Genomic DNA, 128538 nt, shown 5'->3' on the forward strand with positions numbered 1-128538 from the left:
TAACTGAAAAACTCACAATGCCTTCGGAAGCTTCTACTTCAGGCTGTAAAATTTAGCACCTTGAGTAATAATAGTTGAGCTCAAAAAGATGAATATTTTTAGTGCCTTGAAACTCCAAGAAACAGCAGGGAGAAAACAGATTCAGCTTCCTAGGGATTACCTCCCACTTCCTATTCTTTGCTTTCTAGGACATTGAATGCTCTGGTAACAGAGTCATTAAAGATATTTCTGGAGAGAACTAAATCCTATTTGTGTCTTCTTTATATCCCCCTCGTGTTTACTACATGTATTTGTTCACTGATTTTTTTTTTTAGAGTTGTTCTCTGTAAGAAGAGGAAAGATACTGGATAAAAGGTAGAAAATATGTCATCCATTAAGGACTGGATGTGATCCTTATTCAGGTGCTCCGTGTTTAGGTAACCTGGCAAATAGATCTATTGATTTCAGTGACAAGATTTCAGGTATGAACTGAAAATATTTTCATGTGATTTGGTGGACTAAGTTTCTTTATTTTTTTTTTAAATTATAATATGAAAGTGTAGGGCAAAGTCAATTCTGGAATGCAGAATTGAATAGCAATTTGTTTGCCTATAAAAAATTGTAATCCTAGTCAAGACAGAATAGTTCTTTACCATTTTTTTTTCTTTTATATTAGCAGTGGGTTAAGTACAAAGTTGTTAAGGAAAAGTACGGCTAGAACACAAAGTGAATCTGAGGTTGAAAAGAGCCTGGGGATGTACCTCTTCTGCCTCAGATTATTTCAGCTCAAATTACATAAAAATGAGTGAAGGGATGGTTCGTAGCTCTCAGAACACGCACACATTTAATAACAGGCCATTCTAAACCTCTGTAGGACCTTTTCCAAAGTCATCTTATCTAAAAGGCCTACCTTGAGATCAGAGCTGCAGGTCCTAGTGGGAGGCTTGAATGAACTTCCTTTTTCGTGGGGATTTTTCTTTGAGGGTAGCTCATCCTCTACTGTCATAGTCCTTAGCCCTTAATCTTGATTTAGGAAGTGATTTGGAACAGCCAAGCAGACCATGTGCTCTTCTGCTCGAGTTCAGTGTTTGTGTGAAACCGACTGGGATTTTCTCAGCTGTTTAATTTATCTGGGAAAGTGCCTGTAAAAACATTATCAAACCAGGCTCCTATTAGTGCCCTCAGCCAAAGCCTTTCCAAAGAAAATATTATTAGCCTGTCTGCTAACTAAGAAGTATAAGCCATGGGGTGGAACCTCTCTTTCCAAGGCATTTGCTGCCAGTGAGCAGTCAATTTGAGTCGTGGCTCCTGGTTCTTGTGCCCTGTCAGGTGCAGAGGTGGACATGGATGTCATGCTGCCAGCTCACAGATTTACACGGTAGTTCACTTTCTTTTTTCCCCTCCACCCTTTCTTGCCAAGCCAGTCATGGATAGCAGCTCAAGGGAGACAAAATACTTCATGGAAGTGGAGTTAAGCATGGTGTAAGTTCTGTAAGGACCTGTGGGGATGCTGTAAGGATGGATGGGATAAACAGAATACACCTAATTGCCCTAAGGATGGATGGGATAAACAGAATACACCTAATTGCCCATGGGGAAAAAAAAAGGAATACTTTGAAGACTCTCGGGATGCCTTTCATGTGGGTGTTGATTGACTAATCATAGCAGGAGAGTATATATTTAGCCAGGACAAGTAAGGCACCATCAACATTGAAAAAGTGTTTTGTTTATGATGACAGAAGATTTCCTTTGGGTTTCCCCCATTACAAGTAATTATATGAAAATGGAAATTACAGCATGCTCAAGTGCCTTACCACTCTAGCTACATTACTTATGAGTTTGGTTTTTTTCTTTTCCATGTCCCCAGTGCATTTAAGTGAATAACACTTCTCTTGTGTGATGTCCTTGAAGTCATAAAAGGAACTAAGTAGTGGGACAGGGCACTGAACACAGTGCCCTTTGGAGTCCAAAGGATTTGTCACAGAATTTCAAGGGAAATCCACTGACAGCAACAGTTACTTTGGAAAGACTCTTCTCCCTCTCCTCCTGAGGTGTCGTTGCTGAGCATGACGTTACATGGTATGGAATATCACTTTGGTCATTTGGGGTGAGCTGTCCCAGCTGCATTTCTTCCCAAACTCTTGCTCACTCTCAGCCCACTCGCTGGTGCAGCAGAGTGAGAAAAAAAGTCTTGGTGCTGTGCAAGAACTGTTCAGCAAAACCTAAAACACTAGTGTGCTGCCGACACCGGTTTTGTCGCAAAAATAAAACACTTTTTTTTCTCCAGATTGTCATGAAGAAATTTAACTCCACCTCAGACAGACTCAGTACAGTAAGACAGCAAAAACATCTGTGCTGTGTGTAAACTTGGTGGTGGATTTCAGATTTAACACTTGGTAAGTGAACCTGAGTACTTGAGGCTCCAGACATCTGCAGCTGTTCTTCAACAAGGATGCTTTCTGAAGAACTGAGTAGCCAGGATAGGCTTTTTATTCTTGCTTTTAGAGAAAGAAGAAGGACTATTGTCTCATGATCTCACACTATTAATGCTTCTTCTTGATTGTCAGAACTGTGTCTATATTGCTGCAAACTTCATATACTGGTTTGAAGAATCTGAAACACTCAAACTTCCACTGCAATTCCAGCTTTTGTTTATTAAGCATTGCAGAACTCTTTCTGCATGTGTTCCCCAAAGGCCTTTGCATACACTAATAGACTTTTTTTTATGAGTTTCAACACTTTTACTGGAGTATAGATACTTCCTTACATCCTCACAACTGAAAATTATAAAAAAAAAAAGTGAAATCAAATTGAAACTTCAAGCGAAATTGGAAATAACAAAAGTTTCTCACACTGGGATTTAGAGAGAAGCCAGAGACACAAGTCTTCAAGTGGTCATGATCACACCACTTTTGGCTTCTAAAAAAGCTGCCCTCTTCTATTTAAGACTGTTCCCTACATTAAGGACCAACTGGAAACCAGTTGTTGAAATATCTCTTTCACTATTACAACAGCTGAAATTTGTGAAAGTGATTTCTTTACTCAGTGCATTTGCAATAAAATTACCCCAACACAATGTATGGAATGAGTTAGTGTGATGAAAAGCTAGATATATTGCTGACAGTTCATAATTATGCAGCTTCTCCCTTTACTTCTGAGGCTGAAATAGGTTTCTCGTAGGTACAAACAAGCAACTTCTTGCCTTTGGCAGCTTTCATTGGGCATTTCTTATTGCCATAAAATACAGATGTGCTAAAACCTGTACCTAACAAGGGGGGAAAAAATCTGTTGTACAAACTGCTGGAATTTGAATGATGGGAAATAACCTGTGTGGTGAAGACTTGTGCTGGACAGTCCCTGCTAAAAGCACTGTGTGGGTTATCTGCCCAGTAGGTCAGTACTTTCTATTCTCTGGTGGTACCACAATAACCAGCTTTCTTTCTCATGACTGCCGAAAGAAAATGGGAAAATGGAACCTATGACTTCAGCAGCTCACAGAGAGATGTTTACATGTTTGGGAAATCTTGATTTTGTTACCAAGTGCAGCACAGTCTTGTAAATCACTTCCAGGTGATGATGAACTTTTTTTCCTTTTGTTTCTTCAGTCCGACATCCATTTTCAATCAATCTCGGTGAATTTATAAATGTATCACAATGTGATTTTGTCAGAGGCGCTTCTCATTTTTTCCACTGTGGAGACGCTGCTACTTCCCAAAGTTTGTGGTTCACTTTTGGGGACACAAATAGAATATCTCTTAGGATGTGGCAGGAGCCAGGCTCAGAGCTGCTGAGCGGATGTAGGCAGCAGCCAAAGTCTTGTGGCAAGAGGAGAGAGGCACTAGAGGGTACAGACATAGCATATTTACCAGGTTTCTGTGAGATCCAGCCTTGTGAGAAGAGATGCTCTCATCCAGTGACTTAAGTTTGGGCTTGTAACAAGTGTCTTTTTAATGTCCACATGTTGTCATTCCAAAGTATCGCCCTCAGTTAATGCACACTTTATTAAGTTCTGAGGAAGACTGACATAAATATTGTACTGTTTTCATCAGTCCCAAGACTGAAATTGTTAAAATAATAAAATTTTCTTGTTTTCTAGAGTTATTTTTCTTTTAAGATTCTCTTTGAAAGAGTAAGCTGATAGCATATCAATATTAGTCCTATTGCAACATCAGTGAGCCCTTAGTCACTGTCCTGCAGTACTAGATGCTGTAACAGTGAAGACTGATAGAGGAATTAGCATGGATAATATTGAATTATCCTTTTAGAAATGTTTAGGGTTAAGACCCACAATATAATTTGCTTTAGTCAATGGAAAAATAATTCATGCCTAAGATACTCACAATCAGAAAGAAGTTACAGCACTTGTTGTTTCCAAAAAGGAGATAAGCCACAAGGAATAATCTGAAGTTTCTTTCTTGTCAAGATCAACTTTTATAAAAAAGAGAGAGACATTAAAGATGATTCAACATGGATCTTCCACAACATACTGTTTCATTTAGAACTTAAAAAAATGTTTAAAATAGTCTAAATGGCCAGTCACATGAATATTTTGACAAACATTATACCTAAGAATCTGAAAAGAAAAAAATAGCTCTGACGTGGTATGTCAAAAAACATTATTGTATTTAGATTACAGATGTATTTGTGTGCCTGTAGTACAAGGACCATCATCTTGATGTATGTCTAAAATCCTTCAAAATCCTTTACCACGAAGTCTGTACAAGAATAACTACATTACATTATTGACTTAGAAGTGTTTTGGTGGACATTTGGTGCCATGCCAGTCTTTTGTTAAGTGGTTTTTTTCCTTTTCTCCTCATTTTTTTTTAGTGTCTGTCCCTCCCCTCACCCCCTCTTCCCAAATCCCTTGTGACTTCTGTGGGACTGTCAGTGCAAAGCAGGAAAAGGTACATTGGGGATTTGAATCAAGTCATTCAAGTCCTTCCTTCAGGCAGTAAGAGTGTTCAAGTAACTCTGTTTCATCAGGTATTTCACTATATTTTCAGAAAACTGCCTCATTAGACGCCCCCATGCTCAAGTAACCAGGAGTGCTGGGCTGCTTTAAAGGCTGTGCAAGAGCTGGAATTGTCACCCCATCTGGCAAGGGAGCCAGTATTTGGTTACTGATGGAAATACCTTAGGGTTTGAAGTCTTCTTCTTATGAATAATCCAATCCCTAAAAAAAAAATAAATCCTAGTTTTAATTTTAATATAAGTAGGATGGCTATCCGGTTTGAATGGGGGTATATTTTGTAAAATTTGACTGCTTGCCGCATTTTAACCTAGTCATACTGATGTCTTCCACAGCATTAGTATTGACTGATGCCTTAGAGTCTTTTTGATCTTTTGATTTTTCTAATTTTTATAAGTAGTTACGTAGAAAATGTAGGTTTTAGAATCAGCAGCATTTATTCCCTTACCCTTAGCACAGTAGACACACATTCCCCAACCCTCTCACCCCAATTCCCCATATCAATTCTCCTAAATTCCATTAGAATGTTTAGTCTCTCTCCAAGGTAGGCTTTCTTCTGTTTGAGAACATCTAATCCACAGTCTGAACCACAGGGTACAGTCAAGAACTGGGTGACTGTGAGCCCTTTGTGCTCTGAGGAAGATGACATGATGAAGGGAAGGGTCTCAGGGAGACCTCAAACCTAATTCCCAAGGGGTGGATCAGGAGTGGAACAGGGCAAAAGCTAGGGGGTGGAAAAACCTGGAATTGGAGGGACAGTATTATAAATTGTAACACCTAAAACAGAGAAGGCACAGGCGTGTCTTGTAACCTCTGTGCCTGAGAGGCACCATTAAATCGGGTTTTTTACCTTACCTCCATACCAAGTTGCCTCGGAGTTTTTTTTTCTCCCTGAGCTTTCTTTGGGCAACAGACTGATAGAGCTGAGAGATCAGAATCTGTCCCTTTGTCAAAACACTTTTGAAGCCCAACAATGAAGTGGCACGGCCACAAGATGGCCTTCAAAACTACCAGAAAAGCCACCAGCCATGTGCAAATACTATTTTTCCCATTCTAACAATCGATGTGGTTATGTTTACCCCAGAGAATCAGAGACCTTTCACAAGGTCACCTTTTGTTTCTTCTTCCTCTGAATTTTTTTGGGAAGGATCACCCATGCTAAGCCATACTGAGTCCTGGTAAAAATGTTTCCTGAGGAGGTTCTTTGTGCTATCAAGTGCTGTTCATCCTGAATAAATCCATTTGAGCTGATCCCACAGAAATGAAAGATGAAGATATCTTGATAAAGATCTGATGAATTCCCTTGCATTTGAAAAAAGCCTCTTCAGTAACTCCAAAAAATAAGCAGTCAGTCTGGTCTGGGTCATTGCATTGGCAGGTGCCAATCTACCACCATAGTCAATGCAAGCTTTGTGCCACATTCTGCCAATACTTTAAAAATACAAAATGCTATGACTTTCAAGGTATTACAGCATCAAATTAACCTAGAAAATCACAAAATGGACTACTTAACGGCTCCATTCTAGGCATACACTATGAGAGCATAAACAGCATTAACGCATCTTATTCAGAATTTATGAGTGTTAGCATGTGAATAATAAGGAATACGTGACCAGATATTTATCATGCATGAACATCTGATGTGGTGTGAGCTCCCCTTACGTGTGCATTTCCCTGAAATTATTTATGTGAGCCATCCGTGGAAGTACAAAATAAATTGTTCCTCTACAGTTAATCACAGCATAGAATATGTATGTTTTCACTTCTGAGATAAATCTAATGTTATGAACTGGAATCAGGTTTTTGTGCAAACAGAAATTGGCAGAGGTAGATATAAGGTGAAATATTATATACAGAGAAATAATTATGCGCTGTTTGGTATATTTTATATAAAGAGAAGTTACGCTGTAAGAATACAGAAGGATATAGGAGGCCTAAGGAAAACATAAATATTAGATGATGTTTCTGGAAAACACTGGATTTTTTTTTAATTCTTGGCCTGATTAAAAGTAAAAACAGAGAATGGAAGAAATTTTCTGTTTATTTCATTACAGCTATTAACACCACTGCTTCGGAAGCCATTGGAATGCTTATGCAGAGATAAATTTTTAAAAAAAAATTATAATAGATTGCATTTAATTTTTAATGTGCTGAACCTGATTATCAGAAAGCTTTCTAATACCATTCAAGAGTAATCCTCTGTGGTGTAAGGATTCCACCCTGATATGCTGTGGTACTTTGCATCTGATTGAAGGAAGGATTTTCTTTGCCTTTGGTATGGTTATTGGCAAAGTATTCTTTGTCCCTTGCAGACAATGGAGACTGAGTTTCACGGTGACAAACAGAAATAGGCCTTGAGTAGAAGTCCTTGTTTAAGAAGTGTTAGCACTTCCTGGTTACATTTTAATGCCAGAATTTCAATTTCAGATGATAACCACATAGGCAACTTGTTTCTGAAATAGCAACATAATTCTTTTGTCTGTGAGGGCTGAACACCCATGCTTGATGGAATTCTGTGATCCCATCTGTAGTACTACCGAAAATACATGTATAAACTCTGTGAATCCTGTTTAGGCTTCAGTTCGTCCATGTTAAAACTTGATCATTTTGTCCTGGATTGCATAATAGTATCCAAGTCCGCTCTATTGGCGATGTTACAGAAATGCTCATTAGCGGATGTACGAGAACCCCCAAAAGATTGTGGAATATGGACAATAACCTAAATAATAAAGGCATTAACTATTGTAGTTAAGGTGTTGCAAAAAAATGAGATTCTGGATCAGTAGCCAAAGTTATTTCTTTCTTAGAAAATGATGTTTAAGCTCATACACAGCTGCTCAAGCAACCCTAAAGTGCACAGCTGTCTTTTGACCTGGCGGTCATGAATTCTCAAGCTTCACTCCTCTTCCTGTTCTAAGGAAAACATGTTCCAATGCTCCCGATCTTCAGCCATGTTTCTGTTGATGTGGCATTTTCTTGCACATTCACCAACAGCTGGAGGATAATATTAATGCTGTCATTTCCATTAATGGCTTAATCATACCTAAATGAAATGGGAATGCTGTCTTTACCTGTAAAGTACTGTCTTAAGTAATGACTGTTTATAGAATTAACTAATTGCATATTATTAGTTTAGAGAGAGAGCTAATAAATAAGGAATGGGGCAATCACTTTAGGTTTACTGCATTCCACTACATTAAACATTTGGTTTGTTTCATGTCGTGTAACTCTAATTTTGAAGCAAACCATAGTCTAGACTCCAGCTGTCATAAAATCTGCAGAGTCACTTTCTTTCATATGTTTTACTCTTTTGTAGAGTTATCTTGTGTGCACCAAAACGTGGACTCTGTGCTACCACGGTGGCAAGGAACCGAAAGTATTGGTGCTGACCAAAGCAAACTATAGGGGCTGGTCTGTCTAAAATTCCTTCTTGTGTTCACTTCAAGATTGTCAGCATGGTTAGCATAAATCAAGGTATCAATTTCTGGGTTTGATTTTTGCCCCTTAAATTCACCACTCTGGCAAATGTTCATCTTCCATTCCTAGTTAGTGTTTTCAGACCCAAATGCAGTCTCAAAATTCTTGCACAAAATTTACCTGAAATTCCCAGATCAGGAGAGTTTGTAAGGCATGAACCAAGAGAATTAACCTTAAGACCAGTATGCTGGAAATCTTTGATAGTTTGGGCTGGTACTATCATTTCTTGGCTATCACTTCTTTAACAGTTACACAAAAGTCCTGGTTGTGATATCCTCGGGTTTAGAACCACCAAGGCAGAGGCACCACTTTCCTGAGTATTAAATGTTAGCATGCTTCTTTAATTGCTCCGGTAATTTCCCTTTCTGGCAGTTCTGCTCCTTATCAAGTTTCACTTGTTTAGGCTAGTCGATTTTTTTTAGGGTTGTCAAAAGATCAGACTGTGGAGAGGGAATACTTTTAAATTAAGCGAATGTGGTCAGAATTTTCAAGCCCCTTGTGACAGGAGGAATCCATAAAGTGAGTCATTGCTATTCCTGAGTAGGGCTACACCTATATCATTGTTACCCTTTTTTTAAGACTCTGACTGATTATTAATGTGAATAATTGTTCTAAAAATCCAAGTGCTTGGTGATACAATCCAATGGAGAATTGGTCATTGATTTATTCCTCCTGTAAAGTAATATAGCATCACAGTATCTGTTTGTTAGAAATGTACTCTGTATGTTTGTGGGACAGACAGTGAAGAGATACCTGCAATTCCTATGAAAAGCTGGCCTAATAACTGTGTAACTGATGTCAGTGTTATTGGGAAAAGCTGACACTTGTGGAACCAGAACAGCAACAGCATTTTTTTTTTCCACTTAGGATAGAATCTGCGTTTCTCTGAAACATCTAAGAAACAGTAACAGGGCTAAAAAAATGTCAACCACTGAGTTCGATGCAATGAAAATACACTTTGTGGTTTAGAGATATAGTTGCTGTTAAAAAACTTAAACCTTAATGAGTAAAAGAACAAGTAAACAAGCTGAAAACCATGTGCCAGTGCCACAGGATAAACACAGAAAGATCAGACACCTGCCTGTTATCATTCAGTGTAAACTTTTATAACAGAATCACTCCCTCTGGGCTCAGTTTTGGGGAAGTCATTGTCCTCTAATGATTTCAGATGGGACAAGAATTAAGTCAACACTAAGAGCTTGGGGAATTGCTGTTGGTTGGGTTTATGGATATGTTTAGACATTTTGATTTCCATTTATGGCGCTGTGGGATTCTGCCTCATGATGACAATTGTGCTTGGTTTTCACCCATCATCCAAGACACAAAATCTTCCGATTTTCCATGTAAACATAGATGAAAATAATAAAAGGCTAAAAATAAAGAGGATGGACTCTAAGAAAGTGGGAAGGGATTTTTGAGTCAGGAGCAAAGATTAAATGTGAATGGTTTACTCTGAAAAAGCAGCTTGATATTCTATAATTATACTTATTAATCTTCCTTTTATTGTAATATGATAATTAGCTCTCTGATTAGTGTAAGATAAGAGGAGTTTATTGACTTGATAACAAGGAATCTGGCAAACAATATTCAGCATAATGACCCAGGGGTTCTTCAGCCTCCCAAAGACAAAATCAAACATCTGCTTTTCGATATACCTGGCCCTTCCAATTTGTCATTTTGTGAACCAGGAATAATATCTTTTTGTTATTTAATTAGTCAGATATGTACAACTTCTTTTCAGCTGGAACAGTAAAAATGAAGATATATAAACTAACAAGCTCAGCTTCTTGTGACTACAAAGGGTAATCAATACAATAACCTCAATTTTGCCATCTCACCAATCCTAGTGTAGAACAGATTCGTTGTGTGAAAATTGGTAAACACTAAGATATCATTTCAGGGTTTGATCCTGACCATCATCATGAGCTCTGATATGTGTTTAGCCTTCTTATTTAGTGTTTGACTGATAAAGCTAGCCAAAATATATTCAATATATCTTCATTTTAATAAAAATATTCTCCTTTTGTCAAAACTGGCTGTTCTGCAAAGAGAGCTGTTTTCATTAGTAGAAGATACTTAGTCTGTGAGAATCCTATGACCTAACATATAACTTATGTTATATGACTTAGCATATAACAAAGTAATCTGGAATATGAGAGTCACAGTCTTAAGTATCTGCCAACACTGGAATAAGAATGAAAGGATCTTTCCTGATCAAACAAACCAGAAAACTTATCCTTTTTCCTGTACGCAGGACCTCTTCCCAGTTTCAAAACTCATATTTTTGTTTTGAAATTGTGCACCCCTATGTGCTGCTGTTTACATGTAACACAGGACAGGAAGAGCTGTCCAGAATCAGCGATTGCAGTCTTGATGTTTTCATTCAACTACTGTGAATAAAGTAGAATAAATGGTTACTAAATGGATCAAATCTCTCCCCTCTCTCTCCTCAATGATAAAAATCTTCTTTAATTCATACTCTAAGTTTTTTATGGTAATTTGCAACTGTTTCCTCTTGTTATAGCTGTAAACTCTACTCTAAACAGCTGTTTTACCTTTTTTTCCCCACACTACTTAATCTCTTTAATAAACTTCTAGATTGCAATTACACTCTTTCTGGTCTTTTATTTCATCAGGTTGAACAGGCAAAATTCCATTTCACCGTGTAAGACAGTGGACTGTTTTTCTGTAATTCTAAAAACCCTTCAGTCTATCCTTATTTGAATTTATCACTCTTAAAAAAGAAAAATCCACACTCCTCTTGTTCAACACTGAAGAAACTTTCCAACACTATGAACTCATATTGATAGTTCATATTCCTACCATGATTCCTGTTGCACCCAGGTTTTAATCCTTCTCTGGTTTTATCTAATGAGATTGGCCTTATTTTTCCTGAAGTGCACTTTTGCATACTCAGCTTAGTCCCATTTCTATCACACCTACTGTTGAGATATTAAATCTGTTGGGTCCCTTTCCTCTATGTTTACTAGCAATGCTTCCCACTTTAACTCAGTAAGCTCCATAGTTTGCTTGGTGTTAATATTATAAAAATGTCCCTCAAAACTAAACATTTAGGGAGTCCTGTTTCCTCCTCCAACAGCGATGCTGGTTACCTTCCATTTAGCCAAACTTCCTTTCTCAGAACTACTTTTGCATCTGAAATCCAGGACAATTAGCAGTACACCGTGTGATGCAATATTAAACACTTCAGTAGAATCTAGAAAGAGTAGATCTATTTAATTTCCTTTGTTTTGAATACCATCTGTCTTATGAAAGAGACCCACTTAATCTGGTGTGACATGTCTTTGTGAGGTCTGTGTTTCATTCTACTTCATTTTCCAGTAATGTCAGTGTTTTAAAATATTCTCTCAAATGAGTCCTGAATCTCACATACTGTTGAGGTCAGTATAATAAGACTGGAGGTGTCTGCTGAAGCAATTGTTTTTCCATTCCAATATGCAAGAGTAATGCTGTAGGTTTGGAAATTTATTCTTGTCTTATGTCTGGTACAAAAATGTGAAAAGTTTAGTCATGCTGAAAAAGGAAAAAAAAGCAGCAGCCACTTTTTGTGGCATTACCATCACGCTGGGGAAAATGAAGCAGCAGCTCTTGAAAAGAAATGTGTGGGTTTTCATCATTGCCATTTTTTATGTTGAATATTTTATCCTCTATTCAATCTCTTGGTAGCCCCCACATTATCCTATGCGGAGACACAACACTGCCTATTGATGCTTTAACTGTTTCTACATCTGGTTAGTCAAAAGGCACACTGCTCACAGAATGTGCATTCCTCTTGTGAGGAAGCATAAGCACTCATTTCCAAGATCCCACTCATCTGGGAGAGGTAGATCTCAGTGGCTTATTTGTCTTTCTTCTTTTTTTCAAACTTTAGTGTAATTATATTGAAGCATAGGCTTTGACACAGGGTTTCAGGAGAATAGGACAAACAAGAAATGCAGGACTAAAAATTACATAGACTGAGAATAAAATAGAAAAACAGGTAAGCAAACCAACACCTGAAGTCAAAGTTCTGTTTAATTTTTGTGGATTGTGAGTTCTTGAAGCTATCACACGGTGTTTTTTCTGAACCCAAGAGTCTATCACCTGCAAAAGGTATATTCTTTATTAGGACTGGCATTTCTTTTATATTTATGGTACGTGCTTATCTCTGTAACATCAAATTTTATTGTTAGGTAATCAGATAAAAATTTTAAATTGCTGCTTGGCATAAGGATACAACATTTTTGTTTTCTTTCTGCCCCTGAAAACACAAGAATTTTTTTCAGAGGTAAATAATTGAATGTTATATTTCAGTGGAGCCTGTTGAACCTGGCTCGTTGGGATTGCTGTGCCGAGAAAAACACGAAAAGGAAAATGTCCTTAAAGCATAAAATGCAGGTCAAAAAGCTTGGTGTTTGAGTGGGTTTGGATGCGGGTTTTTTTCGTTAAACAATTGTTTCACATAAGTGAATACTGTTCTATCCCCTCTTCTGGAAGTTTAGCTTCGCTGGAGAATACATGAAATGGTTTTGATGTGGGTCAGGATTAACTACATTAGTGTAACAATAAACATGGACTTGTTACTTTCGGATAGTATTATGCAGACTTTTGGTGAGTCATCTTTCATTTACAATGGAGGGTAGAGTAAGTCTTTCCAGTGTAAAAAGTGAAATTCTGTGGTTTGAATAGTGCAATTCATGAGACTTTAGCTCTTGTTTTATGGAAATCAGTAGAATCCAGAAGAGGAATAGATAATTCTCCTTTGTGTGGAAATATTTAGGACAGCTAGGGATGACTCAGTGGTTGGTGGAGGATTAGTGGTCATGAGCTGTAGCATCTTAAATTCCCTTGCAGATGATCCTATTTGGATTTTAAATATGCTTTAACTTGCGCTCATTAGCTTCACACAGCTAATTGAGCCTTTCCTGAACATCTCTGCATAAGCAAGCCCAGCTGTTCTTTCAAAAGATCATGAGAAAATTCTTTTAAAAGATCCTGAGAAATTCTTTATAGTCTTTCACATGTCTGACACGATGTCTATTATGTAGCAGTCATCCAATGTCTGTGTTAACCACAGTCTTAATAACCAGGGCAAAATGAGGCTATTGCAAAAAACAGTTCTGCCAATAACAAACAGCTCGTGTCACTCCATATATATTTGTAAAAGCCTCTGGTTTTAATATTTCATTTTATCTGATTTTCCCTGTTGCTCTGCAGTACTAATTAAGTAGATGTGTAATCAAGTATTATGAATTGTATATAAGCTTTGGTGCATATTTTTGGGGGAGAAAATATGATTTTGGTGGTATCATTGAAAGGAGAATAACTCACAAACTTGCTACCCACTCAATCTAAATGGGGGTCATACATCAGAAGCTGGACAAAGGTGGAGAGAAAATGAATCAAACAGAAGAAAGGAGATTCAGTGTAGACATACCTTGAAATCAACATTGACATTCTTATTTTCAGAATGCTTCAGGTCTCCCTACTGAGAACCAACCCAGCATGGATTTAGGTACCCATTCAAATATTATTTTGCATATTCTGAGCCTTCTTTGAAAATTCTGCGCAGAGAAATGAGGATACAAGTAATCCACAGATTTAAGAAGCATCAGAAGGCTTGTTATACCAGGCACAGAGATGGCAACACAAGCAAATATGGACACAAACTCCTCTACCCTTATTCAAACTGGCTGTCAGAGCTTGGCTTTGGCCAGAACATGTCTGGTGTCTGTGATGCTCCTGTTGGGTGGTCTTAACTCACCCAGAGTGTTTTGTCAGCACAATTATAGAGCTTTTGTATTGGAGCTTTTTGCAGTGAATCAACCTGCTTTTTGTGCAGATTAACCCACATTCGAACAAGAAAATAGTCCACTGTCAGGTGGATTCCTGACAGTGCTTCCTGAAGTTAATGTGATTGTTCTGTGATATTACCTGGCCATACTGGTAATTTCCTGCAAACAGCCCCAACCTGATGGGAAGTGAGGATGACAAGATCATAATTGAAAATGATTTCTGATATGGAATTTTGCCTGCATGAGGCAGACTTGTGATCATATAAAGATACCATTGAGGTCGTTGTGTAAATTAAGTTGCTGCAAAACTTACATGCTTTTCCAATGCTTGTTAACTGGGGGGAATAAGTTCTCTTCATCTCTTGTCAATGACTTTGTGGGTCTTTTTGTCGTTAGTGTAACATGCAGGGACTTTTATAAATTCCATCACTGATAATCTGCACCAAATTTTTGCTTGGGATGGTTCAGTAAGTTGTAGTTTGGCTTGTTAGTCAGCTCCATGCTGAAAGTACTGGGTGTGTGGTTCCTTCTCTTCCTCTGTTTCTTGGGAATGCAAAACGTCATGTGCCCAGCTGTGAGTTTCTCTGACAATGGCTTTGGTCAAGGAAGAAAGCAGCTACAGATTAGCTGAAGTATTGGGGAAAGGGCAACCTCCCCTTCATCTTTTTAATACATCTAAATTTACCTCACCCATTCTGGCAATAGCTGTTCATAAGGAATGGCCGCCAAGACTGTAACCGTTTTCGACTTTCTTTGTCTAAACCTGAAACGATGTTCTGCAGCACTAAAACAAGACCCAAGTTCAAGACTTCAAAGCTTAGGATTTTCTTGGGAAAATACACCAGCTATTCCTGTGGGCTTCCTGCAGAGTTGAAAACACAATGTGCTGAAAGGATATAAGATTTTATATCCTTTTATGTCCTTTTAGCACACTGTGTTTTCAGCTCTGCAGGGTTAGATACTGTAGTTCCAGTGGTTTTACAGATTTGATTGACCTTTCTAAATAACATCTAAATAGCAACTGCCCCTTGTCCCAAGCAGATGACGAGAAAAATATAGGGAAAAGCCAGTCTTCCTTTTGAGATTGAATATGGGAATTATTTTGAGGGGAAGGACCCAACCTAGAAGACTTGCATCTTATCTTTTTTTCTGTGTACTTTGAATATTTAGCAGGCAGGTAATTTTTAGCAGTCAAAAACAAGAACTAAGGGAAGTATAATTATGACTTGGTAAAAGAATGGAATATTGTTCAGTAAAGTGAAGTATGTTTAAAGAGATGATCATCAATGCTGTAACAGTTCCTATGTATGTATCCAAATGGAGGCTGAACTGCAGAGACACAATCAAACCAAACAAAATCTCACACAACCTTTACAACAGATTTTTATAGAAGAGCTGCAAAAATAAAAAACAGACTAACTAAAGCAATAAAGGCTTCTGAAAAAAAATATGAAATAAGGTGGTTAATGTGAAATGGGAACAACCTGGAACTGTAAACTGCTAGATGAAGGGAAACAGAAAGGGAGAAGATTCCTTGATCCCACCAGAATTATGATCCTGGGAACAGGAAAGAGTAGTGCAGTGGGATGGTGTATTTTTTTTTCAGTGCGGGAGGTGGGGGGTGTTTTTTTATTTAGTAAGTCTTTGGTTTTTAAAAAGGAGGGTATGGACCTACTGAAATACTGGAAGCTCATTGTAAAGAGAATTAGCCAGGGACAGAACTGCTACATAGAAATGTGAAGAGGGGAGTCATACATATTAGAAACACTAGTACTAAAAGGTGTTTCTGAAATTCTCGAAGGTTGTAAGAGGAGGAAGAACAGGTGGTGACTAAATTCAGTGGCAAAGCTCCCATTAAAACTGCTAGGGCCAGGTCAGACTTTTGGGACAGAAAAGGAATGGAACAGCTGGCAAATTGCAAGGATGCCAGTAGGAGGAATACCTGGATACAACTGGGATACGTCAAGTGTGTAAAAGGTTAAATTGGTATTAGCAGCTTATGCCTTCTGTGTTTAAAGGCAGCACACTCTCTTTGCTCAAACCATGCTACAGAAAGATTTTTGTCCCGTCAAGATGACTTTTAAAATATTCTTGTATATCTTTCAAGATCTTAAATATGGATCGTTTTTCTAAAAAAAAAAATCTAGCACTGTTGATATTTTTCTTGAAGCTGCCACACGATTGCTCGCATACATCTGTGGCATAAAACTAAAGATCTCTACAGAATTATTGTGCTTGCTCCCATGAAAAACATGCATATTCCAAATAGAAAACTGCTATTACTATTATCACTTGGATATTTATAAACCACGTTATTATTTCATAGTCAGGAAAATATTTTAGTGATTAACTGTGGTTGTCTTTGCTAGGGAACACCTCATTCGTTCTGTCAGATAGTCCCGTCCTGGCAGTGGAAAGGACTGCAAACTCTTCCATGTCCCAAATGGTTATATGGCTTGCTCTTGTGTTTTCCAGTCACTCCTTGGGGAATTCAGCTTCTTGCTTCACACTTTCCCATTTGATGTAATAGGTTGTCTGCAATGTGGTAACTCCATTGTACTTTATTTTTAAAATTTTTAATATGAGCACAGTTTTCAAAAAGTTCTCAAAAGCACCTTCTAATTGTGCAGTTACTGTAGGGGTTCCTACAGCCTCCAAGAAAAGAAAAAAACAGAAGATTTGTAGAGGAAAAAAAATGGATTTAAATATTTGGGGCAATTTGGTTTGTCTCTCTGCCTCAGATTTGTGCAGAATGGACATCACAAGATTTTTCTAAAACTGATATTCTTCACTTACGTTGGAATTCTCAGTTACATGAATCCATGCTATGAGTTCCTCAGAATGGTATTGTTATTCCTCATCTTGCATTTTGTCTGTGCCAGCAGCAACTTTTACTCATGTTAGGGTTCTGCATACAAAATTTTTCTTTATTTATTTCTTTTTAAGGGGCTCAAAATATGCTACAGTATCATCCAGTCTCCTGTGTCATCATTCTCTTTTTCTTCTAAGACCTGTACTTGTACATTTTCAAATAGCCACAGCAATGTGGTCTTAACTAATCTAGTGACCTAGAGTCCTAAATAGAGACAAAACTAGAGAGGAAAATGTGTGTATTCATTAATTTCCTTTCTAAATTAACATCTTTTTTTTTCCCAATTTTTAAACATCCATTTTTGGAACTAAATGGTAGGCTTTCTGTATTTCTGAATTTTGAAAATCTCGAGGTACAAATTTAAATATAAAGTCTAAAATGAGCAGATTTAAATACTTGCTGATAATTATTACAATTTGCTGAAGGCAGGAGAATTTAGCTTTTTTTCTCTAATGTTCTTGTACAACAGAGAGGTTGCTGAAGAGTAATGCAGTTGCAGCTTTCTGACTGTTTTTTGCAGATGCCAAAGGATGGTGGTGAGGTGATCACTGAGAACACAGTGGGAGGGTTGGGTGCATTTTATAGGACATTCTCTGGTTGGGACTGGACACAGAGACTGACTCTTAGCCACAAGAGCCCCCTGTCCAGAGAGGACACTCAACTTTTGAAGCATATTCTGAATGTCAGAAGGCTGCTTTGTGAACCTTTTGTTTCAAACTATTGCAAATTTGTCAAATCCAGCAAATACTTTCCTGAGGCCTTAGGATTTATGCCTGTGGGATTAAGCACAGGCTCTGTAGCCAACCAGTGCCACAAAACGTTACAAAGGATCCGCTGGCAAGACGATCGCAGCTAATAAAACATCCTGTCTTCCTTTTAATGTGAGAGTACACGGAGTACAGGAATCCCATCCTGACAGAGATCTTTCATGATTGCACTGGTAACTCCTGGTTCCACTGCACTGGATTTCTTCCTCTTGGGAGCCATTCAATGATGAGTCATTACCCGGAGTGAAAGCAGCTGTATTTTGTGTTCTGCAGTGGTTCTCATCAGGAATAGAGAGAGAGAGAGGCACCCCAAGTATCATTATTTACTGTGAATTAAATTATTTCGTAGAGTTTTATGGAAAAGGTTATGTTAGACTTAAAAAAATTATAGCTGGTCAGTGGTTTTTTAATGAGTCAGTCAGTGAACAGAAAATCTCTGAAACCTTTTAATGCAGTTCTTGCTCAAGGGCCAAATTCTCCTTCTTTGTGGAACGACTAAAATGTTGTCAAAAACATTTCTCTTGCATGTACCTATAAAATATTTTACTACTGTATCTGGCATGGACAGACAAAGTGAGCTTCAATTTTCTTGTTTACCTACCTTTAAAATGAATAGTGTAGTTATATAAACCTCATCTGTAGAATCCTTTCAAAACCTGTCTGAAAATAACATTTGCTAAAAGGAAAAAATTGCCTCACTGTAACACTTCATGTCAAAAAATATGAAGGTTTCCCAAAGGCAGGGAAACCAAATTAAAAAAAAATAATAAAAAAAGAAGTTTACATATAACTTGTAAAATTTGGAAAAGACTATGTAAGTGTGGATCATCTAAAAATATGCTTAAATATAGAAGTTTGTAAGCATGACAAATCTAATAATAATCTTTCTACAGAACAATAGTGCACGTAATGAAAAAAGCTCTCCAAAATGGAGGGGGAAAAAAAATCAATTTGGAGGGAGAAGTCAGACTTAGAAAGGATGAGTTATGTAAAGGGAGAGAAAACAAAATAATTCACCTATGTGCAGTGTCCACTTGGCCACAGTGGTGGCTAAGAAATACTATCTATTTATGCTGTTTCACCACACCAATAGCTGAAGATTTTATTTCCTGACAGTGCCTGAGATGAATTCAATGTGCCTATAAATACAGATACAGCACATCCATGCCCGCATGACACCCATGTCCCAACACAGGGGTGCTGTGCACAGATAGAGTTGCAGGACACCGTGCTTTTGCCTGACAAATTTTGTTCATTTCTAAACAAATTTTGTACAAGCCAAGCATGATTTTTTTTTATCCAAGCAAGGGAAGTTATGTGGAACCAATGTTTTACAGGCATCAGCCAAACTGAGGACAATTTTCCTTGCCTGTGATTGCAGTGGAAGTGTTCTCCAGCCATCTGGGGTGTGCTAAGCCAGAGCCTTTGGAATAAAAAAATGTGTGCTCTGACCCGGGCAGAGTCATCAGGCAGCTGATAAAGAATAACAAGTCATTCCTAGGAGCAGCTGCTACACTAAGCCAGGGCTCTAACCTTCCCAGTGTAAGTGAGCGTTGTTAGGGCCCAATGATTTAAAGAGACCTTATTATCCCAAAAACTGCAACACTTCTCCTGAGTGACAGTTCACTTTGCAGGCTGCTTTGCAGTTCCCAGTGGTGTGATCTTCAGTAGAGCACTTGTCTCCAAAACTGTCCTCTAAAACTAACTCCCAGCAGAGTTAGTAGTTTAGTCCCACCATTTCTCTGTGTGTGTATAAATGGTAGATTTAAACAGTGTGTTTCAAATCTCTGTGGTAGTGGTAGCATAACGTTTGCTGAGGTGAGTAGTCAACTCTCCAGGAGTTTCCAGTACATTTTCCCGACATGTACTAAGCAGAATGAGGTTCTGGGAAAGGCACAAAGTAATGGGCAGCATGGAGAGTCAGGTAAGTGTGGCCAGTGCAAGGCAGAGACCTCCCCAGACACAGAAGTTGTTGTCACACAGGATCCTTAGTCCGCTGCAGATACAGCCAGTTCCTTTTATCTGCCTGTTATTAAATTATTGCCATCTGTTGGTTGGAAATTCCCTGCAGAAAGACAAAAGGGCCAGCTACAGGTACATCTGGCTTAAGAGAATTCTGCTTTACCTTGCAAAGTGATTTTTCTCTCAAAGCGTGTCAGTCTTGTATTATCATAACATAAATGATACAGTAATAGTAGTGAGAAATATTCAGAAAGATGTTAATTTTCAGACTTTGCACCTCAAATGGCTTGGGTTAATTCCCTTTTTTTTCCAAAACAGTTCCATAACTGCAGTAAAGCACACAGGGATGTTTTTTGTTGGTTGGTTTTTTTTTACTTGGGTATTTTTTTGGGGGGGAGTGATTTGTTTAGGTTTTTTGGGGGGGGAGGGGGTTTGTAGTGTATTGTGTGTGTCTGAAAACACCAGAAAAAAGGAAAATTAGGTTCATATGTTATGCAACTTGATCTTCAGGAAGTTGGTAGGCAATATCTCCTGAAAATAAGGTCTTTTATTGATGTCAACTTTAGCACCTGAAATAATCAGGTAGTTTGGAATATCTTGACCGAATAACATTGACCTATGTGTTCACTCTCAAGCTCAACAAGAAGAATCTTGTACTGTATCCAATGTGCTTTTTATTGATTATTTTTAAAATGCAAATAATACAGGGTTTGGATCAACAGTTCAGCTGTATGGAATTACTCACCATGCTCCCTCAGTTCTGTGCTGCTATATCAAAATACTCAAACTTTATTTCCTGCTCATCTGTGACTGCCACTGTACAAAGGGAATGTAGCTGCAGGGATGCATCTTGTACACCCCTCTGTTGAAAATGGTCCATCCTGTCTCTGCACGAGAAACCTCATCTTCGTGACGAACCAAAGCCTGCAACTTGGCTTGTATCCCTACACTGATATATTCTAGGGATGGGTGATTACTTTTCGCTCTCACTAATCAAATTCTGAAGTGCTTCAAGGTTTCCTTCCTTTGCAATGTTTTGCATGACGGTAGTTAACATCAATAACTATTATTTATGATTTTTAATAAACATTTGTGATGGAATCCTAGCGTGTTAGAGCCTGTATCCAGCATTTTATATATGTGATGGATGTGATACAGTATAAATTACCTTAATATCTTTTTTGTGCCTTCCACCTGTTTACTGCGATGGTTGCACAACATATTTAATTAACTGGGCAGATGCTTCAGTTTTTAGAAGTCACTGGAGTCTGATGATCCACGAGAGAGTGAGCCATTTTGACTCTTCCTGTGAAGACAGGAAATTTTTTCCATTAGTATGGTATTTAGTATTTTTTACCAAGCAAATGTCTTCTAACTTTAACTTAGTCACTTTTTAGTTCATTTTTAATTTTTAATGTGCATTTTTATCCAAAACCTTTCTTCCTGTGATTCTCATCATGTGTGACCTCATCAAGGTGATGGAACTTCAGAATTTATCTGTTCTTTTTTCCTAATGAACTCTCTCCCTCCAAAAAAAAAGGTGCAGTCCATTTTACTTAAGTAACCATTTTACTTAAATAACTTTGCTTAACTCATTTCTCTCTTAACTCATTTTTGTATTTCCCGAATGATCCCTATGGCTTTTGAAACTTGAGCAAATATGATTTAGGAGAGCTAAATGAAGGCCTTTTGAAATAACTGTTATTAAAACAGTGGAGTTTGTTGCAGAAAACATACAAAGCTGGAGATGCAATTAAGCGTTTATTCCCTCCAGCTCCCCCCCATCCGTGTACTGCTCAATGGAAACTCGTTCTGGCAAAGACAAAAAGCTGTGGCTAAACATTAGTGGATGAGTCACTTAGAGAGAACTGGAAACAAAGAAAAAAACCTCCACAAACCTCTACTGCTTGATAAGAACAAAACTAGGTCCAGATGGTCTCTGTCAATCTTCCCATAATTGCCTGAAGAACAGCAGACAGAAACAGCCAGGGGCATGATTGCATCTTCGGTAGTTCGTGTTTTCTTGGTGCAACAGGAACTTTCAAGCACTTAGGAACCCTCTTCATCAGGTTTCTGCACAGATTAGGATCAATCAAGCCAGGCTGAGCACCGTGTAGCTTGCAAAGGTGTTGATAGCTTGATAAGGATTATAACAAAAATTATTTGAAATAACAGTTCAAAGACTAAAGACCAATAAGAAAAACTGAAAATACAGGAGTGAGAACTTCGTTCCAGTGCCACGACTTTGCAGGGACCGGTGAAACCCAGAGTTCCATTTGCAGAGGATCCCTGTTGAATCCTTGGCCAGATTCCAGGACAGATGGAGTCTCTGGACTAATGACAATGAGGCAAATCCTAGTAAGCATGTGCAGGCTTAGTGTTTGAAATGTTTATGTGTTCAGCAGGTTTTGGTGGGTTTTCACAAGAAAAGTGAAGTAGGTTAGGCCATGTCCTGTGAAATTTTAACATTTGGTCCCTAGTTTGGAGATGTAAAAGGTTTTCAAACAAAAAGTATTGTTCCTCTCCTTTGCTTCATTTTCAGAAGTGTTTTGTCTAAGGTTGTTCCCTTTTCTTCTACTTTTCTTCTACTACTTCCACTGCAGTGTGAGACAGTTTGATCTTGGATGATTTCAAGATAAGGAGCTAGAACTGTACAAACCTCCAGAAGTGGAACTATGTGATGACATACTTGGCACAAGTGGGATAAAGACGTTCCCATCACGGCCTGCAGTGTGTGTATGTGTGTGAACTCGTGTTCAGGGCAGTCCCCGTCCTGCATCAGGACTGTAAATGCATTGTGCTCTCCACTATTACACTGTCAGGAAAATATACTTGAAATAAGGAGTTAAGAGCATTTAAGAAACTGTGCAGTGCTATTATAATTCTAATTTATGTAGATTACAGCTTCTGAGAGTGGTGGTTGATGATTAAAACTCTGTCAAACAAGACCCTTCAAGTTTAACTTGCAGTTCTCCGTTGGCTGCTGTGATGGCCAGGCATCACTCATCACTTATTAATCAGTCCATTTAAATTCAGTGCAAAGGCAATGCAGGCTGGAATATATTTTTGAGGAACAATAATGTTAGGACGCATAATTTTTTTGCAGAAGCCACTGTGTAAAAACAAGTGTAAGTCACCTTTGAAGCCGCTCAAGTCAACAGGTTTGGGCCTGAAGTTCTTGGCTGAAACATTTCTCGCAGATTGGTATGAAAAAGTGATTAGGTGCGGGCCAGAGTGAAGTAAAATCGCTGGCAGCTGCTCTTTGAATTATTCTACTTTGACTACAAGCTGAAAACTGATATTGTAAGTCACAGTTTTCACCCATCAGAAAATAAAAAAAAAAAAAAAGAAAAGAAGCTCTACTCACTGAGAGAAGGTGTGGATAAGAGCACAGCTGCCTAACCTTAGCCAAACAAACCACATAAACTTCTCTGAGTTCACATTGTGGTGAGTTCTGTGACCAGGGTGGCACAATCTGAGGGTCTGAAGAGAGCAGTTTGCTCTCTCCTGCCTTGCGTCCTGTCAGGGAAGGAGCAGCGCAGTTACTTCCCCAGAGCAGAGACCAGTCTGCAAATGGTCTGCAGCGCTCAGCACAGCCAGCTCCAGGTTTGCAAAGGGCAGCACAGCCATGGTGTGTCTTGCTGCAACAGTTATCCTGACAAATTTTTCTTTGGTTTTAGTCAGGCCTTTTTTCAAAATGCAAAGCGAACTCCACCTTGACACGGACTGAAACAGAAGAAAAATAGCTCCTGACAGCCCTTAGAACTGAAGCATCAGTGTGAGGAGCACCACAGAGGGAAATGGGTTTTGAATTGGCCTTTAAACCTGAGTTTAGGGCATGGGGAGGTTTTTGTTGTTAGATGGTTTTTCTGTTCTATTTTAACTTGATAAAGGAGAAAATCTTAGATTCAAAAGAGGCTTTTGCTTTTAAAAAGCTTGCTTGTTCGGGAAGAAAATTTGGAGGGGAAAAGACTCAAGAAACTGAAATGTACATGTCTGATGTTCATCAAGTTTATTTTATACATTTATACTGTTTATAGATTGGAAATGCTTGACAAAACAGGTGTTTATGGACAAAGGTTTCTTTACAACAAAATTGATCCTCTACTGTAACACAGCTGCATAGAAGAAAAGTTTCTTTAGTTATTAGCTTCATTTCCAGATGAGTTGGGATTGTGCTTGTTTTAAAAAGTTCTACTGTGCTTTCTTGCTTGCTTCCTTAGATTTATCACAGCATTGCTATGCTTCTTGGAATGCACCGTGTCAAAAGGAAGACAAGAGGAGAAATGGGCTTGACTTTTAAACTTCACAAGGTCAGCCAAAACCCACAATTTGTAAGTTCTTTCCCGGTTGCTTAAAGGATAAAACGGGTGCTATGGAAGTGTTGTGGGCATTCTTACTCAATCAATGATTTGATCTTGGGATGAAATAAAAAACTTAAAAATTACAAACAAATTGTTGCAGCCTTTTAAAACACTGGTTTAGGTTGTTTTTGTGATGGTGGAATAGTCATCAGAAAGTGATGGAAGGATTGTCATTTGAAATATTTAAAGAATGAAAAGAAAAAAAAAAAAAAGGAAAAAAAAAAGTACTGCTGAGAATAATCCAGCCCTGAATTTGGCTTTCTGCAGGTTTCTATCAGTAACAATTAGTTCCCTGGTCAAGAGAAAGTGCCTCTTGCATCCACTGGCTGCTTATAATATAGTCCAACTAGGAAGCATAAGATGCAAAAATGCGTTCTTTACATAACTCAGATGCTGCTAAGAAACAACAAAATGCCATTAAAGTTAGATTGCAAATACCACAAGCAGCAAACTCTTCTGTTGCATAACATTCTTTCTGAAGGATTCTGTTACAACACATTATAAATGGTAGGGGTAATATAGCATACAGGGCACATTAAGTTAAGAAATATAAATTAAAAACCATGAGTGACTTAAACTGAGTCACTCTGATTTTCTATGGAGCACTCACAATATCTGTTCACATTGTGGATTGATGATGGCTTACTTCCAGCTGACTGGGTATAGAGCTGATCTCACACAGCCTCTCCACATGTATAATGCAAGTTTTTTAAAGTCAGGTCAGTCTGACTGCTGGCAGCTCTGCTTCTGCTCTCATCCTGATTTCCAAATAATCCCTCCTCTTGAGATTTCTCACAAACCAGTTGCATCTTGAACTGAGTCAAGAAAGACTCACACCTTGTCAGCAAGGATCTGGAGAGCTGAGAGGCAGCAGGACCAGGCAGTCATGACCAGGACAGCAGTCAGATGGATGCAGGTGCCTGTAGATTTATGTTTGCTGTGTCTGTCTTTGTCACTCAGTGTGGCTCTTTGATCCTATATCAAAATTCTTTAGCTGTGATTAAACTAAACCAAAATTTGTAACTTTTCCAAAGACCTTTAAAAGGAGCTAAAGTCATTGCCCTTCCTTTTAGACTTTGGCAGGCATCACAACCTTTCTACAAATGTAGAATACAGACAGTGCTCAGGAGGGGAGACAAATAGAGAGTGAGAGGAGAGTAGATGTAAAAATCAGTAAAAAATAATAGAATGACAATCTGTAGAGCAGATGTAAAAATCATTAAATAATGCTACAATGGAAACCTGTAGAAACATCTTATGCAGGTTCATCAAGGGATAGGATGCAAAGTAGAGGAATGGGTCAGGTTTTCAAAATTTACCACTATTTAATTTTGTAAAAATGGTCAAAGAACTGTATGGCAACATGAATTTTCTATAGGATGATCAAACTGACATAGCTTCTACAAAAATGAAAATTATGATACATTGAGTTGAGGGAAAGTCTAATGGGAGTCTAGGGGAAAAGTATTTCAAATCAAATATACACAGATATTCTTGAAAAAAGATCCATCAATGACAGCTGGGGAAAGTATTGTATAAAAGTGAGTCCAAAGTTCCACTTATTTGGCACCCAAGAAAGGACAAATAATGTGATGGATCTGTGGATACCTGTGCAAAGTCCCAGACCTTAATTGAAAACATCTTGGAAGAGTTCATCTTGAACCTAGGAGGGGCTGGAAGAATTATATTACAATTATACATAAGTGCTCTGCAGGTATGAACCAAAGGAAATGAGATGTTTGAAACCTCTGTTTTTCATTTTATTTGTTGCAGTACTTGTCCTTGGAATTCAGGGCTTCAACCCCTTAGATGAAACCATGTCTTTCTCTCTGCAAACATTTGAATATTCAGAGATCTCATACCCACAGCTGCAAATTGCCACAAAAAAAGAAAAAATTGCATGCCTAGTGAAAGAAAATTCTAGTAACAATGATAGAGCATTACATTTTTCATCAGAAAACTACAACATAACAGTGTAGAGTCTAAGTGGTGTATAACAGCCTCGAACAGAAACAGTGGGCCAAAACAGCCACGTGTGTGCAAAGAAAGAAATCAAAGTACTCTGGCAAAACTGGAGGCTGATCCTAATTTCTTTAATTATAAATCCCTACGAGGATGCAACCAGTGATGCTTAGAAACTAAGGGAAGAAAAAGAAAAATTAAATCCCAGCTGTCAGCTGGGCAGCATGAATCACTTCAATATCCTCAACTACAAGAAGCAACCATCATTACTTAAGTAGATATAAGTAGAGTAAAAAGGTCTAAATAGATCTAAAGGTCTAAATAGATGATTGCATATTTTTATCCTAACTGGTATGATTTCCCCAGCTCCAAGTAATCATCTATATCATCTATTGATATCCTTTTCCAGTACAGCAGTTTGGAATTCGGAAAAGAAAAACCAGCTGTGGAGATGTTGGCATTCCAGTGTTACGCTTTTAAATCCAAATTTTTATTATTATTGTTTTATTTTGGGTTACTTTATTTCTCTCTGTGATAGTAAACAAGCTGTGCTTATTTTTAAAGAGCTATAAAAATAGTTAAGTCCTAAAATAGGTGGAGCAAAACAAGGCTAAATGGGAATTCTTGTTTAATACAGTCATGCACTCTAATTGCCATTTTGCGCTAGGGGCTGTTCCACAAACAGTTTTAGGGGGCATAAGTATTCCCATTAATTCATGTTAACATAAATATCTACTTCACTTGAAAGGTTCTTCTGCAAAACATTAGTGCTACAAGCAATGGTACTATTTTACAAATGCAAAATTAGAAATATTTGGAATTATTTTGAGGATGTAGTTATATAGAATAGTTATGCTTAAATTCTGTCAGTTTTGGATGACATAACACGGTCTTAAAATGTGAAATGTACCTAGAGTTTCTAAAAGACAAAGCCAAGGAGGAGGGGACATGATAGGGGATAAAAATGCCACAAAACAAAATATCACTTTAGTAATATCTCAACAGGATAAGGAAATACTTCTGTAACAGACATGTAACTCTTCTGCAATACAAACAGTAATTTTTCCCTAGGGACTCAGTTTTTCTTTCTTTTACATCTAACCTCGTACTTCAGTAGGGCCCTAATTTATCAATAGAAATGTATTTAAACTTTTTCACCAAGAAACATTCACATGTAAAGGATAATATCTGCCTTTTTAAAAGAGGAAATTATCACTTCTATCCATTCATTTTATTCTGAAATGTAATTAATCTTCCCATAGGCTGAATTCTTTTTTGCTAAAAGGTCAATTTTTAGGGCACATCATACTCCCTTGAGGTCAATGGAATTAGCCTGTTAGTCAGAGGGGTCAACTGATTCTGTTTATAAGTTTCAGTTCAACTTTCAGTCATATAATGAAACTATTGGAGAAAATTTACTTTTAAAAATTCCATCAGTGTCTCCATTTTTTTGTTAGGTAAATTTGGAGACTGTTAAGAATGCTCTATAAAATGAAAAAAAAAATCATTACAATAATATCCTAGAATTACTGAGGAAAAAAATTTCTGTGCCACTTTCATGGCGAACACTGTTCAGAATTCTTCTGTTTTCTTTTTAAAGATGAAAGTTCTCATGATCTTTAGAATATTTAAGAACATGCTACACATGCTGTGCATACTGTAGTAGCAATCATAACTTACGGTAAAATATGTAGACAAATAGGTATTCTTTGGATTTTAAGCAGAACAAGCTCACTGGAGAAAAAAAGAAGCAATAATCACCACAATATTATGAGTGGTTTTTTCCCTTTTACTAATGGATCCAAACCCAGTTCATTCAGAACTTTTGTAGCAGGCCAGCTAAGTGCTGAGATGTTTCACTCCGAAGTAGAGCAATACCAGAGCGAGAACACAACGTGCAGCTGAAAGCTCTTGCATAAATTTAAAATAAGGAGTACATGACTGTTTTCTGTGAAGAATGAGTGTTTTGAGAGATTCAAAAGAGAGTGTGAATGATTTCCCTTGGGAAATAAGGGAAGAGATATCTCGGATGTATCCCCGAGAATCAACAGGGGAGAAAGAGGGATGGAACCTGGTCATCTCCAGTCTCTACTGTTCTATATTCTTGGCATCTGTGGGTATCATGATTAAAGCATAGACTGGGCAACCCGTCACTGGGACTCCTTCTTCCTTGTGGGCTTCTTTGTGTATTCCCTGCTCCTCCAAACTCTCTCCTTAAAACTTCATTTTAGCCTAACCAGCGTGGCAAAACATGAAGCATTGGAATAAGTAGAGCCAAGGTTAGAAGACCAGGTGATGATTTTTATAGCATTTAGTATTAATGAGGAAAAAAGTGGAATTTAACAGAAGAGAAATAAATAAAAGGGAAACAAAAAATTACCCAATCAAAGAAAAGAAAGGCCACAACATGTGAACAGAAAGAAATACGGTTTTTAAAGGGAGAATCTGTGATTTCACAAGAGTAAATCCAAACATGTTATATTTTATCTCATTTGTTTATGTTGAAAACTAAGTAACACTCAAATTTCTATCTCTGAAAGCTTCTGAGCTCCAATATGACAGTTGTTGTTATGTCATTGCAGTGAGTCACCCTCCTCCCTTCATACCTATCTCTAAGTACTTCAGATTATTTAGATGTCTTTCTGAATGAAGGAAAATCCATAGGCAATGTAATAAATGTTTTTGCTTTCAAATAGTAATGGTTTGAAACGCAGCCTGCAATAATGTCAAAATCTCAGCATATGGTACATCTTTAATATTTTTGTCCACATATTTTTGTAGCTTCTAACAGTTTTAAGCAGTGTGGTACCTGTGAGGCTGATTCGGATCAGACCCAAGATGAATATCTGGAGCTCAAAGCAGTTTCCCTTTGAGGTTTGCAGCTCTGTGACAGGTGAGCATTATTTCTCTTCTCTCAGGTATCAAATTCCTGCCTGTTGTGGGAGTCCTTGGCCCAAACACTTCTCTAACAAAACGAAGGGGACAATTTTAGGTCAGGAATATGCTTGAAAGATACAGGTGTGTAATTCTCATAGTTTTTATAGATTCCTTTGGATGACTCTCCAAAAAGCACATTAGTTCAGTCAGTGTGCACTGCACTGTTATGTGCAAAACTAGATGCATGCAGTTATACTCTGAAACTAATTAATTTTTATTTCTTTTTTGTCCTTTCATTTGGTGTGTGAATTTCAGTCTGCATTTAATGCAGAAGCTTTTGAAAGAACTGAATATTCTTCCATCAAATTTCATGGTGGTTGATGTGCCTGTGTACAGAATTCATTCACTCTTCTCCACAAAGCCAATGTATAAGAGTGCTGCAACAGTTTCTCTGTTATGGAAAAAGAAGTCTGAGAAAATTAGGCCTTTTGCATATAACTGGGGCCAAAAAATGACATGGAGCCCAATATCTTTACTGTGTGAGCACAGACCCCTCTCTGGAGTGCCCACTGAAGGCAGTGGAATTATAACTGGGGTGAATATCTTTAGTGGAGTTAAACCAACATGTTTGCTCTGCTGGTTGTACTAGCGGACAAGTAGTTGAAAGAAGGATACCGGGAAATTTTAGTGAGTTATTTAATCTCATGTTCTCAAAGAGAATTGTCTGATATATTTACAAAAATAAAAGTATTCATCTTTTTTTCCTTTTCTAGTGTTAAGTAGATGCTTTAAACATTCTGGAAACACAAGTAAATGATCAGCCTTCTTTTAGTGTTTTATATGTAATTTTCTAAGTGAATTAATTACTCTGTTTAATGTAGTGACAGGCGAAGCTTGAAATGGAATTTAGGAGCACCCACTTCCATCCTGTACAGCTATACATGAATGGCAAGCAGGAAGAGTTACCAATGACATTTTGCCATAAACAGCTTTCAATATGCTGAATTTATTTTTTTTTATTTGCTTCCCAAAATATTCTACTTAAAATTTCTATAAAAAAAGAAATTAAAGAATCATAAACTTTTCAAAAACTTTGACTGATAGTCTTGGAAGTAAATTACAGTTATCAAAACATTTACAAGACAGCACAACAAGAAACAAGGTTTGGAAGGAATTATATATGGTTGTATATAAACAAAGCTTTGGCAATGTCAAATCAAGAGGAGAGATTAATTTGATGGTTTGTAATTCTGTAGCTGCTCTGCAAGAATGCTTCGTGCTTTTCTTGGAAGCAAGTGATATGGGCAAGTATGGAAGATGGAAGTTAGAATAGTTGGAGTTCTGATCCAATACAGCAGTTTTCTTGTATGACCAAAACCTCTTTCCCATTTTTTTCATATCTTGGACATAGTGTTTAGCTGTGACCCATTGGCCAAATGTGCAGTTTCTGCAGGAGTACAACAAGAGGGCAATATATCTTCATGAGTGAAATGTAAAGACCACCTTACACAAAAAGGCAGGTGGCTACCACTGAACCCACATTATTTCAGTGAGTGAAAACTGAGAAATCTTAATCTTGTTTAAATTTTATAATGAAAAAACCTCCAAGGACATTCCTGAACATGCAGACTTCTGGAGTGACACAAGATCCCCTACAGTTTGTGACTAATCCATAGACTGATTAGTTGCAGAATGAGATGTAAACACAATCTAAGTTTGGAACAACTTCTGCCACTGCAATTTCATGTTTGCAGAAGCTGCCTGAGAAAAGATAAACAGTCTCAAGAGGAGGAAAAAGTTCTTTTTACTAGGCCTTATAAGATTAAATCCTAAAAGGTAACAGCATACTTAACATCTGTTTGCCAATCCATAAAGCTGGATTATAGGCTTACATTATAAAATATCTGCCAGGGGAGGCTGAAGAGTAATGTCACATCAGACCTTTTCTCTGAAAATTACCTTGAGTGTTCAGAGGTTACATCTTAGTCTGTGAAGATATAACTCTTAAATATTCTTTTCTGATGATTTCAAAGATAACACGTTTCATGCAGAGACTGAGGGTTGATTTAGGCCGGTCTTACCAGTTATGGACCTTCTTTGTTAGATTCTCATTTTCTGAGTGGTTGAATAAAATTCAGGTACAAGTGGAGATGGGATTGGTAGCCTGAGCTACCTGAGTTCCTGAGAGGGATTAACACAGGGTTTTGCTGGGCAGGATTTGTTCTACATCTATTTAAGCTAGCTCTATATGAACAAATTGTACAAATTACTGTCTGCACCTTGGACAGCCCCGGTGCTGAGCATTATTCAAATATGAAAATTGATTGTAAAAATCCTATGTATTTAAGAATTTAGTTTTCTTTTGCTCGCTTCAGACAAAATGTAAGGACTTCATGCAGTCAGTTTTGGCAGCTTATGGGTAACTGTGTCTGTTTAGATAACCAGAACTTGCAATATTAACACTGTTAAAATAGGCAAAAAAATAGGGTTGAAGTAAGGTATGATGGGGTGCTTACAAAACTGAAAAGTGATGGAAGATCTCTTTAAAGTTTGGGGTCTTTTTTCAGTATTAAATTCATTAATTGACCTATTTTATTGTGAACCTTGGGCGTTTTGGGTCTGGCTGAGCTGGAGTTCATTCCCAGCTGGGGAGTGATAGAGAGGCTGGGTGGGCACCTGGTGTCCAGCCAAGGTCAACCCATCACACTGGGGAATTTTTGATTACTTTTTTTCCATACACATGCATTTATGAATTGGGTTTCAGTTGGAATTTCACCACATTGTTCACTGATCTATAGTTATGATACTATATGGGTAACTCAGGTGTTTCACCACGTCTGAGCTACTGCCTGCCCTAAATACTGTGTGGTGTTACCATTGTATCACACACTTCCCACATCCTTGCTGATAGTATCAACCATCCAGGTCCCTCCTGAGTGTAACACTGATCCTTCCCATTTGTGACAAGTGCTCTGCTTGAGATGATCCACAGCATCTTCAGCCTCCAGGTGTAACGAATACTTGCTTAAATCCTGTTTCCCTCACCTGAAACAGCTGAAGGAACATCTGTTGCATTGTATACATTGCTCATGTTTGTACACTGCTGGAAGTGATAACTTGTGGCAGCTTTTCACTTTTCAGAACAATTTTGAAGAATCGCTCAAATTTCTTAGCCTGCACCTTCTGTCCTTGGCAGAAGGAGATTGAAAATGTACCTTTATTCCCCTTGGTTTAAAGGAAGTATCTTTGATCTCAGGGCTGCTTTTCCTATAGCCTGAATATAGGTGCTGTGCTATGGTTACTGAGCTTGAGAGATGCCTGACATACTGTAGAAAAGTTGCTTAATTCTCACTCAGACAAAATCCTTTTTTTTTTGTGCTTCAAGCCAGTATAGTATAGTATCATGGTATCTGTGGACCTCACCTTGCAACCTGTTCTGGGCCTCCACCCCCTCCTGAAGTTGCATGAACCTGCATTGCGTGAAATGAAAATTGCATTTTGTCTTAAACCATAGGGAGGTTTCCCATGGTACTGTGCCCATCTCACAGGGAGCTTTGTGCACTGTGGGAGCCCTGGTTGTGCTGGAGGGTGGGAATATGCTTTGGGGGCAGCTTAGAATCAGACCTGCTCCCTTCAGTAGAGGTAGGAGGAGGAGAGCAAGCAACTGCAGTGTGCTTTGGGGCAGCTGCAGCAAAGCTGAGGCTGCCTGGTCCTCACCTCCAAATTCCCCGCTAAAAGTAGTAAGAATTTTTCATACCATTAAGACTTTTGGACATTCTTAACTGTCTGTAATGGTTGCTGTTGTACAGCTGGTAGGCAGTATCTTGAGCCTCAAGGCTGCAGGGGGTTTAATAAATGTCCAAAGAAGAGATGATTCTTTCTGTGCCTCCTGGACAGCTGTGCCTCACATTGCACCTTTTAATGTTGATGTTGAGTTCTGCAATCTTCCTTCTCAGAGCTGTTCTGGAGTGTCATTTTCAAACACTGTTCCCTTTGTGTCTTTCATTATTGGAATGTTGATCCTCTGATACTTGCAAGTGGAAGCACAGAAATGTTATAAAATTCACTGAAAGTGAATTATTTGATGTTACACACTGATGTCACGTTAGGCACAAACCCTCATGAATTCATTCAGATTTTCCAACTTTACTTAAAGTCTTTCAGTTCAAGGAGACTTTGATTAAATGCAGACTGAATTAAACCCAAATCATAGAGGAGGGTATGGGTGGTGTTTACTTTTACTTTAAGAGAGCTGAAGTCCCACTTTTATTCAAAGCCACTGCTAAAAAAACCTTAAACCCACTATGTGATAGCAACACATCATGCTGAAGAAAGAATAAGGGGTAATAAAAACATTAGTAAACCCAGTCTTCTACTGGATATAGGGAATTTTACCTAATAAGCAAAGATTAATTTAGCTTTTATACTTATTTCACTACTAATTCTGCTCTTGTTTTTATTTTATCCACCATTATTATAAATCTTTGGCAAAAGAAGGAAAACCAAAATAGTTCCCCACCCAATATATTCCATGGTCTTGAGGCAAGGGAAAGGAAATAGCCTTGCTGTTTGTACAGTGATAGCAAAGGCTGTGTGGGGTAAGACACTTAAATCTTCACCATTAGAATTAATATGCCATGGTAGTGTTATAAATAGATATAAACAGCATGGTTAGTGTCTTTGAATGAAGTGCAGTTAGGTGAGGCCTACTGAGAAAGCCATCTCTGTAACCCTTTGAACCCCTTAAAAAACGTCAGTAATTTTCCATTCTTTTCCCTTAAAATGTATTATGGACATGGAATCCTGTTCACCTAAGTGTGCAGCTTGACTCATTGAATGAGAGTAATGTAAATGAAATCTGAATTGCATCTGTGCTGTGTTATAATGAATAACGTCTGCTTAGCAAGACACTGAGTCAAGGGCCTAGTTCTCTGTGGAAGGAAAATATTTGTGTGTTGCACTGGAAAAGCTGACAGGGATACATCTGTGTGCTCTGCTTCCCATGCTGAACACTAGAAATAATGCAAATTGTTGATTTGGCCCGGAGCAGAAAAAACATGGTTCGAGAATCACACCACTTTCTGCGTGACTAATTTTGAGAAGCAAATGCAGTCTTGAGGGGGTTTTTTTTTATCATTATTTTTTTAAAGTCTGCTTAGTTTGCCTTTCTTGTTTTGTATTACTTGTGGTATCAGCTTCAGTCTGGAATGTCTTAAGCAGAGTTCAACGTGTAAATCAACAGTTGTTTTCATCCAAGATAGATAACTGATTAGCAGAGCAGGATAAGAAATAGGATATCGTAATGTGGTCTGAATTTTTCATGCATTTTGCATGCAGCTTTAAATAAACACTTTAGTTTCCTGAACAAGCTAAACAAGCAACCCTTGTTACAGAGTTTGAGAGGTTTGTATGATTTATATGAGGGGTATTCTAAGCTCTCTAAACTTTCCTGATTTTTGAAGGTCAGCTCTGCAAGGTCAGCTCTGAATATGGACAAATTTTAAGCATGACACTGCACTTTTTTTCTGTTCACATGGTCCAGTTGCATAGAGCTATTTGAGTAGGTACAAGATTTCTTCCGGAGTAATATGATAATAACACATCAAAATTTCTTAAAAAGTCTATAAACTCTTTCATCCCTTTCATTTGTGTCTTACATATACTCATGTGTTCAATACTAGTTTTACGACTGCAATCACAATTTAGAAGACATTTGAAAAAAAGCATGTAAAAGTGTTGAAAAGCAGTATGACCTTGTAACAGATGGTGGTTCGATTAATTTTCTGGTGCTCAGATTAAAAAATGAGAGTTTTATTTGGAATACAAGGGAAATACTCACCAGGAGCAGTTGCTCAGTACCTAGCCTGCTGCTGCCAGGAGGAGATGGAAGACTGAGGTGCTGAACCCTGTGGACTGGCAGGACCAGAGGAGACCAAAATTTCAGCAAAACAGAAACAGCGCCAGAAATACAAACTGATGCTGCTTCTCCCAGTGTTACACTTCCCTCAGGCCCTGCTTGACTGACTGTGCTGTTGGCTGGGGGGTCATATGCCCCAAAATTTAAGTCTCCTCTCAACTAGAGTATAGCATCCAAGAAAGACCTGGGTAAAGGGAGCCTTCCAAGACCAAAACTCTGTTACCAAAAAAAAAAAAAAAAAAGTAGAGATAGACATAGTAAAAGCTGCTGCCAATTATCACCTGGGCATCTCCTTGTTTTGACATCACAGTTCCTTATGTACCTCATGCATTGCTTCCATGCATGCCCAGAACTGCCTTTATCTGGAGAGCTCGGAGCCTGTTTTCTCCCTGGACTTGATTTTGATCCAAAAACCAAACAGCTGAACAACCAAACAAGAGGGAACCCTGGTGCAGTGAGTGCTCCAGGAGCATATATAACATATTCTTGGGAAGCTGGGAACTTCACAGGTTTAATGGTTGCAGTAATTTAAACAAGGCCCAAAGAGTAACCTTTCACTGGATGGAACACGTGCAGGAGCACACGTACATACTGCAGGGCACCACTCTTGACCTCTGTTTATGCAGGTTTGTTTTTAAAAGCTCTAGGGAAACTTCTGCTCTAAGTGTTAGACTGTTGCAGATGGGGTTTCCATTTCCTTATCAGCCTGAAAGGACTCATGCCTTTGTTTCCCCAGGGGAAAACCTTTTGCCATTTGTTGCCTTGGGCTTTTTCAGTGCTTTTGTCTATATACCAAAGGCTCTTGGTTTATTCCTACTGGAGTCTCCACAACTTTGCCATTTGTGGAAGTAGGAGGACACCCTTACTGAGAAACTAATGTTCATTACCATAAATTTATTTTTTTTTTAGTACTCTCTGCATAATAGATATGAAAATGTATTGTGGTACGTATATGTAAAACATTTATAGAAACAGCATTAAGTCACTGTGACGTCTTAAGGTATATCATTCATTATTTAAAATAAAAGCATTAAAATTGTTATGGTCCACCTGTCAGGCATTGAAAATGGCAATAGCACAAACCAACCTTAACAGAAAGATAGTGTTTTGTGGGTATATTTGATTTTCAGAAAATTTTTTTGCTTTAAAAGAAATATTGACGCAGTCCACACACATGGACAAGGTAAGTGGGTAAAGCCTTCAAGCCTGCGCAATGGATTTTTTAGGTGAGATGCAGTATGCGTGGAACTGAGCCCACCCTTTCATCCTGAGGTTCATCTACTGGGGCCAAGTGAGCTTGGACGGTGGCAGCAAGGTCCTCAGGACGTAGGTTTGATTAGAGTGACCTTCTCTTAGATGGATGGCCTTACAGGGCTGATGAGCTCCATCTGCCCGGGTTTGGGATTAGAGTTGTCCTTCTCCTAGGATGACTACCAGGAGGCTAACGAGCTCATCCTGCCCAAGGATGTATTGTATCTGACCCTACGGTTTTGACCTGTCTGGCATGGGCGACCCTACCAAAGGCATGTACCATTGCCAGCATAGCTCGCAACCTCAGAGGATTACATGGGCAAGGTACACTTTTTGTAAATGATATTGCCATCCAAACCCAATTACACTTTATTTCCTACAGCTCTCAAGCTCTGAGATGGATTTTCTTTTGCACATTATGCCATTAGTCCAGTATTGGACTAATTGGCTTCAGTAGTGTCAGCGGACACTAACGAAACCCAATTAAATCTTTTACAAGTATTTGAAGTAAAATTTATGTTAAAACAAGATTCAAAGTTTTTTGGACTATGTTTCCTACTGCAAAATGCAAACAGTTTCACTGAGAGTCTTTCTTGCCTAGAGACTGACAGTGGGAGACGTGACTGTCTGGCTTCTTTGTAGCTTATATTACTTGATCTGAGTTACGGCATCAACTGATTTCCCTCAACCAATGCATGTTCTATTTCTGCTTTTTTGTTTGCTTGTTTTATTTTTTACCTGAGTATTTTTTTCCTGAAGTCTAAGAAGGGTAAATGAAGTCATGAGAAAAAAATTGAAACACTGTTTTTCATGCATTAGCTTGGAAAAGATCTCTTCAGGTGCACAAACCAAAATTCTTATATTTATTTCTGGAACTAATACTACTTTAAATCTGCTTAGGTTGTTCTGTTATTTATTCCCCTTGAAATGAGATCTCTGTGTTGTAAGTACACGTTACAAAGCTGCCATGTAGAACAAAAAGAGTCCTTCTCACAATCTGCAAAATTTTTTAATAAATCAGAATAATTTCTAATTTGTCTACATTTAAATATTTCATAGATTTCTACTTGGAACAATAGTTAATTTTACTAGATTTAAGCATGGTTCAATATTACATAAGGGTTTATAATTTCAGATGTAAAACAGGCATAACTATCATTTAATTTAGACCATTGTCTAAGTTTCCTTCCCTCCTCTGCACTTTTCTTCATTTCTTCTCTTTCTCTTGTCCATTTACACAATGTGATGTTTACAATTAAATTGTTTGTCTCAGTAATTTTGTTCAACATTTTGCATTTTTGGCATATATATGGTCGTGTATTTGGACACTGTGATCAAGCTTCTCTCTTATTTTTGGCTTCTCAATTGTGCCATACGAGCCATTGTTTTTAGCACTTGAACAGATGTATGCATCTGTTCTGTATTAGCCTATCTTTTGTTGCTAATTAGTTGAGAAAGGAATAAAAATACTTTGATTCACATCCTTTCAGTATTTCACACTTACTTGAGTGGTCAAATCTGACTGAAAATAATATGTCCTAAGTAGTTTGAACTTATATCCACTCAAACCCAACTTAAAATTTTCTCAGATAATGAATTGGGTTTGGCTGTTTGGGTTTTTCTTAACACATACGAACTGTGTTTTCTTCCAATCGTCCCAGTCTTCCTTGGTGTTACAGTGACACTTTGAAATGAATCTTCTTGATTTACGTTGCCCCTAGGCAGGCCACATGAAATTCCCCTGAAGGAAGATGGAAGATGACAAGAACAAAGCAACAATTTTAAAATACTTGTGTGAAAATAGGCATTGGTGGAAAAAAAAAAAAAAAAAGAATAGTCTACGGTTTCATCCCTTAGAATATCCCAAATAAATATCACACATTTCTCTTAGCATTTCATATTTTTATACTTTCAGTCACCCCCCAGTTTACATCAGAAGCCACCCTAAGAGGGAAGCAGGTTGAAGCTACAGCTGCTGCTTTGATACTCTGCCTCATGACAACAGTTCTGTCAGATTTGATGTTGTGAGGCAGTTTTGTTCTTCCCTGTAAGTGGGAATAGAGGGGAACAGACAGATGTGAACATTAGTTTCATCCTTCACAATCCCTTTATGCTCAGCACTGCTTTAATTTTCATTAAGCCTTTTTACTGCAAAGGAGAAGAGATCAACCCCTGGGTTTCATCTTGGTATGGACTATCTAACATCTGTGTTGTGAACTGGAAGTTGTGGTTCTCTGCTTTGCCATGAGCAGACTCACAGAGATAAATGTTCTCAAATTTGTATGGTACGGAGCTGAAATGTAACACAAGCATGAATCCTGTGCTTTAAGTCTACCACTATATGTGATTTCCCAATCATGGCATCTTTTATTGCTTTTTTTGCTACTAAAAGTGACCATTGCAGAGGTATAGGAAAGCTCTCACACCAGCCAAGTGTAACCTCTTTCCTCTGTTTTTTTTCACCTTTAACAGTTTTTGTGACTGGAGAATGACAGGCACGTTTGGCCAGGCAACCTAAATGTAAAAACCACACTTTTACACGCAGTTGTAATCTGGCAGGAGTAGTCTCTATAACTTGTTGGCCAAATGGGAGTGAGGCAGAAGTAGCAGCACTTGCAGCACAGGGGTCACCCAGAAGGAGAGGGCTCCCAGGGCAGGCACACAGCAATTCAGCAGCCCTTGGCAGTGATCATAGGGAGCATGAACCTCACCCAAAGTTACACACCCAGAATGCTCTGGATGAAGTCCAGAGCAAGAAGAAATGCAAGTCCTGTTTTCTCAACCCAAAAAAGGCAAACCTCATGTCTTGCACGGTGGCCCTTCCTGCCTCAGAGTGGTCTGCACAGCATCACTCTTCAGAGATTCTGAACAGTCAGTCGGGGTAACCATGAATGTTAAAGCTGTTGTGGCATCCAGGTAAATATTTGGATTGTCCCAGGTAGCCCACATGAAGGTGAAACCCAGGGGTTGATCTCTTCTCCTTTGCAGTAAAAAGGCTTAATGAAAATCAAAGTGATGCTGAGCATAAAGGGATTGTGAAGGATGAAATTAATGTTCACATCTGTCTGTTCCCCTCTATTCCCACTTACAGGGAAGAACAATACCTCACCACATCCATTTGCTCAAGGGATGTGCAAGGATCTGTGCTACCGAAGAGGTCACACTCAGCATGAGTTTATCTTTTAGTGTTTTTTTCTTTGTGCTTCTAAAAGTATAGCCATAATGGAAATGTGTCATTAGTTTTACTGCTTTAGTCTACCAACAACTTTACTAATTTTTTTGTTTAGAATCATCAGTCTCACAGTGAGAAAACAGAAACACTCTTTGCACTACAGTAGAAATGAAGCACTCAAAGAAAATACTTTGAAAACATCCTACCCTCTAAAATCATATGCAAAATGCTCAGGAATGTAAAACAGGCCAGGTCTTCAAAGGCAAACATTTTTATTCTCTTTTCTTTCATTAGGAGAAGTATTATTCTCTCATTAGAAGTAAGCAACCCTGAAGAGTGACTTTTAGTAATATTTTTTTTCTGGTTGTGGGGTTTTTTAAGCATAAATTAAATACGAGGTTTGTTGATGCATTATTTTGTAATTTAGGAAATTTTTTTCCAAATTTATGCCAATCATAATGAATTATTTTTTTAAAATACCTTTTTTCTCTTGATACTGCTTAAAATTATCGTGCATCGTGGAGTGGTTCTCTCTTTCTTAAGTACTTAAATACAGTATATAATTTAACTATAACCCAAATCTCTGTAAATGCAATCAAATAACCTGGACTTCTATAACTAACTTTCCAAGTAGCACATTCTGATTTACTGCTTTGCTGGTAACACAGGAAGGAACAATAGAGCTAGAATTTCTGTCAGGGCTGCCTTTTAACAAAAGTGGTGAAGGCTACATACCTAAAAAGCCTTTGTAGTATTTATCATCTCTCTCCAATATTTTTTTAAAAGTCTAAATCTGAATTTACTTCTTTTTGTTCACATGTCTGTCTTTTTATACGAGTAGCAAGCTTTTGGTGGGTATAGGGTAAGATCTAAATCTTGCTTCACAAATTATGTCTTTCAGAAAATCTTTCTCTCTCTGGCATTTTCCATCCCAAAATTCAACACTCAGTTGGAAAGGAGTGAAAAGGGAAAATTTCTGGGGGCTGAGCAGCAAAGTTTAATATCCAAAACTGAAAAGACTCCCAGATGAATAGAGCAAACCAGACAACCCAGTAGACACGAACTCTGGCCCATAACCTACAGATAAATCTCTTTGCACGGACAATTACCTACACAACCCAATGATGTCACTGGAAATCCATGCAGAGGTAAGGATTTGTGGGCAGAAGCTTGGCTCTGCTCAGTTAGGGAAGCTGTTCAGGTATTCCATTTCTTTGTAAAGTGAGACAGACTTCAGACTCTCACTGCCGTTCCATACTTTTGCAGTAGATCGTGATTCAGTTCAAGCCACTAAGAATTGCTGGCTGTCAGGCTGAGCTGGATAATGCATTCATCCTTCATTATTGGGAAGTTAGCTCCATATCTGGGATAAGGGTATGAGTGGAATTAAGATTTTTTTTCATTCTACTATATTCTCCTTTTTCTTGCCACACAACAAAGTTTATTCAATTTTGCCCCGGTTTTGCTCATGCATGAGGAGACACAGACTGTGAAAAGGTGAAATTGGACTTCTAGCAGAGTTTCATCGGATATTAGACTATTATGTAACTAAATCAAAATAATGATGCTGTAATTTTTTTACTTTCATGACAAAATTCTATTCACAACTAAATTATTTATGCCAGTATATAAATGCTAAAGGCATATGTTCTATGCATACTTCATTATAATGCAGTCATCACTTATGAAATACAGAAGAAATGTTTTATTCATTTATTTCACAGTGTCATTATTCCAAACTTAGATACACATTTTGTAAGTATTTTTAGTTCTGTTTCCTCTTATTGTCTCTACTTGCTTTCTCCTGTCCTGATGTTGCACATGCTTAGCCAAAAAGTAACAGATGGTCCATTGATTACTAATGTAGAAGACTGACTTTATATGCTGATGTTTTTAGAGGAAAAAGGAGAAGTCCTCTAAATAATTCAGACTTCCTGGTATATTGTTCTTCGCTCTATCTTTGCTTCTGTTTTCTTTCTTTAGCCCCCTTCGCTCCTTAAATTCATCTTTTTCTCCCTGTGTTCAAAATGCTGTTCTGAAAGTTCTTTCTCTCAGGAATCTAAGCTAGTTTGGACTAATTTTTGATGGACCAAGTGAAGCAACTGATTGTTTTAAATTTGATTTGTTGCTTTTGTACTTATTGATTTCCACAGGCATCATCTTAATTATAGTTTTTAGTATAGAGTGTTTGTTAGGAACAAAACCTGTGACTGAGTCCATGGCTGTTGTTCTGCCTGATATTTTGGGTCAGCACAGGTATCCCTTTGAAAACCTGGTTTTTCCATTCTACCACATAGTTGTTTGGAAGGATTATCTATGTCTACACTTTGAGATACTACAGTGAAGGCACATTGAAAAATAATGGAAGACAATTATGGCCATTTTAACCTTTCCTCTTTAGCCTCTAGTAAAACATAGAAGGCTAATATTGTTGCAAAGCCTTCAATTCCTTATTAAAATATACTTTTGAGTTCATTAATTTTAGCTGTTATCTGCCCTGCATAAAAGTCATGTAAGAAACATCATTAGAGAAAATGAGGATAGTAGCTCAGTATTTCTTGGATCACCACTATTGTGGCTGGTGCTTCCCATATCACAGCCTTGCAGGTCTGTGTAAATGAGGCTATGAAGAGCTCTTAGCCTCTCCAGTAGGTGTGCTTTATTCACTTTAAGAAATACAGACTCCTCTGATTTTGGCTATTACTTTTCTCTGGCATAGCTGAATTATTTTATAGGACACAAACATTCCCACACTTCAGCTCATGTCTCTGGCAAGTCAACAGCAGCTATTCCTACAGAGCCAGAACTTATGGAAAGCAGCCATGCAGCTGACACAGGTTGATTTAAAAGACTGTGGTGGGAGAGGGTGAAGCAATGACTCCTCCAAAAAGGAGGCTCTGGGAAAGAAGCTGCTGCTGCTGCACATGACAGACCTTTCCGTTCATTCCTTCTGGTTTCTGCTCACAGCATCTTTGCCTTCACAGAACATGCTTCCAAAAAACCTTGCACTAAATGGGGAGTAAAAACATTTTGTCTACAGTATGCAAGATTTTTATTTCAGGTGTTGGTTTGCCACTCAGAAATCTGTGGGGTTTAATTTCTTTTTTTGCCACAATTTTTTTTCTCTTTTGAGTGCTTACCAAGCTGGAACATCAGGGAAAGACTCAAGACCCTTAGACCAGGCTATTTTTGTGCATATTTATGAATTGCAGTATAAATATTTATGAATTGCAATATGGATATTTAAGAATTTATGAATTGCAGTATGGATAGATTCTTGGGAGTGTCCTGTGTCCTGTCCTTGTGGGTCCCTTCCAACTCAGGATATTCCATGATTCCACGATAGTTATTGCAGTCCTAGTCTCCTGTTTAGTCTCTTGTCAGGATACACAATGAATAATAATAATGGGAAAAAACACCTTTTACTGCTTAGATTGTGTGCTTGTGTTTTACTGCTAATTGGGTCATACATAGTGAACATGTCTCCAGGAGCTCAAGGATAACTGCCTTGATGATCTGTGTTGTGGTCCAGCATTGTTACCTGTTGAGTGCTCTCTGCACACAAAAAGCAGAGTGTTCCTGTAGACTACTGTATTTCTGTCACTGATACATCTAAAAAAATATTAATTGCAACCACGTTGTGATATGAATATTTTAGTCCCATTCTTTCAGTACACATCTTTTTCTTTGTATAGAATGGTTCATATTCTAATAAATATTCAGTTTAGATTTTATAATTAAGAACATTACTCTTAAGCTAATAGATCATGTTAAATTTAGCCTAAACAGGTTAGTTGAAAATCCAGAAGCTACAGCTTTAGACCATGAATAGCCCATTTATGAAATGTTTCCCGACCTAACTGGGATTATTCAGGTATTTAATATTAAGTGCAAAAGTTTTGCTGAGCTATGACCTTGTATAAGCATAATATCCTTCTTGCTGTTACAGAATCAGGGGGAAATATGAGAAAGCTAAACAAGACAAACTCAAGCAACATGTGCAGCTTCTCTGGAATATTAATCTGTAGACAAAGAACAGAAACGAGAAATTGTTTCTAAGAAATTGAATTCGAGGTGAATGCGAGTAAAAAGCTTCTCTTGAAAAATAACACAGAACATTTATGAATGTTGACACAGAGACTTTTTTTGTTTCTTGTTGACATTACATCCCAATAACCCATATAGAAAAAAGAGAGAGTTTACATTTTTTTTAGTGATTTTAGGATTAAAGATTAAGGCTGCCACTTTATCCTGTGGTGATGGGTACTTAATTTTCATGTAATAGATAGTTATTTAGAATATTTTTTTTTGCCACTGCAAATAAATTCCCTATGTTTAAGACGTGAAGCTGGAAGGTTGGTGTCATGATGCCTTTTCTGTCTGGGACTTCTGTATATTTTCTTTCCTGCATCATTTCTTTGATAACATAGTCTTTCATTTCCAATTTCAGAAGGCAAGTCTTAAGTCTTCTGTAATCCATCAGTCTCCCACAGCATCTTTCCCAAATTTCAGCCATAAATAATTTCCTATCTAATTTTTCAATTTTGAGAACAATAAACTAAGATTGCTGTGGGCAATCTCAGTAAAAAATCCAGGAACACTGGCTCATGTAGACAGCTTAGAACTTTTGACAACCTTGGAAGAACAAACAATTCTAAAGCCCTCAGTTTTTAAGTTAGAATTAAGTAATCCATACACCAACAGATATCTGAGCCTAATTATTCATTCGGCATTTTGAAATTCTTGTGCTTTCTGTATCTCCTAATTTCTAATGTGCCAAATGTAGAAACATACAGGTAAATTGAGGTGAGATAGGCTGACCTGTTTGTGATGAATCATCTTTTACAACCTGTATTGATTCTCAGCTCACTTGAAATTGTCAATTTTTTTTGGCATTAAGTATCATTTCAGTGTTTAAACTTATCAGAAAATAGCCACCATATGCAGCAGAACCTGAAATGGAGAAGTGAGTTGAAACAGATAAGATTTGGATCTGAAATGTCCATATCCCTTTATGAACACAGCATTTAAAGGATGAAGTACAGTCGAGGCAGTGCACACACAGAAGGGATGACACCCAGCTTTGTCATTCAGTATGAATGAGGTTTCCTGAAGATTGACTAGACTAAAGTTTAAATCTTGAACAATAAATAAAATTTAGGAAATATTTTGAAAGGACAGAGTGAAAGTATCAGTTATATAATATTGAAATACACAGCAGCAACAACTAATTGTTTCTTGTTTAGATTTTATTTTCAGAAAATTATTGTTCTGATGAGTGTGCCAGATGATTCTTTTCAGCCTGATTGTTTCCAACAACTGAAACAAACCAGCTAATTTTTGCAAAATAAAATATTTTGGACATTCTGGTAATTTCAAGCAGTCGTGTGAACTTTATGGTTATGCAACCTTGCATTCTAATTTTTAAAGATTAAAAAAATCATTAAAAAAAGAACCCAACAGCAAAAGAACAAACAAGCCACAAGGAACAACTGAAAAAATTCTGATGATCCTGAAAAGAACAAGTTCAGGTACAGTTTACATGAAATATTCTGGCACTTCTTTGCTCTGGCCTCACTGTTGCTTTTGGTAATTTCGAAGTGGATCTTAAAACTCAGAGAATAACTCTTGTTCCTGGCACAATGATCATTCTTCTGTCCAACAAACAGTGACCATACATGTGACAAGTTGAACTCTTTTGGGGAGAAAACATGAAGGGAAACACTGTTTCTCTCCAGGTACCTGTTCCCTGAGCACAGAGAAATTTCATACCTGTGTCTCTCAGTTGGCAGAGGAGGTTTTGAGATCACTCATTGTTTACAGAATGGAGATTTGACCAGTGCTTCTCAGCCTGAGAGGCAAATGCTGGAGAAAGATTTGGAGTGGTTTGTAAAATAATGAGAAGAATGAGAGAGGTAAACAAGGAATTGTTCTCTGCTGCCCTGAGCTAAAGGATTTTGAATGAAACTAGCAAATGGTAGCATCAAACTAAACTAAACAATTATTTCTTCACACAAGACAATGAAGTTCAAATTGCCAAGGCCCCGGGCCTTGCCGTGGGATGCTCTGAATGCTGATTGCCTGGGTTCAGAATTCTCACAGAGAACTCATGAAGAAAACAGCAGGAACAACAAAAAGCCAAATCACATTTGGAAGCTGTTAAACACAGAAACATTGCTCGTCACTTAGGAAAATCCCTCAGCTGTAAACTGCTAGAAGCAATTTTACTCCAGGAGAGTATCAGTTTGTAGTGGCCCTGCTCTTATACCCCTCCTGAGATATCTGCTGTTGGTCACAGCTCAAACTGAGTCTAAAAGGATCTTTAGTCTGGTCCATTATAGGGAAAATAATGTCCTTGTTCTAAGTAAGTGATGATACTGTATTTTGCAGAAAAAGCTCTGGTTCATCAGTAAAAGGACAGTGTTAAGTGAAGTTAAACATGTTTCTGACCGTGTAACACATTCAATGAAGGATTGGTGAACCAGCAGTCAGACCAATCAAAGCAGTGCTAAATTGCCTGATGCTACTGCAGAAACATCTCTTAACATCATCATGGTTAGGCTTCACGAACGAAGATTTGGGAAGGCACTGTCCACTTTTGCTACAGGCACGCTGGTGGCTTATGAGGCCAATACGTGACAGACATATCCGATTGCAAAAGGCGCAGCAGAAAGACTCCTTAGATGGTGTGATCTGCAAGACACGGTTCTTTCTGCGTTGCCTTTTTTCCTCGAGAGTGATCCTGCGTGTGTTCTCGAAGGAGACAGCAGCGTTATAGATGCTGTGTCTCCAGGCCTCCCGATTTGAGGCCAGAGTAGACCAATTATGGCGATCAATATGGCCGAGGCTGAGATGTTGTTTCAGGGAGTCCTTGTATCTTTTCTTCGGGGCTCCTCTCTTGCAGCAGCCAGTGGCAAGTTCACCATAGAGCAAGATCTTAGGAAGGCAGTGGTCCTTCATCCTTGAGACGTGCCCTGCCCATCGCAGCTGCGTTCTCAGTAACATGGCCTCAATACTTGTGACTGCTGCTTGCTCTAGAACAGATGTATTGGTCACATAATCTGACCAGTGGATGTTAAGGATTGTACAGAGGCAGCGTTGATGGAAGCGTTCTAGGAGACGCAGGTGGTGGCGGTAGATGACCCATGATTCGGAACCATATAGGAGAGTAGACAACACTATGGCTTTGTAAACACCGATCTTGGTGCTTTTCTTCAAGTGTTTATTACGCCATACTCTTTTATGGAGTTTTCCAAAGGCACTATATGCCTTAGCTAACCTGTTGTCTATCTCTCCGTCGATCTTACCATCTGAGGAGATGAGGCTACCAAGGTAGTTAAACTGTTGGACTGATTTGAGCTCTGATTGGCCAATGGTGATGTGGGGATGATGGAAGACTTCCTGAGGTGGAGGTTGATGGAGGACCTCTGTCTTCTTTAAGCTGACTTCCAACCCAAAGAGCTCAGCAGCATCTGCATAGCAGGATGTTAAATGCTGCAGAGCTGCTTCTGTGTGGGCAACAAGGGCGGCGTCATCAGCATAAAGCAGCTCCCGGACAAGATGGTTTAAGGTCTTGGTGTGGGCCTTCAGTCGCCTTAGATTGAATAGACTTCCATCAGTATGGTATCGAATGTAGATGCCGTCCTGATCATCGAGGTCTGCTGTGGCCCTTTGGAGCATCATGCTAAAGAAGACGGTGAATAGGGTTGGAGCGAGAACGCAGCCTTGTTTCACACCATTCTTAATTAAAAAGGGCTCAGAAAGTGTGTTACCATATCTGACTTGGCCATGGTGATCCTCATGGAGTGAGATGATCATTTTAAGGAACTTGGGGGGACAACCTAAACGTTGCAAAATCTGCCAGAGACCTTTTCTGCTCACAGTATCCAAAGCCTTGGTGAGGTCAACAAAGGTTACATAGAGACCTTTGTTCTGTTCCCTACACTTCTCTTGCAGTTGTCTGAGGACAAATACCATGTCTGTGGTGCTCCTGTTGGCTCTGAAACCACACTGACTTTCAGGTAGAATTCCTTCTGCTATAGTGGGTATTAGTCTGTTCAAGAGTATTCTTGCCAGGATTTTGCCAGTGATGGAGAGCAGAGTAATACCACGGTAGTTTGAGCAATCTGATTTAATACCTTTCTTCTTATACAAAGTGATGATGACAGCATCACGAAGGTCTGATGGTAGTTCACCGAGCTCCCAACAGCGCACCACAAACTCGTGAAATTTGGTGTGGAGTGCAAGGCCCCCGTGTTTCCAGACTTCAGGTGGAATTCCATCAACCCCAGCTGCCTTGCCGATTTTCACCTGCTGTATGGCCTTGAGGGTTTCTCCTAAAGTGGGGGCAGTATCCAATTCATACTTTACTGGTTGTTGTGTGATGGACTGAATTGCTGAATCTTGGACTACACGGTTGGTACTGAAAAGAGTCTGAAAGTGTTCAGACCATCGATTCAGAATGGAGGTTTTATCTGTTAGAAGCGTTTGGCCATCAGCGCTGAGTAGAGGGCTTTGTACCTGGTATGTAGGCCCGTATGCTGTTTTCAAGGCCTCGTAGAAACCTTTGTGATCACCTGTATCTGCGCATAATTGAGTTTTTTCAGCTAGATCAATCCACCACTTGGATCGATGTCATGGAGTTTCTGTTGGAGCTTACTGCATGCGCGACGAAAGGCTGTTTTTCTTGCGTGACAGGATGGCAGTGCAAGGTGTGCTTGGTGGGCGGTTCTCTTCTTCCTCAACAGGTCTTGGATTTCTTGGTTGTTTTCGTCAAACCAGTCCTTGTTCTTCTTGAGGGAGAACCCTAAGGATTCTTCAGAGGATTGCAGGATGCTGTTTTTAATATGGTGCCAGATTGTTTCAGGAGAGGAATCTGCAGAAGCTGTGGGAATGTTTTCGAGCCTGGATTGAAGGTTTGCCTGGAAACTGTCTCTTACTGTGGCTGATTGGAGATTGTTAACTTGGAGTCTTCTCCTTGGGATGCTGCCCCTTTTTGGTTTGAATTTGAGCTTGAAATTGAGTTTACAGCGCACAAGCCGATGGTCTGTTTGGCATTCTGCACTGGGCATCACGCGGGTATGGAGGACATTGCAGGCATCCCTCTGTCGCACCAAGACATAATCAATGAGGTGCCAATGCTTAGAACGGGGGTGCATCCAGGTTGTCGTCAGACTATCTTTCTGCTGAAAGATAGTATTAGTGACGGTGAGTTGTTGCTCTGCACAGAATTCTAGCAGAAGTTGACCATTATCGTTGCAGTTTCCAACACCATGTTTGCCTAATACTCCTTTCCAGGCTTCAAAATTCTTGCCTACTCTGGCGTTGAAATCACCAAGGATAATGATCTTATCGTCTGCAGGAACCTTTTGGGTAAGGAGGCACAGGTCGGTGTAAAATTTATCTTTTTCAGCAGGGTCAGCTTGGAGAGTTGGGGCATATATACTAAAGATGACAACATGTTGCTTGTTGTTTAGTGGAAGGCGTAGGGAGATAATGTGGTCAGAGTGACCTGTCGGCAGATTTTCGAGTTTAGGAACAATGGAGTTTTTGATTATGAAGCTGACTCCTGAGAGGTGTTTTTCGGTTCTGGGCTTGCCTGACCAAAAGAGTGTGTAGCCGGCACCATGTTCTCTGAGGCTGCCTTCTTCATGAAGGCGAACTTCACTGAGAGCGGCAATGTCGATGTTGAGACGAGCCAGCTCATGGGCAATTAGGGCAGATCGACGCTCAGGACGTCCGCTATCCGCAGAATCGAGCATGGTTCTGATATTCCAACATGCTAGAGTTAATTTAGGTACACCTTTGGAGGCAGGTGCATGCCTTTGTCTTTTGCTCTTTGTGCGACCGCATTGGAAGAAGATGCCCGTTGGCCTGCGGTTAACCAACCGGGTGAAAGTGGAGATGAGCTTTGTTTAGGCCACCTTTTCTAGGCCCCTCTCCGAGTGGAGCAAGCAGTGCTGTCCTTGAAAAGGCTGCTTGGTCGTTCAGGGTGCTGCCCCAAGAGACTGTCATCTCCGGTCAGTCTCAAATGACCAATATCCTGAACCGCCTGCATGCGGAGTTGAGTCTGCGGCTCCCAGTGCACCTTTCACCTGCCGTTTCGACCCTCGCCCGTCGCTACAGGACTTTTTGCATGTGGGTAAAGCCTTCAAGCCTGCGCAATGGATTTTTTAGGTGAGACACAGTGTGCGCGGAACTGAACCCACCCTTTAATCCCGAGGTTCATCTGCCAGGGCCGAGCGAGCTTGGACGGAGGCAGTGAGGTCCTCAGGATGTAGGTTTGATTAGAGTGACCTTCTCTTAGATGGATGGCCTTACAGGGCTAAGCAAGCTCCATCTGCCCGGGTTTGGGATTGGAGTTGTCCTTCTCCTAGGATGACTGCCAGGAGGCTAATGAGCTCATCCTGCCCAAGAATGTATTTTAATGGTCCTACGGTTTTGATCTGTCTGGCATGGGTGACCCTACTGGAGGCATGTACTATATAGCTTGCAACCACACCGGGGTATAGAGACTATATTCCTATTAGAACGCTTTGGGCAAGTCTTTCATTTCCTGCTTTATTATCACCTACCTATAAACAAACTGAAGGAGGTACCCAGGGACAACCCTTTGTCCTGTCCACTGTTTCAGGATGTAACAGAGCAAAGCAAGTATATCCAGTACATGCCGAACCTGGGCAGTAGCCACAGGAGAACCAAAACCAGACAGACAGAACAAACAAAGCAAGCATTCTGACCCCAGTACCTATCGAGGCGGGGGTGCCTTTTATTGACCCCAGCCTGGCGGGGCCCCCCATTATTCTAAAAGAACCCACTATCCACCCTGACCTTATCCTTCCCCCACTGTGTTTCCACATATCTTCAGGCACACTACTCACCTGTGACATTTCATACGGGATTGTGCCGTGCTCCCTCCTGCTGGTCTGTGGACCCCCACGGCCCGCTTGACACACTACGTTAATCCTCCCCCCCCCCAACCCCTTCCCCCCCCCCCCCCAACCCTGGAACTCCAAACCTCTGTGTGCTCCGAAGCTTCCTTCTCCTCTTTCATGGAGGTGCAGCACCCGCCGGCAAGGCTCCCCCTGTCTCTCCCCTCTCCTGCAATGGACACGCCTGGGGGCACAACAGGGAAGGGACCGCGGCAGCCCAGTGCCTCCGTCCACGAGGGATGGGGGCCCCCCCAGCAGGGGGTCCCGCCCCCGGAAAAGCGGGAAGGATCTCTTAACATAATACCATGTGCTAATACAAGCTGGACATACCATATCACATAGTTACAAACACAGGAGAGGGAATTTTTTTATTTGTGACCTCGATTCCCTGCTATGTTTTTTTTCTTTATGAAATAAGGCCCTACTGAGAATGCTACTCTGTGTGTTAGTCTTCAGTAGCTAGAAATATTTATTAATCGGGTGATTTCTCTTGTAAATACCCTGATGTCTAGTATTTACAGCTCACTTTAATTTATTAGTGTTAAATAATCTCATTGGGCAACTATAGGACTACATGAAAAATACAAATAAGTAATCAACAACTTATAACAAAAAGCAGTCAAGATTTTGGATGTCTGAAAGTCTGTCTAAAGCACAGTGAAGCAGTCTCTCTCATTACTGAGTTCTTTAAATTGAAATCAAAGTCTTATGACAGCAGATTATTTCAGGGAATACTAGGAGGGAAATAGGGAGGGGATAAAGGAAATTATTTATGTACTATAAAACAGGAATAAGTGTAAAATGTAGTAACCATATATCTATGATTTCAGAAATAAAACACACTGGGTTTCACAGGTTTGTAGGGCTTTGTGTACATCATGGTTAATGGTGACAAGAACACAACCAGAGTATTTAAAATGTTGCTTTCACTGTTATCAGTGTGCTGAAATAGGAATAGCACATATTATTGTTTTTTCACAATTATAGGAATTTGCAGAAGTCCGAATATGCAGAAAACAGAATAAAACTGAAGCACTTTCTCTTAGAGAAAAGAGGAAAGGACTTTCTCTTCAGTGTAGAACATGAAGCAGTTTGCCTGCATAGAAGCCAACAGCAGACAAAATTTGTAATGGAGACAGAGAGAGCAAGACACAGACCACATAAATATGCACAGCATGTTATTTTTATTTATTCCAAAGTCTGTAATTCAGAAAAGATTTTCAGCCTGTTTTTTTTTAATTTACCAAATAGACCCATTTCATACTCTTCTTCGTTATTTACAAGACTAAAGGGAGAATGGTGATTTGCTCTTTTTGTTTTCTTGGTTTCTAACCAAGTCTTTGGTTAAGTGGTGTGCAGTTGGGAATATGAAAGCCTTACACTGCTGCAATTTTCACCATAATCTTACTCCAAAAAGTAGTTCAGCTGGTAGTCACCCACATATGTGTCTTGTACCCTTTGCTTTTTGAGTGAGTTAAGAATCCTGTTCTGTTTTCTCACTAATTAACTGATGGCTTCATTTTGCTTTAAATCTTTTTTTTTCTAATCTACTTAAGCAGAAGACACTGTATTGGCTATTTTTACTGTTAAAATCATGTCTGCATTTTAATATCAGGTTCATTTCTTTTGACAGACTGACATGGGACTTATGGCTCATCAATACCAAGTTGGGACAACAGCTGTGTTTTAAGGGAACGGGTTTTGCATAGTCTGACGTTCCCTTTCTGCTACATATTTTCTTCTCCCATTATCAAGTTGTCTTATCACCATCACCTCTGGTTTAGAATTGTTTAAATCTACTCCCAATTTACCACATGACTCCTTCAAGGAGTCAAACATCAGAAGTGGAACAAGGTATCTTTTGGTTTTTGTTACCCTGATACTCTGTTCAATGCTTTGGATTAGTTCACGTCTTTTTACCCCACTCTGGAGATATGGAAAAACCAGTAGCCATATAATAATTTGTAATAATGTGTATTAACTTTTAATTCCTGATTCCTGGCCTATGAAGTTTGAATATATTTACACAGTCTTTGTCCATGTGTGTTGTATAAACAACTCCTACATCCTAGATGGTCAGAAATAAATACTGACATTGTCTGTGGTGTAAAACATGCATTTACTAAAATCTAAATTTCACAAAGTCCTACTAAAATTCCTTGGCAATCCTTTTGGAGAACTATTCTCTAACAAAGAAAGCAACATGAATTCCAGGAACAGTACTATCTAGCAAAGCTGAGTTATGCTTTTTTTCCTGACTTCTACAACACAGACCTTTACAAAAGGTTCAATATAAAACCTTATGCTACCCACACTGTCAGGAAATATGTTTTCCCTTAGGTAGCATCCCACATCCCCTAAGAAAACATGTGGTCTAAGACATACAATCCTTTAAGACCACATCACGTTGCCTTAAATTTATCAAACACAGCCTTAATTTAACTGTTTATAATTATAGGATACATGAATTTGTAACATAGTCCTATTACCTTGAAATTCTGAGTCTTGATTTCTAAAGCAACATCTTTTAGAAATCTTTTAAGTAAGTAGGGTTGTTTCTTGCCAAACCAAGCAGCAGCTGCTTCCTTCATGGCATTCAGTGTGTATAGAGAACACCTCCACACTGTGCATTATCATCCTCTGTAGCTGCTCACAGCTGCAGAACAGCCCAATCCGAGAAGCCTGGCTTCACATAGACATCTTCCAACCCAGAATCTCTTCCACAGGGCCCAGTGATGACAAAGAAATTAAAAATAAAAACCAGAAGCAAAAACCAAGCAGTTGTGTGTTAGGATCTGGGGAGGGAAAAAAAACCAACCAACCAACCAACCAGGAAGCCATTCATTGTCACTGGTGAAGACTGTTGTCCTTGCTAACAGCATCTGGTGTTGTAATTGAGTACCATAAAGTCTTCATGTGAGAAATGCTACTAGACTTTTCCTTTACAGTACTGTGAAAAAAAGTAGCAAACAGGAACTGGAAATGGTAATGCTTAATAATTTATTCACTCACTTTTATCCAAATCATGTACAGAATGAATTGTAGCATTTCCTATTATTAGTGGCTCTTTTCTCACCCACTCTTTGGGGAATGATCAGATTTCTGACTGTTTTACCTTGGAGGACCATCACCCTCAGTTCATATTTCAAGTACTACATGAGTAGTGGGAAGTGGAAATATCAGTGGAACACACCAGACATAAGCAGATTTTAAGGATCCCATTTTAGTAAAACTGCACATTCAGAACAGGAAGTGTTGCGCTATTTCCTCAAAAGCTCTGCAGGCCAGGTAGGGAGCAGGTAGGAACTTTTCAGAGAAACAAAAAAAACATGTATGACACAAAGTCTCACTGAATTAGAGTAAATTAACCAAAAAAATTTTTATCATTCTTAGAGTAGGGTAACACTGTTCACATCTCTCTCTGACCTGCTCACGTCCATCAGACTTTCATTGTTTTCACTCAAGAGCTGGATTTCCACTTCACATAGAGATATGTGCTGAGCACAGCCTTCCCTAAGTGTTACCCAGCTCATATCAGCACAAGGTAGTGGCTGGGATTAGTCAGAAATCAGGAACACACAAAGATTGAAGGAGTTTTATCTAAGAAAAATTTTAGGAGATGTAGAAAGAGCATTGCCTTTGTAACAAGTATTACATGAAGCATCATAAAATGTTACCCAGATGACTGAAAAATGGAAAAGTTGATGTGTTGTACTGTTCTCTGTTGTTCCACCCCTGGCATACAGGGGGGGAAATATTTATTAGGTTTGCTAAAGGCTGTAGTCAAAACAGCTCTCTGGTTTGGCCTGCCTGTAGACATTGCCTACTACCCTGGATGTTCTCAAATGCTGTGTCAACAGCTCACAAACCTACATGGAGAATTATTTGTCTCTTTTATAACAATTTTAAATTTTCCAAACAAGCTCATCAATTTTTAATTCTTTGGTTATTTCCATTTTGTACCATGTACAAAGCAAAGCAGAATTTATCAGTTTAGACCAAAAAAAATTCTGTGGAGAAAGGGCTCTCCTTTGCAGATTCTACTTGTCTTGTTCACCTTCACTAACAAAGACGGAGTGATTTTGCATATTCTCTTTTCAGACTGAGACCACAACCAGGAATTTTGGCTTCAAATTACATCGAAACTGAAAAAAAAAAAAAGAAACAAACCCAACCCTTTTGAAGTTTATTCTTTGATTGTTCGTCAAATTCATTTGCATCAGAACTTTCACTCTAGGTGCTGGAACAGAGTAAATGGTAAAATTAACAATTTAAACTGTTCAGAGACACAAAGCATTTCTTTCGTTTTTTTCTTTTTTTTTTTTTTTTAAGCAGAGTTTTGTCTTTTTTGACATAGCCCCTAGACTGGAGCTTTTTTTGTCTTCAAGAAGTCATAACAATATTATTGTGAGGTTCTATGGGGTATGTCTCACACTGCCTCGCTCCTGATTCAGCTCTCTTTCCCTGCATAAAGGCTGATGCTTTTTGGATTTTGACTGACTGAGTAGCTTGCTACTTAAAATCCATTTGGGCGCAAGGTTTCTGGATAGCAAAAGATGCACATCCGTGGTTGGATGTACATAGTAGGTCCAAAATTTCTGCTTCTGTGCTCTCAAAGTCATAGAGGAAACACAAATGCTTTAGTGTATTGATACTTGCATAGATCTCCAGGGCCTGTTCTTTCATCTTTCCTACATCTTTTAAGACAGTTGCAAAGAAACTGGAACTGCTTTGTTCCAAAATGTAGAAAAAGCTCTTAGTTCTCTAAATAACTGTTCAGTCATTTTTTGGGGATTCTGAGTAACTTTTTCTTGTTTCAGGACTCAGCATATAAGCCCTCAGAAATTGTGCTTTGCTAAGTTTTGCTGTTTATCCACCAAATCTGTTGCCTAACCTGGTCACATATTGTGTCCTAAAAACACCCTGCATCTTTTATTTCAGTTCTCTTTAACTATTTTAAAAGCCATGGAGGAAAAAAAAGCCAAACCAACATAAATGTGTAATTGTATAAAGCACAGTTACAGAAGTGAACACAGTTTCTACACATGGTTAGAAAACGAATTAAATGTCCAAAAATATTTATGCTAAATTATACTTTATACACAGAATCAATTGTTTATGACATACACAAGCACAGTATTTCCACAATCATTGTCAATCCAGAAAGCAGGCGTCTTGATTCCTATAATTCCACTGAATCAAGAAAGTAATTTTGAACTTTGATCTTCTAATATATTAGTTACAATAATAAAAATGCCTTATTTTTATATTCGAGATAGGACATAAATCTAGAACGTTACATTGAAAATTCTAGCCCTTTTGATTATTTTAATAGGTTCTGGGGAAAGGGGTAGGAGCTCTTCTGGGTATCAGTGACTTAAAAAGAATAACCTATAGTTAAAAAAAAACCCAAATCTAATCACAAAAAAGCCCCAAAGTGAGTCATTCTGAAGCTGAAGCACACAAAACTTACTTTATTTATAACATGCATTTATTGATCATTATAATATTGAAAGTTACTGACAGTTTATGTGTTTTCTAGAAATAAGAAGCCAAGTATTCATTTTTTCCCAGGCTTTTACAGATCTCATTGCTATCTAATCTAGTGTCCACAAACCCACTGTAAACACAGACTGATGGAAAGTAAACACTTAAAGCCTCGTATCAGATAAACAGAACACTGAAGATTCAAATTTTTTTCTACATAAGTTTTTCCCAACTTAATTTACAGAAAATTTTCCATATGTATCAACTTTCATGGGACTTTATAATCTTTGCATTGTTTTCTTTGATGAAGTCTAGAGTTTTGCTGTTTATACAGAGGCTTTCATCATACTTTCAGTAGATGGGAATTTGGAAAGTAAAGGAGATGCTGTGTACAATAACAAAATGTATATTATTTAATACAGAGGTCAACAAGAAAATATTTTTTGCTTCTTCCAGAGAAAGAAATCTTTTAAGACCTATGTTTTAACTTTTGTGAGAGCTTTTGTACAATTTTTGTAAAACTTTCATGCTTCTCTGATAATAAGACTTCCAAAAAAGAGGGGAGTATTATTGGGAACTTTTGTAGACATGCAGGAAGAATTGTGTCTAAACATTGCTCTTTTGCTTCATCTCACCGAAGCTAGGGAAAAAAAGCCCAGAAAGTGTTTTTTAATGACTTAAGTAAAGATACTAAAAGGGCATTTGATAAATAACACTGTAGAGGAAGATGGTGAAATATTTTGTGAGAAAAACAATGTTTGGCCAGTTGAAGATTATAGTATTAGGGAAAACCAAAGTGATGAAGTGTGAAACCAAAAATGAGGAGTTATGACCAACTTTATGTCCAGACACTTCTATGGGTGTTTTAGGAAAAAATTAATTTTTAAGCATAGTAAAAAAATAATAATTTTATGTAGACCAACACAGGTAGAAGCTAATTTTGCAGATGCAATCTAAATATCTAGTACCTGGATTTTTTAACTGGCTTGGAAAGTTCAGTCAGCAATAGTCTGAAATTTTCTAATTAGGAAACACCAGGGATATTTTTATTGAAAAAGTCACAGAAAATGGTGCATTAGTAGTATGCTTTAAAAAAATTAGTTATATTTCTCCCTGAGTTATCTGAATAGAAAATACAAAATAGAAATGTTGAAGATGGAAATAAAAGTTCAGGACAGTGATCAGGACAGAGGTGTAAAACTCAGTCCAAAGGGGAAAAGGCAGATGTAGCCAGGACAAGGGAACTGCAATCCAAACATTCCAAAGAAATGTGTAACAGCTTTTGCAAACACTCCCCTACATAATTAGTACTTCATTTTGTGTGTTCTGATCATCAGAGGGATTTTCAAACTGAAGAATTCAAAGACATTCAACCCTAATGCAAATTCCTAACCTGCTTTCACCCTGATTTTACTCAGGCACTCAGTAACTATTCAATCAAGGTTTTCAGATAAACTAGTGTCCATTTATTGCATAGCATGAAGGTTTCTCCATGTTATTGCATATGCACATGTCTGCAGCCCCAAAAATACCAGTTTATCCAAGCAGAGTAGAATAATTCTACTCCTCATAAATTGATGAATAAGCATTGAAAAAGCTGCACACCCTAGAAAAGAAATGTCCAGGCTTTTTTTCAGTCAACACATTGGCCGTAAATTTTCAAGAAACATTCAAGCAGCTTTTAAATAAACATGTCCTTCAGGAAGATCATATGCCAGAGATGCCAGAAATTTGCTTATATGGGTGGATTGATGAAAAGTTAGCAGACAGATCGATACCTCTCTGCTTCTGCTGCAGCAATGTCTAAACTAACTGGCTGGTCATTTTGTGGGTGGTTCTTGTGCTTTTCAGATTCTCAGCTGAATAGTTGTGACTCTGTCCAGGCCCTGTCCTTCCCAAAGTACACAGAGACTGGGGAAAGGATAACTAACAACTGTGAAAATAACTTGATTATCCAAATATGCTTTCCAAGGCAGTCATCTCATGAGGCAGAACAAAGCTTTGAAAAGCAAGGACAGTGTATAATAAAATATAAAAAACATATTTTTATATATATATAAAAAATATATATTATATATATATATGTTATTTATAAAAAGATTTTTAAAAAGCGGAAAGGAGAGGTGCACATTAAAGTAGTTACATTTTTAAAAAACAAATCATTTGTGTCATTGGGATAAACAGAAGGAGAGTTTATGCTTTCAGATAAGGAATTATAGGTTCAGACAGATCCATCAAAAGCAATTAAGAAAAAGACCTGGTCCAAGAGAACATGCTAAAACCATAAAATCTACAAAAAATTATAATTGTTATTGTCCTATTGATTAAGAAATTAAGACAATTTTCTGATACTCCAACATGTAATTTTATCATTCTAAAAATTGATGTGATTAAAAACTACATCTGATTTTCAAGGTCTTTTTATGAAGATAATTTTTGAAAGCTCAAAATTTGCGCATCCCAAAGCTTCTGTATGCACTAAGCTGCAAAGGGTAAAGCACCATGAAGTGGTTTTGTGGTAGGGTTATCTCGTTCCAGAGTGGGATCTGGAGCACAAACGGGTCAGTCCTTATATTAACTTATTTCAGACGTCGTTCATTTTATTTCTTAATTTGCCAGAATGCCTTGACTCCGGTTCAGCTCAATGGGTGGAGGTTGTCACGTGTAAAGAAAATACGCTGTGTTGTTGTTGCTGGCTTTGCCTTATGGGTTTGGAGGCAGCAGACAGCAGCAGAGCTCTTCCTTCACACTCCCACAGAGGCACTCCCAGAGCAGGAAGACTCCAGGAGGGCTGGCAGGGCTGAGGTATCAGCCTTCCTGCATGTCTGCTCTGTCCTCATGTGATCTGATGCTCTAGTTTTGTTCCATTCACGGAGTCCGTGGCTCAAATATCAGCCTCTTGCCTCCATAACTGCTCGGTCTGGTTCCCACCAAAACCCAAGGGTCTCGTAGTCCCCAAATCCCTTTTCCTCGTCACTCCAGCAATGCCCATCCTACATACCTTGATAGTTTGCTCCTTGAATAGCTGACACTCTGGAAGTTTCTGCAGTTACCTGTTTTGATAGATGATTGTTTTGATGCTTAAAATTTGTGTTTGAAGGGAGAGCAAAAAGGCAGAACTGCCAAGTTAACTCAACGGAGGCTAGATGGTAACTCACAGCAGACAAACATGCCTTCATGGAATAGAGCTGGCTGAAGATAAAGATCACTAGCTAAAATATACAAAATATTTGTATTAATGTGCAAACATATCGCATGTGAAAGGAACAATTTGCAGTACTTATTTTACGGCCTCACATGCGTGAAGACCATTTTACAGCACATCTGGATTAAAAATTATGAAGGGTCTTTCAAAACACAAATATATTTTGTATCTGAAAATAACACTAAAAACGTGAGAATTTAGTAGTTAATTTGAATTTGACCTAATTGTCAAAGCAAAAGGCAAAGAAGAAATACTTTAAACTCTTTGAAGTAAACTTTTCTGTTCATGCTACAAATGTGCTTGCAGTGAAATAGCAGCACAGAAGGAAGCACTGCTTCAGATGTCCTTAAATTTTTATCGTGTTAAGTAGTTTAAAAAAAAAAAAAAAATTATTGGTGTGATGACTGTGAAGTTCTCAAATGTCAAAAGAGCAAGTAGCCTCTAGTTCTTGATTCCCTCAAGATGGCTGAGAGACTGCAGGGTCAGCCAAGTAGTGACTTGTTGATGTGGAGTGTCTTGCTCGTTACTTGCTGGCTGTCTGTGTGGTTGTTTTACAGCTCTCTGCGGACAGGGGTGAGGGGTTGGCAGAGCAGGCTCTTCAGCTGTCACGGGTCGGAATAATTCATCAGAAGTCTCATTGTTGGGGTTTTTCCTTTTGTCCAACTTGACCTCGGATGTTCCTGGTGCTCCTTGTTGATCAAATGATGTGCAATTGGAATGAGAACTACATCAGGAGCTCCAAAAAAGAAATGCAGTAAGTGAAAATGGCAGGTATACACACTGTCTAAATGCTGTTGGGAGCCTTGTCTTTTAGAGGTGGCCACAGATTCCTGTGGAAATCAGGGTCCTATTTCTACCTCGTAGTAGATGCTCTCGCCAGACAAATTGATAGTAATTTTTTAAAAAAATCTTCTTCTTTTGTTGTGCTCATCAAGGCACGGTTTGGATGGATTTGATCCCGGATTCCCAAGGAGATCAAGCCACCCTAGATACGATAAGCGTAACTTTTGGGAAATCAAAAGTGCTTAAGCAATAGAGTGTGGAAAGTCTCTTTGTATTGACACGACAGGGTTGTGATGTTTACCCTGTGCTTGACGTGTTCAGGTGTCTGACTTATGTGTTAATCAGCTCATTGAAAAGGATACACTGCATTTAAAAATTGCAGAACACAGTGTCTTCTCATTTTCTCCTGATCCAAAATTGCTTCCCACAGCCATTCCTGAAGTGGTAGGAATAACTTCATGGTGCAAATATTTCTGTCATGTGCCATTTTTGCCTGACGTTTCCACAGAAGCAGAAAATAGAGAAAGATCCTTGCATGTTTGTGCTTGCTTTCCACTATTCAGCTCATTAAAAGACCTTGTTGTGTCTATAAATGCATTTCATATCTACTTTAACACTGGTATAATGAGCATCTCTGTGTTTTGAACTTCTGATTCATTTTAAACAGAATCTTCAAAGTTTCCTTTCAGCTTGAAACCTATCAGAATATCAGACTTCAATATCAGTTCCAGAAAGAACCAGATTCAGAATTTCTGGGAAGGATTAATAGCTATTTTTCTCTTTTGAGAGGTCATTAGCTTTGCATGAATAGACTAAAGATTCCTTGCCCATTGTATTCCAAAATAGCCAATGCACTAGGTCCAAAGGAAAACTAGTGCACATTGTTAGATTGATAACATTATAAGTTATTCAAGGTCAAATTCTTTGAATTCTTATGGTTTGAAATATTTTTTACTCTTTGCTTAGCAGAAGTTTTAATCCACCCTACTTTTGTATTTTCACAACTACCACATTAGAAGGCTCTTATGAATATTAAAGTATTGCTGTTGACAGCTTTGTAGCTTTTCAAAGATACTGATGAGATGAACTTTCCTAACGGTCATTTGTATGAAAACAGTATTTCAAAAAGGGTTTAAAATGAGCTCTGAAAAGACATCTCATCCTAACTCTGAAAAGGTTTTTAAAAAAATTAATAGAGGGAGACTCCGTTCCCCCTACTCCTCCCACGCTTGCGTATAGGAAATGTTTGATTTACACACATGTTATTTTTTCACCTGCATGAAATTTTATTTACAGGTTAACAAAAAAAGAATGCGACCAAAATCCATGGTCAAAATTTTGCCTGCTGTCTGTTCATCTTCATTAGAAAGCTGCTTTCAGGTAAAATCAATAAATACTCTGATCACTAAAATGATGGTGCCATAAGTTTGCACTTAACATGCACACACCTTGTCCTACAGGGCACAGCTAAGCGAGCTTGTTCATATTTTCATTTATCTCAGGGTTCTGGTCAATATGATAAATAACGTTTGAATGCTCCAACTCCACTGGCAGAGTCATCTTCAGATCATATGTTGCTTCATACAGCTTGTCATCTTACTGGATATCAGGTTCTCTGGGGGCTGGGTAGCTACCTCAGCACAAACAAAATAATGCTGTAACTACTGTTTTATTTGTATCATAATATCATCTGCACTAAGGGGTAGGTACACTTAGGCTTTACTGTGACATAGGTTGTGAGATTTTATTTTAAATGGGAGGTACTGACACTCAAAACTTCTTGATAACATCACCAGGTATCAGATTTTAGTTTTTACATCATAGCTGCTACAAATTCTTACCAAATATGTCATGAAACATCTGTTCTCTTGATGCTTCTTGAGGATGCTCAGAGAGGCTTTCTCTTCCCAGACCCCAGGCCCCAGGGCCAGGGGCTTTGCCACTTGGCTGTGCACGTGGAGGATGTGCAAGGGAAAGCTGTAAGGTTCTTTAAAACAAAAGGGTCTTTTATTCTGTTTTGCAATGTGGAACTGAGCAAATATTCTTGCCAGTATTTTTTTTTTCATCATTAATAACCCCTAGGGCACTTGTTTTGTATCACACACAGGCAAATGTGGGTGCACACAGCTGCACTATAAAACTTTGCCTTGAGGGTCCCCCCAGGCTAAAAACAATAGAGCAGGCATTGATAGAAAGCGTCAATGCAATCAAGCAAGATCCTTCTTTTTGTTTCCCTAAAGCAGCGATCTTGAATCATGAAAGTGGAAGGAATTCCATTTCCTGAGAAGAACAGGTTGGGGGTGAAAAACCACTCACCATTTGTATTGAAATTTTTTCTGTCAGTGAAATCCGTTAGTTTGTTGATATATTTTGCATTGCAAATGCCTGATTTAGCTTGGAACATAAATATGAACAGCAGTACAGTTCTCTGTAGATTGTACTCACGCACATTTTTCGAAATGTTAACCATTATAAGGATGTTAATTAAATTAATCCCCAGAAGTTTGTTCTACATTGCGAGTGTATTTAATAAATGCCTTTTTGTTTTCTTCAGAAATTCAGCCTAACGTATAGATCTGAATCTGGGGACCTGCACTATCTGGACATTGGTAGAGGACCAGTGAATATGCAGCATAAAGCTTTAAAATGTTTTACTGTTTCACTCTCTGGTGGCACAACTCTGTTTCCAAATGTACCACGAGTTTGATGGTAATGCCTGTTATATCTCTGAGGAATAATGGTAAGTGTCACTTGGCTGGTGAGGATCAAGTCTGAAGTACGTGGCAACCTCCATAAACTGTAATTCACAAAATATGACACTGGATCAGGACCATGTTCCTGCTCGTACCTTTATTTCATGTTTTTAGAAATTATTCCCTCTTCTTTATGCTGTAATTTCCTATTTGATTAAATCAAGGATGGCACTCAGTAAAGTTCTCAGAGATCTAGAGATGGTAAATATTTGAAGTAATTAGTCATTTTGAAATTTTATTGCTCTACCAAAGGAAAATCTTTCCTCCCCTTTCTAAGTAGTTAAAATTGTCATGGATGATACCTTGGGAGCTGGAAATCTCATGGTATGAAGTGGTTTTCTTCAAAATGGCAAAACATAAGGAGGCACAGTAAGGCAGCTTATGGGAAAGATAGTACAATAACTACACTGGCCTCCTGGCCTTTATAAATTAGGAAGTGCATTTTCTAAATCAAAACCATCACCAGAAACTCTGGGAATGGAAACAGGCTTAATTCTCTGTTGTACAAAGAACCAGAGATTTCCGTAACAGCAGGTCAGACTTTCAGTCCTGTGTACGTGTCCACTTGGTTCCGTGCATTCCTGAGAGCTCTGTGCCCTGCTGGCCTTGGGAACAAGTAGAAGCCAGCGGGGCAGATGTGGGGTGGGTGGCAGGGGATTGGCACTCTTTCCATGCCGGGGAGTTGCAGAGTTTCCCAGGAGAGGTGGAATTTGAATAGACTTCGGTTCCCACCAGGGGATCTCTTTGCAACTGAGACTCTCCTGTTGGATCCCAAAATATAATTTTTGCAGAGAGAGATTTAAGTGGTCTTTGCAAAAGACCATGGGCTACACAAGCTGGCAAAAGTCCTCTTCACTGACCTCCTCCCTGTGGATTCTTCCCTCCTTCTTCAGCAGGATGTAAAGAGACTCCTTGCATGATATTATCACATGCCCTACCCAAGCCAGAGTCCAAACCCTGATCTCATCAGACCTGTGTAGAAGACCTATTGTACCTTATTTCTCCCTTTGTGTTCCCTGAATCTGTGCATTCTGTAGATCTGAATACCTATTTCCCCCTGTAAAATCCCCTAGGATAAAGTGGGTTTTTCCCCATGAGGTAATTGTTAAGACCCCAAAAATTTGTTAATCTGGGTTTTTCCCTTATGTCATCCCCTGAAACCCCCTGTTTGTAATAAATCATAGTAGTTATAACCCCCTATTGAATATGTAGACCCTAAACCCTTTAAATATGAACTTGTAAGTCCAATAAAGCGTTCCAGTTCCTTGTCTCCCTGGGATCGTCTTAGCTTTATTGACCTCTACACTCTCCTCTCCTGTAATGCCAACTGGATGGGCTGAATGCTGCCACTGCAGCAAAGATCAGGAAAGAGTGACCCATTTCAGACCTCCAATCTTGGAATAAATACTAACCAGGCAGAGTGGCATTCAACTGAGAGATTCTTTCCACTGCTGCTACTTCTAATTTTTTGCATGCAAGATTTCTTCCATGGTGTGGGTTTTGGAGCTTGACTGATCTCTAGCAACACTCTGGTGGAATATCTCTTTGGGGACGGGGAGTTCAGCTGGGCTGGGAAGGTCGGGTTGCACGTGTCTTCATTTATGGCATGTTCTTAATTCTTTGCTCTCAAAATCATGACTATGATACTCTTCTGTAATCATAACACTCATCTTATAGTCTTGTTTTTCAGTGTAATCATACAAGGCCATTCACTGTTCTTTCATTTGAGAAAAAAGGATGTTTATACCATTCAAATATGGATTTAATTAAATGCAGTGGACCCTTTTCTGAATTTTCTGTGCATGTAGAAAATGATGTGCTGAGAAAAATACGTTCTTCTATTAAGGAATAAGAAGATTTCACACCTCAAAGCTGATTATTAAAACAAAAAAAATTATAGTGTTCCAACAAAAAAAATATATTTCTCCTATTATATTTATTTCTAAATTTCCATCAGATGCAATTGTTAGCAAAGGAGATAGAAAGCATCCCTTGTCTTTAGGAAACAAAGAGTAAATGGATCTCGAATGAGGCCTAACAATTTCTTGATTCACAGAATAGTTTGACTCCAATTCATTTGCATATGTGTTTCAACTAAAAATATGAAAATAATTGTTATTACCACTCTTCATGTCACAGAGTTTGCAGGGATGAAAATGAATGAATGTGTGGTATTTTCATTTGGTTTTCCAGATGACTCCTCCTAACTATTTTACTTGGTCTCCAGAGTCTACCACAACTTGGTTGTTACTCCTTTGGGGTGGTTTTGTGGCATCTTTTCACTCAGAGTATCTAACAAAACTTTCCCACACTTGCCTATGATAGCCCAAACAGTTCTTACTGACATACAGTTGATCTGTTTGAAGTAGGGTTTTCTTTTCCATAATATTAAAATAAAACCTACAAGCCCATATAGAGTGCAGCCATAAAATTAGTTCAGATTAGCAGTAAGCTACATAACTCTTTATTTTGTTTTTAATATCCTTTTTATATGCCATTATACTGGATGTTGTTAGTACAGACCTTCAGGCTCTTAAATACCAGGTGGTGGTTTTATGTTGTTAGGACAGGATTCATCTCAAAAGGAAAGGTACTTTTAAAACTACCTATGAAAAGTGGAATGGATCAACCCATGTATCTAAATTAGGGTCCCAAGTTGTTTCTCTGTGCAGGACATTGGACAGATGAATTTATAAGTCCGGCCACTTTCCCACAGCAGATGTATGATGAGCTCTATGACAATGTGCTGGACTTAACAGAAGAGAAAAGAATGTGACGAGGTCACGGATCAGAAAAAAAACCCCATAAAATAGAAGCTGAGAGAATCCTCACAGTCAGCTCTCCAGGCCACCCACCCTCCAGCGTGAGCATCATCAGGGCTGGCCCCAGCGTGGTACACTTTCCCTCTTTCCAGAAAAGCAGCTGGATGCTGTTTCTCTGTTCTAGGAAATCAGTGTGCTCTTTGGGACACGTGGAGCACTTACAGTCCAGAAGAGAACGTCATACCTGCCTCGGACTGTCGGCCAGTGAGAACTGGTCTGACTCTATTCCTGATGACCACTACATCATGTTTTTTTTCAGACTGGGATTTCATTTTTAGTGGAAGACTCTTGTATTGCAACGTTCTCTGACCTACTTGCACATTTCCAGTGGCTTCATTTAGAGCAGGGGTTTGGGTTTTTTTCCAAAATTCAGTTGTTTTGCCTTGGTATTTTTTTTTTTGCTTCCCAGCACATTAATACTGAACAGATCAAGAGTTAAAACATTTAATCCTGTGTCCTTCTGTTTTCTGTTTTTTCTAAAGGATGAGTCATGAGTACGGATGGCCTTTTGTTATTCTTTAGTAAACTCAAACAAGAATATTTATTCCCTCATTAGAAAAAGAATAAATCGCCAAATAGAAAAATTTGAAACAGTGATTTTTAAAAGAGCTTGGCTGTATCTTATAGTTATTATTCTTTTTTATTATTATTATTATTTTTAGAAGACCAAAAAAAAAAAAGAAAAGTGTTCAATTAACGTGCTGGATTGCCCATGCTGACGCCTAGAGCCTGGAACCTTTTGATGCTGAGGTGCCATATGAGCCAATAGCTGAAGTACAATATACTTGAGCTCTTCTGGGAACTACATGTACTGCCTGGAGCCACAATGGTTTGAGCAGAGCCAAGAGTGGCTCATTTGCATAGTGCACCTACACTTGCTACACCAAGCCCGAGGTAGAAAAGGCATCCTACTTTCTACAGTAATTCATTCTCAGGCTGCTCTTCTGATGAATTTAACATCATTTTGCTACTTAGAGATATAGAAGAACAGATTTTGTGAAATCACAAAATCACAAATGCACAGTCAGGTTTACTCTTAAATTTATAAATATTTTCCACTATTTTGTATTATTTTGGTGTGCAACAGTCACAAGCTGCAGAGCACAAAAGCCATTACAAGTGGATCTCCTGCCAGAAAGTCTTGCAGCTGTTTCATTAAGTATTTCCTTAGGTGTATAGGACTGTGGTATTTCTTTAAAAAGTGAATGTCTGCTCTTTTTTTTTCAGTTTTACAGTGGAAATCTGGATTGGAGACAAGAAGAAAGGGTTCTTTGCAAAAAGATTTTGACACCTCGGTGAAAAGGAGGAGCATCCTCAGAAGGCATTGAGCCAGTGCTCTGAATTAAGGATTCCATCACTGGCAGCAGGAGTGGGTGCGTGTTCAGTACAGAAAAGCCGCGCCCTGGCCACAGATTTTGAATTCCCCAGCTTTCAGTACACCCAAAGGTCATTAAACTCCTTTGGCTGGTGTCCCTCCTGCTGTGAGGAGAAAATGCTGTGGGTGCTGTCTGCTTCACCCGTGTGCAGTCATAATGTTGGCTCTGCCTTTAGAGCCTTCACAGCTGTGCTGTAACACAGTTCCCAACATGACTCAGATGAAGGATTTTATTTAATCTGCAAAGGACTTTGGAAGAAAAAAAAAAAAAAGAGGATTTTCGTTTGTGGAAACCTTGAGGATGTGCAAAGCTGAAAAAAGGGCACATGCAAACAAGAGGCTGGATGTCAAAAGCTGATTTCCCATTTTCTTAGGATATAAGTTCAGTGAAAATGGAAAAATGGGAGAAGAATGAAACTATTTCATTGACTTGGCTACCTTAATTCCTGCAATTGTCTGTTAAAGCAACAGTCATAATTTGCATTGCTTCTGGCTCACAAACAGTTAAAGAAGTGCATGGGGTTTTGGTTGTTTGTTTTATTTTCTGGCTCTAAATTCATGGAATCATAGAATCAGCCGGGTTGGAAAGGACCTTCAAGATCATCAAGTCCAACCCTTGATCCACTACCACCATGGTTTCTAGACCATGGCACTAAGTGCCACATCCAGCCACATTCAGCTTTTCTTTTAGGTTCTTTCCCCCACTGTACCTTCTGTCACTATTTGCACCATTTGCAGTGCTTTATTTCTGTGAAACTATACATTCCTTTTAAAATCTGGAGGTTCTTTAGTATCATTAAAATCCACACTGAACAAAAAATAAATGTCTTGTTCCTGACATAGGGGTGACTACAATGACAAAATCTGAAGATTCTTTGTTCAGATTGAGCTCTCTTGGAAACACAGGAGAGCTACCAGCTGGTTCTACAGGCCAGAACATCAGAATTTTTAAAGTAACCCTTGTATTATTTGCATAAGAACTGACATTTTAGGAAACTGGACCTGATAGATATGCGAGAATATTGTCTCTCATTTGTCCTTCTGAGGCAGAATGACACTAACCACAAGACTCAAACAGGCACAAGGAACCCCAGGTTGCAGGAGCAGCATGAATATTCCAATCATCTGATGTAGAGATTAGTCTATAGGTTTGAGCTGCACATGGTAGAGATCCTCTTTCATGGTATCTACAGTAGAGCACAAATGTGTTCTGTATCTTTTACAAGTAATTATTCCAAATCCCTTCATAAAAATGCTCCAATTTACAATGCTCCAATTTAAAAATGCTCCAAAGTACGATGAGTACTTTTTCCAGTTTGGTCCAGATGCTAAGACATTGCATGCCCAGGAAGCTGAGCATTAACCAAGAGCTACTTACTAAATAATCCAAAGCTGCCTTCAAGACACAAGAGTCAAGAGAGTTGGGTTTCTAGGGGGGCTGTTTCTGTGTAGAGGATGTGAAAAGGAAGCCTTTGTTCATAAAGTGTCCATGGATGTTCAAGGAAAGTGGATGTGCAGGCCACATAATTAAAAGAAATTGGGAAATGCCAATCAAAAGTAATTGACTCATGACATCAAATGGAAATTTTTGCAGTGTTTTACACCAGAATTATAAAATCAATTCACAACCACTGTTAGGGGAAGGTAGCACTAATGAGAAGTTCCAGTGTAGCTGAGCATTGCTATGTGTCATGTATTGAACCACAGCAAATGTACCGCCCAAGGAAGATAAGGTCCACAGGTTATTGGTTTTTATGGGATGTAATCATTGAGTGATATGGATTGTGCTTCTATACCTCAGGATTCATTTCTGTACAAACTCAAGTACACATGTTGATATTCCAATGCCTATGGTAAATAGTAGGTGTTGTGGATAAATTTGGGTTCATAATCTAGATATAGGCTAGAATATAATATACAAGGTGCACAACCCCAAAACTGCTCTTAGAATTTAAATTTTACTCAAACAGTCAATTGAAGGCAAACATTAGTGAGAATAAGGGAGTCACCAAGAGTGGGGGCTTTTTTGAAAGGTTAAATTTAAGAAATGTAGAGAAATGTGTATTGTGATCAAATGGGCTGAAAAATTTGCAGAACTCAAGAAGAAAGCGGCTTTAAGTCAAAGACCATGAATTAATTTATCTTCTTTTTTTCCTTAAATGCGAACACTTATCACATAGCATTCATATATTTCATGAAAACTAAACAGTTACTATGACAAACATTGAGACATTGTTACAGAAAATTGAAACTCACCTACATATGACTTTGATAAACCATTAATTTAGTTTAATTTTCCTTCCAAAGCTGAGAATGCTTGTGTCCAGTGTTTGATCTGCTTGTGCATTTCTATTGAAGAGTGACAAAGAAATAAATCTAGGATTTATCTTGAATTTATCTCTTGTTGTTTTATTTTATGTCCTGAGCATAACTCCTCCAAAAGAGGGAAAACTTTATAGGCCGGTGCATAAAAATTTGAAGTATATTCAACAGGAAGCATTTATCTTTGTTCATTGTAGTTACCTGAACGTTACAAACCAAATAACCTAATCTGTTCAGTGATATGATAGTGGATATGAAAACCCAAAGCTGCAGGAAATACTTCTGCCATTGCAACACAGACAGCATGGAATATTGGAAGGTACTTAATTCATGAAAGAAAATGGTGTGTAATTCCTTTGAAATATATCAAGCCATTCATACCTGATAAGTATTTAAGACACAGAAGAAACTTTCAGCATATGTTGATAGTGACATTGAATTATTTAAGATATTTTCATACTTGCTTCAACCTCTTCCACCTCAAGTGACCCCAACAGAAGCGCATTTTTCAGTTTGAGTGCAAATATATTTCAGATGAATAGGTTTTGAAATGAAACCCAATATATATCAGATTAAAAGTTAACCTCAGGCTGCTCTTGTTTCATGATGCATGCAGGGACATGGGTCCCTTTTTTTTTGGATGACTGTTCATGGTGCTCAGGAATTATTGATAGGAGGGATGGTTGGTTCCTGGGTCACTGTAATCTGAGCAACACTTAGGAACAAATGAATGAACACCTCCACAGTTAATGACCTGGATCACGTTGATCGTTTGAGAGCAGTAATTAGTTTGGTCCTTGTTTTAACAGAGATGTCCACTGTGACAGAGTTCTGCATTCGCTTTGGAGTACCCCAAACTTGTACTTAAAGCTACACTGCCAGCAAAACTATATTCACAACAAAACCTGCTTAAGCCATTTGATTTGGAAAATAAGTTTGTGGGCTGTGATCTTATTCTCAGTAAAGTTTTGCATGGAGTAAAGAGAGGACTAGGTTTAAAAGGGATTAGTCTCAAGATTTTTTATTTTTTTCTCTCAGCCATACCTTCTTGTTCGAGAAGCAAACAGACAAGGAAAAGGTGGTACTTGCTCTGCATTCCTTCCAAATGTTGTAATGACAGCATCAAACTGAACTATTTGAAAAGTTTTACTTTGAGAAATTAGTTCTTCTGATTTGGGATCTTGATCTCCTTATAATTTTTTTTTTGATGTTTGCTTTCTCCCCAAATCACACAAAATCCTGTTGGGAGATGGAAATGGTGACAAAAGTACTGGAACAGAAGCGTTGTGATTTTCAGTCCTTCCTTTCATTAACTCTGATTGCTCATCAGCATAAACATCCAGGTTTGCTCCTCCACTTCTGGGATCCTTTCAGTTCCTGCAGCCACACCAGGTATTTACCTTTTACCTTTGCAAGGGAGCACTAATAATTAAAAATCCTCTTTGAGTTGTACCCACTGACTCCTAATTAACACGAAAAAGTGCTTTGCCCCAGAGGCTTTACCACAGGACTTTTTTTTTCCACATGCATATATCTCACATGCAGCACACACTAACTATCCAGACACAGTGTCAGCGTGCGTTTCATATACACACATAAAAGTTCCAGATGTGCTGTGTATCTTGTTTAGTTGACTTTATTGTTCTGTAAAGCCAAGAGAAATATTAATCATTCATTTACTGTTAGGGGATGGGTCTTCTTCTCATGTTTCAGTAAAGGGGGTGGAAAAGTAAAGTAAGCCAATTTTTTTCCTATTTAAGGCCAAAGCTGGGGAATGCTTGTGGCTGAGTTCTGTACATGGCCCGGTGCTGGAAGGGCAGGGAACAACCGATGTTGCTATTTTGAATAGATTTTTTTCTTCCCCCCCATTTTTTTTTTTTTTGCACCGAGAGTCTCATGTCTAATATTTAGGCATTATGAGCTCTGTGCAAAAAGTAACTTTGCTCATTCTTGCCGTGTTTCAACCCTCAGTTATTTTGGCACAACAAGTTGGTGAGTAATTCAAGCTTCTTATGCTTTTATTTTTCATTTTTACCAATAATTTTAGTAGCTTGTAAGAAATGTGCATTCACAAATCTCACCGGAACACTTTTCCTTCACTAGTTCAGCAGTCAGATATTTCTTGGTGAAGATGGAAGTTGCAGGGGTCTGCATTTTCATCCCAAAGTTTTCGCTTTGCTTTGCTTTCTTTACAGTTAGAAGCACTGTACAGTGCTGTCTGCCTTGGCTGCATTTGTTCTTGTTCTTACTTGTTTTCCTACTACAGACACCGGAGAGATTTTAAGCTATTTCTTTTAACTCTTGTAATGACATTTCAGCTGTTAGCTCTGTGCTGCCTGGAAGTTTTTTGTCACAAGCTGTAAGTCTTTGCTTCCAGCTATTTTGTTTGAACTTCTCCTTTGTACTTGTTTGTTTTCCACTGGCAGCAAGGGGGTTTCTTTAAACAATTTGCGTGCAAAAAAAAAAGCCTTTAAATTCTAACCAGTTTTCATGAAGGAGCTTTTAAGATTGATATATGAAAATGTGTCAGCTTACAGGATTTTTACTTTGGCATAAAACAGGAAAATTAATTCTCTCAGCTGCAATAGTTTGAATTTGGCATCTGCAGGCTGTTTCAGTCCCTCATGAGACTGATTAGCAGCTGATGGTATTTGGAAGTCCATGCAAGTATGTGTATGTATGTTTACAGAGAGCAAGAACACCAAAATTCTAACTCAACATGGAATTTAGAGGGGGGGAAACTACATTGTATACAATAATTCAACTTAGAGTGAAGATAAGTGTGGTATGAGTATTTAAGTTAAACAGATGACATTCCACAAGTTCATCTGACCTTTTTTGGATGTGCTCTGCTCCTGCTTGCCAGACATTGTAAACCAGGCTGTCCTTAAAATGAAACTTTTTTTTCTTTCATGAAAATATGAGAGATTGGCAATGTATTTATTCCTGCATGGAGGCAATGAATAACCTTACAAATAACTCAATAAGCAGCAGCCAAAGAAACTGTAGTGCTGCAAAGGAGAGCCAAATGCCTCTAAAACCACACCCTGCACTACTCTGTATGACACAAATCAGGAACACGATTACTTTAGCCACTTCATGGCAAATCCTTCTGCCTCATCATACCTGTAAAGGCACCTCCTCTGCCGAGGGGGTGACTGTGAGTCCACCAGAAGGCAGTGGAGCAGCCAGAGCTCAGGGGGATCCTGCCTGAGCAAATCAGGCAACATCCTCTGCAACGGTAGCGTGCCCAGACACCAGTCTCCTCTCCAAGCACAGACACAAGCTAAGCTTAGGTATCTTTAAAAAAAAAAACAAAAACAAAACAAAACAATGCATATTAAGATGTTCTGTAGAGAGTAAACATAATTTACTGTGAACTGAGGCTTTTCTGTTTCTGCTTGGCCAGTATATAAACTCTCTCTCCAATAATGTTCAGTGAAGATTATAAAATTCGGTGAAGATTGTAGAATTTGAGCAACCATATGCTGTGACTTTGCTTACAGCAGCAGATAATATATATATTGTGTGTATTTAACACGCATTATGTGTACTTTTATATAACTATCTTCAGAGGGATAAGGACTAAGGACTAAGGAACATTAATTTTATTTCTCCCAACAAACAGATCCCCCCTGAGTGTCAGGTCTCCTTCCCTCACTTATTTCCCTGAACATTTCTGAGTTGCATGACATGTTTGACTCAGGAAATGGTAAATTTTGAGTAGAAGAACCATATATAAATGAAGTGTGAAGGAGTATTCTCATTTCTCTGCCCAATTCCTGTTTCACGGTGTTGTAACATTTCCTTACTGGGCTAACTTCCATGCTACTTACAGGGATGAGGTTGGAGAGAGAGACTGATAAATCACTAGTTATGCCTTAAAAAATTGGATTCTCTCCTCTCTTTGGAATGCTTCTTTCCACACATTTGAATATGCTTTTCTCACAGAAAATAACAATTGAAGGAGTTGATTATTGGCATCACTGACTCACGTGCAGGGCAGCAATGGACTGGGAAAGCAAATTTTCCACGATTGAAAAGAGAATTTCCAGACATGCTAAAATGCACTCTCTTGTCAAGAAAAATGTTTATATGGTTAGTATCAAATGTAAGTCAATATAAAATTTTCCTTGGAAAAGCCTGCCAGGAGACAAGACTTGGCAAGATATTAAGGAAACTGCTCAGTATACACTAAGTTTAGGATAGTCAGATGTACCCTTGGGCTATGTGTTTCTTTGTCTTGCTGTAATAGCTTGGAAGGGAGATTTGAGCACAGCCTCAGGCTAAACCTTCTCAAAAGCTGGGGAGCTGGATGTTGTGGAACCAGGAATATTCTGTGACTTCCATGACCAAAAGCTGGGTCACACCAGGGTGTTTGTAGCCAGCAGGTGAAACTACCTTGACACAATCCAGGTTTTCTGGTGCATGTCAGGTTACTGTAAGGGGCTTTCAAGATAAAACGCCTTCTGGTGGCTGACAGGACATGGAGCTGATGCTTCAGGCACAACAGATGAGTCAGATTCCAGCAATATTTCTTCAGTTCCACTGTTTGAAGGCACCTCTACATTCTGCATATTAAACTACTAAAAAGTGTAAGAACTTGGAATGTTTCTTTAGGAAAGAAATCCATCCTCTACCCAGCCAGCATGATTTGTGAAAAGCATTTGCTAGCCTTACAACATACTCTCATCTCATTTATCTTGAGTTTGTAGTCAACCAAGACAGCTACTTCCAGAAGACAGAATAAATTTTAGCTAGACAGACTGGAGATATTTGGCAGTTTCCACCTACTACAAAAGAAGCACATCCCCAGCCCCCTTACATGAGTGCCAAAAAGGAAGTTAGATGGATTTGGGCCTGTCTCATTTGCATCTGCAATGCTTAAAGGACACCTCAGTCACCTGGAGTGGGACACTTCTTGTAGGTACACACAGTAGTCCTTGAGGAACTTCACTGAGGTCATCAGGAAAACTCTGCTGCTGTGAAAGCAGAGTGAGAGCAACGCCAGAAACCCTTCAGGATTATTCCAAATAATGTTTCCCTCTAATGTAATTTACTGTTTTCCTTGTAATGTAAGTATTATCTTGGATGTTTGGTCAGGAAACTCATTTCTGAGGTAATGATTGAATCCTAAAATACCTCTGAAAAGACTTATTGACCCTTCATATTACTTTCAGTCACAATTCACAGTTTTAAAATGAAATATAACCATTACATGTACGGTCCTGAAGGCAGCATGCAAATGATTTTTCATGCTGAGCACCCACTTCTGATCCTTGATAAAAGGATGATATTTTAGGAAAACTTGTAAAAGGCTGACTTGACCATTTTATTTCTTCTTTTATTAACTGGGAAGGATTAGATAGGTTATTAAGTGGATGAGTACTGTACAGATGCAGTTTATTTGTGAGACTGCCAGACTGTCATGTTTAGCAGTTAGCTCCCTGTAACATTGCACATGTGTGTTCTTTGTTGATAAAGTGCTAGTTTAAGGTAAATGCTAACAACAGTCAGAACTCTCTTTCCTCAAAGGTTTTGGTAACACAGAAAACATCTCCTCCACATCTTTGACACTAAAACCAGATGATGTGTGCCTGTATGCCAACAGATAATTAACTATCATAAATTATCTGGACTATGTGAGGTAATGAAATATCAGGGGTCTACTCCTCTTCTTCCATTTTTCCTAAGTGTTTTTTGGTGAGCACACGGCAGACAAGGTTATGCTTAGGAAAATTAAAACATTCCTTTCTGGTATGGAAAAATCATGCTAAATGAAAGCCTGGGGAATCCACCCCCTCTAAACATTATATATATGTTGTTGGAAATATGACAAATTTCATAAACACATTTTATATCACACATCCCTGGAACACATTAGCCTTAGGAAAATGAGACTATTATATAACCCTTTCATTATTTTCCAGATTTATTTTTGAGTTGAGACCAAATCACCAAATCTACATAGACTGATTTTTTAAAAGAGGAGGTGGAGTTGGAAACATCCACTGCTTTATTACAGGGGGAAGAAGCAGAGGTAGAAGGGTGTTGTCTCTGGCACAAATATTACTGTTGATGCCTCAGTCAGAGTAAATACAGTTGCTCTCTTTTTAGTGCTGTAGATTACAAGCAAATCCTATTTCCTCTTCCAGTTTCTGTTGCAATGTTGAGGTTTGAAATCAGCAGCCAGGTGTCATGGGCAAACTCTTAGCCTTGCACAACTGCTGGGTGCTAGCTTTAATTAATGCTATCCAAGAGAAAGAAAGGAGTGAATTAATATCTTTTTTTTCATTTCACACACTGGTTGAGAAACCAGAGACATTAGTCTTTGTCCCAGTTATGTTATGATGTTGTTCACACAGCACCAAGACTGTCTGAGTTCAAGAAACGTTTGGACAACGTTCTCAGGCGCATGATAGGATTCTTGGGGTGTCTGGAGTGGGGCCAGGAGATGGACTTGATGATCCTGATGGGTCGCTTTCAACCCAGCATATTCTGTGATTCCACTCCTTGTTTTAATCAAAAATCTGCAGAAAATGGGACCTACCTGGCTCCATGATTGAGACACTGCACCAGGGTCAGTAACAGAAATGATGCAGACTGTCATTTAGCGCTCTGGATTAAAAGCAATCTCTTCAGAGTTGAAAGGTTCAGCCTACCAGTAGGGGCTAACAATAACAAAGCACACTTTCCCAGGCTGGTGGGCACCAGGAAAACTGTATTGCTCTTTATGTTTTTGTGGCAGGTTCACAGTCTGGAGAAGAGCACAAGTCACAGCAGCTCTTACAGTTGCAAGTCTTAATTTGTTGATTTGAAATAATAAGCCATCAAAACCCACAGAATTAGAAGTCAGTGCAATGTTCATACCCATTAATACTCAAGATTATGCTGTCCTTTAGTCATGCTTGTTTAAGAAACTAGGCAAAAAATCTCAGCTAAATAAAGGGAAATTGTTGGCAATGGTAAAGAAGTGTCATTAACAAAATGGGTTTTTTTGGTCTTGAAGTAACTGGATTAGGGTCCCACATCATTGCAGTTCAATGTGATGGAGTAAAATTCAATTTACTATTGGCAGCACCCAAAAAAATAAAACTCAGACTTGAAAAGAGTATAATAAAATCTGTTTTGATTCAGCATTGCAACTGTTAGCTCATTCTCGCTGTAGCAGCTTGGTAAATTGTAGATTGCACGACCCTAACACAGTTTAGAGTTCAGTACCTACCAACAACTGTCCCTAGTTTTGAGACATTCTGACTCTGGGTTTTGGCAGACGATAATAACCTTCAACCAAAACAGAACAAAAACTTCAGTCATCATTTTACTGCTGCAATATTTTACCAGCCTACCTCTCCTTCAACATAGCCATCGTAATATACCTTGTACGAAAGGAGAAGTGGGCACAGGTGTGATTCCTTCTGCAGGAGAGGTACAAGAAGTGTTATTTTACTTCTGTACCTTCAGGTTAGGCTGCTGAGGGGGTCATGGAGAGGTGCAGCAGAATGCTGCAGCCCCTGGCCCTCGGCACACCGCCCATCTCCAGCTGAGGGGATCCAGTGGATTCCTCCTGCAGGGAGGGCAGTTGGGGCCATGCTTATCCCAGTGATGTTGTCTCTGTTACAGAGATGCTGCTGTTGGTTTCCTGTGGCCATGCTGCTCCTAGATATGGGAGCCAGTGCTGGTTTGGTTACTGCTGCACAACAGCTACTTCTTTATGGATTTTCTTTCTTCCATTTATGCACAGGGTTTGTGAAGCTTTGCTTTCTGTCCCCTCTATGGCACATGAGAGATGTGTTGTCCCTGTAAAAATCTATAAGGAATTCCCACGGAATTTCCTGATCTTTTTCCAGTCAGTACAGTGGGATGCCTCAAGTTTCAGGGAAATTTCTATACTTATGTGTGGGGACCATGCTATTAATATTTCTCACATTGCTATGAGACTATATAACAATTTTAAATATTAACCCCTGCATTGCTCCTGGTTATGGCTAATCAGCAGATAATCTCCACAGGCAGTAAAAAATTACATGTTAAAGGAGTCAGCAAATCTCTTCTGCATGTTCAAAAGAGAGACAGAGAGGTGTACGTATCCTATCTTAAATGTTGAAAAGGTGCAAGGAAGAATGAGATCCATCATTGACTGTACAGGAAGACATCTTTCACACAGAAGCATAGTAAATATAAATTAAATTTATATTTTCAAGCAGTCATTATTTTTTCTCATCTTCTATTTCATAGGAAAGGTTCTTTCCATTTTACTTTGAGAAAACCTAACCTACTTCTAACCACTGCTCTTATTTATTTTCACTTCAGAACCAATCTTGTCTCCAAGTTTGCAAAGTGGAAGCCTCTGCCTGTTTCATGTCAACATGACAATGGAAAACATGATATAACCCCCTCCAACAACAACCGTTTGTTGGCTTTAGTTTGGATAAACTTGAGCTCTGGGACTTCTGGCTTTGTTTAGTTTAGCAGAGGAGATTCCTTTCAGATTAGCTCAGAGACTACTTCCATTTTCCCTTATTTACGTCAAAACCTTCATTTAAACATGAACTATCAGAATGAGATTGAAAATGGTACTTCCTTTAACAATGCCTGCACATTTTTGTCTTCCTTTGATTCACACAAGTGCTCCATGAAGAGGTGTCTGCCAGGGAGGAGAAAGCATGCACAGGACACTGAACAGGAAGAATGTGAGGATAATGAAAAGTTATACCTTTTAAAGCTGAATGTGGGTTTTTTTCTTTTGAAATCCTGGGCCTTCTCTTACAGCTAAAGAGGTGCCCAAATAACTGCTATGAAATGAGGGATGTGACTTGTAGATTTAAGAGTTTAGCTGAGTTTGTACCAGAATTGCCTTCAGCACAACATGAGACCCATCCCTTTCTGCTGCTGGATTTCTCTTTCAGTCACTGTGCATCCCACCTTAGAGGGTGGCACTGGCATCTCTTCTCTCCTGTCAGGCAATGAAAGATTTCCTTCCACATGCAAACCTCCTGTGGGCTGCTGTGGTACCTCCAGGCACCGCTTTGTTCCCAGTCTCAGCCCTGCAAAGGGCGGCAGAATCACAGGAACATCCCGTCCACATTTGGAGCAGTAGATATGAAAGGGTGATCTGTGCCTGGAAACTACTTCCCACAGCATTTCAGTGCTGGCAGTTCTTGGAAAACTTCTGGACGTAATTAGTTCCCACTGCAACTCCCTGCAATTCACGCCCGGTGACCAGTCAGTGCGTTAGAAAGCTGTCTGCTGCAAAAATCTCTTTTTTTCTCTTTTCTGTCCCTTTGTGCTGCTTCTTCTCTTTTCCTTCTTTCCAATTTCTTTTAGGAAAACAGGCAGGACAAAATTGCATCCCCTTTTCCAAACAGACACAACAGAACAATTGCTCACCCGAACAGAGTTAATGGGAAATATGGGAAGCATCGTTCATTGTTCCTTTGTTGTTCAGTGTAATTGCCACACTGAGCATCAAAGGAGAATAAACTACATCCCCCATGCCTTCTTTAGCTGTAAGCAGCAAAAATAGGATTCATATTTTCTTGGGAAACACTTTTATGTTCATGAGAGGCTCTTTTAAAAAAAAAAAAAATATATATATTCTGTGTTTGGCTTTAAATCTACTGTATGGTGTTTGCTTGTTTCCCTGCAGAGCAGCAGTCATTCTGTGCCGGCTGTTTAAGAGAAGAATGTCCTAGTGAAAGCAAACAATGGGCTGTGTAGTGGGAATTGCAAATCTTTGAAAAGAGTAATTGAAATCTGCTCAGACATTTTGAAGATTCTTTGCACAATATTCTAAGCCTGTTGGTGGCTTAGCTGTTGGCAGGGTGGTCCTCTTTGTAGATCCCTCTTTTTAGTATGAACCGAATAGCATAAATATGGGGAGGGGGAGGAAAAAAGGAAAGAAGAGAGGTTTTCAAGTCCAACTGATTATTTTCCTGTTACAGCAGCTGAGAGAAAGAATGATATAACCATCTTCCAGTGAAGAATCAAAAAAAAAAAAACCAAAACTGTACAGAACCTATTCATTTATCAGGTGTGCTCTGGCTCTTCCACTCATACCTTTTAAGGGTTGTGGCAGACAAACTGTGGTGGATCTGGTTGTGTCTGCAGAAGATGTTCCAGCCCTCCTCTGCTATGCACTGCTGGTTTTTCTCAGCCTGTGCCAGCTGATGTTGCTGCACAGAGCAGGGAGAGTTAAATGTGTGCCAGGCTTCAGGCAGCCACTTCAGTAGCAAAGCCTCTGACCTCTGATATTAATAAAAAGTCAGCTCTCTGCTGACTCTTCACTGCACCAAAAATGTGAATTTTTACCTCACAAGGGAATTAGTTCAGGAGATCCTTAAGTCTTAGTATTTGAAAAATGGCCAGGTATAGATCTTGGTACTTAAAAGTGGCCCCAAAATTAAGAAAGTTGTCTTTGGTACCCTGAGAAAACCCTCACAATACTCACTTTAGTAGCCCTAGGAAGTTGACAATAAGAACGTTGTATCCAGTGTACAAATAGCCATTTAATATCCTCTATGAGGCAGATTAAGAATTTCAAACACTGCCATTCGTATCCAACAAACTGTCTGAAATGGATGTGGGGTGAATTAGTACAAACTGGAATAAGGAGTGAATGGATACAAGTGTTTTGCAGATGAAATTAGGTTAATGATACTCTTTACATTCGAAATCCCACTGTGACCTTCTAAATTACAAATACCTTTAATTTTTTGGCAGCCAGAGATATGACTCCTTTTCTTTAGACAATATGCCAGAGTGCTTTAATCCTTCACAGGAATATGAAACACAAGAACCAAACTCTTCATTTACTTCCAACTTCTGAAATTACAGGGAAAACAATAAAATTGTGCAGGGACTTATGCTAGTGTAGAATTTGACCCCCTACTGCTTTATTCTCTCTGATGTAAATTCACTATGGTCATGGAGTTATATTGGGGCTGACTTTGTCCAAGGTATCTGAATATATAAATGATATTAACACATGTACTATTCTGCATTGTAACATTTCCCATCTGCTTGAGCCTCAGGAGAGAAGCCCTGAATCAAGCTGATTTCTTCCAAGGCAAAGCACAGAAAAAACATTGCATAAATTTGTTAGTCCTCTCACAGAGCTGAGGGAAAGGTGAGGATCACGTCCCACTTGAAATTTTAATCACCCAACAAAAATGGTTTTAATTACAAAGTTAGGAAATTCAAAACAAAAACCATACATTTTTCCCCACATAACCTTTGGGTTTGATCATGTGAAAAGCTTAAAGCATCTCGAATTATCATCTCAGTGCTTTACGTGGGATTCTGTGTAGAGCAAACAGTAACAGTTCTCTATTTCCATTCATTCCCTTTCACGTAGCAGATCAGAAGCTGAATCTCACTTTTATGATGCCTTGGATCTGTCAGAGTGCTTGTACAGTCTGGGAAATGTGTACACAATGTCTTTTCCAGCTTTTCATTATTCTTCCCAGGACAGACCTACTGCAATGAATGTTGCAAAGAACGCTCCAATGTTATAAACTATTCCTGGTCCTAGCTAAAATCAGAAACACAGGAGTATGATTTTGAGCTATACCTTTTTTCTAAAGTTCTGACAAAATCCTGAGCTGGATGTTGTTAATTTTTTCCACTTAATTGATCTTAATAATGTTGAGCTTAAAGCTATTGCTTTTCTTTAGAAATATGGAATAGAATTGGAAGTGGTCAAGTGTTCAAAACAAGATTACTCTGACAATTGGATTCTGACTGTATAAGTCTTCACTGACTACCCAAGGAATGAGCAGAATGTATGTTTAAAGAAACTAATAAATCCATTAAATCATCAGTAATCATATTAAACCTTGAATTTATATCAGTTTCTGCTTGGTTTAAGGCGCACAAACCTTTGTGCCATTTGGCATCATTGACTAAAGACAAGAAGCACATTAAAATCAGATTACTGCAGGGTAGTAAGAATTTGTGCCAGTGCTACAATGAAAGAGCCACAAATGAAGTGCTTGCAGCCTGTTGCTTATTTTTAGAGTGACACCAAATGGCACAAAAGGTGATGTGCCAAAAAATATTGGAATGTAAGAACAGAGGGGATGGAAAAATCTCATAGGCATTTTACCAATAACTAGAAGAGTAACTGAAGAATTATGCAATGCTGCCTCTAAAGTGCATTGAATGCACTGAAATAAGATGAAATTCTTTCTTATTTTGAGTCCTGGTCTAATTCAAATGGTTATCCTTATTAAATGATTTGATCTCTCAGGCACTGAAGAGCTCTGGTTGCCACCAGAATAATTAGAAGTTGATGTTCTTTAAGCTGATTTAAAGCCCAGTAAAATCAAGTGAGGTTCTGATCGGGCAATGATTACCCTTAACCAGGAAGGAATTATCTGCATTCTGCAGCTTATAGTGAAAAGAGGTTGATCTCAAATATAATTGACTTACAGAGTCAACCTGTCGATAGAAGACTTTGGAAAGGAAATCCCAGAATAACATCTCAATAGAGAAGTCGTTCAGGAATATCTTCCTCCCTTACAAAAACCAATATAGGCCGTGATGTTGTCAAGGAATAGCTAAGAACAAAAGGAGTAGAACTATCTCTTGCATCCATCAGGTGTTTTTCTCAAAATTACTTTTATGAGTTGAGAAACAGAGACAACAATTCTCTGGGCAAACCCAAAAAAAGAAGCATGGTGACAGATATACAGCAGTCTGCTCCATCCTGCCCCTTGTGTGACTCAGCCTGAAACGACAGTTCTGCCAAAACCAACCCACACCAACTAAAAAACCCAAGAAACCTTCTTGCACTTTCTTTGCTCATTAGCAGTTTTGAAACAAGGAAACTCTTCTGCCATTGTTTCTCACCCTGGACATCAGCTGAAGCCAGAGAGGCTGTTGTGTAACAATATCACTGATGGGATATTGCTGGTCACTATTTCCTTGCAGCACTGCTGGGGCAGGGTGACCTTTAGAAGTTGTATGAAGAACATCATTCAAGGATGTCAGCATGCATGCCCAAATAGAGCAATTTGTGAAATAGAAATGCTGAGGCAAAACAATGTGACAGATTCAACTCCTTTAGACCACATTACCTTTGAAAAGAACAACAACCCCCCGAAGATAAAGCAGGAAAAATAGAGTTCTTAAATCACATTTTGAAAGATTAGAAAAAAAGCCAATCATCTGCAAGAAAAATTGAGTCAATTTGTGTTTTACTTGGTAGTAAATATCCTTAAGATACATTTCTAAAATGTTTAAAGACTGCAGAAAGGTTGCAGCACTTGTAGCATATAAAGACGAAGGAAGGGAACAAGAAATTATTTGTTTAAAATACAAGTATTTGCTTGTACCAGTGCAGGCCTGGTTTTCTCTTATTTATTTTGTAATCTGATAGATAGATTGGGTGAGTGTCAGAGCAAGGACAGTTTGATTGTGTGATATAAGGATGCTGAGCCCGAGAATTCAGCCTCTTCCATGCATTGCCAGTGGAACAATGCGTGACTCCATGCCACAATACTGCTGACAGACAAGGGCTGTATTATGCTTAACCAGCATTCTTTTATACAGCTTTCTCCTTCTTACTCTGCATGTGAGAAAAGGGGAAAACTGGGTCTGGCGCTGTGGCAGGACTGTTCCAACGCCAGCTTTCTTGGCAGACAAGCATCTCCAGTAGTAAGAAAGCTTTGGTTTCATTCTGAAAGCCGTTCTTTTTGGTGTGAAACTTGGGAAATCTGTGAACTATTCATTCATTCTTTTCCATTCCACCTGATAGCAGTTCTTCATGCTCTACAGCTCGTGGAGCAGGAAAGGATTTTTAAGATAGACCCGCTCTGATTTTTCATGGTCTGCATTTAAGTGATTTATAAATTGAGGTTTCTTTCCTGGTACCTCTGATCACATGATGTACAAGTCTTACAAAGTGTTACCTGAAAATGCCCTAATAGGTAGGGATGCCCAAACTGACCCTTATGTCCTCATGCACTGTGTGAAGTAGACTCAATTTGTTGTTTTAAGACAATTCCAGCTGAAAGAATGTCTGAAGGCCTTGCTGCTGAAAAAAGACCCTGCTTGTTAAACCATTTCTTTTCCTTTATTTCCATCTCTTTTTCTGACTTCCTGAAAAAGGCAGTATTTCAGACTTTTCTGAGTACTCAGCCCTTACCTGAGAGGAGAACAGGCCGACAAGCCCAGCTGTTCTGGCTCAGCAAGTCAATTCATTCATTATGACGGTCCTTTTGTTTCCATTACTAATGATGGGATAGAACGAACATGTTTGGGTTTCTTATAAACATCATCATAATACCAGACAGGCAGCCCAAACCATTTGCTTTGAGGTAGACTCTGTGGCATTCTTTTCTGCTCAGTAAATGGAAAGCAGCGTTGCTGCAGATGTTGGGATGGATTCCTCCATCTACTCCACTGCAGGGGAGAATGATAGCATTTCCACTGAAAATAGACAACACATCTCCTTTCTGCTTTGTCCCTTGGTTAAACAGTGTATCAAACAGTGCTGGAGCATGTAATTAATAAATGTATTTACTATGGAAGAAATGTAAAACAACTTTTGAAGTAGTCATCCTGTAAAGCAAATGAGCAAAACCAGGTCAGAGTAAGGAAGCACAGGCTTTGTACAGTTAAAAAGCAACAGAAAGACCCTTCTTGGCTTCACCAGGCTTTAGATTCAGTCAAAGTCAGAGGCAAGGCCTCTTTCATGTCAGTGCTTTAGCCTTTACCAAATTCACTTTAAATACAGCAAAAATTGTTTGACTCATTGTGTTTGTGATCAGATTCTCACAGGTCAAAGCTCCTCAGTTTTGTTTCCCAAGCCATCATCAGGCGGCTGCTGGAGGATCATGAGTCACCTCTGTGTGGACTATTGCCCTTTCTGAGGCAGAACCAGACAAATTCAAGATGTTCTTTAATTTCTAACCATTTAGTCACATCTCTGCAAATGGGATATATGAGTTTGCTCCTAATGCAAAAGCTGGACATTTGCTCTATCCAAAGTGGAAAAGCCTGTGGTTTTTGAGGATACTATTAGGAAATTTTTTCCTTTTGCCGTGTAATTGTGGTTAAGTCACGATCATGGTGCTTGCACAAATGCAAAGCCAAAAGCAGCTACAAAACGGGTCAGCTTCCCAGCTCATAGCACTTGATAACAAATTCCCATTCACCTCACTGGGATTGGGGTTGTGTCCCATATGACATCTGTCATCCTTGAGTCCTGCAGTGACCATATTTGTTTTCCCTTGTACCCATTTGGGCTCTTGTATGTACCACACTTATAGGCCCTTTGGAACTAAATGATGATTTTCCTTTCAGTTCCCACTATTGGTCTGCTTCTGTACTGCTGCTAGTCTGCTTGAAATGGGAAAAAATTCAAAACCAGCATATGACAAAGATTGTGTTGCCTTTTTTTCTTTTATTCACTATTTGGGCTGGCCCAGGGAAATGCTACTCACAGCAAAATCTTTAACAACATGAATGCTCAATTAACAGCATAAATGTGAAGTTATTCAGGCTTTCAAATATTTAACTTTTTTACTGTGCACTAGAGATTGACAGAACTTCCAACAAACCATTGCAGTAAGTGCCACAGAGGTGAAGTGCTGTGTAGCCACCCTATTTAGGGCTTTGGGAAGAAGAATAGGACTTTGCATTGCTATAGGCAAATACTGTTGAGTTCTAATATTTTTTAAATCTTAGGCTGATGTGTACATTTAAGAATCAATAAGAAAAGCTGGCAAGTATGTGACTGTTATAACACAAGTTTGGAAGTAGACAAGTCAGCTTTTTTATAACCTCATTATTCCTATATGTTACTTGCCAGTGCTTTAGCACAAATCAGCTTTCCAAAGGATTTTGGAGCTAATGGTTAATCTTTACGAGCAATGCAAAATGCATTATGTCATAACATGCTGACACACAGATCTACATCTGAGCACAGAGGGGGTGTCTTTAACAGACTAAGTCTTCCCAGATGTAAGTTTCCTTTGGAAACCTTTTTTAATGCTTTCATTCTGCCAAAGGCCACAGTGATTTTCATTGCAGCTCTCCTAGCTTATTTCTTAATTCGTTTAACAATGTCCAGAAAGTTAGATGCAAATATGAATGTCATTATATCCATATGTCTTCGATTTTTTTGTCTTCTCTCTGTTAAATGATGCCATCTACTGTAGAATAACTGAATGGCAATCTTGTAAAAATGCGGAGAAATCTGCTTTATTTGCTTGTTACTGTAAAATTGTGTCCATTGTTTTGACAAATTTTGAATTTCCATTATTTTCATTTATATTGTTTACTAAAATATGGAAAGGTGGGTGCTCTCAGTGGGAAAAGCTGGTCACTGAGAAAAGCCTCTGCTGGTGTTCTGAAAACAGAATCTTTTCTAGTTAGTAGTGTAAAAATATTGAAAGGTGGCCTTTTTCTGCTACCCATCCAAGCTGTCCTCTTCATAGTAGGGCAGCAGGATCACACCTATGAAAATAACAAAACAACAGAACAAATCAATGAAAATTATGTAAGGAGTAAGAAAACAATGGACATATGAAAGTGCAAATCCTTGCATATGAATTTCCTAGTGAATAAGGACTTTGCAGTCTTAAACACATAGTTTAAAAAAAATGTTGTTTTGAAAGGCTAAGGAAATGATACTGAGAGCTGAAAATCTGAATATTACAATTAATCGAACACATCTTTGGGGTATAGAAAAATGTGTACACTATGCATCTTTTTATACGTGTATGCAATTCACATAAATGTCCATTACAAGTGCAAGCAGAAATAATATTAAGTTCTTTTAGATCTGTATCACGGTATCTTTATTTAACAATTATATCTAAACTTGCCCTAAAGGAAAATAATTTCTCCCCTTCCTTGTTACATTTGTAAATGAAAAGAATCTTTTAACCTGTGGACCTGGGAAGTGCTTAAGTGGAGTGGCAGCTGAGTCACTCTGCCATGGATCTCTGCCCATCCATGCTCTCTAGGGTGTATCCAACCAGCTCCTTTGGGATGGATAACAAGCTCTAACCTCCCCGGTAACTTTGGTGGCTTTCTGCCTCCCACAGCATATGAGGGTTTTTTTGATTTGTAAAAAACATTTCAGCCTTCTTGTTTGTCAGGAAACATTTGCCATTAGTCTTGTGGGCAACTTATTTTTTTTTCCTGAGTGCCCACAGTGAAATCCTGGTTTGTGAAAAGGAGGGAAATGTTTCTTGCAGAAACAGTCAGCACTTAACTAAGCAGAGAATAAGCTTATTAACCAGGGATCCATGGACATGGCTATGTGGTGTGAGAACTGGGAAACCAAGCAACTTTTTTAGAAATTAACTTGGCAGACTAGGGAAGGATGTCTATATCCTCTTCAAAGGTAGTCATTATTAGGCAGTGTCCTTTGAAGTAGCATCCTCTGATGCCATGACCCTCTGTTGTGTGGGGGAGGAAGAGGTTGTCCTGGAAATGAGCAATTCTTTTCCATCTCTCTTGTGCAGAATCTGAAGTTTCTTGTGAGACTCAAAAGAAATGGAAAAGGAAAAAGTAAATTTCTAAGTGATAGAGAATGTTTGAGGGGGGTGAATTCTCATATGCCATTGGAATATTTTCGATTTTAGGATTTTCTCTGTTGTCAAAGGAAGGTAAAATACTGGCTCCCAGCCTGATATCAGGCAAAGAAAACATCTGAAAAGGGTTTTTGAAGCTTGATGCATCTTGTTGTTATCCCAATAAAGATAATGTTCAAAATCAAGTCATAACCATAAGTAGTGTCAGCCTACTGACAGCCAACATTTTCTGGTTTGCTCAAAGTATAATTGAAGTGTGAAAATAACAGGTGTGCATAGACAGCCTGTAGGAGGGCTGAAATCGGAAAAAAAAACCTGTTCCATGCAGTGCCCTGCTCCAAGATCCTCACCCCAGCTCTCAGTCAGTCATGATATCTTGGTTGTATTCCCAGTCACCCCTCCAGAGCTCATGCAAGGAGGAGATGAATTTCATGGGTGAAATGGAGGAAAAAGTCAGGTTAATATGGACAAGGAAAAGCAGCTGAGTGAGACACTGGGAAGGGAGGAGAGGAAAACTCATCTCAGTTGAGTACATGGCAATAAAATAGGTGAACTCTTCAGGTACCAAATAAAAGAGGACTCATGGAAGATGAAAAGGGAAGTCACATGTTATAGGAAGGGTGAAGCTCAGAAGGAGCATGAGAAGAGGGGAAACACATCTAAGTATGTGTGTTGCCAAAGAGCCTGGGGGTAGGTATGGGAACAGGTACCCACAAACACAGAGAGAAAGGAAAACAAAGAATGTAGAGAGAAAAAAGAGACCAGTGTGCAAATGCAGCAGTGGAAGAGAGAAAAAATGGGATCAAAGATGCAGGGGACAGGGGACAGGGGGGTGAGGGATGGAAGGGACTGAATAATCCATAGGAAGGGACTGCACTATAAATTTAGATGCAGTCTCATACTACATAATAATGACTATTACAACAATTTGATGTCATTCAGAAATTTCTGCCTGGAGCCAGTGGTAATTTTAATGTCAGAGCTTTGAACTACATCTTTTGGCAGTTTGGTTTTCTTTTTAAAGGGTGGTATGTTATAGGTAAATTATTCTGGTATTAAAGCTTTAAGAATGATGTAGGTTCACACATAGCTCTTCCTCCAGAGTTTTGCATTTGTAAACAATTATTTTGAATTAGTTATGGAAAAAATATTACAACATTATTTGAGACATTCACTAATATTTATATGTGTAATCTGAGACTTGTAATAACTTCTATAAAACTAAAAATGAGTTTATAAAACTTTGTAGTGTTATTTTCATATTGGTTTCTTAAATGACTCAGCTCTCTAGTTTATGATTTTTTTCTAAAATACAAAGCCCAAATTTAATGTTTGAAGTTGGTTTTTGTCAATCTCTTCAAATTCATAATATACAACAAGGTTGATTAGTAAAACAGCTGTTGGAAGGAATTCACAAAGCCATGAGTATTACAGAGGAACAATATTTTTTCTGAAAATACAGACACTTGTAACATTTGAGTAGGCCAGATGACACAACAATTGCAAACCATTTGGGCAATTAATGTGAACATTCTTTTAGATCTGTCACATACATTTACTTTCAAGAAACACTTTGAAAACCCTTGGTGTTAGCTGTTAATGCAGGATGCAGTGACAAGCTGGCCAGATGGCTTCTTCCATGTGTAAGTGCTCACACTGGCACATGGGGACCAACATACACTTGTTTGAGAGGTTTGGCACGTTTACATTTTAGCTGCAGCAGAGAATTCAATTGCTAATTAGACAGTAACTCAGTCTGACACTAAAATTACTCCAGACTGAAGATTATCAGATATTTAATTGGGCTTTGGATCAGCTCCAGGAGGTTTCCATTGATGTCTGTTTCTACATTCAGAGCAGACTCTGCAGTTAATGTAACAGATCCTTTCCAGTGTCTGAAGGGGAGTATTCAGACTTTTACCTCATGTGCACAAACTGTATGACAGCAGTAAACAAAACAAACTGTCCTACAGTTTTCATGTTATTCATCTTTGATTTGGAAAAAAAGCATTTGAAATAACATTAAACACTCTTTTGTCTTTCTTTCCAGTCACAGGATGTACCCATCTTGGGCAGGCTTATGCTGACAGGGATGTTTGGAAACCAGAGCCTTGTCAAATCTGCGTGTGTGACTCAGGGTCTGTTCTCTGTGATGACATCGTCTGTGATGACCAGGAGCTGGACTGTCCCAACCCAGAGATTCCTTTTGGAGAGTGCTGTCCAGTTTGTCCACCCACAACAACACCATCTCCAAGAGTGAGTTTATTCTCAATGTTGCTTCTTTGGTGGTCTTGCCTTCTTGATCCATGTCAACCTCAGTTCATTTTGGTTTAGATGTTCTTAAACACTTTTTAATGCCACTTTCTGGCTTTAGGCAAATACCTAGGAAGGGCAAATTTTGGCAAATCAAATTTAAAAACCAGTTTGAACTTAGAGAGTTTTACCTTTTTTGCTTAATTCAAAAATATTTCTTTGTTTTATCAGAGAATTGGTACCAGCTCTCATAAAACACTTGTTAGACCTTCGGGCCATGCAGCTGAAAGCATTAAGTCTTTCAACTCAGTTTTACACAGACAATAGGCACAGAAAAAGAGTAGAAAGGGACAGAGGACAGCAATTAGCCATTACATTTTTCATTTTATGGAGAAGCATAGGAATAATGTAAACACCTTATTTGCTGACCACATGCTCAGTCTATGTCCATGAAACTAATGCCAGCACAGAGTCAAAGAAAACTGGAGAATTTCCACACCATACTGAGAGTCTGCATTTCTTATCAACTCAATTCTACACCAGCACAGAGTAAATGTCCTTTTACAGACTTACTGCTGACTTAATGCCCTGGAAAGGAAAGGTGATTCAAACTGCACATCCCTAACTCATCATCATCTTGTTTATAGGCACCAACATTATATAAGCCAGTTGCAGCAACTTAACCTCAGGAAAATCAAGAATGTTGGTACAAGCCAAGTCCCCTGCCTGACCACTTCAGGGAGTGAGCCAGCTGTGCTGAGCTCTAAGGTTATCTGAACATTTCAACCGTGTTTAAGACCCATGAGATTCTGTTAGAGCACAGAGGTTGCCACAGACACATTATCCTCTGTCTAGAGGATAAGAGAATGAAAAAGATGTGTATATGGAAGAGAGAGAGGATGCATTTCTGCAGCTCTAGAGTATAACTGCCTGAACATGAGATGTCGTGTTATTTGCACCACACTAGTTCAACTCTACTCCTTCCAGGATTACCTGAGCTGCCTCAGTGAACAGTTTGAGAGGTGTAAATGAGTGGTACATACAAGCACACTGGAGATTTAAGCACAACTCCCTCTCTCATTGTGTCTGGAGATTCATTTTATCAGTTCTGGGGTTCCTGATAATGAAGGACATGTGGAATACTTCCACCAGCCTCACTCTTTGATATATGGGCCCATTGAAAGCTGTCCTGTTGACCTTGCATGGTGCAGAGAGAAAATGCCACCTTGAAAGATCCAAGATAGTTTCAGCTGAATATTCTTTGCTATCACCAGCAGCTATGTAAATTGAAAATCCAGATTGCAACATGTAACTGAATTACTCATTGAAAAATAAGTAAATTGGAACCGTAGATCTGAGAATTCAAAATTAGCTACACACTCACACTTAACATGCTGGACTGAGAAGGATACAAGAAAAATGTCCCTTACAGGGTTCCACAGTGGATTGTGTCCCCATTGTACTCAACAGCACAGCTCCACTGACTTTATTAGGGCCATGGTTTTTTGGCTGAAGGGGAGATGTAATTCTATGGATGAGCCAAAAAAAAAAACGCAGACAGACTGACCACAGACCCCATAGTTTTTAAATATCCTGAATAAGAATAAATGGAATTCATGTCCTAAAACTATATTCAAATGTTTAAATGTGCTTTGCTCTTGTTTATGTGTGTAATTTTTTTGTTTTATTTTTATTATCTTATTTAATTACTTTTCTTTTTTTTGTTTTCTAGACTCCTGGAGTAATTACCCGAGGCCCCAAAGGAGACCCTGTGAGTATATCTTTTTTTTTTTTCCGTCTGCAAGGAAACGAACAAAACCAGACCCAGTTCCTCTAGTGTTATATATCCTATCCAATCTGCTAAGATATCCAGCTTTTATTGGTGTCTGCACTGTCTGAAGGACTGTACTACCTAGTTATTTTGAAGTATCCCTTTAAGTTCAACAAAACTCTCAAAAATTTAAACTGGAAGAACACAGAGAGATTGGTCCAAATGATGTCAAATTTGTTATGTTTTGTTATACTTCCTTCCAGCAGCAAAATAAAAAAAATCTATGGCTCTACTAGCAGTATCAATTTTAGATTCAGGAATTGAACTGCTTAATATTTCTAACATGTTTGATCAAATACCAGTTGCAATAAGGCTCCAGCAACTAAGAATTGTTTCCATGTGTGCAATTGGTGTGCTGTGTCTTCCCTGAATGTTTGGTTGTGATCTTGTGTCTAACAGAGCTTTCCCACCACAGTCACACAGGCTCTGTCACAAATGGAAAGATTTGTCCTGCGATGCCCTTGCAGTTGAAGGTAGGTGACAACATCTGTATCTGTTTGTGTCTTTGCAGGGTTCTCCTGGGATTCCAGGCAGAAATGGTCCCCCTGGCCCACCAGGACAGCCAGGGAGTCCTGGAGCTCCTGGGGCTCCCGGGATCTGCCAGTCATGTCCCAGCATCAGTGGAGGTGTAAGTCATTGTTATGTTCAGTTTCTACATTGTTGTCCATAAACATGCAGAGCAATACTGGAGGCACCTGTCCCTTACACCTTCACAGGTGCTTTGCTTTCATCTCTCATTTATGCCTTTGAAAAACAGAGCTGAGTGGTAGGTGGAGTTTTGTTGTTGTTTTTTGGGGGAGTTGTCTATAAAATTTCCCCGAAGGGCAATTAAATCTCTGCCTTATCTTATTTTTTAACCTTTTGGAGCCAGATCTGTTGAAGCACTTGTGTAACTCAGAAAGAGTCCAACTAGAAAAAGCGTGTAGGAGGCAGTATGTCCACTCAGTGGTTAGGGAACTCTCATACTTTCCTATATTTTATGAAATGCACGTTTAATAAAGAAACATTCCCATGAGACTAGACTGAAACACAGGTCCTCTGCTTGCAAGGAAGTGCCATGTAAGTCCTATTTGTCGTGCTCCCTCTTTACTTCTGGCTCACTGAATCTTGAATTCATTTCTGATTACCAAAGAACTTTATTAGAGCTGCCGAGGCTCGGCAAGAGAACTATATTGTAACTAAAGTTTCTGTGCAGTTGGATTTGTTCTGTAGTGCTTTAAGAGATGGAATTGTCTTCCATGCAATTGACTGGGCCTGGATTTACAGGATGTTAAAAATTGCACGTTGAAACAGTTGCTACTTTTGAATATAGGCCACTGATTATAACTTGCATGTACACTTTCACTCCCAGGTAAGCCAGAATCTGAGGAAAGATGTCTTGTTTTTATTTAATTCTGAAAGGGATTGCCCCTGCAGGACAGAGCTTTTGGGAGAGGTCCCCATGGATCAGTTAACCAGTCTCAATGGACACCACAGTAATACAGCAAGAGCTACTGGCTTTGGGTGGGCAGATGGTGACACGGGAGAGGATAAAAGGCTGAATTAGTCACCCAAAGATGTGCTGTTGAATCCTGACAAGAGAGTTGATATCAGTAGCACAGGAGTCTTGTACCCAGCCAGTGGAGGAGCTGGGTCCACACTGGTTTGGGATATCAGGCAGAACACTGCATATATTCAACCCTTCATGCTCAACCACCTGTGTGCCATTACTGCATTAATGCCATATCATTTAACTAAGTCTGCTAACACGAAATGAGTCATTCATTAGTCATTCATTAGTCACAGGTAAAAGAAATCAGGAAAATAATAATAAACATTTGCATTCTTTAGTGCAACAGAAAATATTTCATCAACTTCCTTGAGTGACAACTAAGTCCAAAAGAAAAGAGACTGGGAGAAGAAGCTTAAAAGAAATAAAACAAGAATAAAAGGAGAGAGAATGGTAATTTTTTGGTTCAGCTGAGGCCCAGCTGTCAAGATGAAAAATGGATACACCCAGCCTAGGGAGCTAACTTTACCATGACCTCAGAAGGAAGACATTGGCTGTACTTCTGTTTTGGATGATGTAAATATATGGCAGCTATATGTCAAACAAGTATAACTCAGTAGATACAAATGAGTTATTTCCATAAATTTGCCATGCCAATGTAAGATAAGACTTACTCTATTTGTAGCAATCACAATTTTTCCTTCTTTTTTTCTTTTTTTTTTCCTTTCTGTTCTTCTCTATTTCTTTTACAGAGTTTTTCTCCACAGTATGACTCCTATGATGTGAAGGCTGGTGGTCCAGGTGTACCCATGTACCCACAAGCCATTGTAAGATGCTATAGCCTTTTTTCTGTCCTTTCTTTTTTTAAAAGAATAAAATTTCTGCTTGTAGATTGTGCCTTGGATGTGTATGTATCCTGATTTTAATTTAATAATGTAAGTTCTCATTTATTTATTGCCTGCAAGTTGAATGTGATGTAAGGCAGCAGTTTGGTCGGCAATATTACTCTAGAAAGTAGCTATAGATCATCTGGATTTTTTGCCTGTTCACTTTCTTCAATTTCCTACCTTCTTTTTCCTAATCTCTATCTCTGGTTCACTTTATTATACTATTTAAACATTTATCCTTTCTCCCTTGCATACCTTCCTCATTTATCTGCTTCATATTCTTCCACTAATTGCTTCCTTCCTTCCACAACCTTTTTACCTTTTCCACTGCCCTCCATCTTCCTTTACACATTCAGCAGCATTCTGTCTTTACTCAGCATGATACTCCATACTTACTTGCTTTTCCACAATTCAAATTTGTCTGATAAAAAGTGGATAAACCCTCTTATAAACCTTTTTTTTTTCATCCCAGAAGTCAAAGTCTTTTCACTTTTTCTTTTTACAATAGCCATTTTTTTACCCACAGCTATTCAGACTGTGTACTAAGGATACTGTATCTGCACAAGCTTTTCACAGGTCTTTTGAGTGACAAAAATCATGGATTGCCTGAAAGAGTTGTGCCTGAGCTATACTTCCCATATAAAATAAATCTGAATGTTGCACCTTATGATTTTCCTTTTAGGCACTGGACTTTAGAGATATTCACCATGAAGTGTTCTTGATTCAGGCAATCTGCTATATAGAGGATGTTGTGAATTGTTATTATATGAAATTGGCTGCTGTTTCATTAAGCATAATCATTATTTTCTGTCCAATTCTGCATAACAAGGTTTGGGTATCACATGTTGTAACATATCAAGGCACTTCCAAGCAAATGTGTTATTTCTCAGGGTTCATCTCGCGAAGTAAAGTTTACTAATCATGACAGCTGGTTTTCCTGAAATATAGTTCATTATTTTATCACCTTTATTTTAATCTCTTTATTTCTGCTTCCTCCATTTGCTAATGTGATTATTCATGCATTGGTCTTCTTCAACCATCTGGTTTTGTATTTATCTATTCATTCATTCATATTCAGCTCCTCACAGTTTTGCCCATAGCTTATCATAATCATCTGCATTTTACTACCTATTGTCTTAATAGAGGATGTGCTGAAGCAGGCAGGGTAACCAAGACACTCAGTTAACAACTATGGCTACTCCTCTCTATATTGGCATTTTTCCTGGAAGTGATCAGTGATTTCTTGTGCTCCGATCCCTGGACTTGACTAAAAAAAACTCCATCAAACTACTTTATTGGGGACTCTAGAATGTCTTCAGGATTGTCTGTATGCTTTCAGGTCATATGGTCTTTCGCTTTGCATCATGGCATATGTGACTGCAAAGTAACAGCAGCTACAGGCAGATGTGACTGAGATCATTAGGAATAAATAATGTTTATAATTATCATTATCTAGGATAAATCCTTTAGTATTTTATAAATTTATCAATTTTCAACTTAAATACTTAGTTTGAATAAGTATCCAAACTGAAATAATTTGAAAGATTTATGAAAAAAATATAGCACAAGTATAGTCCGTGGGTGGTTACCATGCCTGGTACTTCCTTTATCACACATCTCTCCATTGCTGTCTTCCCATGGCTTTCCAGTGCTTGCAGATGGATTTTGTGCTTTACATCACAGTTTCTCATGACTTTCTCATATAACCTCCACGTGCTGTCTGTGTCTCTTTCCACCAGTGCACATCCTCCATATGGTCATTTGTTCACTGCCTGGAGATGCTGTCAGCAGACACGTCACCCCTAACTATTAGTTTATCTCCTCAGTGTGTTACTTGAAAAAAATAATATCTTGTTTGTTTGTAGCCATAAGCCTAATGGATTGGTTGCTATTGATGAGTTGATGGCTCTAATTCATCTTGAGTCTCTAGTTACTTAGACCAAATGAGTTGTAACAATTAAATACGAGGGACTGCTTATTATATTCACACATTGAAGGGCACCCCATTTTCCCTGACCCTGACTGCTCTGCCACTCGTTGTATATTTCTTGTCCTAAAAAATAGTAAATATTACAATTACTTACTTTTTTTTGGACAAAAGACAATCTGTGGACTAATATTAACATAGCATGTTTGTAGTATAGTAGTATACTATACTACATATGCCAGGATAGTATAGCAACACTGTTAATCTTGTATTATGAAAATTAGGTTCATGTAACACCAGTAACGAGTGACCTATTCTGACACAATACGACAATATCCCATGAAACACACATTATGTGGATAATTAAACTATGGAATATATTGCCAGTACTGCAGCACACAGTGATTCTCTTACAATTCACATATGTAACTCTTTTGGCTTTATGAAACAAATGAAGAGTTTAATTTGACAAAAACTTTTTTTGAAGAACCCCATACAGCAGCAGTAGACCACTGTGCTAGGTTTCAAATGTTTTATGTTTTGCAGCATCAAATGCTTTTGTGGTTGTTGTTACAGGAAGTAGAAATACTGAGGGTTTAGCTAGTCCAGACTAACTTTCTTTCTTATGGCTTAGTACTGTTAAAGTTCAGTAAAGATTTCACTGGTGGAAATGCTTGCCTTACTAGCAGTAACAAAAATATGGCCTTAATTCAGTATACCCTCAAGTCCTGAGAAATCTGTAGTGTTAGGCTAGTAAAGCTCAGTTACATGGCAGAGAAGCTGACACGCATTTATTCTGTTTAACAAATTAGGAGTTCCAGTTATCTACCGTTGCCCTTCAGGCAGCTGACAAGCTGAGCTGTGAGCATCCTTCTAGGTGTCTCAAGGAGGGGTTTAGTGACTCAAAAAGCAAGAATTGCAACTATGAAAATAGCTTGTGGAGTATGTCAGTTAAGCTTACAAGGAGAAACCCAGTGAAGCCTTTTCTGAAGGGACTGTAGCTATAAGACAGTGTATTTCTTTAGCAATGTGTAGATATAATGCTGCCTCTTTTCTACTGCACTTTTTGACTGGCACAGGTCACTGTGAATTTTTCTCTGTTCTAACATGTAAAAATTTATTTCACAGGTATTGATGACTATTACAACTGCATTAAGCTTTACAGTTATATACATTAATATAACTACTATTTTTTAATCTACACTATAGAGTGGCTTTCCAGGACCCCCTGGGCCCAGTGGCCCCCCTGGCCCACCTGGTCATGCAGGTCCCCCTGTAAGTACAATTAATCTTTTCATAATCACCTTACATCATTTATATGAGCCTCTCCTTTTCTCTGTCATAAATATTAAATATCTTTTCAACCAGTAAATCTAGATATTATGCTGAAGAATTTTATGGATAAATGTCATCCTCCATTGATTGGGCTGTACCCTCTATGCCTCACCAAGACTCAAGAGCTGAAGGCAATACACTGTGCTTGCTTAAGTCCATGTGTACCCCTGAGCCCTCTGCAAGTCTGTGGGGTCTCAGCCAAGGCAGTTTTAAGATGTACCACTGCCTGTCATCCTGTTAACAACCCCAAATGTTTACCCATACAAAAAGCTGAACAGGAGGTAAAGGAGAGTGGGAATCCTGATAAACATTCAGTGAACACACAAAGGGTCTGGTTTTTTGACATCCATCTCCTATTAGAGGAGTAGTTTTGTTTCTGATTTCATGGAGGTAGGTTCTGCTTGGTTCTGCTAAATTGACCTTTGGTCATTTGTTGACCATTCTGACTACAATTCTCCTTACCATTATGTGATTATAAAGTGTAACAGCACCACGAAATGGTGCATGTAATTGCTCACATCTTAACTGGGTTTTTTGCTGCATTATAGGGCTCTGCTGGATACCAGGGTTCCCCTGGAGAACCAGGACAACCTGGCCCTCCTGTACGTATATATTTTGTATCACTTATATGCTAAAGGCGTGATCTTACAAGCATGAAACAGTGTCATCACTGGAGTGGATTGAAATTTTACAGTTCATCCTGTCTGTTTACTATAATGCATTTCAAATATACAAGTACTTTATGATGCCTAATGCATTTTTACTTTGAAAAAGACTTAATATTTTTTATTCTTTTACAGGGTCCTCCAGGCCCCGTTGGAATGATAGGCCCAGTTGGTCCACCTGGGAAAGATGTAAGTTCACTATTATTCACCTATTTATTAATAAATGGGAAGGAAAAAATGTTAATTAAATGGTTAAGACAGCAAAGCACATTGATACCATTGCATTTCAGAATTTTTAACATCTCGTTATTTCTGCATTTGACAACATAAGACATAAGACACTGGATTTGCCTTACATTAAGTCTAACTATCCATTAAAAAAATGTTTTGGTTTTAGTAGGCAATTTGATTGATATAATTAAAAAAAAGAGAGAAAACATGAGCATAAAAAAACCCACTTTGATCTGGTGCAAAATGAATTAGCAGTTATAAAAAAATCAGACAGTAGTGGTAGTTTCCTGCTCCCCTTAAATCTTTCTTTGAGAGTTCTAGCCATTAACACCACATTTTGTATCACACCTGGCAGCCCTGAATAGGCATAGTACCAGGCAAGACAAAAAGATAAATATTTTGTCCACTTCGAGTGCTTCACGGGAAAAATAAGTTTTCTGGGATCATTTCTTTCTAAAGTTTGTCTTGGAATAACTTAGATATTAACTGAAATCTTGTTTAAAATTGAGTTTTTAAATCCTGGCACTTGTTTTTCAGAAAGCAGTGAACTGTCACCCTGCTATGATTTTTCCCACTGTCTTTGGTAGAAGCTTCACCTGCTTATTCTGACTCACCTTGATCTTCTAGAACTGCTGCTTTGCCAGTAACTAAAACAATAGTAAGCACTAAAAAAAAAAAAAAAAAAAAAATTACTTTCTTTCAATAGGGAGAACCAGGAAGACCAGGCAGAAATGGAGACCGTGGATTCCCTGGATTACCGGTATGGAACAGCCCCCACTAACAACAGTTTTCTAATCAAAAGGGGTTTTTTTCCCCACTTTAAGTTAGTCAAGTGAACATGACTCACAGTGAACACTGGTGAACACTTAGTACAGTAAATACATGATTTATTACACTTCTGTGTTTATGTGTTTAGGGTCACAAGGGAATCCCTGGGATGCCTGGGATGCCTGGGCTGAAAGGTCAACGAGTAAGTAAACCACTTGAATTATGGCGTTGCATGGTTGTGCTCTTTCAGTCATCAGTTCAAAGAGATTGAATCCTAGAATTAAAGGCAAATTTCTTAACAATGTGATCTGACCTTCTGTAACAAATACTTAAATTTTGTCTAGTTACCTCAATTGTAGAGCTTCATCCCAAATGCCAAAAAGTGTTCCAATAGCTGATAGCATTCACTATCCAAAATATGCCTCTTTTGGGGACTTAATATTTTGCCAAGAGGAACCAAGTTTTACAGAATGCAGCAGGAATACTATTCACAGATATGGTTTTACTTTCCCACAGGGTTTTGATGGAAAAGATGGTGCCAAAGGTGACAGTGGTGCTCCTGGTCCAAAGGTAAAAACCTAGAGGGTCATCTTTGTAGTAGGTAGATTAATGACCTCCATCATTCGTTGTACAGCTGTGCTTTGCCTCTCAAACAGTTATAAAAATCCAGTTAACATTAAAGAAACCCATTTAATTTCTCTATGAAAAGAATAAGAATCATTCCAAATGAGTTAGACTTCCTGAACCACATCATGTCCCAGTTGTCTAGTCATAATAAACATGAGATTACAAAGTGAAGGACATGGCTGGATCATCTAACTTTGTTGCATAATACTTAAAGGACTGAGTCTTCCTGATTTTTTTTCCTGTTTAGTATTTCGTTTTGGCACTTGTTTAGACTTCTCAGACCTTTCAGACCGCAGCTCCCTCTGAGGACACTCAGCTTGATGCAGAAAGCGGCAACGGATTGGGGTGTCTTGTTTTGTGTCTCTTCCTCTAGAATAAACCAAAAAGTGTTCTCACCAAAATTCATTCTGTCATTGGTGTTTTCTTTCCATAACAGGGTGAAACTGGTCTTCCTGGAGTAAATGGAGCACCAGGCCAGCCAGTAAGTATGTGCATTCTGTAGTGTTTACGTGTTACCCAAGTTACTCATCATTCTCTTAACTTTAAGTATCCCATCACAGGCACTGAACAATAGTGAGATATGCAAATAAGAGCAATGTCTCTTTGCTCAGCCATATTAATTTGGAAGCCATTTAACTGAATCGTTTTCATATGTTTTCTAGGGACCAAGAGGTCCAGCTGGTGAAAGAGGAAGACCTGGGAATCCTGGTGGCCCTGTGAGTAATTGCAGCTGTTGTTCTCACTCAGAGGCAGCATATTTGGATTCAATATGTTGAGAATTCCCTATTTCATAGCTTTCCTTAAAACAGTTGTAATGCAAAGGGCTAAAAAACTATATGGCATCTGTAAAATCATGAAAGCTTTCTGGTCCCCAACTAAAAATGTAACAATTCTAACTCACAACCTGTTCACCATCTTATTTTGTGTTTCCTTTTTTTAAATGAATTGATTACACGTTGAGGGAGAGTTCTATGTTTCAGCATATGCTCAGGTTCAGCCAAGAGCAAAAGGGAGGAGGAGTGGAAGCAAAGGGCAGCAGGAGAAGGCAGAGAGAGGAAAAAAAACAATCTCAGAAGTAACCTGTGGGAAAAAGACAAAATTCCTCTTTGATTGGGATTAGGGAGTACATCACTTGCTCTGAAGGAATTCATAGCATTCAACACAATCAACAAAGCATAGTTAACATATAATAACCAGCAACTTGTTTGTACAAACACTACATAACCTGAGTAGAGGACCTAGTCTAATATGTCTGGAAGACAGGCAACAGGATTTAAATCATACCACTGTTTATTAGGGTTTTGGAGTGAAATTTTATGTGAATTAAGACTGTTACTTTGAAATACACATGTATTGCAATCTTATTTATTCACAGAGATGATGCCACCATTTCCTTAAGAAATGTAGTAAGAATATATTTTTGCATCTTACTGTCTCATCATTACAGTACAAGTCATGCGAAGTGTTGGACATTCCTTCACAAAGTATTTATTTAATTATTATTTTGCGATTTCTCAGTTGAGGAATCCTCAGGTCTTGATCAACTAGGTGGGAATGTACAGACACAAGAACATGGTCTCTGAGTCACGGACATAAAAGCATGTGGGTTCTGTGCTCTGTACTCAACACCTCTCTTCTTTCTGTAGGGTGCCCATGGCAAAGACGGATCTCCAGGAGCAGCAGGCCCACCTGTAAGACAACTCACGGGTGTTTGACTTTAAGTATTTGTGTTGCTTTATTCTAGTTACTTCTAGCTGATGTTCTGCAGTGCACTGGTTTAAGAATGACCATTTTATTTTGATTATATTTCATAACTGTGTTGGTTAAGATACTTGAAGCACTTAGAGTGCAATAGGAGAGTTTTAACACTGCAAATCAGGAAAATGCAAAAATCCAGAACCAGATTATTCTCAGAGAACATACAGATAGGTAGAATTGCTTTCCTCTATGCAGATCAAGTTGTGAATAGTCTTATCAAATACATTTAAATTAGCTGTCCGAGATGGGAAAAAATTTTTTCTTCATCATCTGCCTAGAAACCTGAGCATGTCTACTTATAAATGTGACAGCTATATTGGCTTTTTTCCCCTTCCTACACCTTTTTTATAATTAGAACAGATTTTGAACATTTTTATAACTTAATCTCTGCAATGATAGATTTCATGGTTTTAAATCTAAAACACAGAAATTTAGCTGAACATGTAAATGTCAGAGTAACCAAGGTGTAGGTGTGATACTTTAGGACTAGCCAAACTTCATCTTTTACAGCATGATTTGTATTTTCTATTTTGCCAGGTGTTTCCTTACTCAGAGGAAATTCCCATAATCAGATATTTCTTTTTTAACTTAAGATTAATTCCATATGGCTTTTACCTTTTGCATTAATAGTATTTCTTTCACTTTTAAGGGTCCTCCAGGTCCCCCTGGAACTGCAGGATTTCCAGGCTCTCCAGGTTTTAAGGTATTCAGCTAAAGATGCATAATTACATGGGATTTGGTCCTTTCTATAATTATACACCTTATGTCACTGTACATAATTATTTTATGAGCCCTCATTTTTCTGGCTGCTATTACAGTGTTTGCAAGCCTAGAACTGATGTTTTTTCATATGTAGCATGAGACAAACCCTATACCCATCATCTTCATGAATGCTCACTCCAAAACACCTTCAAGCAGTAGGCCCTGTGTTCTGTGCTGTGTTAAGACAGGGACTGAAGGGAACATCCCACAACTTCAGGAGCTGTGCAGCATTTACTGGCTGGAGTACCTGGGTACCATGTGCCTCAGCACTGGGGGCACTGTCTGATTTGTCCCTTGCACTCAGGAGGTGACTGTGGCAATCTTCTTCCCAGGTCAGAGGTACCACAGTTAGAGGAAGACACCATGAAGCCAATACTGATTGCCCAAGAGACAAGGTTAAAATGCATTCATTTTCTCATTTTGCTTTTTTTTCCATAGGGTGAAGCTGGTCCTCCTGGTCCTGCTGGTTCTAGTGGTAGTCCTGGAGAGAGAGGAGAACCTGGTCCTCAGGGTAATGCTGGGCCACCCGGGCCTCAGGTACATAAACACCACATGGGACCTGAGAGGGGTTGTTGTCACCTGCTCTTCACAAAGCCCTGCATGTCCTTTGGCTCAGTCCTAGGGGAGCAGCATTACTTATTAATACATTTCTTTTTACAGGGCCCTCCTGGAAGGGCTGGAAGCCCTGGAGGCAAGGGTGAAATGGTGGGTACTGTTCATATCACTGCCTTTTGCTGCACTGTGTTGGTGAGGGTCACCATTTGGACTGGATAGAGTCCAATATTGCCATGCTCTCTTCATCCCGGTTTGCTGTTCACTCTCTGTAGGGACCTTCTGGTATTCCTGGTGCTCCTGGTCTGCCAGGAGGCCGTGGTCTTCCTGGTCCACCAGGTACAAGTGGAAACCCTGGAGCAAAAGGCAGTCCGGTGAGTAACTAATATTCGTTACACTGGTGGTACAAGCAAATATGGTGGAAGTAACTCTGACACCATTAAAAATCAAAACCAAATATTAGGAAGAAATTCTTTACAGAAAGGGAATGGACTGCCCAGGGAAATGATGGATTCTCCGTCCCTGGAGGTTTTTAAGATAAGACTGGATGTGGCATCAGTGCCATGGTCTGGGAACCATGGCGGTTTTGGATCAGGGGTTGGACTTGATGATCTTGGAGGTCCCTTCCAACCCAGTTGATTCCATGATTCTATGATTCTATGATTAAACTTCTATTCACTTGAGACGGTCTAATAAATTATTTTATAATGAAAATAGGCAATACTTTTTATAAATATACAATATATTTATCTTTCACACATTTAGGTATTGCTATATACAAAAAACACATAAAGAGGATAGTAATACTTATTTCTTTTCCTAAATTATCTGTCAGTTCAGAAACTCACTACAAATGTCTACCTTGGACTAAATCTGTTGTTTTAAAATCCTAATTTCACCTGTTTAAATTCCCACGGGCTGAGTCCACAGTCCACTACATCTAGTGAGGTGCACCTACTCTTATACTGCCATTTACCCCAGCAGAATCTTTTCTGACAGCCTTACACCACACACAGTTCTTTGTCAGAGAAAATACTCAAGGACTTCGAGCAAAAGACTCGATGTCTGGAATAGCTCAGAAACAAACAAAATTTTACTAAGTGGTGTTTAATATTGTATCACTTCTTTCTTCACTGGATTTTTAAGGATCCCTGTATCTTCCACACCCAGGTTCAGCCAGTGAATGCTAATTTCTGCGCAGACTGATAAATAATAAATATGAGTCAATAATTTGAAAGATATCACTTTTACTTCTTAGTATTTTACCCTGTTGCTACCCATCATTTTAATAGGATTTTCTCTTGTTTAGGGAGACCCTGGTAAGGATGGTGCAAAAGGAGATCCAGGCCCAAAAGGCGAGCGCGTAAGCAATTTTAAAATGCGTTCAGAGACTTCTTCCAAGGAAGTCTGAACTCTGAATCACTCCCCATACAAAAAAACCCTTTTAGGGTTTTTTTGGAGACTTCTGCCTTCACTGGCGGGCTTGGGTTTTGTCGTTGCCAGGGTGAGAATGGCACCCCAGGAGCTCCTGGACCGCCCGGTGAGGCAGGACAAAGAGGTGCCAATGGTGAGCCCGGGCAGAACGGTGTACCCGGCACCCCTGGAGAAAGGGTAAGGTTCTGCAGGTCACCTGCACATGAAGTCCCTTTTGAGTTAAAGTAGAGACAGCAAATTCGGGTGTTCAAAATACTTCCAGGAGAAAATTTGGCTCCTTGTCTCTTCTCGGCAAATTCCAGATGCAAAACTGGGTTATGAAACTGGGCAGATTTGTTATCCAGCTTCTCCTCTGAATTGCAGCACTTGGATCTATCTCAGCCTGAAATAAATTAATGCCTTTCAGGTTTCGATGTTGAAGAAGCAGTGATCTTATATATCTGGAAGTTGTATCAAAAGATTTGTGCTGAAAAGCACCATAAACCCTGAGAACTACAAGGGGGTATAAATAAAACAAATTTCAAAATTACTTCTCAGTTAACAAAAATAAACAATTACAAAAATTTCAACTCTGGAAAGCAAAATTAATGCAAATTCTTCCACCTTCAAGATACGTCTTTATGTCAACATCTCTATTGTCAATACATCTTAAATGTCTATAGCAGCAATATTGTCAGGATATCTTCTATGTTATAATATCTTTACTGCAAACAGTCTTTTTAGCTAGTAGATTCAATAGTGTTCTGAAGACACTCTCACAAAAGAATCCCTGAATTGATTTATTTAACAAAATAAATAACAACATCATTATAGATTTTAGATTTCTGTTCCCATCTGAACCATCAGCAAAGTTGTGCTAATCTATTTATAACTCCTAATTTAATAATTGATTGCAATATTTGCTTGAAGCTATGAGGAAAGCAAAGATGCACAGCAAACAAATTAATCATACTAAATACATAAATGGGGTACAAATTAAATTTTACAACTAAAAATTTTTGTAAGCAATGAAGATAGTAGTGAGTGCAAATATTAAAACAATAAACTAGAGCTCTTCTCAGTATTGAATTAGAGGATATAATGTATAATTGTTCGATACTGAATATGACATTTATTTTTTTTTATTACTTTAGAAAACTCATAAATAATGATGCAGAGCCAGTTAAAATAATAATGGATGGACTATAATTTCAACAAGAGTGTTATAACCAAAGAGAAAATAATCTATAATCCTTCTTACTGCAGTAAAATGCCACTTCCATCTTTTTCTTTTCGTTAATTTTCATAACAATGTGTCTAATGGTAAATAGTTTAGAAGAAAAACCCATTTACCCATTACTTACGCCACGTTGCCTGTGATCCACAGTCTGTTCTTTTATTTGGTAGGGCTCCCCCGGATTCCGCGGCTTGCCCGGTAGCAATGGACTTCCAGGTGAAAAGGTATAAATCTTCCCCTAAAAAAAAACCCCTCCAAGCTTTCAGAGAATCCACGTGATTTTGAACGGAGAATTTCGGATTCAATAGGGTGTTGGTTTCCTTGCTGTGACTTCCCACATCTCTTTTATAGGGTCCCGCAGGGGAGCGTGGGAGCCCAGGTCCCCCCGGCCCCAGTGGACCTGCAGGAGAACGCGGACAAGATGGAGGCCCAGGTCTTCCAGGAATGAGAGTAAGACAGGACATCTCCAAGAAAGAGAGAGAACCTCTGTTAAGGATGACTCATCTGAGCTGATACGATTGAGGCGTTTTTATTTAAATACATTTATATTTAAATTATTATTTAAATAGACTTTAATGTTTAAACAGTTAAATTATATATCCCTTTATATATTTCGATATAGCCAAGTCTTACATTTGTTGCTTGTTTGCAATTAAAGCAAATAAGCTGTTGGTCAGGCTTTCAAAGATTTTCGGAGATGGTCTCACAGGTGATACTCACAGGATGTAAAAATATGTAAGTGTTCATAGAACAATGGAACAGCGTTCTGTGAACTACGCCAAAAATTAACAACTGCTGACAACAAATATATTGAAGTTCAAAAGCCCAACTGCAGGCTGCTGGGAGCCAAACAAGATTTTATTGGAAGTGAAAATGAATTATTTAAATGCAGTAAAAATAATATGTAGAAAAATAAGTTAATAAAAAAGTGTTATAAATTGTGCTGCTTTTAGGTAGAGGTACATAGTCAGAATTGTTTCATTCCTTGATTTTTTACCATCTGAAATTAGTTTTCTTCCCAAATAATGAAAGAATACATTTTTTGTGCTTGCTAATTAACGTGCCATGTCTTGTTCATATCCAGTGCCCCTCAGGAAAAGCAATAAACCCATAATGAAAAAATATTTTAGCCTTCTCCATTTTTCCCCTTCATGGGATGGGAGAAATGGGAGGACTTTTAATCTTTATTAAAGAGGATTAAACCAAACAAGTAGTTTCTATATATTTCTGTATTGAAACATACTCTGCATTTTAAACCAAAGTGTAACACTTTTTTTTCTTCAATTGCAGGGTTTGCCTGGAATTCCAGGAAGCCCTGGAAGTGATGGGAAACCTGGCCCTCCCGTATGTACACTGTGCAAATATTTTATGCTAGTCCTCCTATTTGACCTTACCTTCATCCCACAGTATCTACATGACAGGTTGTTATCACAGTCAGATGAATTATCTCCTTTTTTGTTTGTTTTAACTACCATTGTAATAACAGTCTGTAAATCTTGTCATTTAGTAGTTAAAATATGGAGTATACAAGAGATGAGTTGAAATACAAAACATATTTAAGTTTTGAACCACAGTGTCTCACCCTCACTCTCCCTTTGATGGTTATTCCATTATTTCACCTGAGAGATGCCATGACTTCCTTTCTTTTCTCCTTATCCCAGGGCAGTCAGGGTGAATCTGGACGTGCTGGTCCCCCTGGTCCTCCAGGCCCACGTGGCCAACCAGGTGTAATGGGTTTCCCAGGTCCTAAGGGCAATGAGGTGAGTGGGATTTCTCCACTTCTTCTGTCCTGATGCTTGATCAGTCAAATGTCAAAATAAATTGCTCCGTACTGGGGCTATCTCATGCAGTGGCTTCAGGCTGTTGTCTACTGACCAGAACAAGTATTTCAAATGTGATCTCTCTCTTTTGTAAGGGTGCACCGGGTAAAAATGGAGAAAGAGGCCCTGGCGGACCACCTGGAACACCTGTAAGTTTTGTCAACATTTTGTTTCATAATATGATAATTTAATAATTACATAATATGACAATTTAATAACGGCATAATATGAATAATAATTTGATGAGTCTTATAAAAATGGTATCAACCCCTAACCATGGCCTAATTTTGTCTTTGTACAGGGTCCTGCTGGGAAGAATGGTGATGTTGGCCTCCCAGGTCCTCCAGGACCTACTGTAAGTGTGGTGGCCCTGTATGAGACGATGATCAATTATTGCCAAGGGGGTTTGGCATCTACAGGTTGACACTGTGACTTTAGGGGAAGGAAAATATTTTTAATGATATATAGAAATCTCCTTTTATGAAGACAAATAGAAGAACTCTTATTTGCCATTATTTTAATGAATTAATACTCAAAACATCAGTAGGATAAACTTGAGTCAGGTACACCTGGCACAGATTGAAATGAAAAGCGAATTTAAGAGCTCTCAGAGATCTACCACCTTTTCAAACTGAAGCATGTCTCCCTTTAATGCGTATATCAACTATTACCAAGCAAAAATGTGTCTGGGGAATCACACCTAACAGTTGGAGTGAGAAAATACCAGAACAACAAGGTCCATTAGTCTTTGGGATTATGCAAAGTCATCATCAGATCATTAAATGAAGGCATAGATTAGAGGTGGTGTTGAAATGTTGTCAGACAAGTTCATGGGGTTTTTTTTCTCATTTGTTGGATTCTAGGGTGCTTCTGGGGACAGAGGAGAACCAGGACCAGCAGGCCCACCCGGCCTCCAGGTGCTGTGTGTTTATTGCTTTCTGATTCCTTTCAATAGATTAAAACACACAGAAGTAAAAAGATAATAAAGGCATCTTAACATTTACATTGCAGTGCATGTCATCATATTTTGAAGTAAGACAGATCATCCACTTGACAAAAGTTATTACTTCGTATATCCTAATTGCAGGCTGGGTGGTTAATTTAGATTGTGCAACATAAAACCCTCAGCTATCAAATTGGGACCTCTGCCTTTGTAAAGGATTGGAATGATTTAAGTACACATCTTTGAGTCAAAAAAAAAAAAATTACAAGATGGAAAATGCAAAACTTATCTGTGTAACATGGATAACATTGTTCCTTCATATAGGGATTGCCTGGTGGACCAGGACCAGCTGGAGAAAACGGGAAACCTGGAGAACCAGTAAGTAGTAATTCCTTTTATTTAATGAGCATTTTTCCTATATTACATTTCCAAATTCAGTCAGTTCTCAGCTCTATTGAGAGCAGAGAAGTCTGATTTTAGTGATAATAGAGGGGAGAAACAGGATGCCAACCATAATGGAGATTTACCAAGTGCATGGATAACTTATACTTATTTTCTCGTAACCAGGGGCCAAAAGGTGATGTTGGAGGACCCGGATTCCCAGGCCCTAAGGTAAATAATAAAGCAACTTTTCTCAATTACATGAAAGAATTAACATAGCATGAGCCTGAAAACAAAGAATAATGCATTTCTTTGTCACAGGGTGAAAACGGTATCCCAGGTGAACGTGGTGCACAGGGTCCCCCAGGACCTCCTGGAACAAGAGGTGGGCCAGGTCCTGCTGGTACAGAAGGTGCCAAGGTACCCACCAACTTTCTTGTTTTCCTGCTATTATGTCTCTCATTCAGGTTAATCTTGTTTTTCTAATTATTTTTTGTTACTCCTTAGGGTCCTCCCGGACCACCCGGTCCCCCTGGAGGCACAGGACTGCCTGGCTTACAGGGAATGCCAGGAGAAAGAGGAGCTTCTGGAAGTCCTGGACCAAAAGGGGAGAGGGTAACACAGACACGCTGCCAATTTTATGCTAATTTAGTGTTAGCTTCCCACAAAGCACTGGGTTTGTTCATGTCTTCACTTTTGGCCTGATTTCAGAGGTGTAGATTGTGTAGCAGTACTGTTGAGTTAGCTATGTGATATGGGTCCTATATGCTGAAAAATATGGGATTTTCCCCCTGCTTTAATATATGCTAGATATTTTACTGTGCTAGATCTCTTTGGGGATGGATACATCAAACCAGCTAATAAACTATAAGAATAATTCATACCACAGGCAAACAATTTGTCATAGGCTTCATTTTGAATCAATTTGGGTTCTTTTCCATCAAAGTATGTAGTATCTGATGCTGAATACTGGGCAGAATGTCATCCCCAATTTTAGATTTGTATGATCTCAATGAGGAAATGTAGTTATTGAGAGACCCTCAGTACGAGATCCTTTCCCTTCCCTTATGCTTGCTTTTGGCTTATGCTTTTTGCATTTTACACGTCCTAGGGAGAACCTGGTGGCAAAGGTGCTGACGGCCTTCCTGGTGCAAGAGGAGAGAGAGTGAGTAACCTTTTTTAACATCTAACAATTTATCCATTAGCTTCACACAGTCTGCACTTAGAATATGAATAAACTTAGAGTTACAATGAATAATATTGTCTAAGAGGTGTAAAGTAGCAATCCCATTGTGTTTCATGCCAGCAGTGCTAAACTAGTTTTGTAAACTAAATCAGACTTAATACTAGTTTTTGTGATTATCATTGCCTGGGTAAATATACTGGAATTTTTTGAAAGCAGAAGATCACAGTTAACTGGGACAATGTTTTGGAGGGAAAGCAATCATATAGAAGTAGAGAAAATCTATCTGACTGATGAGAATGCAGGTTTATAATGAATCACAAAAGGACATCTATAGGAAACGTTCTCACCCAGGGTACTTCTACAGGTTGCTGCATATGATATATTTTGCATCTATGTAGCATATACACATAAAATAGACACTTGAAATATATACATATATATCAAATCAGTACCTGCAAGCAGTGCATCCATCAAAATAATGAGGCATGGCAAATATACCAGTGCAGCTTGGTTGAGTTGGAGGAAATACAAAAAATTTATATCAAACCATAAGGTAAACATTAAATTGTCAAGAAAGAAAAAACTCAGGGAGCCAGTCAGGAGATATTGAACATATACTGAAGAAATGTGGATCAGTTATTTATATGAAAAGTTAGGGCAACAGGTAACTTTTAGTGTATACCATTGAAAGAGTCCTGTTAATATCAGGTGGGTATGAATTAGGTTTGGACGGCGAGGAAAAGAAAAAAATTATCAATCCATTGGAGATCTCTCAGTTGCAAAATGGTGTGAACTTAGGCTGTCACTCCAAAACATAGTTTGCAACAGCACTCTGGCATTGTAGACTCTCTTCAATTTAAATATCTCTAGCAATCTGTTTACACTGAGACATAAATTATACTGATGAAAACACAGGTAGCATTGTCATATTTTGATACAAAATATGCTCTTTTCTTGTTGTTTAGGGCAATGTAGGTCCCATCGGTCCTCCTGGTCCTGCCGGCCCACCTGGAGATAAGGTAAAGGACCTTCTGCAGTGTCACGTGGTGCAGTAAGAAGTCCCAGCAGTAGCTGTGTCACGGGGAGCAGACAAACACCCAGTAACCATCCTTGTTCCTTACAGGGGGAGACTGGCCCAGCAGGTGCCCCAGGCCCGATGGGTTCCCGTGGAGGTCCTGTGAGTGACAGTACTTTCCTTCCAGTATAACTTGAGTGTGGCTCCTGTAGCCTGGTGTAGACATCAGTGCTGTACCTGCCCTGTCAGGAACTCATGAGACTTGAGCTGTAAATAAGCTAAGCACATTCAGATGCTCTTGACTCCTGGGATTTATAAGTACTAAAGAAGCCTTCAGAAAATCAGTGCTTTTAACAGTGCAAAGGGGTCGGGGGGCTGTGCTGATAGCTCAGGGCAAGAGTGTGAGCAATAGTGGTGTTCATCTTGTCTTACAGTTAAGTAAACTTTTTAAAATACCTTTATATTTATTTTTTTTATACTGATATCACATTGGGATCTCAGTTGGATCTGGGAAACACCATGGGTTGTTCTCAGGGTTTATACAGTTGTAACTGAGATCACTCTGTCAGGCTTTAGATAATTATCATATTATCAAATAATTCCTGTTCTTAGCATTCAGGAGCAACTGTAGTTTTGGAATAGGGGGTTTTTTTTCCTTCAAAGGCTGATAAGACAAAGAAACTTCAGCAGCATCAATAGGAGTGTTCTCTAACCTGTAGGTTATCTTGAAAAGCTTATCTTTTTAACATCTTCCATTGCTGACATGTTGTTTTCTACAGGGTGAGCGAGGAGAGCAAGGTCTTCCTGGACCTGCTGGCTTCCCTGGAGCTCCAGTAAGTACATCTACCACTCTTTCTCTGCTCAGTCACATGTAGAGCAACATGACTTTGTCCCTAACTTTCTGTACTGGAAGACCAAGAGAGTTCGATTGCATTCACATTTAATTTAATACTTAAATTCCCTTCAGAAGAGTATCTGGATAAGGTTTCTCATCACAGTGGTACCATCCGCTTTTTTTTTTTTTGAGTAGTAATGAAGCAATATAATTTTTCTTCAGGGCCAAAATGGGGAACCTGGTGGGAAAGGAGAGAGAGGCCCACCTGGTCTGAGAGGAGAGGCTGGTCCCCCTGGAGCTGCGGGTCCACAGGGCGGCCCCGGTGCACCAGTAAGTCTTTGCTGTCCCTTATTGCCACAGAGAGGTTTCTTCAGCCCTTCCTCAGCCTCGAGGTGGCCAGGCCCCCCAAGTGCAAGCAGCTGAACTGCCTGAAACTTCTTGACACTCACTGTGATTTCCATCTTTATCAAATCATTTTGCTTTATCTGCTTCCTTCCACGTAGGGTCCGCCTGGTCCCCAAGGAATAAAAGGAGACCGTGGATCTCCTGGAGGCCCTGTGAGTATCTCCTTGATTTAGTCACTGCTAAATGTCTCTGTCTATTACAACAAATACGATGTAAATGAAAAAAAAACTTCAATGACTTTAGTATCAGCTGTTCAAGAATAATTAAGGCGTTCTGGAAGGAGTAATTAAAGTTGAGGTGTTTAGTGATCTGGATTACATTGGTTTTAATATAAGTAAGGTGACAAAATAGCTTTTGGCACAATGACCCAAGGCTCTAAAATGACTTATCTCAACAGTTATTATATTTACTTGCCATCATTTCCAAGTTTCTCAGAGCCCATTAATTCACATCTGAGGAGCACATGTGACCTTCTACTTTAAAAAAAAAGAAGTATTAAAAAAATTCGCAGCAAAATTGTAAAAACAGGGAACTTAAAAGCAAAACAGCTAACTGTAATTCAAAGTCAGCTGGTGTATAAAAATCAATTTGTTCATCTTTTTCCAGTCTTCAGAAAATGACAACTAAAAGTATTGATCTCTTACAGGGTGCTGCTGGTTTCCCTGGTGCTCGTGGTCTACCTGGTCCCCCTGGTAGCAATGTAAGTAGTCTTATGCCCCTTTTATTCTTACTTTGGGAGTATATTTATGCATATATTAATATAATAAAATATATTATGCAAAATCTTTCTGAATATGACGTTTGGACTTAGGGAAATAAATCTGCATAAGGAGTTTACTCTCCTTATTATATGGAACAGCAATTCATTCACTTAACTTACTGTCTTGATACACCTTCTAGCATGGTTTTCTTTCCAAAGCCAGGCTTAGTGAAGTCCTTCTCCTGGATCAGGTCCTTGAGTATTTCTGTTGGTGGAAGACATCCTGTCTTCTCTCTTGCTCTTTTATGATGCAAGAAATACTCAATACTCATTTTGAACTGGTATTCACTTTCAAAGCTATGTCTTGTAGATAATTGCTGAGATTTTTTTGGTTTTAGGTACCTGTAGAATAAAATGGTATAAGATTTAATTGTTTTGGGATTAACTGAAATTGTTCTTAAGGTAAAGTTTCTTTCTTATGGTATGGCTTCATCTGAAGTTTAATCTACCAGTCTGTAGTGTCCTATTATAAAAATACATCCTGATGCATCCATTAATTCCAAACTTTTATATAATATCTGTCTGTGAAGAAAAGCTGTTTCTTAATATCCTTGCATGTTCAATGTGTGCCTACTTTTGACTCCCACAAAATTAGTCTGATTTTTGATTCTTTAAAAATTAAGAAAATAAAAAGAATACAAATGCATTTGACCATTTTAAAAGCAAACTTTTGTTGTATGGTAACTGAGATATAAAGTAAAAAAATTCTTTTGTATTTGGATAAACAGATTTTAATTTTATTTTTTAAGTTATAGGCAGATGGAATTTGAATATTACTGAACAAAAAGGAAAAGCAGGATTTTATTTAAGATATCATTAAAGTCAACACAGTTCTTTCTATTGATTGGCTCAGCTAAGATTTTAATGAAAGGCATTTCATCCTGTACATGTCCAAGACACTATGTTAAAGGTATCTGGCAGCAGTGACTTAAGAAAGCAGAAGGATCTGCTACTCTTTCCAATTTCTGTGGCAGAGCCCTGAGTAAGAGACATGTATCCTGTGTTGGATCCATTACAGCCACTGGGCATCCAGAATGTGCAGGTGTTACATTATGCAAACCGTATGTCCAGACAGCAGGGACAAAAAAATACCAACTTTGAGAGTGATACATGAAAGGATTCTCTTATAGCACCAGATCAGATTTGGGTGCACAGAGGCTGGACCCTAAATCTGCCTTCAGGCAATGACTCAGGTCTGGCTGACTTTCATAAGAGCAGTGCCAGTGTGTGGCTCTTTCAGATAACTCAGCTCACACTCTTCTTTTTAAAATTCTTTTTAGGGTAGCCCAGGTCCCCCTGGTAATGCAGGGCCTGCGGGCAAGGATGGGCCTCCTGGACCCCCTGGTAGTGCCGGTTCTCCTGGCGGTCCGGGACCTGCTGGAATCAGAGGTGAGCCCGGCACACCAGGTGAAAAAGGGCCACCAGGTGCACGAGGAGAAAGGGTGAGTACACCTTCAGCCAGGGACTGTGACACCAACAGACTGGGATTATGTCTGTCAAGAATAAGTGACCACCTACGGAATGTTAAAGACGCTTGTATTGATTGATGTGACCTTTCCTCAATCAGGGTGCACCGGGTGAACCAGGTCCTCAAGGCATTGTTGGCGGCCGGGGTAACACAGGTTTGCCAGGTCTGCGTGGTCCGAGTGGTCCACCTGGGATGGCAGGAGCCAAGGTGAGAGCCATTCACTGCAGGGACATAAAAAATAATGAATGTGTTAAGGACAGTGGGGGGGAGGGGTGTTTAATGCTTTTTAATTCAGAGACAACAGAATTTACAGTTATTTGTGCTTACATCCATAAGATCAGGCTTTAGAATGTCTGGCAACCAGCAAATGTGGGATGTGAGGTTGTCTTTTATCCCCTTTACCAAGCGTCTCATATCAGATTATGTAGAAGTATAGAGGATGCCTCACACTCTTAAGGAGGGTCAAGGAAGAGGCTATAAACTCTCCTTACCACAAGATCTGAGTCATAGTCTCATAAGTTGTGAGATAGATACAAGTTGTGTATCTTTGCTTCATTGTCAATATGTTTCTTGCTTAAATATTATGACTCAAATGGAAAAATACTTTCACCTCCCTTCAGAAAAGGTGGTGTGAGGCTTGGTTTATATTTTATCAGCAATACAGCAATAGAGCAGCTTTTCTTTTTAACTGTTTTGGCTATTGTTTTTGGGCACATAAGACATAGCCATTTATTATTTCCTAGCTGACAAAAAACATTCCTTGAGTTCAATGGCATTGCATGAATGCTACCAGCAATGAAAAGAAATCATTTGGTCCAAGTTTTTATACTCTCTTGTTTATTCACAATCTCCAAAACCACACTGGCCCATCATTTTATTAGGTCTCCTTAAAAATTACTACATAATTAATTAGATGTGTAATACACTGGTATTTCATAAGTACATTATCTGTACCAAAATCCTTCCCCTTTTTGTTCAGGGTGAAGATGGCAGACCAGGCACCAACGGTGTCCCAGGAGAACGTGGTGCCCCTGGTCCCCAAGGTCCTATTGGACAAAGAGGCTTACCTGGAGAGCCTGGCAGAGATGTGAGTGGATGTGATTCTTTCCTGCTAGCTTGTGAGTTACTAAAGGGAGACTCTGGGAGGATATGAGCTTTAAGGTTCACAAAGCGTCCCTCAAGTGCCTGATGCACAGGGATCTGGGCACATCACACTCTCTTGTAAGGTGGCACAGCCATAGCCTGCTGTCTCTGCCATCCCCTTCACTGCCTGGGGGTATCATCTGTCTCAGAACTGAACAAGAGACTTGCACTGCTTGTACGCCTGCAAAATAATGCAGGTCTTACAGATCTTTTAGGGGCCACTCCACCTCCACGAACTCTTTCTGCTAGAAAACTCCTTCTTTGATGAGCATTATTTAAGCTGACTGGGAAACAAGCTCTTTCATCATGCAATTTATGAACGCACTGTACTCCTCTCTTTTACAGGGTAACCCTGGCTCCGATGGCTCACCCGGACGCGATGGTTCCCCAGGTGGCAAAGTAAGAAGTCACCAACATCCTTAGATTCCCAAATAAATGACACATGAGATGCATGACAATATGCACAGTTCTCTGCTATCTAATTTGTTTCTTGAACCTCTTACGCTCAGTTGAAAATACCATTTATATTGAGTTCTGTAAAATGTGACATTTATTATCCTGTCAACTGTTACTGTCTGCAGGGTGACCGTGGTGAAAGTGGTTCTCCTGGCGCTCCGGGACCCCCTGGTCACCCTGGACCTGCAGGTACTGCTGGCCCACCTGGGAAAGCTGGTGAAAGAGGATTTCAGGTAAGACCAAAGTAAATAGTTTACTGCTTATTTATGTACCTTTCCTATGCAAAGTCCATTTCATGCAGTAATAAAGAGGAAGTTTTGAAGAGTCATACATTTGTTACTGTCATAGTTTCTTGGCATCGAGAACCTCTTCTACAACAATATCGAGGGGAAAGACATCTCAGTTTATGTTCCTGATAACTATAGAAATCAAGCTCAAAATTTGTGTACTCCACGGGATGCCAAAAAGCACATCATCCCACCAGGCCCTGTCTTAATTTCCATCCCATCTGGTGCCCGTGCAGCACAAGCAATGTTATTTATTTAAAGTAAGGGAGTACCTTTGGAAGTCTTCAAGTTATTTCTCACAAGTGCCGACACCAGCATAGCCTGAGCACTGAGCACCTCACAAAGTGAAGAAGGGCTCTAGTGCCTAGAAGCAGCTGAGTAAGGCTGGCATTGGTAAAAAAGGGATCTGGTCATGATTCTTGCTGATTATAGAGAGAGAGTGTGTGTGTGTGTGTGTGTGTGTGTGTGTGTGTGTGTGTGTGTGTGTGTGTGTAGCTTCCTCTTGTTTCTGAACAGCTGCTGGCTTTGAATATTCTGCTTATCTGGAAATAAAAAGGTGGTCTAGGCATCTCCAAGTGATCCATATCATTTCATTCTTATCATGTCACAGGGTCCACCTGGCCCTCCAGGCTCTACTGGTCCTGCTGGTGCTCGTGGTCCTGCTGTAAGTTATATTTAAAGTATTTGTGATATCATCCATTCACTATTCCCTGTTATTTGGGCATTGCTCTTATCTCCTTATATCTTCCTTCTGTTGCAAATCTACTCTTACAGGGTCCTCAAGGTCCTCGTGGTGATAAAGGTGACGCCGGTGAACGAGGCGGCCCCGGTATAAAGGGTCATAGAGGGTTTCCTGGTTCCCCCGGTCTACCTGGTCCTCCTGTGAGTATTTTGTATTGATTTGGGAACTACAGCTGTTCTTAGTTTCTGTGGTTTAGGTCCAAGGTGCCTAGTGAGCCTCAACTAATTTACTGAGGAAAGAAAAAAATTATAAAGAACACATGTAATTTGATTGTCAAATGTGTTCAAAAGTCTAGATTCTCTGAATGAACCTGAAAGAAGCATTAACAGAAAAGTGGAAGAAAGCTGGTAGGAACTGAAGCTGGGTTTACCATAATCCCTTCCAATAAACACTTCTTGAATTATTTACATAGGCTATTCCTGATTAAATTAGAAAAGGTAGAAGTATGGGTTGAAATATCTATGTGTATTAGGAATCCATCCTAGGCAGACAATTAAAGCTAGTCAGAATCCAAATACCTTTCTTCTGTCATGTCTCTTTTATAGGAAGTAATATTAGGGCAAAATGGGCATAAAATTGTAAACTACTGAACTGTAAACATGCATTACCAATTTGAGCAGTTCTTAATAGCTAGAAGAATTGATGGGCAGGAATAGAAAGGTATTTCCTGGATATTTATGACAGGTAAAAGTTTAAAGAGGGATTTATACCCAAAAAACTATTAATAGCACTCATGACACAAGTGAGAATCAAGAAACCAAAACTCACTTAATTAATCTACCACAGGTGGCACCAATACCAATCTATTTAACAAAACAATATAATCCATTCTCTGATGTACAATATGAGTAAAAATCTGATAAATTCTCATTTACACAATGACTGCAAGATGTTCAATGATCATTAAACAAATGGCTTAGTTCTTTGTAATGCATATGTAGAGCAAATTTTAAATGCATTTGAAAACATGAGTTTTTGTCAAATTATTTACAATATTTCACTGGTAATATGGTTAAAACTGCAGCATTTTGAACCTATAGTTACGTATTCTTATTAATACAAGATTTCATCCAAAGCTCATTGGTGTCAATTGGCTTTCTTGCATTTTGGATAACACATCGCTAATGTGTTTTCTTATAGAGAACAACTGAGTTTTTTCTGGTCAAGGAATGTCAACCATTCTCTCTGATATCCAACACAGTCTTTTTACAAGGATGTGTTTCATATAATCTGAAAGATGTTTTCGATGTCTTTATTTAAGGTATATAAGTTATAAGGTATATCCAGCTACTTGCAAAATATTAGCAGGACGTGCATGACTGATTTTCCTTTTCTTCATAGGGTCCCCTGGGTCCACAAGGTGCACTGGGAAGTCCAGGACCTTCAGGTCCAAAGGTAAGAAAAACTCATTACCTAGCCTAACTGCAAGGAAAAATCAGACTGTTTGGTATATATATATATATATGCATATATATATATATTTAAATTTTAATTGACCATCCTAACAGACAGCACCTGAAGAAAGAGAAAACACCTGAGAAATTTTACAGAAATGTTCAAAATATCTCACAAATTATTTCTGAATTTGAGATTGCCTTATAAACTATTTTGACCATACTATTTGTGTTCATCATTGTTCTAGGGTCCCCCAGGACCAGCTGGACCACCTGGAAAAGAGGGTAGAAGTGGATACCCAGGTCCAATTGGTCCTCCTGGCCCCCGTGGTACCAGAGGTGAAAGCGGCCCTGCCGTAAGTAAACAGTGCACACTCACACAGACAAATATTTAGGGAATATTCAAGAAATGTAGGGTGCTCTCCTCTTTAAATATCTCCCTCAGAAATTCTGTATTTCATGGACAGAGTCTGTGGCAGTCTACTTATCAATGCTAAATCCAGAAAAATACAGCTCATTTGTAGTTTAGTGTAACTATTGGTGCACTGGGCATCGTGTTAGTCTTGGATGATCATTGACTTTTCCACGTACAGCGGGATCTCCACTGCGGAGCACAGACTCCCTTTGTCTCTTGGAAGCTATGAAATGGATTTTCTAGACTCCTCTAGAGTGGCCAGAGCTGCAAAGGTCACTCTCATAATCACCTCCTAAAGCCAAGAAGTGGCCATTCTCCGGATTTTGGTGGAAAGGGTTTCTTCTCCTTCTGACAGCCCAGACAGTCACAGCTTGACAAAATTAGAGGAGAAAAATTCCAGTCTTAGGAAAATACAGGCCTGGAAATTCTAACAGACATTAAACATCTGTTTAATTAATGAATGAGTAAATAAAATGTCTCCGTGAGAACTCTCTTTTTTTTAAGATTAGGGTAGACTTTTAGTTTTAACCTATGATCTCTGTTCAGGGCTACCTTCATTATATTTTTTAGGGTCCACCAGGCCAGCCTGGTCTTCCTGGTCCTTCTGGTCCTCCTGGTCCATGCTGTGGTGGTGCGGTTGGCCTGGGTGCTGGTGAGAAGGGTCCAGTGGGCTACGGGTATGAATATCGAGATGAGCCAAAAGAAAACGATATCAATCTGAGTGACATCATATCTACAATGAAATCAATTAACAACCAGATTGAAAACATCATTAGTCCTGATGGGTCACGGAAGAATCCAGCTCGCAACTGCAGAGATCTGAAATTCTGCCATCCCGAGCTCAAGAGTGGTAGGTTTAGATTTTATTTTCACCAATGGTAGCAGGTCTTGGGTGTTGGTTTGTTTGTTTTGTTTTTTTTTTTTAACCTGAGTATTTAAATGCAGTGATCTGCTATAAAAAATTTGATTTTTTTTGAACAAATATCCTGATAAAGATGATAAACATAAAAATAATTTTAAACTTTAAGTAACTATGCATTTAAACAGTATATGCACTGATTTCAACCCTATTCCTTACGTCCTTATAAGTGAAAATATGTTTAAATAATTTTAGGGAATAAAACATCACAAGTTCTATATTTATTTCAAAAGTCAGTCCTATTACAATATTCACATGAACCCAGTATATTTTTATATCATCTTATTTTCTGTGGCATCTCTTTGGTTAAAATTAATATGGTTCCTAATTTGGCTCAGGAATCTGGCATAGAAATAAGCTTTACCATTGTGCAGTCAGATTCTTCTCCAAATATATTAAACTCCTTAACATTTTATTTTTTTTTTTACCTCTAGGGGAGTACTGGATTGATCCAAACCAGGGCTGCAAGATGGATGCTATTAAAGTATACTGCAATATGGAAACTGGCGAGACATGCCTCAGTGCTAACCCTGGGACTGTGCCAAGGAAAAACTGGTGGACCGGTGCAAACAGTGGAAACAAACACATTTGGTTTGGAGAATCTATGAATGGAGGCTTCCAGGTGAGAAATAACCACAGTCAACAGCCCATATTGTACATCACAGCCTACTAAAAAATAAATAGGTGAAATAATCATGATGTAGGCTGTCCCTAGACGTGACTAAACACTATTGTATATGTGTGGCACTCTGCAGTTCAGCTATGGGGATCCTGAGCTTCCTGAGGACGTCTCAGAAGTTCAGCTGGCCTTCCTCCGCATTCTCTCCAGCCGTGCCTCCCAGAACGTCACCTACCACTGCAAGAACAGCATTGCCTACATGGATGAAGCCAGTGGGAACGTTAAAAAGGCTCTCAAACTGATGAGCTCTACGGAAAGTGAGATCAAGGCTGAAGGAAACAGCAAATTCACATATGCTGTTCTTGAAGACAGCTGTACGGTAAGTAAACAGGAATTTACTGCTGTAGTTCGATAAATAATGCAGATAAATAAGAAAGAGAGAGCTTTGCATGGCCGGGGTAAGGAAAGAATACAGCTGCCCCTAATAGGGGAAACTTAGATCCTGTACACTAGAAGTTTCATTCCCATAGCAAGTGTAGAAAGTGAGGTGCACTTCCACTAAAATATTTGCTTTACACGTGCCTCCTTGCTTTAGAATCAACACACTGAAGTCACAGTCAACAAGTTTAATCCATCCCATGTCAGCTCTAAAACTAGCCACACCAACAAATCAAGGCTGATTTGAAGCCATGGGCTGTGATTATGGGAAGGGGCAAACACAGTTATTTTGCAGATCCAATATTGCTTCCCTGTGCCTTCCTCACTGCAGCAGAAAGCACTGGAGAGGAGCAGTAACACCCCCGAGCATGCTGGTCTATCAGCATCTGCAGCCTTTCCAGTAACAAATGCAAAACATTATTACTGTCCACATTTTCTCCCTCCTGGTGTTTAAGGTTCACAGCCACTTCATGGCCATTTCTTTAACACCAACATGAAGAGCTGCCTCATCACTGCTGACACTCTACTGAGGCCAAAACCACTTTTACAGAGTAGCCATTTGTACTATCTCTCAGCACACAGAGCACATTTCAGTCCAAAGTCAGGATGCTAGAACTGCTCCAGAGCACTTTACTGTCCATCAGGATTCCAAGCCTTTTAAGCCACAAGCCCTCACACAAACAGTCCAGAAATGAAGAATGCCTTGTCTATATGTTCACTGCCACAGAGACTGCAACCAGTTTTCACAGGGTTGAAAGGGACACGTTAGTATGGAAATAGAGAACATGAAATCTGATAAACTGTGGGATGATTTTCACATTGCCCCAACACTCATTTCTCTAACATTTTTTTTTCCTCTTCTTTTTAACTTCACAGAAACACACTGGTGAATGGGGTAAAACAGTCTTTGAATACAGGACACGCAAGCCAATGAGGTTGCCCGTGGTTGATATTGCACCCATAGATATCGGTGGTCCTGATCAGGAATTTGGTGTGGACGTTGGCCCAGTCTGCTTCTTATAAATCCAAGATCCTGCTCTTTCTGAAACCCCAGCAAACAAATTCACACTCCAACCATGCTCCTTTGTTTAAGCCTTGTCAGCTAGTAAAGGTGACCATCTGTATCCCAGTTATTTATTAACAAAATTTCTGGGGGAAAAAATCAATTTGATATCAAGGGTTTTTGGTTTGTTTTTTTTTTTGCTATTACACAAAATACAGTAAAAATGCTTTTTGCTCTATTTTTTTTTTACCAAATTCCATCTTCAAAACATGTCTCCGTGGTGCTATAATACAACTTCAACACTTAATAAAACAACACTGTGTTCTATTAGTTGAATGTTAGCCAATTTAAAAAGCACTGATTGCTCCCAGTACCAAAGTTTACCCTTCTTTCCAAGATGCAGTCCATAAAGCTAGGAAGACCTCCCTGTTTCAACTACCTCAACATGGACAGAAACTGGGATGTGTCTGAGTCAAACCAAAAATCAATCAAATCAGTCAAAACACATTGGACCCAGTCTCAATTCCATAGAATCATTTAGTACAAAAACATCTATTTCTGTACTGATTAGCTGTGAAAAGTACAGTATATTTTAAGAGTTTAATACCTTAATGTCAGTAGTCGCCATAATTTTATTGTTGGATTGTATTCTGTTGTCAAAGGTGCTTCTCTACTTTCCTGTCATTGCTGGTCAAGACCACTAAAATTAGGGAAGTGTAAAAGACTAATATGATGGTGCTAATGTATTTTTCACTCCTAACTCTGCAAGTCAGGGTTATTGACTTGCTTAAAAACCCCAAAATGTAAAGGATTTAAAGAATTGTAAATGTCTCCTGTCAAAGATAGCCATTGGCATGTCATAGTTGAGAACTTTCTCCCTTCACTCTGTAAAAGTCAATAAAGATGCAAAATTGTGAATTTATTCTGTCACGTTAACACATTTATAGTGTTGAAGGTTAACCATCTTTGTAAGCTTTTATATGGTTGTTGGTCTATTCCTTACAGAGACACATAATAAAATATCTTAATAAAACTCCTTGTTGTTTCATAAAACTGACTATCTTTTTTTTTTTAAGTTTATTATTTATATCTCTTTGTTCAAGCAAATTAACAAGGCAGGACACAACTGTGGTACCGCTTCAGCTGATTTTTTCAAAGATAATTTGTTTGAAGGAAACCCTGGTAATCCTAAGGGATGCAGTTTATGGTACACTACTAGGAACTTTTCTTTCTTAATTTTCCTACTCCTCTCCATCCACTGGCTCCTTTTTGCAAGCCTGGTGAGCTTCTCTATCCACACAGATGCAGCTCTTTGCAGCAAGATCCAAAACAGAGCCCATGCACCAAGGCAGGACAGTTTGGAGAAAATATAACCTTCCCTCCCCAAAAAACCCGCCTCAGTCTAAATAAATAGGCAGTCATGGGCTACATAAATAAATGGTTTAAGGGCAGGCCAGAGGCACCAGCAGTTTGCCAGAGCTGACAGTTAAAACATCTTGATATTTTTTATAGCCACTGGAACTGCACAACCAAGTGATCCCCAGATCTCAGCAAAAATTTAAGGAGAAGCAATTACTACAGTAGTCTGGCAGGATCTGAGCTTGAGGCCACAAGCCCCACAAAGGAACCCAGGCCAGGAAACCTCTCCCACAGGTAGATGCTGATAGATGCTCCTCAGTCTTTCTCATGGAGGAAGGTACAGAGCCTGCCCCCACATCATTAGCACAGCCATGCATTGCTCCACAGCCCAGGATCATTAAGGACTCTCTGAAAACAAGGTCAAACAAAAATTAGGGATTAAAAAAAAAAATTATCAGGTTCTTAAAAGTTCTCTTTGACAGTTATAGACTATGCATCCTCTGAGAATACATGCTACTTGGACTAAACAGAAAAAAAATGAGCAGAAAAATGCCAGTTTTTAAGAAATCTCACTGTATTTGGGGTTAAGCCAAGACACTGCCCTGCCTTGGCATTGCAGAATTTGGACGTGGCACACAGAACCAAAATAGTGAGGGCCTGGGGAGACCCTCACAGAACAAATGCAGCATCAACACAGGCACAATTATACTTAATGCAACATAAAATAATAGTGCCAACAACTCATTAAAAATATTGGCTCTTTCAGGAAACCTCCTCATTTGATGGTGAAAACTGAATACTGTTTATGGAAGATGAGAATTACATGTGTGTAATATTATTGCATGTATGTAATACTATTAATCTGACACAAATTACATTGAATTAGCTGACTGAAGCTGAAGTTTTATGAAAGCAGGTGGTAAAAATGTTGGCTGCTGGAAAAATGCATTGTAAACACCTGTTCTTAATCTCCACAGCAGAAAAAAAGTAGCCTTTGTTATCCCAGTTGCTACCGGGGCTGGGTGGATGGCTGGGAACAATTATTCAGCCTTAAAACTGCAGTTTTGGGGGTTATTTGCTAAAGCACTCATAGTTGTCAAGTCTTTCGTTAATAATTTCTTCTAATGAAAGGCGATTACTGGAACATTTGTAGAAAACACAAAGAAATAACCAAGACCAACATAAAATAATTTACTTGATCCAAAAACGTTGTGATTTTTTTTTTCAGAGGGTCACCCATTAAGCTACCACGACCCTCGAATGTCTGTACTTTTATATTACCACATTACTCTTTGGGGAAAACAAGACAAAAAAGCAACAATAACAAAAGCCACAAAACCAACATCAAAACAAACAACCCCCAGCCAAAAAAAAATTAAACCAGACAAACCCCAGACAAACATGTAAACAAACTAAACCCTGCCTCAAAGGTTTGCCTGACCCATACCAAGAGCTCAAGACATCACTAATTCAGTTTTTAATATTGCATTAAAATTTCACCTTTCCAATTACTCACAGGCTGCCACCTAAAGGTGCAGCTCTTTCGCTGGAGACCAAGCTGGTGAAGGTGGACTGGCTGGCAAGTGGACTAGTTCATCTCCTTTCTACATTCTTTATGGAAATGATGTTTAAAACACTCCAAAACTTGACAGAAATCCAGCAAATTTTCCTCTAGCAGGAAAAGTTTGCTGTCTAATTAGACCCTAATAATAAACAAATTATAAACACACTTACTTACTCACTCCTCTTCTTTGGCTTGTGGAAAAAGCAAATTTCTTCTCTTGTTCCTAAATATATTGTCCAATAATCATCTCACAGGAATGACCAACAACTTCACAAGAAAGATAGTCCCTTGTACCTGGTTTTCCCTTTGTGACCACAAATGCTCTCCCGGGGCAGGCAGGGCAGGGGTTAACACAGGTGATTCTCAGCTGCAATTCATCACATTCTTCAGGTTTCTCACGATCTTTATTTGATGCATTAACAAGCACTACCTCTGATTTTAACATGAACTAAATTTCTGAATAGCAGGACAGCAGGTAGAACAGGATAAATCCAGCCTAAATTTTAAGAAATCGACTGAACTCTCTGGTACACACAGAGCAATTCTGCTCAAGCAGGCTCCTTTGTGGATATTCTGAACTCCACAGGATGGGCTTGAAACCACAACAAAACAAAAGCTTTAAACTCGCAGCAAGGGGTTTAAAGGGAAACAATAATCCAAAAATCAAAATGTTGTGTTTTTTCTAGCATAAGCACACAGGTTGGCCAACTGGGTCTATGGGTCCCCAATTTTTTCAGCATTTCGAGTTCAGCTTTTGACCTGCTGGTTTAGTTTTACATTTTGTCATGATTTTTTAAACAATAATACCATCATTGTCTAACGCTATCATTTTTACCTTGTTTTCCATGCAGTATTTGCACACTTGCAGGAAATCTTTTTTTCTTTCTTTACTATTTCTACATTTCCATTAAGTTTTGCTTTTCCTCTTGCAATTTTTTTACTTTCTGTCTTTCTGGGATCCTCCCTCAGTGAGACCAACTGCCCATTGATTAATAAATCTTCCATATAGCCTTGGTTTCTTGAAAAAATAATTAAAATACCCATAAATTAAGAGAGTATTTACCTGTCTTTGCTCAATCTCTGCCACAGCTCGTGGGTTGGGAAAAGGAAAGGGCACTGCAAATAAGGCTAGGACACAGTCGAGGTCGGGGAAGCAATGCCCATTTATTGAGGGAAAGCTCGGACTTATATAGGGTAACTTGGGGGTTGGACTCAGGCGAGGGGAGGAGAGAAGGATTGACAGGTAGGGACTAACTGAGATTGGAGGGTATAATGAGGTAGGGTGGAGACTATGGGTATCTGGGGGAAAGGACCAATGAAAGCTACCTCTGCACTGCGGCAACCAGCAACCAATCACAGGCAGAGGAGCGGGAAAGCAGGGGAGTAAACAACTTTAGGCGGGAAAACAGTGAGGGGAGGAAGGAGACAACATGGAGGATTTGATTTTTAAACAACAACTGGGGGTACAGACATATAGATAACTCCATAACAGCGAACTGGGGGAAACTGCAAACAACCAGGGATAACAGGGGAAACAGTCCAGTCCAATGGCAGCCTCTGAGGGCTGCAAATGTCCATTCCTGAGTAGCCTTTTCAGGCTAAAGTGTCCATCCGGGGGTAAACAGTCTTTTAAGATTCATAGACTCTCCTCCACGCCTGGAACCGTTCCCATTCCTCTCGTAGTTGGTGGTTTTCGTCCCCAACATCTCCCCCTTCTTTGTTTTTTGAGGCCGCGGCGACGTTGGCACTTATGGTTGAAATTAGGGACTTGCGAAGACAAACAACAAAACAGGGTAAACAGACACATAACAGGAAAATAACAGAAAGGGCAAGGATGCACATTGTTATAATTTTCTTAGACCAATTAGGCAGTGCCGGTATGTTCAGCCAATCGAAAAAGTCTCCTAAGTCTCCTTCTTTGTCTTTGTGAATATCTCGGATCAGGCTCTTGAGCTGGCTGATGCTTTCGTGAATCGATTGAGCATGATCTGAGAAATTCATGCAACACATCCCTTCGAACTCCTGGCACCCGTGTCCGTGTGCCAGGAGCAAGAAGTCGATGGCCGCTCGGTTTTGAAGACTTACCTCTTTCAGTTTCTGGGTGTCTTCTAAAAGGCCCTCTATCGCCTGGGTGGTGGCATTCGCCTCCTTGGTCAGCCAGCAACCAAGGTGGGTTAAAAGTGACAAAGCGTGTGCCGTACCAATCCCAGGGATAGGGAAAGACGCCCAGAAATTCTTCATCCTCGACCAGATGTGGATGCTGGAGTCGCAGTCCGCCGGGAAGGGTAGAGGAGGTGGCATCGTCACAATTCCAGCACCCGCATGTGGTATGGCGTATACAACTGGAGACTGATTTAAATTTGGTTTAGTTTTGGAAGGGGTGGTCTGAGGCTTGGGTGGCTGAGGTTTGGGCTCCGGAGGGAGCCTCCACCCGTCCACTTGCCTCTGAACATTTGGGAACCACCCCTGGCGCCGAATTCGATTTTTTATTTTTGGAACAGCCAATTCATTCTCGCTTTGGAGGGACCTTTTAATTTGGATTCTAGGAAGGATCGCCAAATCGGTTAGTTGAAACTTCGCCGGGTTGTAAAGGGCCAACTTTCCTACCGTGCAGGGACCCCCTTCCGGGTAGGCCCGAATACCAGGCCATGCCCGATCCCCACACAGCAGGAAGTACCCCTTTGGCAGGCGCATGTTCCGAGGAACATGCTCCGTGGGGATGGTGGTGACAACAGACCCATTACACCATGGCGAAGCGGTCCCTTGGTACAGGGGTTTTGAGGGAGTAACATTAAAGGGAGTGAACAAAATAGGTTGAGTATAGCGGTGGAACATAATACAGGCAAGGGTAGGGAGAGAACCCAACAAATCAATCTCTTGAAAGGGGATATCAACGAAGGTGAGTGCCGCGATCGCCTGGGCTAGATTGGGGGAGTTGAGGGGCATCGCCCCACGGACTCTCGTCTGTGAGACGAAAGCGTCCCAGTCCCTTGGTGTTATAGGGACTCCCACGAGGCATGTCCTGAATGGACTACCTGCGCTAGCCAAGGACAGACACAGGGTGTCTGTGCCCGTTGCCTTGGCCAGCGTTACCCATAGATTTTCTTTGGGCTGGTCCATCCAGGGCCTCAGTGGGATGGGCGCGACGAGAGGAACGGTTCTGGTGGAGATGATGACAATGATGGCGTGGAGGAGGATGGTCGTCGGCTTCATGATTTTGTTCTTTCTGATGTTTCTCCTTGATTCTGTGCAACTTTGATTCTTCTAGCTGGGACCCACTTTGGTCCTTCCGGACCTGCAATACAAGCGTAGCCCTTCCCCCAGGTGATCAAGGGGAAAGGGCCCGTCCATTTTTCTGTGAGTGGGTCCCGATACATGATTTTTGCTTTCAGTGATGATAATTCTGGTGGGTTCAGACTCGTCATAAAATGTTTTTGTGCTGGACTTCTGTTTACGTGAGTGTTATATTCCTCCAGCAAATTCAAAAAATTTAAAACATACATTACCTTATCCAATCGTTCTTGGGGAGTCAGGCCCATACTCCCCCTTTTTTGTTTTTTAAGCAGATTTTTGATATTTTGGTGGGCACGCTCTACTATGCCCTGTCCTGTGGGATTATGAGGGATCCCAGTGGTATGGTGCACCCCCCATTCTTCAAAGAACCTTTTCGTGTCTGCAGACACATAGGATGGTCCGTTGTCAGTTTTCACCTGCTTCGGGACTCCCATCCTTGCGAATGCAGACAGGAAATGTTTCTTGACATCACGACTTTTCTCACCAGGATGCGCGGTGGCTACAATCATTTTTGAGAAAGTGTCAATTGAAACATGAACGAATTTCAATTTTCCGAATTCTGAGATGTGTGTCACATCTGATTGCCAAATCTCTAACGCCGCCAGGCCTCTGGGGTTAGTACCTTCAGGGGTAAGTGGCGTGAAATTCTGACAATCAGGACACGTTTTTAGGATTTCTTTGGCTTGAGAAATTTTTAGACCGAATTGTTTGTGTAGCGATCGCGCATTCTGGTGAAAAAATTCGTGGGACAATTTTGCCTGTTGGTATAAATTTGGGGTGACCACCATACCTGCCAGATGGTCGGCACGCTGGTTTCCCTCCGCCACAGGGCCTGGCAGAGTAGTGTGTGACCTGGTGTGGACAATGAAAAAGCCGAATTTTCGGACCTGAATCAAATATGCCAATTGGGTTAATAATCTGAATAAATTCTCATTTGAAACTTCTTTTAGGTAAGAATTTTCGATCCTTTTGACCACACCAACTACATAGGCCGAATCTGAAACAATATTAATTGGTTCACCACTGAAAATTTTGAAGGCTCGCACAACTGCTGAAAGTTCCACAATCTGAGGGGAACCTTGCACTCTGTGAATGTCCTGCTGCCAATTGCCATTTTGTTGCCAAACAATTACAGCGTTGCCGGTTCTCCCTGAGCCATCGGTAAAAATGGTTTTTGCATCTTTTATTGGCAAATTTGACTGAACAATTTTTAACTTGAGCGGAATTTGCATTAACCTCTGGATAAATGGGCACGCCGGGAGATGCAGCCGAATTTCTCCCGGGTAACCCCCAATGGCTATTTGAAAGTCTGTGGAGGTTTGCAGCAGCTGATCTAGATGTTCAGAAGTCAGCGGAAGATAGATGAAATTTGGTTCTTCTCCACTGAGTTCTAAACACCTAGTGCGGCCTTTGAAGATGACTTTGCCAATCATTTCTGAAAGAGTGGTGATTGTCTTGCCGAATTGATGAGGGAGGAATATCCACTCCCATAAACAGAAGTCCTTATTGTCGTCGGTGAATTGACCCAGCAGAGCTAGGGGTTGTCTCTGTTCTCTGATGATTACCAAGGAGGACGGCAGCCCCTCCGTCCTCCTACATGATTGCCTCTCTGAAATTTTTCTTTCGACAATGGATAGGGTCTTCTTTGCTTCGGATGTTAAAGAGCGGGGAGAAGATAGGTCAGCGTCTCCTTTGAGCAGCTCGAAAAGTGGGTGCAGATCACTGGTTGTGATCCCCAGCACAGGCCTGACCCAATTGATGGC

The 128538-nt window shown here is 39.1% G+C and overlaps 1 protein-coding gene and 1 long non-coding RNA gene across 2 annotated transcripts; both read left to right on the forward strand.

The window, feature by feature from the left end:
* The first annotated feature begins 61068 nt into the window (after positions 1 to 61068).
* LOC116789249 lies at positions 61069 to 66768 on the forward strand. The gene is made up of 3 exons (XR_004357948.1): positions 61069 to 61153; positions 62328 to 62513; positions 66576 to 66768. It is a non-coding gene; the product is annotated as an uncharacterized LOC116789249 (long non-coding RNA).
* Positions 66769 to 70822: 4054 nt separating this feature from the next.
* COL3A1 (collagen type III alpha 1 chain) lies at positions 70823 to 121611 on the forward strand. Its single transcript, XM_032692784.1, has 51 exons — positions 70823 to 71037; positions 88645 to 88850; positions 90580 to 90618; positions 91190 to 91306; positions 92920 to 92994; positions 96191 to 96256; positions 96865 to 96918; positions 97117 to 97170; positions 97919 to 97972; positions 98129 to 98182; positions 98497 to 98550; positions 99044 to 99088; positions 99270 to 99323; positions 100254 to 100298; positions 101015 to 101068; positions 101566 to 101664; positions 101788 to 101832; positions 101955 to 102053; positions 102989 to 103042; positions 103183 to 103290; positions 104500 to 104553; positions 104681 to 104779; positions 105620 to 105673; positions 105991 to 106089; positions 106245 to 106298; positions 106451 to 106504; positions 107013 to 107066; positions 107417 to 107470; positions 107660 to 107704; positions 107795 to 107893; positions 107981 to 108088; positions 108585 to 108638; positions 109625 to 109678; positions 109783 to 109836; positions 110454 to 110507; positions 110732 to 110839; positions 111013 to 111066; positions 111561 to 111614; positions 112955 to 113116; positions 113242 to 113349; positions 114122 to 114229; positions 114631 to 114684; positions 114867 to 114974; positions 115639 to 115692; positions 115803 to 115910; positions 117112 to 117165; positions 117413 to 117520; positions 118150 to 118429; positions 118933 to 119120; positions 119254 to 119496; positions 120432 to 121611. The coding sequence occupies exons 1-51, from the start codon at positions 70962 to 70964 to the stop codon at positions 120576 to 120578; spliced, it is 4380 nt and encodes a 1459-aa protein (XP_032548675.1). The 5' UTR covers positions 70823 to 70961; the 3' UTR covers positions 120579 to 121611.
* Positions 121612 to 128538: the final 6927 nt, after the last annotated feature.

The sequence above is a fragment of the Chiroxiphia lanceolata genome, chromosome 7 (assembly GCF_009829145.1).
Source record: "Chiroxiphia lanceolata isolate bChiLan1 chromosome 7, bChiLan1.pri, whole genome shotgun sequence".
Classification (NCBI taxonomy): domain Eukaryota; kingdom Metazoa; phylum Chordata; class Aves; order Passeriformes; family Pipridae; genus Chiroxiphia; species Chiroxiphia lanceolata.

Excerpts from the sequence above, each read along its gene's own strand:
- COL3A1 (XM_032692784.1), top strand. The coding sequence starts at position 70,962 with ATGAGCTCTGTGCAAAAAGTAACTTTGCTCATTCTTGCCGTGTTTCAA. Across the intron at positions 101,665-101,787 it reads CTGGGCCACCCGGGCCTCAG|GGCCCTCCTGGAAGGGCTGG; the intron begins GTACATAAACAC and ends TTCTTTTTACAG. Across the intron at positions 111,067-111,560 it reads GTGGATCTCCTGGAGGCCCT|GGTGCTGCTGGTTTCCCTGG; the intron begins GTGAGTATCTCC and ends GATCTCTTACAG.